Source organism: Heteronotia binoei, chromosome 19 (genome assembly GCF_032191835.1).
Source record: "Heteronotia binoei isolate CCM8104 ecotype False Entrance Well chromosome 19, APGP_CSIRO_Hbin_v1, whole genome shotgun sequence".
Taxonomy (NCBI): Eukaryota; Metazoa; Chordata; class Lepidosauria; order Squamata; family Gekkonidae; genus Heteronotia; species Heteronotia binoei.
The window spans coordinates 3,263,910-3,406,960 of NC_083241.1; the positions used below are offsets into that span (position 1 = coordinate 3,263,910).

Here is a 143,051-nt window from a genome sequence, read left to right on the forward strand (position 1 = left end):
AGTCCCCAAAGAAGGTGCCCCTATCCTTCATTATCTCCTATCAAAGGAAGGCATTTAAAAGGAGCACGGTCCCTTGAAATGTGATTGCCAGAATTCCTTTTGGAGTTCAATTGGTGCTTGTCACACCCTTGCTTCTGGCTCCACCCCCCAAAGTGTCCTGGCTCCACCCCCAAGGTCCCCTGATATTTCTTGCGTCGAACTTGGCAACCCTAGGGAGGGCTGAGCTAATAGTTTTCTGTACTACATTCTGCACATCTTCCATGGCTTTCAGCCCTTTGTTTTTGGCTGGCTTTTGACCTGTAGGTTGCCAAAGCTTTCTGGATGGCCATCGGAGGAGACAGAGATGAGATCGAAGGCCTGTCTTCTGACGAGGAAAACTGAGGGTCCTTCAAAGGCTGTGTCGCAGAGCAGACAAGGATGGTTGCGATGCCAGCGGCTTCCGCCGGGACCTGCTTTCACGTTTCCCCTTCAACGAGGGCCTCCTTGTTCCATCCGAGACTCTAGAGACACCATGATGCCTCGCACACTTTGATAACGTTCCGCGGCAGTGAAAAAAGTAGGTGGCTCCACGTCTCGTTCCCTTGCCTGGATTTATCAGCAGTGGCGTGGACCGCTCGGTTAAAGATTTCGCAAACTGTGTTTTCTGGCCATCCTCTAGCATCTCCAATGGCATCTCTCTCTCTCTCCCTCTTTCTCGGTACAACTGGCTCCTTGTAGTTCTCCCCTTTCTTCATGTCTTCCATTTTAAAGCGGAAGTGGGCACCCGGAAGAGGCAGCGAGGGAGTCTTTGGGGGATTTCTTTTTGCAGGCGGGAGCTGCCTGATAGAAAAGCACGACGGCGGAAAGAGTAGCCGGCATCACCCAAAATGCATTTTCAATTTTTTACATTGCAACCTATCATCGTTGGGGCAAGCATGGAAAAGGGAAATATTTGAAGGGGGGAGGGGGTTGTCCCCTGGCAGCTTGAAATGGTATAGCGAAGTAACCGAAAGAAGAAGCTTGTGTACAGTTCCAGTTTTTGTTGGTAACGCGCCATCTCTGTAGCAATGAAGCGTGGCTCTTCAGAGGGTCTTGTCCAAATTCCTGCCAGCAGATGAGGCCGCAAAGGCGAGCTTTGGAGGACTGTAACCCCCTTCTTGAAGGCTGAGGGCAGTGAACTGGGCCATTCCAGGGGGGAAAGACGGCCCACTGTCCCGCCACGCTGTTGGCGGAGGGGTCTTTGGCAAGCGGTTGAGTCCACAGTCAGCCTTTCAAAGTCATTAGGGCAGCTCGGTGGAGTCAAAGTGCCACTGAGTTCTGAAGGACACTCATCTATTTAGAACGGTATCGAGGATCTGGCTTTGGAGAGCGGGGCACGCACAGTGTTTGGGCCAAATGCAGATTCCTTAGAGGAGGGGTGGCTTATCTCAGCCCGAAGATTGTTGCTGGAACAATACGAGTCTACTCCAAAGGAATTCACACACACACACAAGTCTTTCTCGCAAAACTCATTCCCACTCAGTTGAAGCACTTTATCTTAAAGCTTAAGTCGACTTTAAATGTACATAGGAAAGCTAGCCAGTTGCGTGTTTAAAAGGAACGGGAGCCTTACTCCTGGCCGGTGCGGTAAAGCAAGGCTCCGGTCCATCAGAATGTTTTCTGCCTTCAGCCTTGCAAATGGGGCAGCTGCAGACCTTCTGTAGAAAAGCTTCCCAGCAACTTGGGTCTTTCTCCCCCTACATACACCCCCCCGGGCAGGGACAAGAGGCCCCGTGAACGGCTTCCGCCTCCTCATGCTTTTTGTGTACCGTAAATGGGCTGAATAAAGTCTGCTTGAAGTACAGGCCTGAAATCTCTCACTCTGGTGACGTTCTTGGCAAACGGAGAGGTCTAGCCTGCAGAGTATGTTTATTTCTCAAAGATTTCAGGTTTTCACGGCTGGTAACATCATTAGGGTTTGTAGAATCTTTTGGGCTCAAGTGCCGTGTTCTACTGGAGAAAGTTTTCCTTCCAGGCGTTTCATTCTCAGCTGCGGAGAACATCCTCAGCGGCGTTGCAGCCGGAGCAGGCGCTCAGACCTTCTTGGCTGCTGTGCATTTATTTCTGTTTATTTATTATGTTTATTTCTGTGCATTTATTTTCTGTGCATTTATTTATGTTTATTTCTGTTTTTTGGTCTTTCTGACCCCAAAATCTTACACACACACACACACACACACACCCTATATACTATCTTGCTATCCCATGTTATTGCAGAGTTGTTTTGTTCGCAAGACTGAACATTACACCTACCGTGGTTTTCCAAGGGAGATGTTTGAATAGACTTTACACTGATAGAATATGCCCCTGTGGTCTTACAGGATTGATACATCCTTAAGAGCCAGTTTGGTGTAGCGGTTAAGTGCGCGGACTCTTAATCTGGGAGAACCCAATTTGATTCCTCGCTCCTCCTGCTGGAATGGCCTTGGGTCAGCCATAGCTCTCGCAGAGTTTGTCCTTAAAAGGGCAGCTTCTGTCAGAGCTCTCTCAGCCCCACTCACCTCACAGGGTGTCTGTTGCGGGGGAGGAAGGTAAAGGAGATTATGGAGACTCTGTCCTTGAAAGGGCAGCTTCTGTCAGAGCTCTCTCAGCCCCACTCACCTCGCAGGCTGTCTGTTGCGGCGGAGGATGATAAAGGAGATTCTAAGCCACTCTTGAGAATCTGATTCTGAGAGAAGGGCAGGGTATAAATCTGCGGTCGTCGTCGTCTTCTAAAGCCAATGTAGGGCAACATCTCCCGAGAAACTCTCGCTAGAGTGTGTGAGAGCTACGCGTGTGGTGACTTATCACGGTGGAACCTTTTCCTCTTGAGTCTGCGCGATTCAGTCGCATCAAAAGCCCACCCCAAAATACAAGCCGGGGGTTACCCAACAGAGTCAGACCTCAGTAAGTTCTCAGTCTCATTTTAACTGCTGTTGACTGTGCTCGGATCACCATATGAAACATTCTGGGCAATATCGCACACACTAAAAACCCTTTCGATCCACTTTCAGTGCACTTTGCAACTGGATTTTACTGTGTGGAATGGCAAAATCCTCTTGCAAATGGTCACTGAAATGGGTTGAAACTGTATTTAGCATGTGCGAAAGTCCACACACACAGAGGCACGTATTCACGTGCAGAATACAGGAAGATCGGTAAAACCCCTGAGTTTATTATTTGAAGTTTGACAACCAAGAGCAAAAGAGACGGGGGGAAATTTTTTTCATGCACGCATGCTCAAATTAAGGGTACTTTCACACACCAAATCAGCGGTCCCCAACCTTTTTGGCAACAGGGACCGGTTTTGTGGAAGACAATTTTTCCACGGACCGGTGGGGAGGGGTAATGGTTTTTGGATGATACAATTGTGCACTTTTTTTTTGGTGTGATGATTAATTATTTTTTTATTTTTGTAAATTTATAGCCCGCCCTTTCCTGTAATGGGCTCAGGGCGGCTTTCAGCACAATAAAACAATCAAACCAACAGTCAGACAAATAATAACAAAACAATCAAAGTTAAAAACAGATTAAAATTAATCCGTTAAGCCGTTATCTCAGAATTGCTTTAAAGTGGCATGGCATGATGTGGATATGTCAATTAAGTATCAACTGTATCATATCAATTAATTAATCACAATTAATCAATTAATCAACTATCGGCCCGATTTAAGCAGCAGTGCTGGTAGGCCAGTTTGATGATACAATAAGATAAGGACATCCGCCTGCCTCAGCCATAGGCTGTGTGTGCAGACTCTGATCTGGGAGAACTGGGTTTGATTCTTCCCTTCCTCCACTTGCAGCTGCTGGAAGGGTCTTGGGACAGCCATAGCTATTGCAGCAGTTGTCTTTGAAAGGGCAGCTGCTATAAAAGCGCTCTCAGCTTTCCCACCTCACAGGGTGTCTGTTATCATGTTATTATTATTTACCACATTGTAATACGTAATGAAATAATTATACAACTCACGGCTTGGTTGCTAACAGACCATGGACCAGTACTAGTCCAGGGACCGGGGGTTGGGGACCCCTGCACTAAATAATGCACTTTTAATCCACTTTGCAAATAGATTTTATCGTATGAGCTGCCAGAATCCACTTGCAAATGGTTGCTGGATTGAAACTGCGTTATTTAGCATGTGTGAAAATATCCTGTCTGGAGAAGTGACGCTCTTGTCTTCTCGGTGCTGGGAGGGCTTCTGAACTTCTGACCCCACATGTGGACCTCCTGATGGCCCCTGGAGTTTGGCCACTGTGTGACACAGGGTGTTGGACTGGATGGGCCATTGGCCTGATCCAGCATGGCTTCTCTTATGTTCCTGTGTCTGGGGCAGTGATGCTCGGGAGGGGGAGCAGTGGGAGGGCTTCTAGTGTCCTGGCCCCATTGGTGGACCTCCTGATGGCACCTGGGGTTGTTTGGCCACTGTGTGACACAGAGTGTTGGACTGGATGGGCCACTGGCCTGATCCAACATGGCTTCTCTTATGTTCTTATGTGACACAGAGTGTTGGACTGGATGGGCCACTGGCCTGATCCAACATGGCTTCTCTTATGTTCTTATGTGACACAGAGTGTTGAACTGGATGGGCCACTGGCCTGATCCAACAGGGCTTCTCTTATGTGACACAGAGTGTTGGACTGGATGGTCCATTGGCCTGATCCAACAGGGCTTCTCTTATGTTCTTATGTGACTCAGAGTGTTGGACTGGATGGGCCACTGGCCTGATCCAACATGGCTTCTCTTATGTTCTTATGTGACACAGAGTGTTGGACTGGATGGGCCATTGGCCTGATCCAACAGGGCTTCTCTTATGTTCTTATGTGACTCAGAGTGTTGGACTGGATGGGCCACTGGCCTGATCCAACATGGCTTCTCTTATGTTCTTATGTGACACAGAGTGTTGGACTGGATGGGCCATTGGCCTGATCCAACAGGGCTTCTCTTATGTTCTTATGTGACACAGAGTGTTGGACTGGATGGGCCACTGGCCTGATCCAACATGGCTTCTCTTATGTTCTTATGTGACACAGTGTTGGACTGGATGGTCCATTGGCCTGATCCAACAGGGCTTCTCTTATGTTCTTATGTGACACAGAGTGTTGGACTGGATGGGCCATTGGCCTGATCCGACATGGCTTCTCTTATGTTCTTATGACTGGGGCACTGATGCACTGTCTTTTTGGTGCTGGGGGGGGGGGCAACAGTGGGAGGGCTTCTGAGGTTCTGGCCCACCTGCTGGACCTCCTGATGGCCCCTGTGGTTTGGCCAGTGTGTGACAGTGCTGAACTGGATGGGCCATTGGCCTGATCGCACGCGACTTGTCTTGCGTTCTCCCAGAGAACAGCCCCATCCTCACTCAACCCAGCTGCCCACACGGGACGAGTATCGCTAGTCGGATCTGGCACAGTTTGCTGCTCTTCGAAGTCGAAAACAATGCCAGAAAAGTCGAGGGGAGATCATTTAAGAGTTTATTTAGAACGGACAAAAAAATAGAACTTGCATTTCACATAAGAAAGAGGGGCGCGGGTGTTACAATAATAGCAATAGGCTTAATAAGCTATATGACAAGTAAAAAAAAAGTTTCAATATACAGTTTTCAGGTATAAAACAGGGAAGTCAGATGCTGGATGCAAACAAACGGGACCGCAAGAGCCGCAGAGAAGTAGTCCACCCCCCCCCCTCCCCCAGACCAAAAGGTAAACCATCTTCCACCCCAAAGTCCAGGCTTCCGGGGCAGGGAGGCGTGAAATAGCTGCGGCCTCCCTCGAGTGAGTAGCTGCTATTTTGGGGGGAGAAAAAAAAAAATCTGACTGGGGGGAGGGTGAGAAAAGATTGGACTAAGGCATTTTATTCAGTCAACGGGTTGACTACAGCGTATCTTTCCCCTTAACAAGAGCTTGCTCTCAAAAACAATCATTTTCCCTGGAAGGGAAAGGCCACTATCTATGAGATCTGCCCCCATAGTTCTTGGTTGGGCTGGTTCATACTTAAAACGTCTCAAACACTGCTGCCCCCTTGAAGCACTGAGGGCAGTGGGCCAGCCGCCCCATATGTCAGCTATTAAGCGGGACGATGCTGCCCCTTTTCATGGGGATGGAAAGATCTCCACATTCAAGCGCCATCGAAAAAACAGCAGGGTGCCCATTAGCGGCATCTGGTGGATTCTACCAAGAGGTGTCAGTTATCCAGCCTATGATTGGGAGAAGGAAAAGGTTGATAGCTGGGCATGATCCGGCCACACTGAAAACATTTCCTCTCCCACTGACCTCAGCGGAAGGTGTTCTAAAGGAAGGTAGCTACGGTAATTCCGTCGGCAGCAGAGATGAACAGGAGATGGGGTGGCTCTCTTTAAGGACTAATAATTTTTTATTCTAGGACGAGCTCTGACAGGCTCTAGTCCCACCAAGAGAAGAGCTGGCCATATGCCATATATCCCTTGATAGCAGCAGGGCATCAAAGTGTTCTGCTCTCGCTGGGCTCTGCTCCCCATCTCCCAGTGTTTCTGTTTTGCTCTCTGAGTCCAGCTCCATTAAGTAGGTTTGTTTTTTTTAAAACTACTCCTTCCAAATGAAGCGGTTAGACCTTCCGGCCCGGAGTTGTTCTTTAGGCCAAAATGTAAAATATCTGAGTCTTCAGGTTACTTTAGGAAGCTACATAAATAAGGAAACATTAAAATAAGACTTTTCAAAATAATCAGCTACTGTATAAAGGGAGTAATAGTTTCTCACTCTATCCTAGAAGAGCGTTAACCTTCGGACCTGCCTGCCTCATTACCCGACTATGTGTTGGCCTTGAAGTTCCCATGATGCTTTGCTGTCAGCACTGCAAATAAAAACTGGCCGGGGGGGGAAGCAATGTAAAAACTTGCTGAGGATCAAATTCTTAATTCGTCGCTCCCTTTCACCGGCGAGTCTTGAGCCAGCCAGCTCCAAACTGCTTTTCCAGATCACCTTTCCTTCAGGTGTCCCCTTCGGGTTCGGACTCCCTGTTTCCAAAGCTTCCTCGCCTATTAGAGCTGCTAACAAAATCCAAAAGCCCCGGCCTCAATTTTACAATAAAGCAAGAAATGCAAAACACACACACGAACGAACGATGCAACTTGAGTCAATACATTAATTGATGAGACAAAAATGAAAACTTTTCACCGCAGTCCTTTTGAGGAAGGGTTTTTCAACATGGCTCTCTGGGCCCCCCCACCAGCAGCAGGACCAGAGGAAATGGATGAAGAGCCAAAGGTCCACCTCGTGGCTCTTGACAGCAACGGAAGAGTCCCTCCGAGGAAGGCCGTTAAAAAGAGATCTCGGAACAGCAGGGGCGAAGCGTATGATCTAAAGAAGCATATGCTTGTACTGCATAACAAAAGTCTGCAAAAAGAACCATTTTAAATGTTACGGGCGCACACATACCCTGTCACGCTTCCCGTCTGGAGGCAGAATTTCTCTTAGCCTCAGAACCTATTTTAAATTCCAGGCACCTGGGAAGTCACCGTAAACTGGAGAGGACCTCCACACGGGCAGGAGGGCAATTTCCCTCATCGTTCGCCACACCCGGCATCGAGGCCAAACGGTCCGACTCCCAGGCAGGCTTTGAGGCCTACAGCTTGAGAAGGTTGAGCCTGGCAAGCAGCGGGGATGGAAGGTATATGACGCAAGGGCCAAGCACGGGGTTCGTGTCAAGAAAAAATGGGATTCAAGCCTTCCAGGGGAATAGAGTAGTTTCACGGAACTTAGCTCTTCAGATGGCGCAGCAGTGGCTTGAAAGTGCGTGGCCTGATTTCTTAATGTGCCTGCTGAATGTCCGTATCAGTCCGAGGTCGGTATTGTCTGCTCAGACTGGCAGCAGCTCTCCAGAGTCTCAAGTGGAGATCTTTTACATCAGTGGCCCCCAACCTTTTTTGGCCCCAGGGACCGACCCCCAGGGCCAGCCTGCCCACCACAGCTGGCAGGATGGGGTGGGGCCGCCGAATTCGGAAGCTGCCGATATGCCTCCCCCTCCAATTTAAAGACCCTCACCAACCAGCGGGGGTCTTTAAATGAGTAGGAAGGCTGCAGCAGCCCTGCCTTTTCCGCCCACCCAGAACCCAGGCAAACGAAAGAGGCAGCGTGGCCTCGCTCTGAGGCTGCCTCCCCTGCAAGAGGAGGCAGCTTTGGAGAGAGGCCATGCCCGGCTCTTTCAGCCACCTGGATCCCTTGCTCTGAGGCTGCCCCCCACCCCCCCGTGCAACAGAGACAGCTTTGAAGTGAGGCCATGCTGCCTCTTTCGTCCCTCGCCTGGATGGTAGGGCTGCTCAGCCTTTCCTCCTCTGCTCTGCCTGAAGTGAGGTTGTGCTGCCTCTTTTGTCTGCCTGGGTCCCAGGCAGGTGAAAGAGGCAGTGTGGCACCTACGCCTGCTTTACACACAGGAAATTGCAAATCCAGATCTGGTCTGTACACTCTTGTTCCTCTTTTCACCACTAGCAGGAAGCCTTGCTAGGCGAACATACGTGAGGCTGCCGTAGACCGAGTCAGACCTTTGGTCTACCAAGGTCAGTATCATCTGCTCTGACTGGCAGCAGCTCCCCAGGGTCTCAGGAAGACCCTGTATTGCCTACGAACCCACTCTTGTCACCTGGAGATGCTGCCGGGGACTGAACCTGGGACCGTCTGCGTGTCAAGCCGATGCTCTACCGCTGAGTCACAGCGCCTCCTTGTGGTAGCAGGTCCCTTGGGCCCAGACACTCAGTGAAAACAAGCACGTGCTCATCTCATGCGCTAAGTGTGAATTCCCCCACGGAAATGAGAGCCACAAAAGAAAGCTTGTCTTGTGTGAAATGCCCACAAGAGGCTGGAAATAAAGGGGGAGGGCGATGCCCTTTCAGCAGGGCTTTTTTCTTTTGTAGCAGGAACTCCTTTGCATATTAAGCCACACACCCCTACTGTAGCCAATCCTCCAAGAGCTTACAGGGCTCTTTCTGCAGGGGCTGTTGGAAGCTCTTGGAGGAGTGGCTACATCAAGAGGGTGTGGCCTAATATGCAAAGAAGTTCCTGCTACAAGAAAAAGCCCTGCCCTCTAGGGGATTTTGAATGTCTGGTTGCATCACTGATTCTTTATGGGCCCCACTGGGTTTCCTTGCCAACGATGTCTTATCGGGCAAAGAAAGCAAAGTTTTTAAAGAGCAGAAAGGGAATTTCCCAGAATCAAACGCAGGAAGCACCTGGCCGCCCTACAACAATCCAGTGCTCTACTCCACCCCCAAACGCCCCCACCACAGCCTTGATGGAGTGCAACAACAGCTGTTCAGCTCAAATCAGACCCGCAGCTAGCGTCAAAACATTTTCATCTTAAGCAAATACAAAAATCTGCATGACCCCAATTCAAGGCTATTTTGGGAAAGCCGGTGAGGCGTTCTTTGAACGGGCTATTCTTGGGCCGCCGTAAATATTACAACGGAGCAGCGCACCATTTTCAAAACAACCGTACCGATGGTCCAGCCAGGTTCTTCCCCCTCCACAAACTGGCAAAAACATCAGCGGGCAGGAGTTCTAGTTCTTCTGGAGTATTCAAAGTTCATTTTCTCAGGGCAGAAGGCTTTTAAGGGTACGGCATGCAATTTACGTTGCCTTTTGACGGGGAGGGAGGGAATATTTCATACATCCGTGATCTTACATTAGCAAATAATAATAATGGAAGTTCACAAAGGAAAACACCTGTAATGAATCACAGAGCACAACAGTTTTCCTATAGCAAATACAACTGGTTTCCCCCACTTTCAGATATTTTTCATCGTCTCGGCAAACACCAATCCATCACCTTCCTCACTTCAATAACCTCCCCCCCCCACCCAAAAAAGCAGGTCGAGTTCCCTGTGGTTCTCACCTGCAGGCAGAACTTTTTTTGTAGCAGGAACTCCTTTGCATATTAGGCCACACACCCCTGATGTAGCCAATCCTCCTGGAGCTTACAGTAGGCCCTGTACTAAGATCCCTGTAAGCTATTGGAGGATTGCCTACATCAGGGAGGTGTGGCCTAATATGCAAAGGAGCGCCTGCTACAAAAACAGCCCTTCCTCCAAGGTGACCTTTTCTGTTTAAGTAATCATCCCTTGCACAATATTGGTCAAAGAATTGAATCTATTATGCAAAAACATATTAACTGGAATTTCAGTGGTCAAACATGTTGCAAATTATACCATGCTAGAACAGGCTAAGAATCTCTTTTAACGGGGTTTTAAACTGCTCTTGGAGTCATCCAGCAGTTGCCATAAGGTGTCTCCAAGGAAGTCCTCAGAAAAGTCCAGGCAGGTAGCCTGTAAGCCCTTCCGGAATTTGCTCAATCTTTTAGCAAAAGTCAAACACAGCGTTTGCCACACCCACCGTCTGACTAGCTGTTCTGGGCCAGTCTGAGAAGCCGGGAAAGAAAAGGTTTTGTCCTGCCGGTGAATCTGAATAAGCCCTGGATTTGAATCTGGAGAGGGGGGGAAGGCATTCTGGTTTTGAACACTGATCAGAATACTGACCACCGAAACAAGAATTTAAACCAGGCAGAAGGAATCCCTGTGGATTTGATTATGGGCCCTGACAGGGGACTAATTGTGCATATGTTGTGGATGACTCAACCTTGAAGACACACCATGTTTGCTTGGGAGAGGGAACCATTTGCTCCCGAGGGAGTTACAAGTCCGAGGAGTTGCTTGCAGGGCAACCGAAAGAGCCCCCCCGAATCACCCTCATGTCTGAAATCATCCCAGGTTTTTCTTTCTTTTGTAACCCCTTTCTGGTTGGCCTACCATCTAGTTGAGCCTCGGACACCCCTCTAAAGTAGGACCAGAGAAGTTTCCCCACCCTGAGAGTCCCCCCTTGCTGAGTTTTCAGAACTTTAAAGCGCACGATCCAGGAACTGCTACAGAGCCTTAGAACGGAGCGAGAGGCAAGATCCTACTTCCGTGACTCCAAAGGCAGAAGCGACACCAAAGCAAGCCGGAGGTAGTGTGGGTGACGGGCTTTAAGTGCGTGCGCCTGTGCTTTGGATCCATCCCATCACTGAGACCTGCCAATGGGGGAGACCGCTGCAACGACAAAGTAGCGTTTGTGCTTCGCAAGAAATGAGATATTCCTCCTCATGAGGAAACAGTTTAATTCCAACTCTTCCCCCTACCCGCCAACCTCTAATGGCTGTGGATTTTAATGGGGATGGGCACAAACCAGTTCACGTGCCAAAATTCGGCACGAATCTCAACCAGCCCAGGAAGGCGCCTTCCCTGAACATTTTACCAAACTTTTCTCCGGTTCAGTTTAGTTGTTCGGGCCTGTTAAACCTAACAGCTGAGTGGTGCAGGTCCACGAACCGAACCGGAACTTTCTGGTTCGTGCCCATCCCCAGATTTTAATCCAAGATGCTTTTCTTGCCGTACCGCAAGCCATCTAGCAGAGGTTGGCCAAACAGGAGGAAATGCAGACCCAGAAAGAATGTGACGTGTTTTAACCCTTTCCCGAGCTGCTCCCCCCCCTCCCCCCGCCCCTGTGGCAGGATGATCATAGTTAATGAGGCTGCTGTCAAACAAACTGGACAGGCAAGACTCCTAAAGCGTCAGACTTTGCAAAGGGCCAGGCGCTCTTCCCAAACTTGCTCTGCTCAAATGGAAGTCTGTTCCAAGTAGCTTGTTTGGCAAGATGTCTTCTACAACAATCCATATTGTGATGACCAAGAGTTGACACTTTGGGTAAGATCCGCCTCCTAGTGTTGAGGCAAAGGCGCTGTTCCAGTCCACGGCGAAGTTTCACGAAAGAAAACGGGTCCGAGGTCCGGAAGACTGCAGCCTCCCAGCATCACGACTGCTGGTTTTTCAGGGGCACGTAGATTGTTTTCCCTTTAGAACTAAGCGCGAGTCAGTTCTCGGCTATTAAGTCCTTTTGCCAGGATCTGAACACGGTTCTCCGTTGGAAAGTCTTGGGCTGCGGCCACAGCCATGGGCAGTCCTTTAAGACACGCTGGAGCAACGGATGTTGGGAGAACCCATCTGGGTCAGGACCTTATCCAGCCATTGCAGCGGGCCGTTCAGGTGGAGCTCGATCCAGCAGGGAGTGCTGGTGACCGTCTGGCGCCTGCGGACAAGGAAGAAGGAATCACTGCTGTGGCAAGAATGCAGAACCGTGCGGGCACAGACAAAAGACACCCGTGTTGATTTTAGACGACGGCGACATGGGATCTGTATCTCAGAGCAGCTCACAAGCTCCTTTACTTTCTTCTCCCACAACAAACACCCCGTGAGGTAGGCGGGGCTGAGAGAGTTCTCCCAGAAGCAGCCCATTGAAGGACAGCTCCGTGAGAGCTATGGCTGACCCAAGGCCATTCCAGCAGCTGTAAGTGGAAGAGTGGGGATTCAAACCCGGTTCTTCCAGATAAGAGTCCGCGCACTTAATCACCAATGTTCCTTCTAAGCTGCAAAGTCCTGTGAGCAAAAGTTCTACGTTGTGAGCTAAATGCATTAAAGTCGTGAGCTGCTGCATAAATTAGTGTGCACTGGACTCATCCTTCCTGAGTTAAGACAAAAATGTGTGAGCTGGAGGCTAAAAAATCTGTGAGCTAGCTCATGCTCACTCAGCTTAGAGGGAACACTGTTAACCACTACACGAAACCTGTGTGATTTCGGTGCGTCTTCGTCTACACCTCTGCTAAACCTGGGGAAAGAGCAAACCAGCGCAAGCTGAGAGCAGTTGAGCCACGTTCTGTGGCCTTTTAGGTCCTTCCCGGGCAAAAAAGAGAACCCGCCAGTTTGGTGTAGTGGTTAAGTGAGCGGACTCTTACCTGAGAGGACCGGGTTTGATTCCCCACTCCTGCTGGAATGGCCTTGAGCCAGCCAGAGCTTTCGCAGAGGTTGTCCTTGAAAGGGGAGCTTCTCTGAGAGCTCTCTCAGCCCCACCCACCTCACAGGGTGTCTGTTGTGGGGGGAGAAGATATAGGAGATTGTAAGCCGCTCTGAGACTCTGATTCAGAGAGAAGGGCAGGGTATAAATCTGCAGCCGTCTTCTTCAAAAGGATCAAAACCGGCTTTTCAAAATTGAAAAGGCGGGATTTCCCAGGACGTCAACTGCCACCTGTGCTGTCCAGCTGTTGAATCTGCACAGTCCTAAAGTTGTGTCTGCAGGTGTGCGTCAAGCCACCTTTCCTGGCTGCTGGCTGTACACTCCAGGGTTTCTGGTCATGCCAACGCAATCTATCCTGGTTGCTCTACAATCGTCAAAGAGCAGCGCCACACTGGTTGCCAAACTAGGAGGGGCGGGCTGTGCCCTGCCATAGGGTGGGGGAACTCCAGCCGCCGCGGTGACGTGGCCCTTCTTGCCTGACACACAGCCTCAAATAAGGGACAACTCAACGGACTGACGGAGACTATGCTCTGCACGGCACGCCGATACTAACGTGGCCTCATTTTTCCTCTGCACCGTTAAGTCATCTGGATCTTGTTAGGGGCTGTGGCCATCGGCCAACGCGAAAAACTGCCTAGGCGGGGGAGTGGGCCGATTTCAAGACAAAAAGGGGTTCCAAACATCTGGAGAAGTAGAGAAACAGCACAAAGTAACTCGAGAGCCCTCGGCTCCGGCTCATACCCCTGGGTTGCAAGCTGATCCCAGAAGCCCAATGGGCCCCTCTGAACGGAACCACGCGCTTCAAGGAAGAAAGGCTTAGGAAACCCTTTGCAAGCAGAGTCCAGCCGGAATAACACTCTCAACCCAGCTGGTAGAGTGCTGTCCTTTCACAGCCAACTTATGGGGAGACCCCGAGGGTTTTTCAAGGCAAAAGATGTTCAGAAGCGGTTCACCGTTGCCTGCCTCTGCGTCATGATTTTGGGCTTCCTTGGTGGTCTCCCAACCAGACACCAGCCAGGTTCAACCTTACTTATCTTCCGAGATCCGCTGAAATCGGGCTAGCCTGGACAAGCCAGTTCAGGGCACCAACCGTTTACTCCAGTGCCACTCTCTGTTATATTAATTTGGACACCCACATCAATGCTCCCCTGGCTATAAACCACCCCGCCCCTTGCTACACTTAAAGAATACACTCCTGAGGTGATGATAAAGAAGAAGAAGACTGCAGATTTATACCCACCCTTCTCTCTGAATCAGAGTCTCAGAGCGTCTTACAGTCTCCTATATCTTCTCCCCCAACAGACACCCTGTAAGGTGGGTGGGGCTGAGACAGCTCTCCCAGAAGCTGCCCTTTCAAGGACAACTCCTATGAGAGCTCTGGCTGACCCAAGGCCATTCCAGCAGGTGCAAGTGGAGGAGTGGGGAATCAAACCCGGTTCTCCCAGATAAGAGAGCTCTGGCTGACCCAAGGCCATTCCAGCAGGTGCAAATGGAGGAGTGGGGAATCAAACCTGGTTCTCCCAGATAAGAGAGCTATGGCTGATCCAAGGCCATTCCAGCAGGTGCAAGTGGAGGAGGGGGGAATCCAACCTGGTTCTCCCAGATAAGAGAGCTCTGGCTGACCCAAGGCCATTCCAGCAGCTGCAAGTGGAGCAGGGGGGAATCAAACCCGGTTCTCCCAGATAAGAGAGCTCTGGCTGACCCAAGGCCATTCCAGCAGGTGCAAGTGGAGGAGTGGGGAATCAAACCTGGTTCTCCCAGATAAGAGAGCTCTGGCTGACCCAAGGCCATTCCAGCAGCTGCAAGTGGAGGAGTGGGGAATCCAACCTGGTTCTCCCAGATAAGAGAGCTCTGGCTGACCCAAGGCCATTCCAGCAGGTGCAAGTGGAGGAGTGGGGAATCAAACCTGGTTCTCCCAGATAAGAGAGCTCTGGCTGACCCAAGGCCATTCCAGCAGGTGCAAGTGGAGGAGTGGGGAATCAAACCCAGTTCTCCCAGATAAGAGTCCACGCACTTAACCACTGCACCAAACTGGCTCTGAAGAAGAGCAACTACTGAAAAATCAAATCCCCAGATCCTCCCAATGGTCTCCAAACCTACTGGGAATTCAAGGCATGTCATGGCTGAGAGATGATCCCCTAATGAGCCAAGTCACCGAAGACTCCTCTGCCCTGTCATCATTTTGGACTCTGGTGTGTGTGTGGGGCGGGGGGGGGGGGTGGACGCTGCAGATCTTAGTGCCAACTGGGCTGCTGTGTCCCCACCCAGCATGTGCACGCGCACACAGAGTGCTGTAGGCACAACCAGCAGTATGCAAAAAACATACTCCTGTATTTTCTGGGTTTGGGAATATTGAACCTGAAAAATATCAGTGTGGTATTTAGATTCGGTAAATATTTGGGATTCCCAATTTTTTTCAGCGCCATTTTATCCTATGTTGACCATTATAGTCAGTGATTCCCAAATGAGATAATGGAGAATCGATCTGGGGCAGCTGTTTTCTGATATAGGGGAGGGACTGTGGCTAAGTGGTAGAGCATCTGCTTGGTAAGCAGAAGGTCCCAGGTTCAATCCCCGACATCTCCAACTAAAAAGGGTCCAGGCAAATAGGTGTGAAAAACCTCCACTTCAGACCCTGGAGAGCCGCTGCCAGTCTGAGTAGACAATACTGACTTTGATGGACCGAGGGTCTGATTCAGTATAAGGCAGCTTCAGATGTTCATATGTTCATCAAAGTTACAGCACAGCTGCCGGTGCCTCTCCTCAAAAACTCTCGAAGTTTAAAAAAAGACCAGGAGGTCCAAAGAAGGTGCCCTCATCCTCCATTAGTTTCAGTGGAGGGGTGGGGGGAGATGTTTAGGGATCAGGGTCCCTTTAAATGCTTTCTCCAAACCCTATGAGTGCCACAGTTGCATTTAAAGGGTTTGCAGTCCTTTTAAACACCTTCAAGCAGTGAAGTGACCTGGAAGGTGTTTAAAGGGACTGCAATCCCTTTAAACGCCCTTTGGTGTAGTGGTTAAGTGTGCGGACTCTTATCTGGGAGAACCGGGTTTGATTCCCCACTCCTCCACTTGCACCTGCTAGCATGGCCTTGGGTCAGCCATAGCATGGCCAGGTTGTCCTTGAAAGGGCAGCTGCTGTGAGAGCCCTCTCCAGCCCCACCCACCTCACAGGGTGTCTGTTGTGGGGAAGGAAGGTAAAGGAGATTGTGAGCCGCTCTGAGACTCTTCGGAGTGGAGGGCGGGATATAAATCCAATATCATCATCATCATCTTCTAAACTATCTGGCAGTCTCAAAAACTCCCCAGAATACTGGCCATTTTGGTACTTGAAAAATACCCCAAAAGAATAATAATAATTATTATTACGAAACAGCAGTATGTGTAGTATAACCAGCAGATCCTAAGATTGGTTTGGCAGCCAGAAGTTCTTGCTCTTTTAGCATTATGCACCACTGTGTTCTTGTACATCACCTAGAGCCCTGCGTCGGCCGGGATGAGGCGATTTCATAAATTTAATAACAATAATAGGTGGCAAGCTAAACTATTTTTTAACAAAAGGGAAAACTGTACAGAAGTAACAATTGTTAATACAAGTCTTGGCTTGCTGTTCTCTATTTTGAAACAAACAATTGGATCTCAGAATGATTAACCAAAAAACACTCAATGCCAGAATTTAACAAACAATTGGCAGGCTCAGAGACATTTTGGATCTGACCGTTTTGGATCTTCCTAATGGAAGACTGTTGGATCTCTGAGGCTCCGACTGCAGCCATCTGCGCAGCAGTTGTAAAAGCGGGAAAGTGCCCGAAGCGCTGATTTGAAGGAAATACTGGGTATTCAATCATTGAACTCAAGACTTTACCTAGTGTACTGCAGCCTGAAGAAAGCAAATGAAATGGATAGTTACCTAGGCTATCCATTGCTGCCGTTGCTGTAATATCAACCTTCTGAGCCTGCTCCGGCGGGGAGGGCGGGATATAAATAAAAATTATTATTATTATTATTATTATTCTATTGCAGTTCTGCCAATTGTTAAACTAATTGTTAAATTCTGGCATCGTGTGTTTTGTTAATAATGCTGAGATCAAACCTTCCTTGGAGGTTTTTCAACAGAGGCTAGAGGGCCATCTGACAGCAATGGAGATCCTGTGAATTTAGGGGGAGGGGTTTGTGAGTTTAGAGTGGTTCCTCAGTGGAACAGGCTTCCTCGGGAGGTGGTGGGGCTCTCCTTCCTTGGAGGTTTTTCAACAGAGGCTAGATGGCCACCTGACAGCAATGAGGATCCTGTGAATTTAGGGGGAGGGGTTTGTGAGTTTAGAGTGGTTCCTCAGTGGAACAGGCTTCCTCGGGAGGTGGTGGGGCTCTCCTTCCTTGGAGGTTTTTCAACAGAGGCTAGAGGGCCATCTGACAGCAATGGAGATCCTGTGAATTTAGGGGGAGGGGTTTGTGAGTTTAGAGCGATTCCTCAGTAGAACAGGCTTCCTCGGGAGGTGGTGGGCTCTCCTTCCTTGGAGGTTTTTCAACAGAGGCTAGATGGCCATCTGACAGCAATGAAGATCCTGTGAATTTAGGGGGAGTTATTTGTGAGTTTCCTGCATTGTGCAGGGGTTGGACTAGATGACCCTGGAGGTCCCTTCCAACTCTTCTTGGATTCTATAGAATAGCAAGCCAAGGCTTGTATTAACAATTGTTACTTCTATAGTTTTTTTTTCTTTTGTTACAATACCACTTTTCTATATAGTCATATTGTGCTTTTTTGTGAGACTCTTTTTTTAAGGCAAGACACAATTCAGAGGTGGTTTGCAGTTGCCTGCCTCTGTGTCCCGGCCCTGGTATTCCTTGAAGGTCACCATTCCAAATACTACCTGAGGCCGATCTCCTGCTTAGTTTCTAAGATCTGATGAGATCAGACTAGCCTGAGCTATGCAGGGTGGGGCTGGGTGCCTGAGAAGAGGCAGGAGCTACGATCCTCCCAGAGGCTTCTGGCCCAAAGGATCTGACCTGTATTCCGCCCCCCAGCCCTTGACGAAGCTCATTCGGATGGTGCACATTCTTGTGAGCTGATAGACAGCCTCAAAGCCCTGGTTGACGGACTGCGCCAAGAGTGCTGCAAACTCCTGGTTGTTGAAAATCTTCAGGTTGCAGCCTGTCAAAAGAGAGAAAGAACAACAAAAGGTCAGCGCATGGCTCTTCACTGTGCGCTCCGCCCTTTGGCATCACCCTACGATGGATGAGTTGTGAGAGAGCCCGTTTGGTGTAGTGGTGAAGTGCACAGACTCTTATCTGGGAGAACCAGGTTTTGATTCCCCACTCCTCCACTTGCAGCTGCTGGAATGGCCTTGGGTCAGCCAGAGCTCTCTCATCTGGGAGAACCAGGTTTTGATTCCCCACTCCTCCACTTGCAGCTGCTGGAATGGCCTTTGGTCAGCCAGAGCTCTCTCATCTGGGAGAACCAGGTTTTGATTCCCCACTCCTCCACTTGCAGCTGCTGGAATGGCCTTGGGTCAGCCATAGCTCTCTTATCTGGGAGAACCGGGTTTTGATTCCCCACTCTTCCACTTGCAGCTGCTGGAATGGCCTTGGGTCAGCCATCGCTCTCTTATCTGGGAGAACCAGGTTTTGATTCCCCACTCCTCCACTTGCAGCTGCTGGAATGGCCTTGGGTCAGTCATAACTCTCACAGGAGTTGTCCTTGAAAGGGCAGCTGCTGTAAGAGCTCTCTCAGGCCCACCCACCTCACAGGGTATCTGTTGTGTGTGTGAGGGGGAGGTAAAGGAGATTGTGTGCCGCTCTGGGACTCTGAGATTCAGAGTATAGGGCGCGATATAAATCCAATATCATCTTCTAATGTGGTCCAAAAACATTACAGTGTGACTTTCATGAACTTGAATGCCTCTTGCACACACAGACAGAATCAAAAGTTCCCTGAACACAAAGGACATTCTTTGTACAAAAAATGAAAGGCTTGTAAAAGGCAGAAGATAAGCAGGGCGGGGTGTATGCTGTGATTCTGGATTTCCCAGGACATATTTAGGGTCATGGCCTCCCACACGTATTTCAGAGAACCAGACAGTTCGTTGCAGTTCCTCAGTAAGAAGAAAATATTGGGTTTGTATGGTGCTTTTCAAAAGCAAGAGGATCAGGAGGGGGCAAAAAGGAGAAGCTGAAGTTGTGGCCTTAAAAAAAAAATTCTCCAAAGAAAATTCTGGATATATTAATGTCAACAGGATTCGCGGGAACAACGTTGGAGTCCAGTGACACTTTTAAGAACAACCAAGTTTTATTCTGGGTCAAAGCATTCATGTACATGCACACTGGTTCAGATACTGTTAGGCAAGGGGTGGCCAAACGGTGGCTCAGGAGCCACACGTGGCTCTTTCACACACATTGTATTCCTCTTGAAACTTCCACCCCTCCATAACCCGACTTGGAGAAGGCATTTGTCTCTTTAAATCACTTTTCCAAGCCAGCCAGTGGCTTAGAGAATACATTTAAAATTAAAGTTGCTTTCTTTCCACCTCTCCCTCCCCATCTATTTTCCTTCCTTGGGTCCCAAACATCTGACATACATGTCTTGTGGCTCTCAAACATCTGATGTTTATTCTACGTGGCTCTTACGTTAAGCAAGTCTGGCCACTCTCAGGTTAAGGAGTCATTTGGAGACGTAAGAACACTAAGAGCAGCCCTGGGGGATCCAACCAGTGGTCCATCTACTGCAGCATCCTCTTTCACATAATGGCCAGCCAGTTGCTGTGGAGGACCAACAAAGAAACCCTAAGAAGAATCCTGCTGGATCAGACCAGTGAGAGTACATCTAGTCCAGCCTCCTGTCTCACCCAGTGGCCAACCAGTTCCTCTGGAGGGCCAGCAACAGGGCAGAGAGGCCGAGGCCTTCATCTGAACATCAGAAGAGAAGTGCTGGATCAAACCAGTGGTCCATCTAGCCCAGCCTCCTGTCTCACACAAGGGCCAACCAGTTCTTCTGGAGGGCCAACAACAGGGCAGAGAGGCCAAGGCCTTCCTCTGAGAAGAAAAACATTGGAAGAGCCCTGATGGATCAGACCAGTGAGGGTCCATCTAGTCCAGCCTCCTGTCTCACACAGTGGCCAGCCAGTTCCTCTGGGGGGCCAACAACAGGGCAGAGAGGCCGATGCCTTCCCCTGAGAAGAACATCAGAAGAGCCCTGCTGGGTCAGACCAGGGAGGGTCCATCTAGTCCAGCCTCCTGTCTCACACAGTGGCCAGCCAGTTCCTCCGGAGGGCCAACAACAGGGCAGAGAGGCTGAGGCCTTCCCCTGAGAAGAATATCAGAAGAGCCCTGCTGGATCAGACCAGTGAGGGTCCATCTAGTCCAGCCTCCTGTCTCACACAGTGGCCAACCAGTTCCTCTGGAGGGCCAACAACAGGGCAGAGAGGCCGAGGCCTTCCCTGAGAAGAGCATCAGAAGAGGCCAGGTGGATCAGACCAGTGAGGGTCCATCCAGTCCAGCCTCCTGTCTCACACAGTGGCCAGCCAGTTCCTCTGGAGGGCCAACAACAGGGCAGAGAGGCTGAGGCCTTCCCCTGAGAAGAATATCAGAAGAGCCCTGCTGGATCAGACCAGTGAGGGTCCATCTAGTCCATCCTCCTGTCTCACACAGTGGCCAACCAGTTCCTCTGGAGGGCCAAAAACAGGACATAGAGGCTGAGGCCTTCCCCTGAGAAGAGCATCAGAAGAGTCCTGCTGGATCAGACCAGTGAGGGTCCACCTAGTCCAGCCTCCTGTCTCACAAACAGGGAAAAGGACGGGCAGGAAGGGAAGCCAACCCAGATGGGAACCATCATCGTCCTCAACCATAGGCCTGACAGAAGTCCTTTTCTCCCTTTCTCTCAACACAAGAACTCGTGGGCACTCAATGAAATTGCAGAGCAGTTGGGTTAGAACTGATTAAAAAAAAGTCCTTCTTCACCTAAAGGGTGATTAACACATGAAATTTACTGCCACAGGCGGTGGTGGCGGCTACAAGCATAGACAGCTTCAAGAGGGGATTGGATCAACATCTGGAGCAGAGGTCCACCAGTGGGTATTAGCCACAGTGTATTGTTGGAACTCTCTGTCTGGGGCAGGGATGCTAGTCTTGGTGCTTGTGGGGGGTAACAGTGGGAGGGGCTTCTAGTGTCCTGACCCCACTGATGGACTTCCTGATGACACCTGGGGTTTTTTTTTTGCCATTTTGTGACACAGAGTGTTGAACTGGATGGGCCATTGGCCTGATCCAACATGGCTTCTCTTATGTTCTTATGTGACACAGAGTGTTGGACTGGATGGGCCACTGGCCTGATCCAATATGGCTTCTCTTATGTTCTTATGTGACACAGAGCGTTGGACTGGATGGGCCACTGGCCTGACCCAACATGCCTTCTCTTATGTTCTTATGTGACACAGAGCGTTGGACTGGATGGGCCACTGGCCTGATCTAACATGGCTTCTCTTATGTTCTTATGTGACACAGAGCGTTGGACAGGATGGGCCACTGGCCTGATCCAACATGGCTTCTCTTATGTTCTTATGTGACACAGAGTGTTGGACTGGATGGGCCATTGGCCTGATCCAACATGGCTTCTCTTAGGTTCTTAACATCTCTGTCTTACAGGCCCTGTGGAACTATATCAAATCCCAAAAGGCCTGGATCTCACTCAACACAGTTGAAAAAGCCCGGGTTGAAAAAAGCCTTGGCTCTGGTTGAAGACAGCTGGACACTTTTTTGTTCCCACAACAGCACAGCACAGACGAAAAGGAGACTACCAAACACAGGCCTGCCTCGTGCAAGAAGGAAGAGTTACCTGGCGGAATCTTGCACACGGTGGCCGGGTGCCAGCCGTAGCGCTGGTTGCAGTTCGGAGACTGGACGAAAATGGCGCTGTCGCTGAGGCACTCTGCAAACACCTCCCCGCCGATGTAATACAGCCTCACTCCTCTGCCTTGAAGACAAAAGGCACGGGCCTCAGCCGAGTCGGCAAAGCTTATGGAACTCTCAGACACACGACGTTGCCTTATAGCGAACCCCTGGTCTACTGCAATTAGGCTCGTGTTCAAGGACTGCAAGCCAATCTTGGGCCTGCCTATCTGTGGGGCCGCCTTTCTCCAAATGTTTCCCAGAGAGCACCGCGCTCAGAAACACAAAATCTGTTATCTATCCCCAGACCAAGGGAGGCCAGACAGTGCTCCACACGGGCCAGGACCTTCTCAGTGACAGCACCAACGATGTAGAATGCCCTCCCTGAGGCCATAAGGGCCGTGCGGGATCTCTCCCAATTCCGCAGGGCCTGTCAAACCCTTTAATATCTAACAGGAGAGGACTGCCACTCTGCATTGCTGAGTGACGTCATTTATGAGGCATTATATCCACCGCAAGGTCACCGTCAGAAGACAGTTACAATCCCACCTTTGAGTAGCACCATGGCATGTCTTTTAACTGTTAATGTTTCTTGTTTTAAATTGTAATTTTAAATGGTGTGTTGATTGACTGTTAGCCACCCTGAGTCCGCTTGCGGAGAGGGTGGGATAGAGAACTAAAGTAATAAATAATAAATAAATCTCATCCCGCTGTCCCGCAAGGTACCAATGTGCCTCCGGGTGAGTTCCACCGCCGCGTTGCGGTTCACGTTTGACAGCAAGCCAAGGCAGAAGCGCTCCGAATTGGAAGGGTCAGTGAAGCCGTCCACGGTCATCGAGGGCTGAGAGGCGTGGAAGGTTTCCCCGACTCGTTGGTTGAGCTCGTAGTAGGAGATGGAGCACCAGAAAGCAGGCTCGCAGTAAGTGACGGGCTGCAGGTCTGCGGAGGAAGAAAAGCAGCAAGATCTTATTCGGCTGAAGCGCAATCTGTATTGTTGCCTCAAGCTGGCACAGCTTTCATAGAATCACAGAGTTGGAAGGGACCTCCAGGGTCATCTAGTCCAACCCCCTGCACAATGCAGGAACTTCACAAATACCTCCCACTAAATTCACAGGACCAGTATTGTTGTCAGATGGCCATCTAGCCTCTGTTTAAAAACCTCCAAGAAAGGAGAGCCCACCGCCTCCCGAGGAAGCCTGTTCCACTGAGGTACGGCTCTAACGGTCAGGAAGTTCTTCTTGATGTTGAGCCGGAAACTCTTTTGATTTAATTTCAACCCATTGGTTCTGGTCCTACTTTCTGGGGCCACAGAAAACAATTCCACCCCATCCTCTCTAGGGCAGCCCTTCAAGTACTTGAAGATGGTGATCCTTTCACCTCTCAGCCGCCTCCTCTTCCAGGCTAAACATGCCCAGCTCCTTCAACCTTTCCTCATAGGACTTGGTCTCCAGACCTCTCACCATCTTCGTCGCCCTCCTCTGAACCCCTTCCAGCTTGTCTATATCCTTCCTAAAATGTGGGCCCAAAACTGAACACAGTACTCCGGGTGAGGTCTTACCAGAGCAGAGTAAAGCGATACTAACATTTCACGTGATCTGGACACAAGACTTCTGTTTTGATATCAGTTTCAAAAATGCATTCCAAAGTCAGCATCTCTATCCTTCCTTACAAAGTTCTTCCTATTGTAGGGCTCACAAGAGAAATTATCTGAGCCAAAAGATGACCTTTCACTTCCCCTCTTTCAGAGAAACTGGACCATTTTCAAACATCCTATTGGCTCGGTTGGAACATGTCATTACATCACAGTAGCCCAGCCAGACACTGTCATGGGCTTTGCTGTCACAAAACTCCTTCACGTACTACAACACAGAGGACTCCAGTGTCCCACTCCCATCCTGTGTGCAGCTTTAGCCGTAAAGGTTCTAAGTCCTGCGGCATGAGAGAGGTAATCAAACACACAGAGCTCCGGCAGCATGCAAAATGAGCCAGATGTCCATGTTCTACAACCTGGGTGGCCAAACTGCAGCTCGGGAGCCACACGGGGCTCTTTCACACATATTGTGTGGCTCTCGACGTCCCCACAGCTCCCACTGGCCAGCTTAAATCACTTCTCCAAGTCAAACCAGTCAGCAACTTGGGAGAATGCACTTCAATTTAAAGTTGCTTTCTTCCCATCTCTCCCTCCCCCATCTCTTTGCTTGCCTGCCTGCCTTCTTTCCTTCCTTCTCCCCTTCCTCCTTCCTGCCTTGTGGTTCTCAAACATCTGATGTTCACGTCTTGTGGCTCTCAAACATCTGACACTTATTCTACGTGGCTCTTTGTGTTAAGCAAGTTTGGCCAAGCCCTGTTCTACCCCCGCGTATATTTCTGGGATGCCTCTGTGAAGCCAGCTTCCCCCAGGCCTAAGAATGGCACCGTCTGCCCCTTCAGGCATCTCCCAATGGAGCCTGTCCTCACCCAGATTGTTGTGTGCAGGGGACATCGGGTTCGGAGACAGATTCGGAGAGCCTAAAGAAAACAAGTAGGAGGAATAGTTAGGCAAGCAGAGAGAGAGAGAGCACAAAACCCACGCTATTTTAGAAGCTGATCTCATTCGCCCACAATAATCGCTGAAGGCGGCTCTCCACTGCGTCCATTTTACAGCAAAGGAGTGGAGGCCGAGAAGCAGCAGTTCTTCCGGAGCCACCCTGGGTGTCCCCAGGCTGAGCTGGCATCTCAGCGTCATGGAGAACTCCGCTAGCTCTCTGGCACCAGCTCCATCAAAGCGAGCGACCTCGTCTTTCTCCTCCACCAGGTTACTGCAGCCTCGGTGCAGGAGAACTTCCAGAGGACTGTCCCTTAAGCCTTGCAGCCCAAAGCACATCGAGCAGTCGTGCTGGGCACTTTGCAGTTGGGTGCTTTACTTTACAGGGCACTTTAGCAAGCACTTTACAGCTCAGTCAGAAAGATAACACTTTCCCACTTGACTTGTGTAGTTGACTGTTTTTTGTACAATACAGACCTTGCTAACACGCACACACGTGGACTGCTTTATACCCTCGGTCCATCCAGGTCAGCCTTGTCTTCTCAGGCTGGCAGCAGCTTTCCAGGGTCCCAGACTGAGGTCTTTCACATGGAGATGTCTGCCCCTGAGCCACGAGCCCTCCCCAACATGCACATGAAGCTGCCTCCTACTGAGTCAGACCCTTGGTCCACAAGGTCAGTGGTGCCTACTCAGACTGGCAGCAGCTTTCCAGGGACTCTGGCAGAAGTCTTTCCCATCACCTCCTGCCTGGTTCTTTCAACTGGAGTTGCCGGGGATTGAACTTGGGACCTTCTGCATGCCGAGCAGAGGCTCTGCCACTGAGCCACGGCCCCACTTGAAAGCCCAAGAGCACCAAATCAAGCTTCTTACTGCAATTAAGTGTAAGCCTGTCATCTGTTTACCTGTACGAGGACCTGTCTACCTTAGGGACCGCCTCTCCCCATATGAACCCCAAAGAGTACTGAGGTCAGCAGGGAAGAACCTGCTGACTATCCCCTGGCCAAAGGAGGTAAGACTCCAGAGCACTTGTACTCGGGCTTTTTCTGTCATGGCCCCACAGCTCTGGAACCAGCTCCCACAAGAAATGCGGGCCCTGCGGGACTTTGAACAGTTCCGCAGGGCCTGCAAGACCATCCTGTTCCAGACGGCCTTCACCTGCTGAAACTACTAAACTACCAGTAAACTTGCCAGTGATTGTAGCACAAAGTATTAATGTTTTTAGAATTTTAACGGATTTTAATCAACTGTAATTATTTGTTATTTATTGTATATTGTATGTAATGAGTTTTTGCTGTTAGCCGCCCTGAGCCGCTTGGTCGGGGAAGAAGAAGAAGAAGATATTGGATTTATATCCCGCCCTCCACTCCGAAGAGTCTCAGAGCGGCGGGATATAAATAAAATGTGACTGACTGTGACCGACTGACTGTACAACCTGCTATACTTTTTTGTTTAACCAGGAACTATTGCAAGTTGGGAAATAAAGGAGATGGGCAGGCGGAAGAACGGTGATGGGATTCACCTTCCCTCTCTCAGTAGCCACCGATAACTTCTACACAATTAGCAGACATAATTGCAGTATTCACATATCTTTTAACACGATTCATTAAACCATGTCTGGGCATTTAGAGCTTTTTTTGTTCAAAAAAGGGTTCCAACTTGTACCTGGTGTGCATCAACCACACATGAACGAATCCTCAGAGCGTATGCAAGAGGTTTTCACCACCTTGGGTTTTTTTTTTTTTTTGTAATTTTTAAAAATTATCTTACAAGCATTTCTATTTTTAAATGGCCTGAGAATGTCTGGAGTTTAAAGAAAAGGGAGGGAGAAGTAATGCCGCTTTGCGCATCGTTGCGGCACTCTGAGAATATACATCCCAAGCCAACGCAAAGCCAAGTAAATTATATCCCCCAACGTTGACCACATTACCAATAATTGCACATGCTGAAAATGTATTTTCAACGAGGGCCGTGCATTGGGCCCACCAAAAATCCCACGCCGGCCTTTTCCCACCTGTGTCATTGTGGTGAAAGATGGTAAATCCGTCATTTCTTGTTTTAGAATCCCACATACATTCTTTGGCTCCAGCAAGGCCTTTTGGAGACTGGCATTTGCATCTGAGAAAGCCTTCCCATTTTAGGGTCCCGTTAAACACTTCTTGCTCTAGAAAGACCAGGACCCGCTAGCCTTATGCCACTCTCGCTCTCCTCTTCTCTGCGGGGCTTCTGTCAGATTTCACGCTCTCTGCCCCGGGGCTGCGACTTGCTCTGCCTCTTTCGCACAGCAAGCAAGATCCTCTAAAAGCCAGTTGCTGTTCGCCGCGCAAAAAAGGCAGAGCAAGTTGCAGCCCCGGGGCAGAGTGTGTGAAATTCGATGAAAGCCCCACAGAGAAGAGAAGAAGAAAAAGATATTGGATTTATATCCCGCCCTCCACTCCGAAGAGTCTCAGAGCGGCTCACAATCTCCTTTCCCTTCCTCCCTCACAACAGACACCCTGTGAGGTGGGTGGGGCTGAGATGACTCTCACAGCAGCTGCCCTTTCAAGGACAGAGTCTCAGAGCCACTCACAATCTCCTTTACCTTCCTCCCCCACAACAGACACCCTGTGAGGTGGGTGGGGCTGAGATGACTCACAGCAGCTGCCCTTTCAAGGACAGAGTCTCAGAGCCACTCACAATCTCCTTTACCTTCCCCCCCAACAACCGACACCCTGTGAGGTGGGTGGGGCTGAGAGGGCTCCCACAGCAGCTGCCCTTTCAAGGACAGAGTCTCAGAACCACTCACAATCTCCTTTACCTTCCCCCCCACAACAGACACCTTGTGAAGTGGGTGGGGCTGAGAGGGCTCTCACAGCAGCTGCCCTTCCAAGGACAACCTCTGCCAGAGCTACCCAAGGCCCAGCAGCTGCAAGTGGAGGAGGGGGGAATCAAACCCGGTTCTCCCAGATAAGGGTCTGCATACTTCACCACTACACCAGACTGGCTCTCCGTGTGAGAGCGGCATAGGGCTAGTGGGGAATCGGTCTAAGAGTCCAGGAGCACCTTAAAGACTAACAAAATTTCTGGCAGGGTATGAGCTTTCATCAGTTAGAACTCTCTTCTTCAGATAACTGAGCCGTGACTCACGAAAGCTCCTCCTTTGCTACAGATTTGGTTAGTCTTTAAGGTGCTTTTTTTCTGCTGTTAAAAAGGTAAGTCCCCTGTGCAAGTACTGAGTCGTTACCAACCCATGGGGTGACGTCACATCATGATGTTTTCTTGGGAGGAATTGCTGTTGCAAGGTGGTTTGCCCTTGCCTTCCCCAGTCATCTCCACTTTCCCTCCAGCCAGCTGGGTGCTCATTTTACCCACCTCGGAAGGATGGAAGGCTGAGTCAACCTGGAGCCGGCTACCTGAACTCAGCTTCCACCGGGATCGAACTCAGGTTGTGAACAGAGGGCTTCGACTGCAGTACTGCAGCTTAACACTCTGTGCCACGGGGCTCATTTTTCTACCGCTACAGACGGACTAAGGCCATCTTGAAATAACGTCTTGATCTGATTTTGCTTTAGCCCAGCCCCACCCTCGCCCCCACTTTTAGCTGCCACGGAACAAGGAGACGGGCAAACAGAAATGTTAAGATCTGAGCAAGCGAAGAAGCGGCAGACCAAGGGCCACAGGAGTGGGATCCTCAGTGAGAGTCCCTCTCTTTAGGGAGGTGGCCCGTCCACAAGAAGAGCGACCGCCACAATTCCAACAATGCCGCTTCCTACCTGCATCCATACTGTGGTTCATCTGGTGGTCGCTGGTTTCGCCATCTTCGCTCAAGTAGCCCGGCGGCGGGGTCTCTGCAAACGACAGGAAAGGACACGCGTTATCACCACACCCGAATAAAATCCGAAGCTTTAGAAACGACCGACACAATCTTATTCCATGAACACATGAAGCCTCCTTATATCGAATCAGACCATTGGTCAATCAAGGTCAATACTGTCTACCGGCAGCAGCTCTCCAGGGTCTCAGGCAGGGGTCTTTCACATTGTCTGCTGCCTGTTCTTTTTACTTGGGAGACGCCAGGGGGTGAACCGTGCGCACGCCAAGCAAATACTCTACCACTGAGCCGCAGCTTCACCCCTCCAACATCTAACTTTCCAAAGGGCTGCCTCTTAACAACCGGCCGTTAGAGCAGTTCCTCAGCGGAACAGGCTTCCTCGGGAGGCGGTGGCCTCTCCTTTTGAACAGAGGCTAGATGGCCACCTGACAGCAATGCTGATTCTGTGAACCTCAGTAGATCATGAGAGGGAGGGCAGAAAGGGTTGCACCAGTGCTTCGTTCCCATGGCGCCTTCTGACACGCCCAGAGAAATGGTGTTTGCCCCTTGGGGGTCAGAAAGCAATTTTTTCTCCAGGCCAGTTTTGCCTGAGATTCCGAGTGCAGGGCAGGATATGAAGCCAATGTCTTTTCATTATACCCAGAAAGACTCAGAGAAAGGGGGTGCATTCATAGAGAGGAATATACCTCTGGAAGAACTGGACAGAGTCCCCTTTACAGAGGAATACTTCTCTGGAGATTCAACTGCCTGCACCTTCTCTACTCTACACCGAAGCAAAGCTCAGACAGAGCAAGAGGCAAATCCCACCCCTGCCTCCCCAGAAACAGCGAGGCAGACAGTCCAGAAGTGAAGTTTTTTAGCGCATGAGAGCCAGTTTGGTGTAGTGGCGAAGTGTACGGACTCTTATCTGAGAGAACCGGCTTTGATTCCCCACTCCTCCGCTTGTACCTGCTGGAATGGCCTTGGGTCAGCCAGAGCTCTCTTATCTGGGAGAACCGGGTTTGATTCCCCCTCCTCCACTTGCAGCTGCTGGAGTGGCCTTGGGTCAGCCAGAGCTCTCTTATCTGGGAGAACCAGGTTTGATTCCCCACTCCTCCACTTGCACCTGCTGGAATGGCCTTGGGGCAGCCATAGTGGTGAAGTGAGCGGACTCTTATATGGGAGAACCGGGTTTGATTCCCCACTCCTCCACTTGCACCTGCTTGAATGGCCTTGGGTCAGCCAGAGCTCTCTTATCTGGGAGAACCAGCTTTGATTCCCCACTCCTCCACTTGCAGCTGCTGGAATGGCCTTGGGTCAGCCAGAGCTCTCTCATCTGGGAGAACCAGGTTTGATTCCCCACTCCTCCACTTGCACCTGCTGGAATGGCCTTGGGTCAGCCATAGCTCTGGCAGAGGTTGTCCTTGAAAGGGCAGCTGCTGTGAGAGCCCTCTCAGCCCACCCACCTCACAGGGTGTCTGTTGTGGGGGGAGGAAGGGAAAGGAGATTGTGAGCTGCTCTGAGACTCTGAGTGGAGGGTGGAATACAAATCCAATATCATCGTTTTGTTGGGGGTCTAAACTGGGGTCTTCCCAGTCATCATTTCCTCACTCTGTTCACTACACCTGCTCTCTAGCATTATAGGTTGAAGTCACTGCCGTTTGTCGAGGCCGAACTGCAAAAACAGCCCTTCTGCATTTAGCCTCCAGGTTTACCTTCTTTGACTCCCACCCTACCTTAAACGTCTGGGGAACAGGTTTCCCTTACCTGGAATGTAGTTGCTCTGTGGTTCGATGCCAGCAGGGAAATTAGTGTTCTCTGGAATGGAATGGCTGTAATCGTCCAGCGGGGGGAACTCGGCTGGGATGTCCGTGTGTCTCGGTACCAAAACGGGAGGCAAAAACTGAAAGGGGGAAACAGAGGAAGAGATGACCAAGCCTGGAACGGCATCAACAAGCCCCACAACCGCTAACATCAGGCTGCCAAACAGAAATTCCTGGAGGTTTTTGTGGGTGGAGCTCAGTGGGGCAGAATGCCATGAAGTCTGCTTTCCAAAGCAGCCATTTTTTCTCCAGGGAAACTGATCGGTGGCGTCTGGAGCTCAGTTGTAATTCTGGGAGATCTCCAGACCTCGCCTGGAGGCTGACAACCCTACCCACCAGCCCTTCCATTCTGTGTTTTCTGGATCCCCAGGGTTTGCCAGCCCCAGCTGAGAACATCCCAGCAGCCCATTGTACCTGGAGTCTCCACTCTCTGGTAGTGGTAGGGGTTCACGCAGACTTCGTCCTTCTTCATGTTGAAGGCGTATTCGCACATCTCCATGGCACGCAGCTCGTGGTGGCTATGAAGATCCGGCCATCGCCACAGCCGGCAGTAGATGACGTGCGGGAGTCCCTTCCGGTGGGAGACCTGCAAGCGGCCATCTAGCGATCTGCAAGGGAGGAGGGAGAGGAAGGTAAACATGACAGGCTCTGATCTTTGCTTCTGTACTTTTTTTTTAAGGGCTTATCCTGACCTAGATAGCCCAGGCAAGCCCGATCTCGTCAGATCTTGGAAGCTAATCGGGGCCGAACCTGGCAAGGACTTGGATGGGAGACATCCAAGGAATACCAGGGCTGGGATGCAAAGGCAGGCCATAGCAAGCCACCTCTGTGAATGTCGACGCTCCACTAGGGGTCACCGTAAGTCAGCCATGACTTCCAGACATCAGCAAACAGCGGGACCACGGAGGTACAATGAACCGGGAAGAACAACAAAATGCTCTCTCCGTTGACGAAACTATTTCTCAGTGTAATATACAGTCACAGCAACTCAACAATTTTGCAATACAAATATGCAGTTAGAAAACCATCCTGTGCAAGATGCAACTATTATACTGAGAGATGGAAATTGGCAGTGGCGTTCCACATGAATATAAAATAAAAAAACCAGAGGATCTGTTGTAGCACCAAAAATCTACTGAACCTATGAATATGGAAAACGGTCCCTAGAAGGGTGACTCACGCCCAAAACGAAATTGGACCGGTTCTTTTTTTTTTTTTTTTTTTTCCGTTTTCAAAAGTTTATTTCAGCTGCACAGATTAACAAAACAATATATCCATTACAATTACAATTCTCCTGGTAGACGGTTTACGTGAAATCAAAAAGTTTTATAAAGATAAATTAATATCAAAACTGTAACCCGTCTTTGTTCTTCCCATTGAGACTGAATGCGGTTACAAACCAATCTGACATCACCTATCTTAACATCCGCTTTTTATCTTCATTAATGTTCTTTTTATCATCGGACTGGACTCAAAAAGTATTGTAATTTATGGACAGTAGCTACGTTGTGCCCAGGATGGTTTTCTAACTGCAAATTTGTATTGCAAAATTGTTAAGAATTGTTGTGACTATATATTACACTGAGAAATAGTTTTGTAAAAGGAGGGGGTATTTTGTTGTTTTCCCCATGACTTCCAGACAAGCATACACACACAAAGTAAGAACAAAAAAGAGGTTTATGATCAGGGCTCTTTTTTTAGCAGAAACACACATAAACACAGTTCCGGCTGGCAGAACATCGGGGGTTGTGGTCTAATATGCAAATGAGTTCCTGTTGGTTTTTTTCTGCAAAAAAAGCCCTGCGTGAAACAACGGTGATTTCAGCGGTGAGGCCTAATATGCAAATGAGTTCCTGCTGGGCTTTTTCTACAAAAAAGTCCTGCTTCTAATTTAAAAGACCATGATCTATAGCAACCATCCACTGGTTATTAAAATATCTGTAGAAATTATTTTAAAATTTTGGCCAGCAGTTTTACAGTTTCAAAGAGTGGCTGTCTTGATCTACAGTAATAGAAGAAAAAAGGAGAGAACAGAAAACTTAACCCCAAAAGATGTATTAAGAACCAAAATGATTAATCAGATACTAATTATGGGGCCCAATATTAATTTCAGTAAGTATAAAACCCCAACATATAAATTATACAAATTATACACAAAAAAAATCATGTATTAGTTACAAACTGCTTTCAAAACAGTTCTAGACCCAAATACAGCCTCAGTAAGAATTCACATAACACAGTATTCACAATTAGGACCTTGTGCAATCCTAAAACAAATGCATTTCAGCCTACTAGCCGCCTTCAGCAGTCAAGCAGAAATGTAGTAAAACTCTGACGCATCGTAATGTAGAAAGGTGGCTTACAATGGGACAAATGCAGCGCAAGCATGGTGATATGTGCCATAAACACTGCAACAGACAACATGTATGTTGTTTCCTTATAACAAGCATCTCCTGAGCTATTCCAACACAATATGGTTGTAATCGCTTTGTATAAACATTTCTGGATCAGACCAGGGGTCCATCTAGTTCAGCATGCCCTCTTACACCTGCTGGCCAATCAGTTGCGCTGCCCAGTTGTCTGTCCAACAAAACAGGGCAGAAAGGCTGAAGCCTTCCCCTGATGTTGCCGCCAAGCACTAGTATTCAGAGGTTAACTGTCTTTGAGCATGGAGGTTCCTTTCGGTCACGATAGCTTGTAGTATTGATGGGCCTCTACTCTAGGGATCTATCTGATTCCATTTAACCCCCTCCCCCCCCCCGCCCCATGGCTTTTAAAAAGTATTCTGTATTTCGGCTGATAGAAATTGGACATGGCGAGGAAGAAACTCAGAATATTCTCAGCTTAAATTCACACGGACATCACCTCCTGGTGCTGAACATGAGCCAACAGTGTGATGCGGCGGCTAAAAAGGCAAATGCTATTTTGGGCTGTATCAACAGAAGTCTAGCGTCCAGATCGCATGATGTGATGGTATCGCTTTACTCTGCTTTTGAAAGACGTCACCTGGAGTATGTTTTGGGCACCACATTTTAAGAAGGATTTAGACAAGCTGGGACAGGTCCAGAGGAGGATGACAAAGATGGTGTGGGGCTGGAGACCAAGTCCTATGAAGAAAGGTTGAAGAAGTTGGGCATGTTTAGCCTGGAGAGAAGGCAGCTGAGTGGTGATAGGATCACCATCTTCACATACTTAAAGGGCTGTCATAGAGAGGATGGTGTGGAATTGTTTTCTGTGGCCCCAGAAGGTAGGACCGGAACCAATGGGTTGAAATTAAATCAAAAGAGTTTCTGGCTCAACATGAGGAAGAACTTCCTGACCGTTGGAGCGATTCCTCAGTGGAACAGGCTTCCTCGGGAGGTGGTGGACTCTCCTTCCTTGGAGGTTTTTAAACAGAGGCTAGATGGCCATCTGACAGCAATGCGGATCCTGTGAATTGAGGGGGAGGTATTTGTGAGTTTCTTGTATTGTGCAGGGGGTTGGACTAGATGACCCTAGAGATCCTTTCCAACTCTATGATTCCTCTTCACCATTTCAAAATGTAATATGTTTACTCTCGGGGCAGTGGACTGAATTAACCATCAGCGTTTAAAAAGCAGCATAACCCTTGTGCATAACTCTACAAATGTAGCATAGTGTATATCGATGTGAGTTTTATGTATTTTTAGGTTTTTATGTATTTTATTGTATAATTTTAATCATATTTAAACCGATCTCTGTTAGCTTTTACTGTTGTAAGCCGCCCTGAGCCCACCTCGGTGGGGTAGGGCGGGATATAAATCGAATTAAATAAATAAATAAATAAATAAATAAATTGTGCATCCATTTAGAATGCAAGGAAAGGGAAGGAGACCAATTCATAAAAGCAGGATCTTTGCAAGTGATTCATTGGGGCCAAAATTTCCACTATGTTATTGATTCGACTTAAGAAGATAGATGATGATGATATTGGATTTATATCCCGCCCTCCACTCCGAAGAGTCTCAGAGCGTCTCACAATCTCCTTTCCCTTCCTCCCCCCACAACAGACACCCTGTGAGGTAGATGAAGATATTGGATTTATATCCCGCCCTCCACTCCGAAGAGTCTCAGAGCGGCTCACAATCTCCTTTACCTTCCCCCCCCCACAACAGACACCCTGTGAGGTGGGTGGGGCTGGAGAGGGCTCTCACAGCAGCTGCCCTTTCAAGGACAACCTCTGCCAGAGCTATGGCTGACCCAAGGCCATTCCAGCAGGTGCAAGTGGAGGCGTGGGGAATCAAACCCGGTTCTCCCAGATAAGAGTCCGCACACTTAACCACTACACCAAACTGGCTCTCCAACTGAAAAGAACTGGCTCTCTCTTAACTGAAAAGAATGATAACTCAGGCCAATGCAGTGTGTTTGGCTCTTCGGAGACTTGCCTGTTGCACAAGCGCTGCAACGCTGGTCACACAAAACAGCTTTCCCCAAAAGCGGCCCAACGATGAAAGACGCACCAAACAACAGAATGCTGTCGCTCAACTGAAAGCCAACTAGCAAACTTGTGAAACACAGACAGGAGGGGGAAACATTCTTAAGCCTGCGTGCAGCTAATGAGAGTATCTTGAATATAGTCCACTGTTGTCAAAATTAGTCACTCAAAGGAGATTCAAATATATTGCAAAAGACACAGGAAACGCTTTGTACCACAGCAGCTGCAGAAAGTCCATGCACGGAAGAGTAAACCCCTCTAGGCAGAACTTCCCCACCTGGGCTGACAGTTCCCAGAGGTCATAACCACAGCTTTCAGTAAATTCAACAGCCTAACCATTCCGTTTCATAGAACCACAGAGTTGGAAGGGGACATCGAGGCCATCTAGTCCAACCCCCTGCTCAATGCAAGATCGGTCTAAAGCAGGGGTGGGGAACCTCTGTCCCAAGGTTTGCATACGGCCCTCGAGGTCACTTGGTGCAGCCCTCGGGGGCTGCTGGGCCAAACCGAGCCATGTGGCAGCCTCTCGGGGGCCTGGCTGGCCAGCGAGGATCGTGGGGCCCAGCCGCACTGTGCAACAGCCTCCCCAGGGCCAGGCAGGGATCACAGGGCCCAGATGTACTGTGCGGCAGCCTCCCCGGGGCCTGGCTGGCCGGCCAGAATTGCTGCAGGGCCTGGAAAAGTTACTGTCACAGTTCAGTTTGCACTTGATTACCCCAGATGGTGTGGCCTAATATGCTAATGTTAGGGGATGTGGTCTAATATGCTAATGAGTTCCTGCTGGGCTTTTTCTACAGAAAAGCTCTGGACCTATGCATTTGCCTAGGGCGCCGGGTCGGGTGTATGTGTGTGCGCCAGATTAGGCTCTCCCCGTATGACTTCAAATAGAAAAACAATCATTTGCATTAATTTTGCTGGCCTGAATCATTCTCCCTCAGCAGAGCAGTTTTTTAAGTTGATAATTTTTTATGGCCCGTGAATGATGTAAATATCCATACGGCACCTCTGGCCTAAAGCATTCCTGACTCAAGGGTCTTTTCACACAGAGGGTCTCCATGGTTTGCGTGAAGAAGAAAAGACTGGATTTACACCCCACTCTTCACTCGGAGTCTCAAAGCAGCTTACAACCTCCTTTCTCTTCCCCTCCCAACAGACACCCTGTGAGGCAGGTGGGGCTGAGAGAGCTCTTGAGAGAATGGCTCTTGAACAGAACAGCTCTGGAAGGAGCCCCATTGCACAGAGCGGTAAAGCTGCAGTACTGCAGTCCGAGCTCTCTGCTCACGACCTGAGTTCGATCCCGGTGGAAGCTGGGTTCAGGTAGCCGGCTCAAGGTTGTCTCAACCTTCCATCCTTCCCAGGTCGGTAAAATGAGTGCCCAGCTTGTGTGTGCACGCGCGCCAGATTAGGCTCTCTTGCGCTTCTATTACAACCCAAGGTGGCTGGTCGTGGTAGAAAGTGGCATCAAGTTGCAGCCAGCTTAAGGAGGCCCCATAGGGTTTCCAAGTCAAGAGACAGTCAGAGGTGGTTTTGCCATTGCGTGCCTCTGCATAGCAACCCTGGACTTCTTTGGAGAGCCGGTTTGGTGTAGTGGTTAAGTGTGTGGACTCTTATCTGGGAGAACTGGGTTTGATTCCCCTCTCCTCCACTTGCACCTGCTGGAATGGCCTTGGGTCAGCCAGAGCTCTGGCAGAGGTTGTCCTTGAAAGGGCAGCTGTTGTGAGAGCCCTCTCCAGCCCCACCCACCTCACAGGGTGTCTGTTATGGGGGAGGAAGGTAAAGGAGACTGTTAGCCGCTCTGAGACTCTTCGGAGTGGAGGGCGGGATATAAATCCAATACCTTCATCTACCTCACAGGGTGTCAGTTGTGGGGGAGGAAGGCAAAGGAGATTGTGAGCTGCTCTGAGATTCTTTGGAGTGGAGGGCGGGATATAAATCCAATATCTTCATCTACCTTACAGGGTGTCTGTTGTGGGGGAGGAAGGGAAAGGAGATTGTGAGCCGCTCTGAGACTCTTCGGAGTGGAGGGCGGGATATAAATCCAATATCTTCATCTACCTCACAGGGTGTCTGTTATGGGGGAGGAAGGTAAAGGAGATTGTGAGCCGCTCTGAGACTCTTCGGAGTGGAGGGCGGGATATAAATCCAATATGTTCATCTACCTCACAGGGTGTCTGTTGTGGGGGAGGAAGGGAAAGGAGATTGTGAGCAGCTCTGAGACTCTTCGGAGTGGAGGGCGGGATGTAAATCCAATATCTTCATCTACCTCACAGGGTGTCTGTTGTGGGGGGGGGGAGGTAAGGGAGATTGTGAGCCGCTCTGAGACTCTTCGGAATGGAGGGCGGGATATAAATCCAATATCTTCATCTACCTCACAGGGTGTCTGTTGTGGGGGAGGAAGGTAAAGGAGTTGTGAGCCGCTCTGAGACTCTTCAGAGTGGAGGGCGGGATATAAATCCAATATCTTCATCTACCTCACAGGGTGTCTGTTGTGGGGGAGGAAGGGAAAGGAGATTGTGAGCCGCTCTGAGACTCTTCAGAGTGGGATATAAATCCAATATCATCATCTTCTTCTCTTCTTCTTCTCTCCTTCTCCTCCTCCTTCTTCTTCTATAGTGGAGCTTCCTGTGACTCCAGACCAGCCCCTTCTTCTGGTGTTTGTCTTGCCTCTGGTTTTTCGCTGACCTCATATCGTGCAGCTAATGAGCAAGTGGTGGGATGATTCATTTCCTGTGCATCAACCCCACGCTCCACAGCAGATCTCCTCTCCCCACTCCAGGGTCACATGCGCCGAGCCACAGAAACGACCGGCTCTTTTGCCTTTGGCTGAGTCGGCCACAAAGGGTGCTCGAAAGGCAGAGAGCGCTGGCCGGGGCAGGCCTGCTCTCGCGTGTCTCTCCAGAGGTGAAAAGGGCAGAGCCAGCTAGTTTTATAGCTCTGACTTCCTTCTTCATGACTCAGCCGAGGAAGACAACATCGCTCCACAAACACAGAACGCCCACTGATAAGACCCTTTCTAAAGTTAAGGTGTGGTGCAGCACAGGTGATGCGATGGCTTGCAAAAATCATGAATTCCCTTTTCCCCAGGGGGCTTTTTTTTTTTTTTTTGTAATGGCCTCTCTACTCTTTTAATATCTGCTCCAAAAATGGTGCTTTCAACAGAGCCCCAAGGCCTGTATCCAGCAGTGTGTGAGTGGAAACGCCAAGGGACTTAGCACAGCTCCACAAGAGTTCATGCAACACATCTCTGACCTCCCGCCTCCCCCCATATATTGTAGTGCCCAGAAATGAGTTGTGTGAAACCTTGCACCAGCAGAAACACAAAGGGGGATACAAAAGTAGCAAGCAGCTCCTGCAGCCTTTTACTTGTGTTTCTGTTTTGCTCGAATGCCCCTAGAGCAAGTGGGAAATTCTGTGCTGGATCCAGTGCCAAATCTTCACCTTGTCTCATAGTGGGACTGACTCTCGTCTTAGGAGGAAAGGCCTCGCCTATCGTATCCCTCCAGATTTCTTACTTGCTGTTATTGTTACTTTTATTGCTTAACCTACCCTTTTGCCTATGATCTCAGGATCCCCTCCACCCATTCAACCTCACTCCCCTGCGTGGTAGGCCAGGCTGAGCACGGATTTGAACCTAGGCCTCCACCAAGTGCATGTTCTACATGATGGCGTTGCCACTTATGGCCTCCAAAGCCCTTCATGACCTGCAGATCACACATTGGAAGGACTGTCTCCTCTTAGATGTAGCTTTTGCGCCCACTACGGTTGGCGCTACCCCACCACTTAGGGGGGCCCATCTGGGATTGACAGAGCCGAGGCCTTTTCCATCATGGCCCCAGCTCCGTGGAAGAAGCTCCCTGAAGATGGGAGAGGGGACCCCCTCCTTGGAGATCTTCTCAAAGTTCTACAGGGTCTGTCTGTTTGCCAGGGGGTTCAATAGGGCAGGCATCTTTTAAGAGGTGGGGAAGGAGGGAGAGGTTTGGGATTTGCTATTTTATTTTTGATTTTAACTGAAAATGTTTTTAACTGTTATTATAAGCCTACTTGAACTACGAGGAAAGGGCAAGATATCAATTTTTATAGCAAAACAGAAAAAAAAAAGTAACAGAAGACCACGAAATACCACGACCTACAAATAGAGTTAGAGCACCTCTGGGAGAAGAAGGCGGCCATGTGTGACATTGGGAGCCCTTGGAACAGTGCCTAGAAGACTCAAGAAACCCCTGGACTTTGAGCAAATAACACTAGCTCAGCTTCAGAAGACAGTGCGGAATGGAACAGCAAGAATTCTGTGGCGGGGGACCCCAGGATTTCCACCCTCTTCCCCTGCTCCCCAAAAAAACGGAAGCGGGGGGAGGGGGAAAATGGCGCCGGGGAGCATGGCGAGCCGCCCCATCCCGGAGCAGGCGAGGCCACCGCGCCACTGCCGCCCCCGCCCCCTCCCCGCCCACCGCAGCTGCTCCTCCGAGATGGGCCCAGGCTGAGCCCATCTCGGAGGAGCAGCCAAGAGGCGGCAGCAGCAGCGCAGGCAAAACCAGAGAAGGGGAGGGCGGAGACAGGCCAGGAGCATGGCGAGCCGGCCTGCCTCCACCCCCCCCCCTCCGATTCCACCCCAGAGGCGGAGTGGGTGAGGCCGCCGCTTCCCCCCCCCCGCCCCACGGAGGAGCAGCCACGGCGTGCGGAGAAGAGGCGGCAGCTGCGCAGCGGCGTCGCCCGCTCCGAGACGGGGCAGCTCGCCACGCTCCGCGGCGCCGTTTCCCCCTCCCCCTAGCTCCACCCCAGTGTCTCCCGGCTCCACCCCCAAAGTCTCTTGGCTCCACCCCCAAAGTCCCCAGATATTTCTGGGATTGGACTTGGCAATCCTACCTCAACGGTTCCCAAGAACTTGGCTAGATCTTGAATTGCAGAACACAATCCAGGGCTCTTTTTTGTAGCAGGAACTCCTTTGCATATTAGGCCACACACCCCGGTGTAGTCAATCCTCCAAGAGCTTACACGGCCTGCTGTAAGCTCCAGGAGGATTGGCTGCATCAGGGAGGTGTGGCCTAATATGTAAAAGAGCTCCTGCTACAAAAAAAAAGCCCTGACAGTCAGATCTCTGACTGTGACCATAATGATAACGAGTTGTTGTTATTAGGGGTGGGATTCTAGCGGGAGCTCCTTTGCATATTAGGCCACACACCCCTGATGTAGCCAGTCCTCCAAGGGCTTGCAGAAAAGAGCCTTAGAACAAAGTTGGAGTCAAGGTGAACCTTTAAGACCAACCGAGTTTTATTCAGAACGTAAGCTTTCGTGTGCTCTAAGCATACTTCATCAGACGAGGAATCAGGTATAGTAAGCAGGGCTACATATAGCTGGTAGGCAGTGGTTTAGAATGCAAAATGGTACAAATTTAAGTTCCAATGACAGAATAGTAGAATTAACAAATTCAGCAAACCTTTTATCTGGGTAGCACGAGCACGAGAAAGCAACAAAACAGTAATATGTCAAAATGTCAGGGGTGCGTGGCCTAATATGCAAAGGAGCTCCTGCTAGAATTCCACCCCTGATTATCATCATCATCTCACGACCTGAGTTTGATCCCAGGCAGAAGCTGGGTTTTCAGGTAGCCAGCTTGAGGTTGACTCAGCCTTCCATCCTTCCGAGGTGGGTAGAATGAGTCCCCAGCTTGCTGGGGGGAAAGTGTAAAAGACTGGGGAAGGCTATGGCAACCCACCCCGTAAAAAGTCTGCCACGAAAACGTTGTGAAAGCAACGTCACCCCAGAGTCGGAAACGACTGGTGCTTGCACAGGGGACCTCTCCTTTCCTTTCCTGTTGTTAGAGAGACTTCCGCATCAAGAGTCTTACCAGGTCTTTTGACATTTCATCAACAAATTTAAGAGGAAAGATTTCACAAGCAGCACGGAATGGCATGGAAAAGCCTTTCCTGCCTCTCACACACACGGAAGAGCTGAGCAGCCGAGACTGAATCGAACAGACCCAAGTTTCATGCAAGCATCACCCTTCATAACAACCAGGGGAGGGGAGAGGACAGAAATAAAGAGGGAAGGAACAGCCTCCCGTAACCGCAGCAGTTGGCACCACAAGCAACGTGGTCCAATGGCATTTGAAAAGAAAGCGTCCTGAAGCATCCCAGTATAGCAACAATAAAACGCCCACATTTCTTGCAATGATAATTTCTTAAACAGAGCATCCTTTCAAAGGGCTTCTTCTGGTGTACACATTGAAAAATAGTGGCAAAAAAAGAGAGAAAGAGATAAAATCCAGCAAGGTGGAGGGAAAAGAAAGCTAAAGCCAGTGACTGCCAGAATGGTGCAATAGTGAAGAGCGTCAAGACTAGTCTCTGAGATCCCCAGGTTCAAATCCCCACTCCTGCGGTAGAAGCCTGCTGAGTGACTTTGGGTCAGTCACACACACTCAGCCTCACCTACCGCACAGGGTTGGTGTGAGGATCCGAGCTTTTTTTGTAGCAGGAACTCCTTTGCATATTCGGCCGCACACCCCTGAGGTAGCCAATCCTCCTGGAGCTTACAGTGGGCCCTGCACTAAGAGCCCTGTAAACTCTTGAAGGATTGGCTACATCAGGGGTGTGTGGCCTAATATGCAAAGGAGTTCCTGATACAAAAAAAGCCCTAGTGAGGATAAAATGGAGGAGAGACTGAGTCCTCACTGGGGAGAAAGGCAGGCTAGAAATGAATTTTTAACATATATACAAAGCAAGACTACTTACAAGTAGCCCGCCTCCTTTGGCTGCTCCTCTGAGGGTTTTCCTGGTGTCCAGCCAAACAAGGGATCCTACCACTGGTCTCCACGAGTCTCACATTTTACCAGGACCGCATTTTACTACTTACGCAACCAAGGGAAGTGGTCACATCCTGAGAGAGGACAGTGGGACTGTGCCAATTTAGGCTACTGGTAAGGGATGCCTTCCCCCCCTGCTTTGTTTTTCACTGTGCAAACATGCTGCCTTCAAGTAAATCCCAGCGCACTTTCTGTCTGCAGGGAGCGGAAGAGTTTTTTGAAAGATGGTCCCCTCCACCAGTGTGTAAGACCATCTCTGGGCTCCAACACGCATTCCCACCCCCCCACCCCGCGTATGTAGATAGACCAGGGGTGGCCAAACTTGCTTAACGTAAGAGCCACATAGAAGAAACGTCAGATGTTGGAGGGAAGGAAGGAAGGAAGGAAGGAAGGAAGGAAGGAAGGAAGGAAGGAGGGAAGGAAGGAGGGAAGGAGGGAGGGAGGGAAGGAAGGAGGGAAGGAAGGAGGGAAGGAGGGAGGGAAGGAAGGAGGGAAGGAAGGAAGGAGGGAAGGAAGGAGGGAAGGAAGGAGGGAAGGAAGGAAGGAGGGAAGGAAGGAGGGAGTGCACAGGAGCTTCAGAGCAAAACCTCTATTTTCTCCACTGGCTGAGGCTCTTCCCATGGGGAGGAAGGGGAGAGGAATAGCTTGGTTTGCCAGGCTCTCTCAGTTGCAGAGAAGAGCTACTGAGCCAAGCCTCTCTTCCTTCTCGTGGCTGAGGCTCCCTTCCAGTCCCCTGGGGAAGGAAGGAAAGAGCCAGAGCTTCCTTTGCCCAGATCCCATGGGAGAAATACAAAGAGAGCACCTTTAAGACCAACGAGTGCTAACGTTTTAAGCATGTTTTAAGTTTTTCAAAATATATATTTAATTGTGTTTGTCTTTATCCTTTATAAAGTTTATTCCTCTGCTACCTCATCTTAAATAGGGACACACACGGCCCGGCTCGATGTGGCTTGGCCCAACCTGACCAGCCCAACAAAGTCTCGTTTATGTCAGATCCGGCTCTTGTAACAAATGAGTTCGAGGCCCCTGCTGCAGGGTCTCAGGACTTTCACATCACCTCTTTTCTCATCCTTTTAACTGGAGGTCCCAGGAACAGGAAAGCTCTCTGCAGAGAACTCGTTCACACATGTCTTTAGTCCCAGGACGCAAAGACACGTGCGAAGCAGTTGAAAGACTTCACCACGATGCAGTCACAGAAGAGCTTGAAGTCAGAAGCACCGCCCTTTAGGGAACAGCTGTGGCAGAGGCGTTTTTGAGCGACACGCGCAAATGTTGTGGGGCTGTTGCTGGAGAGAAAGGCAAGCGCAAGCCTTCTCTCAAAGCCCACTCTTTCCTGTGACTGTCCTCGCACGCCCACTCAGCCCCGCCACGCGAAACCCCCCCTCCACCAGCTCTCTCCCAGTGCACAGATGGGACGGCCAACCACACCTCCGCATCACAGTGCCACGGCTGTACCACTAAACGTCTGCTTTGCAAGAAGCTTTTTTTTGGGGGGGGGGGGGGAAGGCAGCAAAAACCCAGGCAAAAACAAACACTGCGTTCCAGAAACGCTCGGAGCTGCGTGCTGAGATTTTCTCGACAACAAACGCCCTCGGCTTCTGCTATCCGCGGATCTTCGTGTTCTTGGCTTTGTTTCACGCACATGAGATGATGCATGCCTTTTCGTACAGCGCCAAGCACCACAGTCGCAAGTCCTTCCAAGTGAGCAACCGCCAAGCCTACGCAGGAGGCTTATGGGAGGGCAGGGTGATTCTGAATCCAGCAAGAGGGAGGCTTCCAATTTAGAATTTGGACCGCACACTTCCAAATTACGTAGCCGAACTGAGCAACCATTCCTGCTTTTCACCAAGTGTTTCTCGTGCGCATTTAAGCAGCTTTAAGGAAAAGAGACAACTGAGGATTTAAAATCAGTGAGCCTCCATGTCGTAGGGGTTCGTGCCTCGGACTGGGATCTGAGAGACCCAGGTTCGAATCCCCACTCTGCCGTGGAAGATAGCTAGGTGACTCTGGGACGGTCACAGACTCACCCTAACCTACCTTGCAGGGTTGTTCTGGGGATAAAAGAGAGGAATGGAGAGTGATGTAAGCCACTCTGGGTTCCCATCTGGGCATATAAATGAATAAATAAATCCAGGACTTTCTTTGAAGCAGGAACTCCTTTGCATATTAAGCCACACACCCCTGATGTAGCCAATCCTCCTGGGGCTTACAGGGCTCTTCTTACAGGGCCTCCTGTAAGCTCCAGCAGGATTGGCTACACCAGGGGTGTGTGGCCTAAGATGCAAAGGAGCTCCTGCTACAAAAAAAGCCCTGAAGAAATCAATATTCAGGATGAAAAAACATAATAGCCAATTGCTGAAATCTACAGATTGATGGGGAGTGTTTGACAGTTGCTAAAATGTACATTTGGAAAGCTCCACAAGTATTGCTAGCCCAAATACATGTGCTGCTTGCTAAGGTTACCACTCTCCAGGCGGGGGCTGGAGTTCTGAAATTACAACCGACCTCCAGACTACAGAGATCAGTTCCCTGAGAGAAAATGGCTGCTCGGGAGGGCGCGCACCTGTGACTTCCTTTCCCTGCTGAGCTCCCTTCCCAAACTCTGCCCCCAAATCTCCACAAATTTCCCAACCCCCAGAGCTGAAAACCCTATAATGCCAGGGGTGGCTGAACTGTGGCTCTGGAGCCACATGTGGCTCTCAAAACCTCCACTACCCTATTGGCTGGCTTGGAGAAGGCATTTGTCTCTTTAAATCGCTTCTCTGAGCCAAGACAGCCAGAAGCTTGGAGAATGCGTTTAAAGTCAAAGTTGCTTTCTTTTTTACCTCTCCCTCCCCATCTATTTTCCTTCCTTCGGTCAAACACCTGGTATTTATTCTATGTGGCTCTTACGTTAAGCAAATTTGGCCACCCCTGCTATAATGCCAACCCACCTGCCTGCACCCATGTGGTTTGGAAATGCAAGATCCAGCATTTGCAAAACTACTCGGGTTGCTCACGGTGCGAGCAATTCAGAGACCCCCAGGAAACCACGCCAAGCGGCTGCGCAGGAAAGCTACAGCCCGTTTCCAGAATTATTACATTTCATTACCAAACAGATCTCCCAGAAGCAGACCATAAACAGGGAGAAGAGTGGGGGGGGGGGGACTGAGGGGATGTAATAGGAGCGGGGCTTGGGGCAGGCAAAACCGCTGCTCTGACTTTAAGTGGGTCTTACTGACGGCACAAAACACCCCAGGCTGAACAGCAGAGCAGTCTTGGATTCAGATCCTTCGTGTCCAGCCGGAGGAAACTGCTAGGCCCTTGACCACAACCAAAGCTGCCCCCCCCCCAAATCCCTCAGGGTCAATCTTGTCTCCTTTGACTGGCAATGCCTCTTGGGGGGGATTATTATGAAACTTGGAACAAACACCTCCCCAGGACTGAACAGGGATATTGGTTTTTTATCTCATTACATATGCTAAGTTTGGTTTAGTGGTTAAGTGTGTAGTCTCTTATCTGGGAGAACCGGGTTTGATTCCCCCCTCCTCCACTTGCAGCTACTCGAATGGCCTTGGGTCAGCCATAGCTCTCTTATCTGGGAGAACCGGGTTTGATTCCCCCCTCCTCCACTTGCAGCTGCTGGAATGGCCTTGGGTCAGCCAGAGCTCTCTTGTCTGGGAGAACCGGGTTTGATTCCCCCCTCCTCCACTAGCAGCTGCTGGAATGGCCTTGGGTTAGCCATAGCTATCACAGGAGTTGTCCTTGAAAGGGCAGCTGCTGTGAGAACTCTCTCAGCCCCACCCACCTCACAGGGTGTCTGTTGCGGGGGGAGAAGATACAGGAGATTGTGAGCCGCTCTGAGTCTCTGATTCAGGGAGAAGGGCAGGGTATAAATCTGCAGTCGTCGTCGTCTTCTAAACCCACCCTCACTGAGAATAGCTATACATCCACAGTATTCCAATGTATTTCTCTTTTAGAATAGTGTATCAGAATCATGTTTTTTGTATTGACATATTCAAATAGGGATATTGGCTGTTTATCTCATTACATATACTTAACTCATTTCCATTTCATGTATTATTTTTCTAATGGCAAACTAGAATGATGCTTATACTGTATAGGATGATGTTAAAAAGTAAATTGGGTGGACAAGAACTAGGCAATACATGTCCTTTTGTTTTACCTAGACTTGTCGCAACAGCAATTAACAGGTAACTTTCATTGCACCTTTTATTGCTATCCAGACCAAACGGTCTTCCAATTTATTACATTATTTTGCCATTTGATCCTAACTTTGTATCAGTTTGCACTCTTAACCCACCAACTACATTTATTTCAGGCCACTGAACCATTTGTCTGAAGAAGTGTGCATGCATACAAAAGCTTACATTCTGAATAAAATTTTGTTGGTCTTAGAGGTGAGACTTGACTCCTACTTTGTTCTACTGCTTCAGACCAACACGGCTGCCCGCTTGGATCTATTGGGGGGGGGCGGGGTTTCTCATCCTTTTAGCTGAAGATGCTGGGGATCGAACCTGGGACCTTCGGCATGCCAAGCAGAGGTCCTACCACTAAGCCAGGATCCTCCTCCCTTTATGTATTGACAGCACTGATGCCCAACCTTTCCACAAAACCTTCAAGGCAAGTTAAGCCACCCCTGCTCTGAATGGTCAACAACACGGCAGAGAGGCCAAGGCCTTCCCCTAATAAGAACATCAGACAAGTTCTGCCTAGATCAGACCAGGGGTATATCCAGTCCAGCACCTTGTCTCACACCATGGCCAACCAGTTTCTCTGGAGAGCCAACAAAAGGACTGAGAAGGCGGGGCCTTTATAAGAACATTAGAAAAGTACTGTTGGATCAGACCAGAAAGGGTCCATCTAGTCCAGCATCCCATCTCACACAATGGCCAACTAATTACTCCAAAGGTCCAACAACAGGGCAGAGAGGCTGAGCCTTTTCCTGAGAGAAACATCAGAAGAGCCCTGTTGGATCAGACCAGAGAGGGTCCATCTAGTCCAGCATCCCATCTCACACAATGGCCAACTAATTACTCCAAAGGTCCAACAACAGGGCAGAGAGGCTGAGGCCTTCCCCTGAGAAGAACATCAGAAGAGCGCTATTGGATCAGGCCAGTGAGGGTCCATCTAATCCAGCATCCCATCTCACACAATGGCCAACTAATTACTCCAAAGGTCCAACGACAGGGCAGAGAGGCTGAGGCCTTCCCCGGAGAAGAACATCAGAAGAGCGCTGTTGGATCAGGCCAGTGAGGGTCCATCTAGTCCAGCATCCCATCTCACACAGTGGCCAACCAATTTACTCCAAAGGTCCAACGACAGGGCAGAGAGGCTGAGGCCTTCGCCTGAGAGGAACATCAGAAGAGCCATGTTGGATCAGACCAGAGAGGGTCCATCTAGTCCAGCCTCCTGTCTCACACAGAGACCAGCCAATTACTCCAGAGGACCAACAACAGGGTATAGAGGCTGAGGCCTTCCCCTGAGAAGAACATGAGCATAGAAAGTTTTATAAAGCAGTTAACAGACGCAGGGAGAGACAGCTAAGATGTAAAAAGCAAAAAGACGACTGGAAAGGCAGAACACACAAACAGCTCTTCCTCTCTGCAGAACTACTAGAAGACTGTGGGGTGGGGGTGGGGGGCTGACAAGACCCCAGGTTGGTTCTCAGAGAGCTTCATAGCCTCTGCAACTGTTTTCTCCCCACCCCACCCCCCCTCCAGGGTGCAACAGTGGAAAAGAGGCCTGCTACCGGTAAAAGTTCCCCTCTTTTGCCAACTGGCAACATTTGCACTAACAGCACAAACCACCACATATTTCAGCGTTTCCATCACGTCGTCCATTGTGCTTTTGTGCCTAAAGAATACATCATGCGTTGGCTTAAGAGCCTCCTCGACCGAAGGCCAGAGAAGTGCTCATCTCGTTTTTCTGAACTGCGTCTCTATAAACAGCTGGGTTATGTCATTGCCGACTGTTGTGCAACTTCTGGCCGGGTCCCAGACAACAAAAGCCTTGACGTGAGTGGCAGAGAGAAAGGGAGGCCTGGCGAAAAAGGAATGTACGGCCACAACACACTGTGCCCTTCTGGCAAGAAAGGAAGTGCCCACTGCAGACAGAATAGGAGAGTACTTTTTGAAACCCTCCTGGATCAGACCTGCGGTCCATCCAGTCCAGCGTCTTGTCTCACACACCGGCCAACCAGTTCTTCTGAAAGTCCAACAGGGCATAGAGGTCTCCCCTTGTTAAGTCTGTAAGAAGAGCCCTGCTGGTTCAGACCACTGGCTCCTCTAGTCCAGCAGCCCGTACCACACAGTGGCCATCCAATTCTTCTGGATCAGGGGTGGCCAAACTGTGGCTTGGGAGCCACACGTGGCTCTTTCACACGCATTGTGTGGCTCTTTAAGCCCCTACCAACCCATCAACAGGCTTGGAGAAAGCATTTCTCTCTTTAAATGTCTTCTCCAGGGCTTTTTTTTTTTTTAGCAGGAACGCACAGGAGCGCAGTTCCGGCTGGCTTGGTGTTGGGGTGTGGCCTAACATGCAAATGAGTTCCTGCTGGGCTTTTTCTACCAAAAAGCCCTGATCTTCTCCCATCCAAGTCAGCCAGCAGCTTGGAAAATGCATTTAAAGTTAAAGCTGCTTTCTTTCCACCTCTCCTTCCCCATCTATTTTCCTTCCTTCCACTTGCGGCTCTCAAACATCTGACATTCCTGTCTTGCAGCTCTCAAACATCTGATATGGCTCTTACATTAAGTTTGGCCACCTCTGGATTAGATTATTGGAGGGGATTTTCACAAACGGGCAACAAGCAAAGAGTCTGCTGGTGGAAGCAACAACTGTTCAACCACCAATCACGTTGGCACCAAAAATACCCAGAGAAACACCCAGAGAAAACTTAAACTCCAAAGGCAGTTCATCTTTTCTATAAACGGCATATTACTCTGCTGAGACAAGCACTCGTCGTTTAGGGAATCTGGCCCAATACTACTACTGAGCAATTAAACCACAAGCCTCCAGGCCAAAATGTCATTTTTCCAGTTTCCCCGCTGCACGTAAATCAATACAATGCAAGCAAGATTAATAGGGCTGAGCCTGGCTTTCCTTGTAAGGAATATCATTAGCGCTGAAGCTCCACAGCTCACCCAATGGAAGCAACTGGCAGGAATTCAGAACGAGCAAACAAAAGGAAACAGGGCTGCACGTAGCACGTACTTAACTTATGGAACTCACCACCACGAGATATAGGGGATGGCCGCCGATTCGGAGAACTTTTTAAAGGGATTCCAATAAGTTCACAAAGGGAAGGTCTATTAATTTGCCACAATAGGGGAGGGACGGTGGCTCAGTGGCAGAGCATCCGCTTGGTAAGCAGAAGGTCCCAGGTTCAATCCCCGGCATCTCCAACTAAAAAGGATCCAGGCAAGTAGGCGTGGAAAACCTCAGCATGACCCCCTGGAGAGCCACTGCCAGTCTGATTAGGCAATACTGACTTTGATGGACCGAGGGTCTGATTCAGTAGAAGGCAGCTTCATAGGTTCATATGTTAATTGTCCAAATGGATTCCACACCTATAGAAGCTGTATCCCAGATACTGGGGGTGGGCAAATACAAAGGAAGATCTCTCACTTTCAAGTTCTGCAGGTGAGCCTCCTACTAGCTCAGGGGTGGCCAAACTTACTTAACATACGAGCCACACAGAATAAACATCAGACGTTTGAGGGCTGCGAGACGTGACCGTCAGATGTTTGAGAGCTGGAAGTAAGGAGGGGAAATAGATGGGGGAGAGAGGTGAAAAGAAAGCAACTTTAACTTTAAATGCATTCTCCAAGCCAGCTGACGATGCGTTGGGGGCTTCAAGAGCCACACGATATGTGAGAAAGAGCCACATGTGGTTCCCGAGCCACAGTTTGGCCACCCCTGTACTAGCTGTTCCCTGAAGTCCAAGACAAGACTGGATAAAAAGGTAAAGGTAGTCCCCCGTGCAAGCACCAGTCGTTTCCGACTCTGGGTGACGTTGCATCATGACGTTTCCATGGCAGACTTTTTACGGGGTGGTTTGCCATTGCCTTCCCCAGTCATCTACACTTTCCCCCCAGCAAGCTGGGGACTCCTTTTATCGATCTCAGAAGGATGGAAGGCTGAGTCAACCTTGAGCCGGCTACCTGAACCCAGCTTCTGCCGGGATCGAACTCAGGTCATGAGCAGAGCTTGGCCTGCAGTGGTGCAGCTTTCCCACTTTGCACCACGGGTCTCCTACTAGTCTGGATGGCCCCTTACAAACTGATCCAGCAAGATATTTTTTTTTAAATCAAAAGCTGAGACTACTCCGTACTTTCTGCCTGGGGGTGGGGAAGGGGGTAGCAGTCACAGCACAGGAGAGACCAATTTTCCCCTTGCTGAATTGCAAGAGGAGACGTTTGCTGAGATTTCGGAGGCAACGTCAACACTGCTGCTAGGGCAACCCTTTCAAGGCTCCAGCGTTGGGCAACAGTCCCTGGCCTATGCCTTTTGAGGCTCAGGAAACTTCACTGCGGTTTCCCGGGAGGGGGGGGGGGGGGTTGTGCTGACATGGAAGCCTTGGAGGGAATGAGATCACTGCGCCCCCCCCCCTCCACTTGATCTGCTGAGTAGGACCAGCTGTGGCCAGAAGGCACTTCTGTTTTCATGCATGCATGCATAGCCAGGAGGCTGGTAGCGCATTGAAAACTCCGGTGCATATGGGGGATACGTATTTCAGTGAAATAACCTCAGACACGAACAGCTTCCAGAAGGTGAAACCCTCAGTGGCAAACGCATATATATCCATCTGAAGCACAGAAAACAGAACACATACAGGATTTTTTTAATGGCTCGTTTCTCAAGGAGGCTCTTCAGCAGCCTGGGCTCAGAAACCTCTTCAGGCAGTGACTGCAAAATTATGTAAGGCTGGTGTTACGAAGGTAAAGAGCCCTGCGGCGCAGAGCGGTAAAGCTGCAGTACTGCAGTCCGAGCTCTCTGCTCACGACCTGAGTTCGATCCCGGCGGAAGCTGGGTTCAGGGAGCTGGCTCAAGGTTGACTCAACCTTCCATCCTTCCGAGGTCAGCAAAATGAGTACTCAGCTTGCTGGGGGTAAAGTGGAGATGACTGGGGAAGGCAATGGCAAACCACCCCATTAAAAAGTCTACCATGAAGACGCCGTGATGCGACATCACCCCAGAGTCAGAAACGACTGGTGCTTGCACAGGGGACTACCTTTACCTTTTTAGTGTTACTATGTGCCTGCTGGTAGACAAGCAATGGGATTTAAAAGGTGTTTACATTGGGTCAGAAAAGACTTGCTTTCTCCAAAATTATACACTTCTGTGATATTGAGAGCATTAAGGCCCTCAATCTGGAATGGCTTGCTCCATATAAAAACATTCAGCCAGAAAATCCAGAAGGCTTATGCATTAGGTAATGGCTTGCTTCCAAATGTATACACGTATTGAGAGCTTAAAAACGCCCTCAAAAAGGAATGGCTTGCTCCTATTATAAACAGCGCAGAGAGCATTTTGCCAGCCAAACCCCAGAAGGCTTTTGCATCTGGTTAGAGAAGTTGACGACTGGCTTGATCCTATTAAAAATGTTAACACTTCAGTGGTGCTGATAGGAGGAGAGTTTTCGAAGAAAGTAAAAGACTGTTGCAAAAAGGACTGACAATGAATTGTAAAAAGAGGCCGATAACCGTGAAGGACACAGGAACACTGCTGAGAAACTCATTGACGAAATGAGCTTATATCTGGGTGCACCCTTTCTGTACTGTTGTAAAGCTGTACTTCTTTATAATGCATACAACAGTCTTACGTGACTCTTTAAGAAGACTGATGAAACGTTGTTAACTTGTATATCACGGACCAATTCCCCACTACCTTTATGCTGGTCTCACTCTCCTCTTCTTCTGTCCGCCTCTTTCATGCAGCAAACAAGATCCCCTAAAAACTGGTTTCTGTTTGCCACGCGAAAAAGGCAAAGCGAGTTGCAGCCCCCGGGGCAGAGAGTGCGAAATCCGACAGAAGCCCCACAGAGAAGAGGACAGTGAGAGTGGCATAAGGCTAGTGGGGAATCGGTCGCAGTTTTTGTATTGCCAGCCTTGATATAGACAACTGACAAAAGGGAGCATTGACTTGCGGAAGCTTATTCCTCCAAAACCTAAGGTGCAAGTGGACTCAAACCTGACTGCAGACAGACACAGCTGCCCTCTGAAACAGCCTCTGCTCCCCCACCCCCACCAAAAACCTAAGGTGCAAGTGGGGCTGAGAGAGCTCTCCCGGAAGCTGCCCTTAAGGACAACTCCTACGAGAGCTCTGGCTGACCCAAGGCCATTCCAGCAGGTGCAAGTAAAAGAGTAGGGAATCAAACCCAGTTCTCCCAGAGAGTCTGTGCATTTAACCACTACACCAAACTGGTTCTGTTGTGGCAGGGGGGTGTTTTGGGGGCACTATCTGGAACCGACAACAGAGAACTTGGTAGACAGAGGGCTCTGCCATGATAAGCAAGGAGTATACAGAACAGGTGGCGAGGGTTGCCAGATCCAATTCAAGAAACATCAGAAAGCCAGAAGGGGGGGGGGGGAGAATGTCTGCTGGTCACTCCATTATTCTCTATGGAGACCTATTCCCTATGGAGACCAATTCCCATAGGGTATAATGGAGAATTGATCCGGGGTTATCTGGGGCTTCTGTTTTTTTGAGGCAGAGGCACCAAATTTTCAGCATAACATCCAGTGCCTCTCCTCAAAATACCCTCCAAGTTTCAAAAGGATTGGACCGGGGGGGGGGGGGGTGTCCAATTCTATGAGCCCCAAAATAAGGTGTCCCTAGCCTTCATTATTTCCATTGGAGAGAAGGCATTTAAAAGGTCTGTAGTCCCTTTAAATGTGATGTCCACAACTCCTTTCAGAATTCAATCGCACTTGTCACACCCTTGCTCCTGGCTCCACCCCCAAAGTCTCTTGGCTCCACCTCCAAAGCCCCCAGACATTTTTGGAGTCAGACCTGGCAACCCCACTGGCTTTCTTCTTGGCTGAAGGCACAGGATCATATGGGTGTGCAACTGACAGGCGTGTGTGTGTCTCCTTGTAGAGTTGCCAACTCCAGCCCTGCTGATCAATACTCAATCGCACAGATCTGCGAGTAAAAACTCTATTTCGTGAAATACTGGCATTAAAGTTGTGAGCGACTGCACGAATTAAGTTTGCTCCGGGGCCATTTTTCCTGAGCTGAGACAAAACGGTGTGAGCTGGAGGCTAAAAAACTGTGAGTTAGCGCACACTAACTCAGGGGTGTCAAACTCATGAGGGCTGGATCTGACATAAATGAGACCTTGTCGGGCTGGGCTGTGTTGGGCCAGGCCATGTGTGTACCTATTTAAGATTAGGTAACAGAGAGATAAACTTTTTAAAGGGCACAGACAAACACCACTAAAGATTTTTTTAAAAAACCCTTAAAACATGCTTAAAACATTAGCACTTGTTGGTCTTAAAGGTGCTTTCTTTGTATCTCTCCCATGGGATCCAGGGAACTGGGCAGAGGAAGCTCTGGCTCTTTCCTTCCTTCCCCAGGGGACTAAGAGGGGGAGGAACCTCAACCAGGACCAGCTATACTTTTTTTTTTTTGAGGGGGGGGCAACATAAAAAAATGGCGCCCCCTTCTATCTTATGGTCCCATAGAATACAATGAACATATGAAGCTGTCTTCTACTGAATCAGACCCTCGGTCCATCAAAGTCAGTATTGTCTACTCAGATTGGCAGCGGCTCTCCAGAGTCTCCAGCTGAGGTTTTTCACGCCTATTTGCCTGGACCCTTTTTTGAAGATGCCGGGGATTGAACCTGGGACCTTCTGCTTCCCAAGCAGATGCTCTACCACTGAGCCACAGCCCCATTCATGGCTCTCCAGGGTCTCAAGCTGAGGTTTTTCACGCCTATTTGCCTGGACCCTTTTTAGTTGGAGATGCCGGGGATTGAACCTGGGACCTTCTGCTTCCCAAGCAGATGCTCTACCACTGAGCCACAGCCCCATTCATGGTTCTCCAGGGTCTCAAGCTGAGGTTTTTCACGCCTACTTGCCTGGACCCTTTTTAGTTGGAGATGTTGGGGATTGAACCTGGGACCTTCTGCTTCCCAAGCAGATGCTCTACCACTGAGCCACAGCCCCATTCATGGCTCTCCAGGGTCTCAAGCTGAGGTTTTTCACGCCTATTTGCCTGGACCCTTTTTAGTTGGAGATGCCGGGGATTGAACCTGGGACCTTCTGCTTCCCAAGCAGATGCTCTACCACTGAGCCACAGCCCCATTCATGGCTCTCCAGGGTCTCAAGCTGAGGTTTTTCACGCCTATTTGCCTGGACCCTTTTTAGTTGGAGATGCCAGGGATTGAACCTGGGACCTTCTGCTTCCCAAGCAGATGCTCTACCACTGAGCCACCATCCCTCCCCAATGGGCTCCATACCCAAGTTGGCACCCCCCCCTCCGTCGGTGTCCGGGGCAAGCACCCCCCTCTGCCCCCCCTAGATCCAGCCCTGGCCTCAATCAATGGAGAAAAGTTACTCGGGGGCCTGACAGGAGCCCTCTGGGAGCCTGATTCAGCCCCGGGGCCACACATTTGACACCCCTGCATTAACTCAACATAGAGGGAACACGGCTGCTGATATTAATGCGGAAGAAATGCCCAGGAGGAAACGGAGGAAGTCACCTCTAGAAAGAAGGGAGGGGGGTCTGAGTGTGCTGTGGTGTATCTCCTCGCCTGTATAAAAGCCACACTTCTGCAGTTACCATCCCCACATAAGCAAACAACCTTTGCCAAAACAAATAAACCTTGCAAAGAAAAAAAAGGACAATTCAAATTTCTTTGCCCTTGTGGGAAGCGGTGTGGCCCTCCCCATTTCCTGTGGGTTCGCAAGCAGCAAGCCCTCTCCTCGTCACGGTTACACAGAAAAATCTGTGCAGCTTTCTCCCCATCCCTCCCCACCACCAAGCCAACAACGCCTGACCACGCGCTGTTTCAGCAACCAAGCAAACTCCCACCTACCAATGATCTAAGCGAGCGCCGTTCTGCCTCACCATCTGGGCCTCATTCTGCTACGGCACCGAGGCAAGCGAGAGCCTTTCCAATCGCCAGCAAGGACCTATGACAAACTGGTTAGAGTTTCTCACCAGAAGAAGCAGCTTCACAACATGGGAGCAACAGCATGTGTGAAACACTCACGCACAAACCTCACACCTGCACAACTCCTGACAGACCAAACGGAGCTAGTGGCTGAAAGTGCTCCAGCCTGGGGGTGGCCAAACTTGCTTACCATAAGAGCCACATACAATAAATGCAAGGGGTCTGAGAGCTGTGAGACATGGAAGGAAGGAAGGAAGGAAGGAAGGAAGGAAGGAAGGAAGGAAGGAAGGAAGGAAGGAAGGAAGGAGGGAGAATGGAAGGAAGGAGAATGGAAGGAAGGAAGGAAGGAAGGAAGGAAGGAAGGAAGGAAGGAAGGAAGGAAGGAAGGAAGGAAGGAATGAAGGAAGGAAGGAATGAAGGAGGGAGGGAGGGAGAAAGGAAGGAAGGAAGGAGGGAGGGAGGGAGGAAGGAAAGAAGGAAGGAAGGAAGGAAGGAAGGAAGGAAGGAAGGAAGGAAGGAAGGAAGGAAGGAAGGAAGGAAGGAAGGAGGGAAGGGAGGAAGAAAGGAAGGGAGGAAAGGGAGGGAGGAAGGAAGGAAGCGAGCAAGGGAAGGAAGGAAGGAAGGGAGGGAAAGGAGGGAAGGGAAGGGAAGGGAGGGGAGGAAAGGGAGGAAGGGGAGGAAGGAAGGGGGGGAGGGAGGGAAGAGAGGGAGGAAGGAAGCGAGCAAGGGAAGGAAGGAAGGAAGGGAGGGAGGGAGGGAGGGAGGGAAAGGAGGGAAGGGAGGGAAAGGAGGGAAGGGAGGGAAAGGAGGGGAGGGGAGGAAAGGGAGGGAGGAAGGAAGCGAGCAAGGGAAGGGAAGGGAGGAAAGGGAGGGAGGAAGGAAGGGAGGGAAGGGGGGGAAGGAGGGAAGGGAAGGGAGGGGAGGAAAGGGAGGAAGGAAGGAAGGAAGGAAGGAAGGAAGGAGGGAAGGGAGGGAGGAAGGAAGCGAGCAATGGAAGGGAAGGGAGGAAGGAAAGAAGGAAGGAAGGAAGGGAGGGAGGGAGGGAGGAAGGGAGGAAAGGGAAGGGAGGAAGGAAGGAAGGAAGGAAGGAAAGCAACTTTAACTTTAAATGCATTCTCCAAGCTGCCATCCAGCTTGGCTTGGAGAAGTGATTTAAAGAGAAAAATGCCTTCTCCAAGCAGGCCGATGGGTTGGTGGGGGCTTCAAGAGCCACACAATATGTGTGAAAGAGCCACATGTGGCTCCTGAGCCACAGTTTGGCCACCCCTGTTCCAGTCCCTGGGGAGGCACAAAGGCAGAGGGACGATGTAAATACCTGGCAGGCCACCAAATGTGGCTGGTGGGTTGCATTTGGGTGTCTGGGCCTGATATACATTTGCATTCAGATATGCTTGAACAGTGTACTTACGCACGTTAGCGACTGCTTGTAAGTGGATTTTGTAATTTTGCACAGTAAAATCCAACGAGCGCACTATTTAGCATGCGTAAAAGCGTAGAGACGTTAGAAAAATATTCTGCAGCTTCAGTGATAAATCTCCGGAGTCAATCACACCCTAATTTCCACCCCCCCACACACTTCTCCTTCCCTTGGTGTTAGGACATGTCAGAGCCAAGCAGAGAATTGTAGGTGGCACTCTCAATTCCAATATGGATTTATGTACCACTGGAGGTGGGGGGGATCTTGAAATTTTGATATCATGGAGGAAAGTGGGGAGGGGAGAGTCAGAAAGATGAAAATCAGTGGGAAAACTGGAACAGATGCACTGCTTACTTTCTTAATAACAACTCCTAAACTTATTTTGCCTCTTTAAGCAACACAGATGGCATAATTTAAAAGTCTGTCAGCATATAAGATTATACTATTTTTACCCGTTTCTCCAATGCCATGCAACAGAGATCAGTTCCTCTGAAGAAAATGGCTGCTTTGGGGGGTGGACTAGATTGCATTATACTCTGCTGAGGCCCTTCCCCTCCCCAACCCTCCCCCCACCCAATATTTAGGTATTTCCTAACCTACAACTGGCAGCCCCAGGGGGTTATGGCTTTATCTCTGTTCTCAGGAGCCATTTTCCACTCGGCAGGAATGGACCAGGCCCTAACCACGCAAGACGGGACCATCTGTGCCCCCTGCTGTCCTGGCTTGCATCATGGATGGTGCTTTGGACCTCACAGGACAAGGACCTGATCTGGCTTCTGCCCAACACAACCTGGGTACCAAAAGGGGTGACACAAAGCAGGAAGGCAGACGCCATAACATAAGAGAAGCTATGTTGGATCAGTCCAATGGCCCATCCAGTCCAACACTCTGAGTCACATAAGAACATAAGAGAAGCCATGTTGGATCAGGCCAATGGCCCATCCAGTCCAACACTCTGTGTCACGCAGTGGGCAAAAAACCCAGGTGCCATCAGAAGGTCCATCACAGACATAAGAACATAAGATAAGCCATGTTGGATCAGGCCAATGGCCCATCCAGTCCCACATTCTGTGTCACACAATGGCCAAAAAAACCAGGTGCCATCAGGAGGTCCATCAGTGGTGCCAGGACACTAGAAGCCCTCCCACTGGGCCCCCCCAAGCACCAAGAATACAGAGCATCACTTGCCCCAGACATAAGACATTAGCCGCCCAGACATTAGCCGCCCTGAGCCGCCTAGGCGGGGAGGGCGGGATATAAATGTAAATATAAAGAAAGAAAGAAAGAAAGAAAGAAAGAAAGAAAGAAAGAAAGAAAGAAAGAAAGAAAGAAAGAAAGAAAGAAAGAACATAAAAGAAGCCATGTTGGTTCAGGCCAGTGGCCCATCCAGTCCAACACTCTGTGTCACACAGTGGCCAAAAAAAGCAGGTGCCATCAGGAGGTCCACCAGTGGGGCCAGGACATTAGAAGCCCTCCTATTGTTGCCCCCGCAAGGACCAAGAATAAAGAGCATCACATGCCCCCGACAGAGAGTTCCATCCGTACCAATTCTTTTGGTGGGTTGGGCTCAGCGCTGAGAGAACTGCAAAACCGGGAAGGGGGCTAACCCTCCAGAAAGAGACAAGAGAGGCTTATTATAACTCCCCCTTCTGCTGAGCTTCTCCCCTCTCCCAAGAGAGTCCTGCCATCACAGGGGCTCCATATGGCTTGTCTTTCCCCCTCCTCACATGAGAGGGGTGAAGGTTACTAAAGGTTAATTCCCCAGCCTAGGCAGTCAAGCCAGGCCGCCGGTTGCCGTGGTTACAGCATCTCCAGTGGCCACCGTGGGCCTCTGAAGGCCACCTGCAATGGAGGCTGGAACTCAAGCCCCATTTCTGCCCCCCCCCCGCAAGTGCCTCAACCTAGCCCTTTGTTCTACCCCTGCAAACAGGAAGCAGGGATCCAGCGTCAGATATGGAGCCCACTGTCCCATTCGCTGCCCAAAAAAATCACAGTTCCATCAAGGAATCGCCAGAATCTATTTGAATCTTTTAAAAAATAAAATCGAAAGCCAGCTGCTCCTGCTGTCCTTGGGGCCAGCTGATGATTTCCACCCCCACCCCCCGTTTATTTGTTTAAAATATTTTATTCTGCCTTTCCACCCGATCTGAGTCCCCAAGGCGCCACGCACAGAAACATTAAAACAATTAAAAACATGTGGATTGATAAAATAATTAAATAAAAAAACCCACATCACTGGTATCAGGGAGACCCAGGTTCGAATCCCCACTCACGCTATGGAAGCTTGCTGGGTCAGTCACATACTCTCTCAGCCTGACCTACCTCACTGGGTTGTTGTGAAGATAAGACAGGGGAAGAAAAAGAGATAAGCTGCTCTTAGTCTCCCACCGGGGAAAGAGGTGGTGGGCTCTCCTTCCTTGGAGGCTTTAAACTGAGTCCTACAGGGTCTGGAGAAGCCTACCTCAGAGTTGTAGAGGGCCTACATCTCCCAGGATCCCTTCTGTCCCTTTGATTGGGTGGGCAGCAGTACTGGAGGGAAAACTTGCCTAATGGAGACCACAGGGGTGGGCCCTGGAAGGAAGGAAATCAAAGGCCAAGCTAGAGAGCGAGGTGAGTGCTCTCTGGAAAAGCTGCGCTGGAGAGAGGCTGCAGTCATGAGAGCTCCCTCATCCAAAGAGTGGTGAGTCAGTTAGAATTAGTGGAAGGAAATGTAGCTAGTTGTGTCGGGGCTTTTATTTTTTTTCTCTTTGTACGACCTTTACTCTTTCCGTGTTCACTACTGCACTAAAAGATACAACCCACTCTTGAGCACTTACAATAAACGTATTGTCGTTAGCCTGCCTGGGTCCACACGCCTCTTCAGTCACAGATAAAAGGTGAGAGGGGAGACAGGGGTCAGGTGGGAGCTCCAGGCCCTCCCAGGCAGACCCTTACCGGAATGGAGGCAGCCTGTAGAGCGGGGATGTCAATCTCATTTGTTATGAGGGCCGGTTCTGAATGGCCCTTGTTGGGCCAGGCCATGTCGGACTGGACCATGTGTGTACCTATTTAAGATTAGGTAGCAGAGATATAAACTTTATAAAGGACACAGAGAAACACAATTAAATGTATATATTTTTAAAAAACTTAAACCACTCAGTCTTAAAGGTGCTTTCTTTGTATTTCTCCCATGGGATCCAAGGAACTGAGCAAAGGTAGCTGTTGCTGTTTCCTTCCTTCCACAGGGAAGGGGGGGGGGAGCCTCAGCGAATAGAAGGAAGAGAGGCTTAGTTCAGTAGTTCTTCTGTTAGATAGAGAGAGCCTGGAAAAACAAACCCTGCCTCACCCCCTTCCTCCCCAAGGGAGGAGCCTCCGCCAATGGAGAAAATGGAGATTTTGCTCTGTAGCTCCTGTGCGATTGAGCAAGCATTGCAAAGCAAGCTGTTATGTAGAAGGAAGCAGATGACAGCCAGTTGTTCGGGGGCCGGATACGGCCCCCAGACCGCATGCTTGACACCCCTGTTGTAGAGGCCCTTTCTGGTCCCTTGCTTGTGACACCATGTATGAGCTCCCTGGAGAAATTCTCATCCATCCATTCACTTTTCCTGGGTCTTTGGATTGTTCATCCATGTGCAAAAGACACCGGAAGTCCAAACCTCACCTTTGCTATGAGAGAGTGGCTTGGCCCCAGGTCACACAGTGAGTATTCGACTGGAGGGGGAGGATTTGGCTTTGGGATCGCAGTGTAAGCATCAAGGAGTCGGCCTGCCGCTTTGACGGGCTCCAGCAATACGCATTCGTTCAGCTCGGCCCTTGGCCAGCAGCAAACGCCTTCAGAAACCGTCTCTCTGAGATCCGTGGCCAAATATGATCTAATCTGAGGCCTCCACTCCAAACTCAGTAGTATTAACCGTCCCATGACCGTCCATAAACGTGTCTCACATTTGTGAAACGGCACATTTGCCCTCCATGGACGTGAGCCTGCACAATCTTAATTCATTCCAAATGGCCCAGTGAGCAATTAATCCTCCAAATAACCCTTCCCCCCCCCCCTTCAGAACAGGAAAGGGACTCCACCTCCCCCCCAAGTCTGGCCTCAGCTCCTCCGTGACGCCTCTGTTTGCCTGACCTGTGCGCAAAGCTGGGAGCCCAGCCCTGTGGAAGCCTTGGGGGAATTATGAGGGGAAACCTCAGAAACCAGATCAGAGTTTCCTGGAGAGGTTTCTGCGCTTTCCTGCCCTCCTCCCCAAAAGCGCAAGCAAAATTGGCTTTGCAAAATAAGCAAAGGCTGCTGCTACATTTACACAGCTAGAGAATTCCATTTTTGAAAGTGGCGCTTTGAAAAGAATGGAAGGGGTGTGAGTTTAAGAACATAAGAGAAGCCATGTTGGATCAGGCCAATGGCCCATCCAGTCCAACACTCTGTGTCACACAGTAGCCAAAACAAACAAACAAACCAAGTGCCATCAGGAAGTCCATCTGTGGGGCCAGGACACTAAAAGCCCTCTCACTGTGCTGCCCCCAAAACACCAAGAATACAGAGCATCACTTGCCCCAGACAGAGAGTTTCGTCTATACCTTGTGGCTAATAGCAACTGACACGCCAAATGTTTATCTAATCCTCTCTTGAAGCTATCCATGCTTGCAGCCGCCACCATCTCCTGTGGCAGTGAATTCCACATGTTAATCACCCTTTGGGTGAAGAAGGGCTTCCTTTTATCCGTTCTAACCCGACTGCTCAGCAATTTCATTGAGTGCCCATAAGTTCTTGTATTGTGTGAAAGGGAGAAAAGTCCTCCTTTCTCTACCTTCTCTGTCCCATGCATAATCTTGTAAACCTCTATCACGTCACCCCTCAGTCGACCTTTCTCCAAGCTAAAGAGCCCCAAGCATTTTCTGGAGGACATGAACTGAATTTATTTATTTCATTTAAACTATACTTTTCTTCACAATGGGGACCCAAAGCCACTAGGGTTTTTTTTTTTCCCATTCTCCATTTTATCCTGACAACACCCTTGTCAGGTGGAGCAAAATTTGAGACCAGTGGCACCTTTAAGAACAACAAAGCATCGCACAAAAGCTTAGACCCAGAATTAAACTTTGTTGGTTTTAAAGGTGCCACTGGACTCCAACTTGATTCTGCTGCTTTAGACCCATACTTACGTTAGTAACCTATCTGGAACCGTTAAAAACCGGAGTTCTGGATCTTGGTGAGAAGTGCCTTGTCATGACTTGAGCTTAGAGAAAGCCTGGAAGGCAAAAACGGGTTCTGAATTTCCGGATACCTCGTTTAGCCCTTATGCAGTAAAAATAGAAATTTTCTGCACGTCTAAGAATCTATATTGACCAGCCGACGTTCGCCCGTTTCCCTTGGCGTTCTTTAGGCGGTCCTTCGTTCTATTTGCTTCACAGGAGACTGAACCTGCACATTCTATGAAACTGACTTAAGAAAAAGGAAACTGCCTCTCTGGACTTTTTAAAAAAATATATGTCCTTAGGCGTTTGGCTCTTCTGCTGATGTTTCGTTTGCTAGAAATAGATTTTGATAAGGCTAGTTATATATTTTTGTGTTAGAGTAACCAAATTTCCGGCATTTCTGGAGCCTCTCCTCAAAATACCCCCCCCCCGCCCCCAAGTTTCAAAAAGATTGGACCAGAGGGTCCAATTCTATGAGCCCCCAAAGAAGGTGTCCCTGTCCTCCATTATTTCCAATGGAGGGAAGGCATTTAAAAAGGCATGCAGCCCCTTTAACTGTGATGGCCGGAACTCCCTTTGGAGTTCAATTGTGCTTGCCGCATCCTTGCTCCACCCCCAAAGTCTTCTGGCTCCACCCCCAAAGTCCCCAGATATTTCCTAGCTTGCACCTAGCCACCCTACATTTTACTCCTGTCTTCTCTCTTGGGGGAGGGGGGATAACTACACTGTGTGCAACCGCAGGGGGAGGAGAGCACGCTCCTGCCATCCATTTCAGCAGCTTGTCAAGAGACCGTATGCGTCTCATCTCCACTCCTTTCCCCCCTCTCCAAACTACTCCAGCAAGAGCATCACAACTTCAGCTGGGGCTGCGAACTCAAGCTGCAATGTGGAGGCTCCGCGGGGTCAGCTGAAGTTCAGTCTGAGCTCAGTATGCACGGAGCGCAAAAATACTTGGCATGCACAAGCTCTGATTAAGCAGGGGTCCGTTGGCACTGGGCACCAACGTGGTTTATTTGCTCCTTCTCGGACAGCTTCCTGCTTTGATCAGGTTCCAACCACGGATGTCAAACTCATTTGTTATGAGGGCCGGATCTGACATAAATGAAACCTTGTCGAGCAGGGCCGTGCGTCGAAAAATTTGATGCCAGGTAGCAGACATGTAAACTTTATAAAGGACACAGATAAACGCAACGATTTTTTAAAAGCTTAAAAGAAAACACACTGAAAACATTAGCACTCGTTGGTCTTAAAGGTGCTTTCTTTGTATCTCTCCCATGGGATCTCTCTCGGCTTGACTTCGCAAATGAAGATTTAAGAAAGGTGCAGTGGTCCACGTCTGCTGCAGGCTCGCTGGTGGCTGACAAGACCAATGCGGGACAGGCAGGTCCGGCCACAGTGGCTGCAGGGAAAAGTCTGATTTGGGGTTGGTGCTGTAGCAGTGCGATTCTTCCTCAATCTCCTTTTGTCCTCGAGACCAGCTATGCGTGCGTTCTCAAAGGAAGAGACAGCCTGGTGGATGGTGTGCCTCCATGCTTTGCGATCTGAGGCTAGGTCAGACCACTGGTGATGGTTAATGCAACAGGTACCAAGGGATTTCTTCAAGGAATCCTTGAACCTCTTCTTTGGTGCCCCTCTATTTTGATGGCCGGTGGAAAGTTCGCCATACAGGGCAATCTTAGGAAGGCGGTGGTTTTCCATCCTGGAAATATGCCCTGCCCAGAGCAGCTGCGTCTTCAACAGCAGTGCCTCGATGCTTGTAACCTCCGCCCACTTGAGGACTTCAGTGTTGGTCACAAAGTCACTCCAGTGGATGTTGAGGATGGTGCGAAGGCAGAGCTGATGAAAGCGCTCAAGGAGTCGCAGGTGATGACGGTATAATACCCACGATTCGGAGCCGTAGATGAGGGTTGTCATCACAACCTCTTTGTAAACATTGATCTTTGTGCCTTTTTTCAGATGCTTGTTGCTCCACACTCTTTTATGTAATCGGCCAAATGCACGGTTAGGGAATTGGGCAAAGGAAGCTCTGGCTCTTTCCTTCTTTCCCCAGGGGACCAGGAGGGGGGAGAGCCTCAGCCAACAGAAGGAAGAGAGGCTTGGTTGAGTAGCTCTGCTGGGCGATTGAGAGAGCCTGGCAAAGCAAGCTCTCCTTCCCCCACCTTCCTCCCCAAGGGAGGAGACTCAGCCAATGGAGAAAATAGAGGCTTTGCTCTGTAGCTCTTATGCGATTAAGCAAGCCTGGCAAAGCAAGCTGTGATGCAGAAGGAAGCAAGAGAGAGGGAGAAGGAAGCAGACGGCAGCCAGTTGCTTGTGGGCCTGATAGGAGGCCCCAGGTCACATGTTTGACACGCCTGTGCTACACCAATCTGCGTACAGATGCCTTGGCAAACTGCAACTCATTGCTAGCCACAAACTCCAATTTGCTGAGATTTTATTCATGTAAATTTCAAAAAAAATATATCTATATCCTGCTTTTCTGCCACAACAAGGGCCAACACAGCAACAAACAATTTAAAACACTCACGGCAAAAAAAAATTCATACTACTGAAATCACTCCCTCAAAAACACACGCAATTAAAACAAGTTTAAAAACAAAGTTAAATTGTGTACACAGACATAAAAAAAACCCCCAGCAATTAAAACATTGGTCAGAAAGGAGGAGTCGCTAAAGGGATGCCAAAGGAAACAAAATCGTTTTCACTCGCTGGCAGAAGATGACAACAGAAGGGGACAGATGAACTCTTCTTGAGGAAATGCCCCTATTTACACATTTTTTAAAAAGGTAAAGGAAAGGTCCCCTGTGCAAGCACCAGTCGCTTTCGACTCTGGGTGACATTGCTTTCACAACATTTTCACGGCAGACTTTTTACGGGGTGGTTTGCCATTGCCTTCCCCAGTCATCTACACTTTCCCCCCTGCAAGCTGGGGACTCATTTTACCAACCTCGGAAGGGTGGAAGGCTAAGTCCACCTCAGCCAGCTACCTGCACCAGCTTCCGCTGGAATCGAACTCAGGTCGTGAACAGACTGCACTGCTGCAGCTTTACCACTCTGTGCCACGGGCTCTCGTTTACACATTAAACTCTGTTTATTCAGTTTGTAATGCTTACTGCAGGCATCCCAAGTCTTAGTTGGCCACACTTGCTTAACAAAAGAGCCACGAAGAATAAACGTCACATGTTTGAGGGAAGGAAGGAAGGAAGGAAGGAAGATTAGGGGAGGGAGGGAGAGTGGAAAGAAAGCAAGTTTAACTTTAAATGCATTATCGAAGCTGCCAGCTGGCTTGGGTTGGGGAAGTGATTTAAATAGACACATGCCTTCTGCAAGCTGGGGTGGTGGGGACTTCCAGAGCCACACAATATGTGTGAAAGAGCCACATGTGGCTCCCAAGCCACAATTTGGCCACCCCTGTCTTATTCTAACTCCTTCCTTCCTCCCTCCCTATTTTTGAAAGACATCTAGTTGCTGCAATGCACCTGGAAGATGCAAGGTTCCATCTCTTCCTAGTAAACTTCTCAGAGGGTTGAAGGCCTTCTGTCATGCTAAGGCTGACTTCCCACTGGAAACGGCTGCTTGCAGGGCATTCACCCAGGATTTGTCTTAGCATGTCTAGCTTCAAGTTCTAAGACACTTACAGCCAGGGTCTTTCTGATCACCATCGTTTGACACCATTAAGAGGGCCAGTTATAAAGATAATAAAACACCCCTGCTCTTCTCTCAGAACTGAACCACAACGGACACCATGCTACAAAAAGAGAAGCAGAGGAGATTGGCCATTGCCTTCCTCTGCATGGATGGGAAACCACCAAGGAACACTCTGCAAAGGAAGGCAATGGCCAACCACCTTTGCTTCTCATTGGCCTAGAAAGCCCCTTGCTGGGGTCACCATAAGTCTTGGATGGGAGACCACCAAGGAAGACTCTGCAGAGGAAGGCAACGGCCAACCACCTCTGCTTCTCACCTGCCCTGAAACCCCTTGCTGGGGTCACCATAAGTGTTGAATGGGAGACCATCAAGGAAGGCTCTGCAGAGGAAGGCACTGGCCAACCACCTCTGCTTCTCACCTGCCCTGAAACCCCTTGCTGGGGTCACCATAAGTGTTGAATGGGAGACCATCAAGGAAGGCTCTGCAGAGGAAGGCACTGGCCAACCACCTCTGCTTCTCACTGGCCTTGGAAGCCCCTTGCTGGGGTCACCATAAGTCTTGGATGGGAGACCACCAAGGAAGGCTCTGCAGAGGAAGGCTATGGCCAACCACCTCTGCTTCTCACTTGCCGTGGAAGCCCCTTGCTGGGGTCACCATAAGTCTTGGATGGGAGACCACCAAGGAAGACTCTGCAGAGGAAGGCACTGGCCAACCACCTCTGCTTCTCACTTGCCGTGGAAGCCCCTTGCTGGGGTCACCATAAGTCCTGGATGGGAGACCACCAAGGAAGACTCTACGGAGGAAGGCAATGGCCAACCACCTCTGCTTCTCACTGGCCTTGGAAGCCCCTTGCTGAGGTCACCATAAATTGGCTGTGAGGTGATGGCACTTTACACACACACACACACACACTATAGCCCTCTGTCATATATGCACATTAGGTTGTTACATATCACGCTGCCGTCAAGCAAACAATACAAACAGGCTTCGGTGTAAGTAACACAGAAACAGTCTATGCATCGAAAAAAATACAATAATATGCAAATTTGCTATCTCGAAGCACTGAAAATGTATAACCTATATTTGTCGAGTCCTTTTACAATGAATCAACGCTATTGTAATTGTTCCACAGTTATGTGTTGATACGCTGTAAAAGGACTCGACAAATACAGCTTATACATTTTCAGCGCTCCAAGATAGTAAATTCGCACCTACTGTCAAGAGCAAAACAGGCTTAAGAAAACTACTGCATTTGCTATTACCTGGAAAATCCTGAAAACTGTTTTCTTATCCATCAAAGAGCCTGCCATTCAGTCCACAGTCAGGGACTGCAAACTAAACAAACACCCACACGCCCGGGCTGAAACCCGCCTCCACATTCCGGGCTCTGTACAAACAAGAGTTCCCTGCTTCCCGCAAGGCCTTGAGGAGAGATCTTCACATCCTCAGCAAGAATGTCGATAAGACGGCATCTGAAAGAGAGCCTGCAATAAAAACAGGCCAAGCCCTTCCTCACAAAAGTGCCTTTCCGCCAAAGAAGCCACTCTTAGAATCATAGAGTTGGAAGGGACTGCCAAGGTCATCTAGTCCAACCCCCCCCCCCCCCAAACTCACAAACACCTCCCCCTAAATTCACAGGATCTTCATCGCTGTCAGATGGCCATCTAGCCTCTATTTAAAAACTTCCAAGGAAGGAGAGCCCACCACCTCCCGAGGAAACCTGTTCCACTGAGGAACTGCTCTAATGGTCAGAAAGCTCTTCCTAATGTCGAGCCTGAAACTCTTTTGATTTAATTTCAACCCACTGGTTCTGGTCTTACCTTCTGGGGCCACTGGAAACAATTCCACACCCTCCTCTATTGGACAGCCCTTCAAGTCCTTGAAGATGGTGATCCTATCCTGGATGGGGGACCACCAAGGAAGGCTCTGCAGAGGAAGGCAATGCCTTAAAAGCCCCTTGCTGAGGTCACCATAAATTGGCCTCCCCTCTCACCTCTCAGCCGCCTCCTCTCCAGGCTAAACATGCCCAGCTCCTTCAACCTTTCTTCATAGGCCTTGGTCTCCAGACCCCTCGCCATCTTCGTCACCCACCTCTGGACCCGTTCTTGCTATAAGGAACTCCAAGGCCTGGCAAAGGTATGAACTGCCCCCCCCCCCCATCCAGGACAGATGCTGCAAGGCCTGGGTAGCTCTGCTTCAATTCTCCCCCTCTCCCCTCCGATTTCAGTTTGTGCCACCCTTCATGGTGGAAAGAGTCGTCAGGGGGCAGCAGAGTTATTATGGAAACCCTGCAGGGTTTTCAAAGCAAGATGAAGATGATGATGATGATATTGGATTTATATCCCGCCCTCCACTCCAAAGAGTCTCAGAGCGGCTCACAATCTTCTTTACCTTCCTCCCCCACAACAGACACCCTGTGAGGTGGGTGGGGCTGGAGAGGGCTCTCACAGCAGCTGCCCTTTCAAGGACAACCTCTGCCAGAGCTATAGCTGACCCAAGGCCATGCTAGGAGCTGCAAGTGGAGGAGTGGGGAATCAAACCCGGTTCTCCCAGATAAGAGAGCTATGGCTAACCCAAGGCCATGCTAGCAGGTGCAAGTGGAGGAGTGGGGAATCAAACCCGGTTCTCCCAGATAAGAGAGCTATGGCTGACCCAAGGCCATGCTAGCAGCTGCAAGTGGAGGAGTGGGGAATAAAACCCGGTTCTCCCAGATAAGAGAGCTATGGCTGACCCAAGGCCATGCTAGTAGCTGCAAGTGGAGGAGTGGGGCATCCAACCCGGTTCTCCCAGATAAGAGAGCTATGGCTAACCCAAGGCCATGCTAGCAGGTGCAAGTGGAGGAGTGGGGAATCAAACCCGGTTCTCCCAGATAAGAGTCCGCACACTTAACCACTACACCAAACTGGCTCTACACCAAGAGACAAACCGGGGCAGCTTGCCATTGCCTGCCTCTGCATAGCAACCCCAGACTTCCTCGGTGGTCTCCCAACCAAGAATTAACCAGGGTTGACCCCGCTTAGCTTCCAAAATGTGACAAGATCAGGCAAGTCTGAGATGTCTAAGGCAGGACAAAAGATGCGCAGAGGTGGTTTTGCCATTGCCCGCCTCTGCGTAGCAACCCTGGACTTCCTCGGGGGTGTCACATCTAAGGACTAACCAGGGCTGATGAGAAACCAGGACTAACGTTAACCACGATGCAAACCCTCACACACACACACAGTTGAACCCTGGCTTTCACATGTCAGCGATAGCAGGAGCCATGAAATATACTATGTCAGGGCTCTATATTATTCTCATGGAGGCCCATTAAAAACTTAACTCGACTCCTTCCTGGCTATAGTTAGTAGATCAGGAGTATGCTCTGGGCTCGTGTCTGCTTTAGCTTCGGTGCGGCATTGTGTTCGAATTCAAACGCTCGCACCTGCTGAATCCCTGATGCCGAACTCCCTTTCTGAGAGAGATCCTTTCCCCACAATAAACATGATTATAGCACCAATGCACGTCACCCTACTCCACGGGTGAAGCACACTAAAAAGTGCTGATGGGGGGAGGGATAGAAACGCTCAAAGCCAGAACACACTCCTGCCTGTTGAAGCTGAAGAATTCTGCATGTTTATGCACAGGAAAGGTTTGCTTTTGGTGGTCCATTCATCTTCTACAAGGGCTTCAGCTCTTTCTACAATCAGGGGTTTCAAACGTGTTCCAGGGCCCGAAAGCTCCTATCAGGCCCCCAAGCAACTGGCTGTCCTTCTCCCTTTTTCTTGTTTCCTTCTGCAACACAGCTTGCTTTGCCAGGCTTGCTCAATCGCCCAAGAGCTACAGGGCAAAGCCTCTATTTTCTCCATTGGCTGAGGCTCCTCCCTTGGGAAGGGAGGGGGGAGGGATAGTTTGCTTCAAAGGAAGCTCTGGTTCTTCCCTTCCTTCCCCAGGGGACCAGGAGGGGGAGGAGCCTCAGTCAATAGAAGGAAGAGAGGCGTGGCTCAGTAGCTCTGCTGGGCAATTGAGAGAGCCTAGATTGCCTGGGAGAGATACAAAGAAAGCACCTTTAAGACCCACAAGTGCTAATGTTTTAAGCACGTTTTATTTTCAGTTTTTTTAAAAAATCTTTTTGTTTGTCTGTGTCCTTTATAAAGTTTATATCTCCGCCTCCTGGCATTACATTTTATGACACGCGTCGACCGGGCCCAGCAAGGTCTCATTCGGGTCAGATCCAGCCCTCATAACGAACGCGTGCAGTTTTCTAAAACACAAAAAACATGAATACACGACTGACTTCAAATCATAAATGACATGGGGGGAGGGGGAGAGACTCAGCTGGAGACCCTGGAGAGCGGCTGCCAGTCTGAGCAGACAAGACTGACTTGGATGGACCCGGGGGGGTCTGATTCAGTAGAAGGCAGCTTCAGAGGTTCATATGACTCCTAGCAAAGAATCCCAAAATGGCTCTTTTTTGGACTCAATTTGCCGGCTGATGTCGGCTGGAGAAAACTGGCCGCTTATAGCAAGCAGCAGAGAACCGGAAGTCCTGCCCAAGGAGTTCTGGGAGAGACAGAACTTTCCCGCCCGCAGCTGGCCCTGCTCACCCCTTCCCCAATAAAACCATCTCACACACTGCAGAAGTTTCAGGAAAAGAGCTGAGGGACAAATGCAGAGGAAACAGCGGGAAGAGAGAGCTTCCTCTTCAACAAGCAGGAAGGTTAAATACAAACAGCTGGAACTCGGAATGATACAGGGGGCCACGGCCTCTTTGGGCAGAGCACACTGAGACTGAAACCAGCTGACCACTGCCTGTATTTATACTGGGCTTTTCAACCAAGACAGGCCCCAAAGAGGTCTCCCTCCGTGTTATGTGACATCTAATTTTTGGCATAGCAATGCATTTAATGGTTTGGAAAGACAGGTTGCTTATCTGTAACTGCAGGTCTTCGAGTGGTCATCTGTGCATTCACACTCACGGGACAGATTTTTAGCCTCCGGCTCTCACATTTTCGTCTTAGCTCAGGAAGGAAGACCCCAAAGGACACTAATTGATGCAGGAGCTCACAACTTTAATGTCAGGAGCTCACAAAGGAGAATTTTTGCTCCCAAGACTGCAACTTTGTGAGCAGGCAAATTTGAAACGGTGGAGACAGACTTTCCACGGCAGTTTTCACGGCAGACTTTTTACGGGGTGGTTGGCCATTGCTAACCTTTTCTTTCCTTTTCCTTTTCTTGTGGCTGTCAAGTTGCAGCGGACGTATGGCCACCTGTTTTCCCTCTAAGTTGAGTTAGAGTGAATTAGCTCACCGTTTTTTGTCCCCGGCTTACACATTTTTGTCTTAGCTCAGGAAGGAGGACCCCAGAGCACACCAATTGATTCAGGAGCTCACAACTTTAAATGCCAGGAGCTCACAAAGCAGAATTTTTGCTCAGAGGACTGCAGCTTAGAGGGAACTTTGCTGCCCTCCTTCTCGTGACTGGCCCGATTCACAGAATCAGCCTTGCTGTCAGATGGCCATCTAGCCTCTGCTTCAAAACCATCAAAGGAGAAGAGCCCACCACCTCCCAACGAGGAAGCCTGTTCCACTGGGGAGCGGTATTGACTAAATAAGTGAAGGGAATGCACACCGGAAAGGGAGAGTGAGGGACCACTGAGCACGGGGGTCATCCCTGGGTTAAGAGTGGGTTTCCTGTCCCTTCTGAGGTCACTGTTCTCCGCCTTCATATGGCCTTGCCTCATAAACCCCAAACCATCCCAGAGGCCGTGAGGATTATGACTGGATGAGGATATTCCTTTCCTGCCCTCGGTGAAACAGAGAATGCATTAATCATCTCGTGACACCGAGAACAAAACCTTCCCAGCTGGTGGCTCTTGCTAGGACGGATTCACAAGCAGATGGCGGGCTGGGGGAGCTTCAGTTACCTGACAGCTGCCCCTGTTTGCAGAGCTCTTAGTTGTCATTTGGGGGTGAGAGCGCAAGAGGGGTGGGCCTCGGAAGGTGTCGCTTGGCTCCCCAAAACGTTCCTGTGAGGAAGGCCACCGTTACGGGCTTTAGAGATGAGAGGAGAATCAATACACTTTCATTTATCTATTTATAGCCTACTTTTCTCCCCATGGTTGGGACTCAACAGCTTAGAACAGCGTTCTCCCCACCCCTCTCTGTTCTCACAACAACAAGCCTGCAAGGTAGGCCAGGCTGAGAGGAGAAGGAGATTGGATTTCTACCCTGCCCTTCACTTGGACTCTCAGAGCAGCCTACAGTCTCCTTCCCCTTCCTCTCCTCACAACATCTGACAAAGAACATAAGAACCTAAGAGAAGCCATGTTGGATCAGGCCAATGGCCCAGCCTGTATCACACAGCGGCCAATAAAAAGAAAAAACCAAGTGCCATCAGAGGTCCATCAGTGGGGCTAGAAGCCCTTCTACTGTGCCTCTCCCATGCACCAGAATACAGAGCATCACTGCCCCAGACAGAGTCCCAATGATAAAAGGTAAAGATAGTCCCCTGTGCAAGCACCAGGCGTTTTCGACTCTGGGGCAACGTTGCTTTCACAACGTTTTCACGGCAGACTTTTTACGGGGTGGTTTGCCATTGCCTTCCCCAGTCATCTACACTTCCCCCCCAGCAAGCTGGGTACTCATTTTACCGACCTCAGAAGGATGGAAGGCTGAGTCAACCTTGAGCCGGCTAACTGAACCAGCTTCCGCTGGGATCGAATTCAAGTCGTGAGCAGAGGGCTCCGACTGCAGTGCTTCAGCTTTACCCTATGTGCCACTATAAGCTGTGGCTAATAGCCCCTGATAGACCTCTGCTCCATATGCTTATCCATTCCCCTCTTGAAGCTATCTATGCTTGTAGCCGCCGCCACCGAGAGAGCTGTGATTCCCAAAAGCTTATGCTACAATGAAATTAGTTAGTCTAAAAAGGAGTTGGACTGGATGACCTTGGAGGTCGCTTCCAACTGTATGATTCTATGATTCTGAGTGCTACTGGGCTCTTTACTAGTTTCTCCCCACAACAGATGCCCTGTGCAGGAGGTGGGACTGAGGGAGCTCTTTCGGGAAACTGCTCTTGAGAGTTTGTGACAGACCCAAGGTCACCCAGCGAGCTTCTAGGGCAGAAATGAGGATTTGAATTGGGATCGCCCAAGGCCCTAGCCAGCCACTCCATCCGCTACAGCACACTGGCTCTCCACCCAGTTGAGAGTGTCGCTGGTCTGTGGCTATACCATAAAGCCATAGCCAAGAGACAGTTTGGTGTCAAGGTTAAGTGTGCAGACTCTTATTTGGGAGAACCGGGTTTGATTCCCCACTCCTCCACTTGCAGCTGCTGGGATGGCCTTGGGTCAGCCAGAGCTCTCTTATCTGGGAGAACAGGGTTTGATTCCCCACTCCTCCACTTGCAGCTGCTGGAATAGCCTTGGGTCAGCCAGAGCTCTCTTCTCTGGGAGAACAGGGTTTGATTCCCCACTCCTCCACTTGCAGCTGCTGGAATAGCCTTGGGTCAGCCAGAGCTCTCTTTTCTGGGAGAACAGGGTTTGATTCCCCACTCCTCCACCTGCAGCTGCTGGAATGGCCTTGGGTCAGCCAGAGCTCTTGCAGGAGTTGTCCTTGAAAGGATAGCTGAGGTGAGAGCCGTCTCAGCCCCACCCACCTCACATGGTGTCTGTTGTAGGGGAGGAAGATAAAGAAGAAGAAGAAGAAGAAGAAGAAGAAGAATGGCAGATTTATACCCCGCCCTTCTCTCTAAATCAGAGTCTCAGAGCGGCTCACAATCTCCTTTATCTTCCTCCCCCACAACAGACACCCTGTAAGGTGGGTGAGGCTGAGAGGTGTCAAAGCATGTGGTTTCAATGAGGAGTCAGGTTTGATACAAAACTAAGTTTGATAGACCAATACTTTCTGTGTAACAGATTCTTGAGAGTGATGCTAAAGATACATTGATACAATACTTTTAAGGCACACTTCAAAAGGATTCCAAAAGGTGGGAGCGAGGGATGCGCTCTCACACATGAAGATTAGATTAGATTAGATTAGATAATTTTATTTATATCCCGCCCTCCCCGCCGGGGCAGGCTCAGGGCGGCTAACAGTAACAGTAACATTCCATTGTATAAAAACAAGGTTACATTCAACATTAAAATTCTAATAGATTTAAAATTAATTACAGTTATAAAAGTGCTAATGCTATTGCTATTTGTTCTTTATTATGATGGCGGTATCATTAGTACTTAATTTTCTACATCATCGAAAGCCAGTCGGAAGAGGAAAGTCTTGCAGGCCCTGCGGAATTGTTCAAGATCCCGCAGGGCCCGCATTTCCTCTGGAAGTTGGTTCCATAAGCTCGGGGCCACAGAGGAGAAGGCCCGATTGCGGGTGCATTGCAACTTCACCTCTCTTGGTCCGGGGATAGTCAGCAAGTTTTTTCCAGCTGACCTCAGTGCTCTCTGGGGTTCATATAGGGAGAGACGGTCCCTGAGGTAGACAGGTCCTCGACCATATAGGGCTTTAAAGGTAATGACCAGCACTTTGTAACGAACCCGGTATATAACTGGCAGCCAGTGCAGCTCGCGCAGCCCAGGCTGTATGTGCTCCCATTTAGGGAGCCCCAACAGTAGCCTGGCCGCTGATTATGAACTATCATAAATGTCTACATTCTCATAGCGTTATCAGGACTCCGTCCTTGCTTTCCCCAGATGTGCTACACTCCCTAACAGGAATGTATGGGAAGGTGCTGATTACTCTTTCTCAAGTTAGTTTCCTTTCTCTCTACTTCTACTTCGCAAGCAATAAAGCAAGAAGGGGAAGGGAGAAAGAATAACAGAGTTAATAGACCTTGGTCCTCCATGATATTTCACAGGCCAGCTTTATGGAGGACCCTAAAACAATCAATTACCAGTGGAATTCTACCATGCTTGACAGAGAGGGCTCTCACAGCAGCTGCCCTTTCAAGGACAACTCCTACGAGAGCTATGGCTGACCCAAGGCCATCCCAGCAGGTGCAAGTGGAGGAGTGGGGAATCAAACCCGGTTCTCCCAGATAAGAGAGCTCTGGCTGACCCAAGGCCATTCCAGCAGCTGCAAGTGAAGGAGTGGGGAACCAAACCCGGTTCTCCCAGATAAGAGTCCGCACACTTAACCAGGACACCAAACTGGCTCTCTAAAGGAGATTGTGACCGCTCTGAGACTCTGAGATTCAGAGTATAAGGCAGGATATAAAGGAGATTGTGACCACTCTGAGATTCAGAGTATAGGGTGGGATATAAATCCATTCTTCTCTTCCTCCTCCTCTACCAAAGGCAACAGTTCGTCCCTTGGAGTGCTGCCTGAGCCAGCTGGTCACTACACAGCCTTTCATGTATCAGCACCAGGACACAATCCCCAGAGTGGCCATTGGTGAGGCTTAGCAGCTCCTTTCCTTTTTGCCGGATCCAGGGCAGCTGCGCTGTCGGGTTCTGGAGTCCTGGGTCAGCGGCGGTGTTCGGTTACACCAACAAATGTGGATTTAATCAAAAGCAGCAGGCTGGATCCAGAGAATCCTGTTATTTGCATTGAGCCTGTTTCTATTTCTAGACTTTCTCATATTACAAACCACTCCCCTCCCTCCCGGCCTTCTCTTTTTGCCTTCCCTGCACAAGAGCACTTTACTAGATTAAACAGAGGATGGCAAATATTTTCTTTAAAGAGAACCACTTCTGAGCCATGACAAAAACAATAGATACTCCCCCGCTACTCCCTCTACCTGTTGGGAGGTCCCTGATATACACCAATAGTGTAGCCAGTAAGATGCTTTTGGGCTCTACAAACAGGAGGCCACTACTGAGAGCCAGTTTGGCGTAGCGGTTAAGTGTGCGGACTCCTATCTGGGAGAGCTGGGTTTGATTCGCCACTCCTCCACTTGCAGCTGCTGGAATGGCCTTGGGTCAGCCATAACTCTGGCAGAGTTGTCCTTGAAAGGGCAACTTCTGGGAGAGCTCTCTCAGCGCCACCCACCTTGCAGGGTGTCTGTTGTGGGGAAGGAAGGGGAAGGCGATTGTAAGCCGCTCTGAGACTCTGATTCAGAGAGAAGGGTGAGGTATAAGTCTACGGTCTTCTTCTTCTACAACTGGCTGTTCCCACTGTCTCTCATACAAAGGTACATTGCTTCTGTCCATGGATGTTCTATTCCTTGAAGATCATATAGGAGAAGGAGATTGCATTTATATCCCGCCCTTCACTCAGAGTCTCAGAGAGATTCCTCACTAGCAGGTGCTCCGCCCCCAGGCTTCTACTCTTCCAGGCTCAAGCAATCGATTCCGCACCCGTTGCTGCACAGGCATTCTGATCCGAGAGCTGGCAAGACTGGGCTAGGCTGGCCCATTCAGGTCAGGGTAGAGATGAGGAGACGTGGTTTGCCATTGCCTGCCTCTCCTAAGCAACCTTGGACTTGGTTGGTAGTCTCCAATCCAAGTGCTAAACAGGCCGACCTCAGAGATTCAGAGGTGGCTGGCCATTGCCTGCCTCTGCGTAGCAGCCCAAGTCTGCCTTGGTGGTTTCCCATCCAAGTACCAACTGGGGCCAACCTCGCTTAGCTTCTGAGAGCTATAAGAACATAAGAGAAGCCCTGCTGGATCAGGCCAGTGGCCCATCCAGTCCAACACTCTGTGTCACAGAAGAACATAAGAGAAGCCATGTTGGGTCAGGCCAATGGCCCCTCCAGTCCAACACTCTGTGTCACATAAGAACATAAGAGAAGCCATGTAGGATCAGGCCAATGGCCCCTCCAGTCCAACACTCTGTGTCACATAAGAACATAAGAGAAGCCCTGTTAGATCAGGCCAATGGCCCCTCCAGTCCAACCCTCTGTGTCATATAAGAACATAAGAGAAGCCATGTAGGATCAGGCCAATGGCCCCTCCAGTCCAACACTCTGTGTCACATAAGAACATAAGAGAAGCCCTGTTGGATCAGGCCAATGGCCCCTCCAGTCCAACACTCTGTGTCACATAAGAACATAAGAGAAGCCCTGTTGGATCAGGCCAATGGCCCCTCCAGTCCAACACTCTGTGTCACATAAGAACATAAGAGAAGCCCTGTTGGATCAGGCCAATGGCCCATCCAATCCAACACTCTGTGTCACATAAGAACATAAGAGAAGCCCTGTTGGATCAGGCCAATGGTCCATCCAGTCCAACACTCTGTGTCACATAAGAACATAAGAGAAGCCCTGTTGGATCAGGCCAGTGGCCCATCCAGTCCAACACTCTGTGTCACATAAGAACATAAGAGAAGCCCTGTTGGATCAGGCCAATGGCCCATCCAGTCCAACACTCTGTGTCACATAAGAACATAAGAGAAGCCGTGTTGGATCAGGCCAATGGCCCATCCAGTCCAACACTCTGTGTCACATAAGAACATAAGAGAAGCCCTGTTGGATCAGGCCAGTGGCCGCTCCAGTCCAACACTCTGTGTCACAGAAGAACAGAAGAAAAGCCCTGTTGGATCAGGCCAGTGGCCCCTCCAGTCCAACACTCTGTGTCACATAAGAACATAAGAGAAGCCCTGTTGGATCAGGCCAGTGGCCCCTCCAGTCCAACACTCTGTGTCACAGAAGAACATAAGAGAAGCCCTGTTGGATCAGGCCAGTGGCCCCTCCAGTCCAACACTCTGTGTCACAGAAGAACATAAGAGAAGCCCTGTTGGATCAGGCCAGTGGCCCATCCAGTCCAACACTCTGTGTCACATAAGAACATAAGAGAAGCCCTGTTGGATCAGGCCAGTGGCCCCTCCAGTCCAACACTCTGTGTCACATAAGAACATAAGAGAAGCCCTGTTGGATCAGGCCAGTGGCCGCTCCAGTCCAACACTCTGTGTCACAGAAGAACAGAAGAAAAGCCCTGTTGGATCAGGCCAGTGGCCGCTCCAGTCCAACACTCTGTGTCACAGAAGAACATAAGAGAAGCCCTGTTGGATCAGGCCAGTGGCCCCTCCAGTCCAACACTCTGTGTCACAGAAGAACAGAAGAAAAGCCCTGTTGGATCAGGCCAGTGGCCGCTCCAGTCCAACACTCTGTGTCACAGAAGAACAGAAGAAAAGCCCTGTTGGATCAGGCCAGTGGCCCCTCCAGTCCAACACTCTGTGTCACATAAGAACATAAGAGAAGCCCTGTTGGATCTGGCCAGTGGCCCCTCCAGTCCAACACTCTGTGTCACAGAAGAACATAAGAGAAGCCCTGTTGGATCAGGCCAATGGCCCATCCAGTCCAACACTCTGTGTCACAGAAGAACATAAGAGAAGCCCTGTTGGATCAGGCCAGTGGCCCCTCCAGTCCAACACTCTGTGTCACATAAGAACATAAGAGAAGCCCTGTTGGATCAGGCCAGTGGCCGCTCCAGTCCAACACTCTGTGTCACAGAAGAACAGAAGAAAAGCCCTGTTGGATCAGGCCAGTGGCCGCTCCAGTCCAACACTCTGTGTCACATAAGAACATAAGAGAAGCCCTGTTGGATCAGGCCAGTGGCCCCTCCAGTCCAACACTCTGTGTCACATAAGAACATAAGAGAAGCCCTGTTGGATCAGGCCAGTGGCCCCTCCAGTCCAACATTCTGTGTCACAGAAGAACATAAGAGAAGCCCTGTTGGATCAGGCCAGTGGCCCATCCAGTCCAACACTCTGTGTCACATAAGAACATAAGAGAAGCCCTGTTGGATCAGGCCAGTGGCCCCTCCAGTCCAACACTCTGTGTCACATAAGAACATAAGAGAAGCCCTGTTGGATCAGGCCAGTGGCCGCTCCAGTCCAACACTCTGTGTCACAGAAGAACAGAAGAAAAGCCCTGTTGGATCAGGCCAGTGGCCCCTCCAGTCCAACACTCTGTGTCACAGAAGAACATAAGAGAAGCCCTGTTGGATCAGGCCAGTGGCCCCTCCAGTCCAACACTCTGTGTCACATAAGAACATAAGAGAAGCCCTGTTGGATCAGGCCAGTGGCCCCTCCAGTCCAACACTCTGTGTCACATAAGAACATAAGAGAAGCCCTGTTGGATCAGGCCAGTGGCCCTTCCAGTCCAACACTCTGTGTCACAGAAGAACATAAGAGAAGCCCTGTTGGATCAGGCCAGTGGCCCATCCAGTCCAACACTCTGTGTCACATAAGAACATAAGAGAAGCCCTGTTGGATCAGGCCAGTGGCCCCTCCAGTCCAACACTCTGTGTCACATAAGAACCTAAGAGAAGCCCTGTTGGATCAGGCCAATGGCCCCTCCAGTCCAACACTCTGTGTCACATAAGAACCTAAGAGAAGCCCTGTTGGATCAGGCCAGTGGCCCTTCCAGTCCAACACTCTGTGTCACATAAGAACATAAGAGAAGCCCTGGTGGATCAGGCCAGTGGCCCCTCCAGTCCAACACTCTGTGTCACATAAGAACATAAGAGAAGCCCTGTTGGATCAGGCCAGTGTCCCCTCCAGTCCAACACTCTGTGTCACATAAGAACATAAGAGAAGCCCTGCTGGATCAGGCCAATGGCCCATCCAGTCCAACACTCTGTGTCACATAAGAACATAAGAGAAGCCCTGTTGGATCAGGCCAGTGGCCCTTCCAGTCCAACACTCTGTGTCACATAAGAACATAAGAGAAGCCCTGGTGGATCAGGCCAGTGGCCCCTCCAGTCCAACACTCTGTGTCACATAAGAACATAAGAGAAGCCCTGTTGGATCAGGCCAGTGTCCCCTCCAGTCCAACACTCTGTGTCACATAAGAACATAAGAGAAGCCCTGCTGGATCAGGCCAATGGCCCATCCAGTCCAACACTCTGTGTCACATAAGAACATAAGAGAAGCCCTGTTGGATCAGGCCAATGGCCCCTCCAGTCCAACACTCTGTGTCACACAGTGGCCAAAAAAACAGGTACCATCAGGAGGTCCACCAGTGGGGCCAGGACACTAGAAGCCCTCCACTGTGCCCCCCCACAAGCACCAAGAATACAGAGTATCACTTGCCCCAGACATAAGAGAAGCCATGTTGGATCAGGCCAGTTACCCATCCAGTCCAACACTCTGTGTCACACAGTGGCCGAAAAAACAGGTGCTATCATGAGGTCCACCAGTGGGGCCAGGACACTAGAAGCCCTCCACTGTGCCCCCCATGCACCAAGAATACAGAGCATCACTTGCCCCAGACATAAGAGAAGCCATATTGGATCAGGCCAGTTGCCCATCCAGTCCAACATTCTGTGTCACACACTGACCAAAAAAACAGGTGCTATCAGGAGGTCCACCAGTGGGGCCAGGGCATCAGAAGCCCTCCCAAGCACAAGAATACAGAGCATCACTACCCCAGACAGAGAGTTCCCACAATACGCTGTGGCTAATAGCCACAGATGGACCTCTGCTCCAGATGTTTAATAAGAACATAAGAATGAAAGCTGATGAGATAAGAGACATAAGCTGACATGATCGGGCTAGCCTGGGCCATCCAGGGTAGAAATGAACAGATATAGTCTGCCCTTACCTGCCTCTGCATAGCAACCTTGGACCGGGTTGGTGGTCCCCCACCCAAGAGGTAATCAGGATGACCTTACTTAGCTTCAGGGAGTACCTTAGATTGGGCTAGCTTGGACTATCTAGGTCAGAGGAAAGTAGATCTTGAGAACTCAGACCAAAGACATATAACCTATGAATTAAAGGCAATGAGTTTGTTGATGGTAGAACACGCTGTCAAGTTCTGGCCAACTTATGGTGGACGCTGTACGGTTTTCAAGGCAAGAGCTGTTCAGAGGTGTTTTACCATTGCCTGTCTCTGCATAGTGACTCTGGACCTCCTAGGAGGTCTCCCATCGAAGGACAATCCAGGGTCGACCCTTCTGAGAGCCAGTTTGGTGTAGTGGTGAAGTTCGCAGACTCTTATCTGGGAGAACCTGGTTTGATTCCCCACTCCTCCACTTGCACCTGCTGGAATGGCCTTGGGTCAGCCAGAGCTCTCTTATCTGAAAGAACCGGGTTTGATTCCCCACTCCTCCACTTGCACCTGCTGGAATGGCCTTGGGTCAGCCAGAGCTCTCTTATCGGGGAGAACCGGGTATGATTCCCCACTCCTCCACTTGCAGCTGCTGCAATGGCCTTGGGTCAGCCAGAGCTCTCTTATCGGGGAGAACCGGCTTTGATTCCCCACTCCTCCACTTGCAGCTGCTGGAATGGCCTTGGGTCAGCCATGGCTCTCTTATCTGGGAGAACCGGGTTGGATTCCCCACTCCTCCACTTGCAGCTGCTGCAATGGCCTTGGGTCAGCCAGAGCTCTCTTATCTGGGAGAACCGGGTTTGATTCCCCACTCCTCCACTTGCACCTGCTGGAATGGCCTTGGGTCAGCCATGGCTCTCTTATCTGGGAGAACCGGGTTTGATTCCCCACTCCTCCACTTGCAGCTGCTGGAATGGCCTTGGGTCAGGCATAGCTCTGGCAGAGGTTGTCCTTGGAAGGGCAGCTGCTGTGAGAGCCCTCTCCAGCCTCACCCACCTCACAGGGTGTCTGTTGTGGGGGGAGGAAGGTAAAGCAGATTGTGAGCCGCTCTGAGATTCAGAGTGCAGGGTGAGATATAAATCCAATATCATCACCATCACCATCTTCTTCTATCTGATGGGATCCCACAAGCCCAGACCATCCAAGTTACAGCAAGCATACAGTTGCTGAAAAGTCAAGTCGAGAAGTAGGTTCTACTTCAGAAAGTTTGAGATCCACAACAATACAGCGATCAGTGGTGAAACTGGGCCTTCCATTAGAATGTAAGCTGGAGGAAACATCTGCCTGAAATAAACCCTTTAGACTGGGGTGTCAAACTCATTTGTTATGAGGGCCGAATCTGACACCGAATCGGGTCATGTGTGTCAGCAAATGTAATACCAAGTAGCAGAGATAGAAACTTTATAAAGGACACAGACAAGCACAACGAAAGATTTTTCAAAAATATAAATAAAATAAAACATGCTTAAAGCATTAGCACTCACTGGTCTTAAAGGAGCTTTCTTTGTATCTCTCCCATGGGATCCAGGGAACTGGGCAAAGGAAGCTCTGGCTCTTTCCTTCCTTCCCCAGGGGATCAGGAAGGGGAGGAGCCTCAGCCAATAGAAGGAAGAGAGGCTTGGCTCAGTAGCTCTGCTGTGCAATTGAGAAAGCCTGGCAAAGCAAGCTATTCCTCCCCCCCCCTCCTCCCCAAGGGAGGAGCCTCAGCAAATGGAGAAAATACAGCCTTTGCTCTGTAGCTCTGCTGTGCGATTGAGCAAGCCTGGCAAAGCAAGCTGTGATGCAGAAGGAAGCAAGAGAGGGCGAAAGAAGTAGATGACAGCTAGTTGCTCAGAGGTCTGATAGGAACCCTCCAGGGGCCTTGGAAAGTGCATTGAAAGTGCATTATTTAGTGTGTGAGGTTGCAGCCCTTGTGCGTTTTCAAAAAAGCTTGGCGATGTTACCAGAAGTTCGTCTGGAATGCACAAGAGCAGCTCCCGTATGCAAATTCTGCGTGAGTCACCAGCGTCGGGATCACTCCCTGAGACGGTTCTGCAGCATTTCACTGGAGCAGAGCGAGTAAGGCCATGTCTGGAAAGCAGAGAGGCTGACTTCCACCTAACGCAATGTTAGTCAAGGTGGTTTCTCCCCTCTGCTCCAAAAATACAGAAATCGAGCACCCATCTCAAGCAAACTTCCGGTTTGTAGCCAGAATTTATTCAGAGCACACCGGTAATTATTAGCCTCCTTTGCTGAAACAGAAAGGGTTGTCAATCCCCAGTTAGGGACAGGGGTTTGGAGGCCCTCTCCTCACTTCAGGGTTATCAGAAAGCAGGGGGGGGGGGAATGTCCACTGTGCACTCCAGTTTGGTGTAGTGGTTAAGTGTGTGGACTCTTATCTGGGAGAACCAGGTTTGATTCCCCACTCCTCCACTTGCAGCTGCTGGAATGGCCTTGGGTCAGCCATAGTTCTCTTATCTGGGAGAACCGGGTTTGATTCCCCACTCCTCCACTTGCAGCTGCTGGAATAGCCTTGGGTCATTCAGAGCTCTCTTATCTGGGAGAACCGGGTTTGATTCCCCACTCCTCCACTTGCAGCTGCTGGAATGGCCTTGGGTCAGCCAGAGCTCTCTTATCTGGGAGAACCGGGTTTGATTCCCTACTCCTCCACTTGCAGCTGCTGGAATGGCCTTGGGTCAGCCAGAGCTCTCTTATCTGGGAGAACCGGGTTGGATTCCCCACTCCTCCACTTGCACCTGCTGGAATGGCCTTGGGTCAGCCATAGCTCTCTTATCTGGGAGAACCGGGTTTGATTCCCCACTCCTCCACTTGCAGCTGCTGGAATGGCTTTGTGTCAGCCATGGCTATTTCAGGAGTTGTCCTTGAAAGGGCAGCAGCTTTGAGAGCTCTCTCAGCTCCACTCACCTCACAGGGTGTCTATTGTGGGGAGGAAGGTAAAGGAGATTGTAGGCTGCTCTGAGACTCTGAGATTCAGAGTGGAGGGCGGGATATAAATCCAATATCATCATCATCTTCTTCCATTATACCCAGCAGTCCCAATAGCGTATAATGGAAAATAGATCTGTGGGTATCTGGGGCTCGGGGGCTGTTCTTTGAGGTAGAGGCATTAATTTCTCTGCCTAGAATCCGGTGCCTCTCCTCAAAAAGAAAGTTTCAAAAAGATTGGACAAGGGGATCCATTTCTATGAGCCTCAAAAGAAAGTGCCCCCACCTTCCATTATTTGTAATGGAAGGAAGGCAGAGGGTTTTTTGTAGGAGTTTCTACATATTAGGCCACACACCCCTGATGTAGCCAATCTCCAAGAGCTTACAGGGCTCTTAGTACAGGGCCTACTGTAGGCTCTTGGAGGATGGCTACATCAGGGGTGTGTGGCCTAATATGCAAAGGAGCTCCTGCTACAAAAAAAGCCTTGAAGGAAGGCATTTAAAAGGAGAACGGTCCCTTTAAATGTGAGGGCCAGAACTCCCTTCAGAGTTCAATTTTGCTTGTCACACCTTGCTCTTGGCTCCACCCCCAAAGTCCTCAGCTATTTCCTGAGTCGGACCTGGCCACCCAAAACCCGATTCTGCAAACAACCAACCCCTCAAATCAAATCCAACCCCTCAAATCAGCATTCAGCCGCACCACCGATCCAGGCTGGAGGGGTGCGTGTGTGTGACTCTTGTTGTTAATGTTTGCTTTGTTAAGCACCTGTAACGTGCACTTCAAATAATTATAAAGTATTTGTTATTACAGTGTGCACGGCATAAAATAAAGGCCGGCCTCTCTGTGAGCAGAAAACCCCCTAGGGCTATCGAAATGATTACACAGCACACACGCAAAGCTTGCTCAGACAAGCCGGTGGCCTGTGGGCAGAAATCACAACCGTTGCTTAGAAAGTCAAAACAGCCTCCCTTCCTGAACCCACCTCGAAAAAGCAAACTGCCCCGCCCTGTTTATCTCCTGCAAAACCTGAAACTAATTCTTTTTTGGGGGAGGGGGAGGCGGGGGTTGATAGAGGAAGCTAGACTCGAATTCGCCACATCAGAATTGATCTCACATTCACTGTAGCAGAGTCCTACTCAGACATAAATACATACCATCCATGTGTACTGGAGTGCCCAGAAACCAAGCGTATAGGCTACCTATATGCACACTTAGCCATGTTGTCAATGCACATATTGTGCAAGAGCGCATACAGTAGCTTTAGAACCCGCAAGGCGACGACTGGATTTCCCAGGGCTCTTGGTTGGTGCATCCAGAAGCATCCGGGGGTGTTGAATTCATTTGTTATGAGGGCCGAATCTGACATAAATGAGACCTTGTCGGGTCGGATCCAGCCGTGTTGGGCCGGGCCGTGTGTGTACCTATTTAAGATTAGGCAGTGGAGAGAGAAACTTTTTAAAGGACACAAACACGACGAAAGATTTTTTTAAAAAAACTTAAAATAAACCATGCTTAAAACATTACTGTATTCAGATGTATCGGCTCTTTCCCAAAGACTCGAGGTGCCTTCAATATGGCGGCAGGACAGAACCGACATCATTAAATGCCAAGCTAAGATGACAGCCAGCCAAGATCCGTCCCGGAGCTGGAATTACATCAAAGAGGCAGTAGAAAAGAATAAAGAGTTCGGTGGCACCTTAAGGACTAACAAAACGTCTGGTAAGGTAGGAGTTTTCGTGAGCCACCGCTCATTTCTTCAGCAGTGATTCACAAAACCTCCTACCCTACCATGAATTTTGCTAGTCTTTCAGGGGCTCCTGGATTCTCGCTCTTTTCTGCTGCTCCAGAGGGACTAGCGTGGCTCCCTGATCTATCTGAGAAGCAACGAAGGGCCCCCGAAGGGTTTTTTGACAGGGTGTGCTGCTACAACAGGAAGGTCCAGCGTTGGGGTTATCTCTGTTTCAATCCCAGGTTGCAAAGGGTTCCGATCAGCAGGCTGAGCCGTGACTCAAAGGCCTGAACACTCAGCAAAAAGCCGGGTGATTCAGCCTTTATAAAGCTCTCGAGGTCCCTAATGCTGGGAAGTTCTCGGCGATATTAAAAAGTGAATCACTTTGCAAAATGGCAGAGCGGCGTGGCGGTGTGGCCAGGGCGTTTCCCCGCACTTGGAACGAGGCCGCTTTGGTGGCGGTTCGCACAAAAGGACAAAAGGCCTCGCCCGCAGGCAAGAAGGGTTGGGTGAGCCCTTCAAACCGCACCTTCTCTCTGCACCTAAGAGAGGTGAAAGCATGGGGTGAGAGCCTTTATTGATTTAAAAAGGTAAAGGTTTTTATAACCTTCCCCGCAAGCAGACTCAGGTCGGCTAACAACCAGTTCAAATGACTTCAAACAATAAATACAATAAAAACATTTTAAAACATTTTGTGGCGTTGTTCAGCAACAACCTAGGGGGGATTGTCTTTTACTAACAGCGAGCCCATAGTGATTTCAATTTCTCAGTAGTATAGGGTGACAGTCCTCTCCCGGTTTAAGTGCCAAAGGCCTGTCGAAATAACTCGGTTTTGCAGGCCCTGCGTAATTGAGAGAGATCCCACAGGGTCCTTATGGCCTCTGGGAGGGCATTCCACATTTCAGGTGCTGCCACTGAGAAGGCCCTGGTCCGTGTAGAGCACAGTCTGGCCTCCCTTGGTCCGGGGATGGACAATAGATGTTGTGTCCCTGAACAAAGAGAAAGGCGGTCTCATAGACAGACAGGCCCCCAATCATATAGGGCTTTAAAGGTCAGTACCAACCAGTGCCAAAAGTAGTCCCATGTGCGAGCACCAGTTGTTTCTGACTCTGGGGTGACATCACATCACGTCGTTTTCACGGCAGCCTTTTTACGTGGTGGTTACTGCCTTCCCCAGTCATCTCCACTCCCCCCCCCCCAGCAAGCTGGGGACTCATTTGACCAACCTCGGAAAGATGGAAGGCTGAGCCAACCTTGAGCCAGCTACCTGAACCCAGCTTCCGCCGGGATTGAACTCAGGTCATAAGCAGAGAGCTGAGACTGCAGTACTGCAGCTTCACCACTCTGCGCCATGGGGCTGCTCTTTCTTGATTTAACGTCATTTATACCCTGCCTTTTGTCCAGTATAGACCCCAAGTGGATATGGTTCTCCTCTGTTTTATCTTCGCAACAACCCTGAGAGGTAGCTTAGGCTGAGAGTGACTCGCCCAAGGTCAACGGGCTGGTTCCCTTGGCTGAGCAGAGATCTGAGCATAGGTCCCTTAGTCCAACACTCTACCACACCACGTTCCGTGGCTGCCAAAGGAACCCCAGGAAAGCCAAGCAACCCAACTGCCGAAAACAATGTGGCATGAAAGGTGATTTTCATAAGAACAGAAGAGAAGCTATGTTGGATCAGGCCAATGGCCCACCCAGTCCAACACTCTGTGTCACGCAGTGGACAAAAAACCCAGGTGTCATCAGGAGGTCCACCAGTGGGGCCAGGACACTAAAAGCCCTCCCACTGTTGTCCCTCCCAAGCACCAAGAATACAGAGCATCACTTGCCCCAGACATAAGAGAAGTCATGTTGGATCAGGCCAGTGGCCCATCCAGTCCAATACTCTGTCACACAGTTGCAAAAAAAGCCAATGCCATCAGGAGGTCCATCAGTGGAGCCAGGACACTAGAAGCCCTCCCACTGTTGCCCCCCCAAGCACAAGAATACAGAGCATCACTGCCCCAGCCAGAGTTCCCACAATAAGCTGTGGCTAATAGCCACTGATAGACCTCTCTGCTCCAGATGTTTATCCAATTCCCTCTTGAAGATAAGAACATAAGAGAAGCCATGTGGGATCAGGCCAATGGCCATCCAACACTGTGTCACACAGTGGCCAAAAAAGCCAGGTGCCAACAGGAGGTCCACCAGTGAGACCAGGGCACTAGAAGCCCTCACACTGTTGCCCTCCCAAGCACCAAGAATACAGAGCATCAGGGCCCCAGACATAAGAAAAGCCATGTTGGATCAGGCCAGTGACCCATCCAATCCAACACTCTGTGTCACACAGTGGCCAAGAAATCCAGGTGCCATCAGAAGGTCCATCAGTGGGCCCAGGACACTAGAAGCCCTCCCACTGCCCCCCCCAAAGCATCAAGAATACAGAGCATCAGGACCCCAGACATAAGAATATGAGAAGCCATGTTGGATCAGGCCAATGGCCCATCCAGTCCAACACTCTGTGTCACACAGTAGGCAAAAAAACCCAGGTGCCATCAGGAGGTCCACCAGTGGGGCCAGGACACTAGAAGCCCTCTCACTGTGCCCTCCCCAAACACCAAGAATACAGAGCATCACTTGCCCCAGACATAAGAGAAGCCATGTGGGATCAGACCAATGGCCCATCCAGTCCAACACTCTGTGTCACATAAGAGAAGCCCTGTTGGATCAGGCCAGTGGCCCATCCAGTCCAACACTCTGTGTCACATAAGAACAGAAGAGAAGCCCTGTTGGATCAGGCCAATGGCCCATCCAGTCCAACACTCTGTGTCATGTAAGAACATAAGAGAAGCCCTGTTGGATCAGGCCAATGGCCCATCCAGTCCAACACTCTGTGTCACACAGTAGCCACAAAAAACACGCACCATCAGGAGCGCCATCAGTGGGGCCAGGACACTAGAAGCCCTCCCACTGTGCCCCCAAGCACAAAAATACAGAGCATCACTTGCCCCAGACAGAGAGTTCCAACAATACGCTGTGGCTAATAGCCACTGATGGACCTCTGCTCCAGATGCTTATTTTCGACATTGCTGGTGGCTTTGTAAACATATCAAACACTTTCGGCTGAAAATAATTCAACAGATCAAACTAATTACCTTGAATGAACTACCGTTGCTACCAGAAATCTTATTATTAGGCAATTGGTCTGATCGGCAAGGCAACAATACAAAAAATGAAGCTATTCATATATTACTTTCGGTAGCACGTACAACTATTGCTTCACAATGGATAACCAAAAACAAGCTATCAATTATGTCTCGGCAAAACAGACTATGGGAATACTTTGTGATGTATAAGATTACAACCAAAGTGACCTCCTCCATTACAGAATCGCATACATTACACTAATAGCAATTTGATTCCCTATCATTACATATCTCACAGACAATGAGGTTATACCAAATAATCCTATATATCAGAGAATGTTGTATTTTTCAATATTTATAGTATGTTATATACATTTCACCTTCTAAAACAAGCTTAGCTGCGAACGGTGTCCTTTTTTGGAATATGCATATTTATAGGAGGAGGAGAAGACTGCAGATTATACCCCACCCTTCTCTCTGAATCAGAGTGGCTTACAATCTCCTATGTCTTCTTCCCCCACAACAGACACCCTGTGAGGTAGGTAGGTAGGGCTGAGAGAGCTCTCCTAGAAGCTGCCCTTTCAAGGACAGCTCTGCGAGAGCTACAGCTGACTCAAGGCCATTCTAGCAGCTGCAAGTGGAAGAGTGGGGAATCAAACCCGGTTCTCCCAGATAAGAGAGCTCTGGCTGACCCAAGGCCATTCCAGCAGCTGCAAGTGGAGGAGTGGGGAATCAAACCCGGTTCTCCCAGATAAGAGAGCTATGGCTGACCCAAGGCCATTCCAGCAGCTGCAAGTGGAGGAGTGGGGAATCAAACCCGGTTCTCCCAGATAAGAGAGCTCTGGCTGACCCAAGGCCATTCTAGCAGCTGCAAGTGAAAGAGTGGGGAATCAAACCTGGTTCTCCCTGATAAGAGTCCAAGCACTTAACTGCTACACCAAACTGGCTACAGGCCATTGTAGCATGTGTTGCATTTTATTATTGCTTACTTTGTAGGTTTTCTGATTTTCGTTTCAATAAAAATATGTTTAAAATGGGAGGGGGGGGGTAGGAAAGCCAAGCAAACCTCAGACAGGTATCAGATACAGAATTCAGAGCAGCACTAGCCCCGCCCCCCAGAACATCTCTGTGGAGCCTCCTCTGCCCCTCCTAACCACCTTTGACCTCTCCCCTACAATCAGGGGTGCCACACAATGGTTCACCTTTCTTGCTGCCCACCAAGTGGTTTTGTAAAGCGGGTGGAGCCAGGTGGGTTCTTGCTCAACAAGGCTTGAACATATGAACATCTGAAGCTGCCTTCTATTGAACCAGAGCCAGGGTCCATCAAAATCAGTATTGTCTACTCAGACCAGCAGCGGCTCTCCAGGGTCTCAAGCTGAGGTTTTTCACGCCTACTTGCTTGGACCCTTTTTAGTTGGAGATGTCAGGGATTGAACCTGGGACCTTCTGCTTACCAAGCCGATGCTCTACCACTGAGCCACAGCCCCATTCATGGCTCTCCAGGGTCTCAAGCGGAGGTTTTTCACACCTACTTGCCTGGACCCTTTTTAGTTGGAGATACCGGGGATTGAACCTGGGACCTTCTACTTACCAAGCAGATGCTCTACCACTGAGCCACAGCCCCATTCATGGCTCTCCAGGGTCTCAAGCTGAGGGTTTTCACACCTACTTGCCTGGACCCTTTTTAGTTGGAGATGTCGGGGATTGAACCTGGGACCTTCTGCTTACCAAGCAGATGCTCTACTACTGAGCCACCATCCCTCCACTACTTAGCCACCATCCCTCCCTTTCTGATTGGCTATGCAGATCAAAAGGATGTGGGTTCAGGGGCACCTGCCACTCCAGTGTGTTTTATTCTCTCTTTATGCCAATAAAGGTATTGATTGACTGATATTCTAGATCCGTACAAATCTTCGGTGACCAATACAAAACCCCTGTTTAGCAAGGGATCCCACCCACTTTCTAAAAAAAGTGGGCACCAGGAAAGGTGCCAGAGAGCACCCGTGGGCACCCCTGAGTTAGTTACAGCAAGCCAAAATAAAAGGGGAAGGGAAGAAGAAACCATTTGCCAAATATGAACCCGCGTCTAACTTTAAAAGTGAGAAAGAACCCGACTGCTGCTAGGTTTGGATTCCTGCCCCCCCCCCCTTTTAAAAAAATAGGGTCCAAAACACAAAACAGACATTTCACATCACATCTACCAAAGCACTCGCTCAATAGGTTTGATTCCCCATTCCTCTGCCAAGCCCACAGTAAGGAAGAAAAGACCAAGTATACGTGAAAAAAAAAAAATCAGGAATTCAAGCCAGCAGGCCAAAACTTACTGGAAAAGGGATACACCTTTTGCCCAGAAAATTCATTAAGGGTGAGGGGAAGGTGCGGGGAGGGGAGAGTGAAGTTAGGCCTTCCTGGCTTCCGACAGGGTCCTCGTGCACAACAGCTGTACTCCCTCTGCATTCGCGGAATATTTGCTTCCATCAACATAACCACAGCTTGCTATTTAGGAAGCGGTATTTATCGGCAAGGATCCCACCCGGCAGTTCGAAGCAGCGGTTTCCCAAACCTTCTCAGAGGACCCTTCCCCTCGTGACGTCTACCGAGGAACCCCTGCACCTTGGCTGCAGAACCTCCGCTCGCTGCAAAGGATTCTGGGAGATGTGCTGGCGAATGTACTTGGTTCACCCATCCCACTGGGGCTCACTCCCTCGCCACGTGAAATGAGAGCATGCTCAAAGTTCCCCCGCAGCTATGCATTTGTTCACAGCAAAAGTGTGCTGCTCTTTCTTCAAAGGGGTTACAAAGCAGTCAGGGCTCTCTGGGGACACCATTTAATCAAAACCAGCAAAAAGACTGGGCCCTGAGTTCTAATCCCCTCTCAGCACGAAGCTCACTGAACGGAACTGAACGGGGTTTCTCGGCACAGTGGGAGGGCTTCTAGTGTCCTGGTCTCGCTGGTGGACCTCCTGATGGCACCTGGGTTTTTTTGGCCACTGTGTGACACAGAGTATTGGACTGGATGGGCCATTGGCCTGATTCAACATGGCTTCTCTTGTGTTCTTATGTCTGGGACAGTGATGCTCTGTATTCTTGGTTCTTGGGGGGGGCAACAGTGGGAGGGCTTCTAGTGTCCTGGTTTCACTGGTGGACCTCCTGATGGCCCCTGGGTTTTTTTGGCCACTGTGTGACACAGAGTATTGGACTGGATGGGCCATTGGCCTGATTCAACATGGCTTCTCTTGTGTTCTTATGTCTGGGACAGTGATGCTCTGTATTCTTGGTTCTTGGGGGGGCAACAGTGGGAGGGCTTCTAGTGTCCTGGTTTCACTGGTGGACCTCCTGATGGCACCTGGGTTTTTTTGGCCGCTGTGTGACACAGAGTATTGGACTGGATGGGCCATTGGCCTGATCCAACATGGCTTCTCTTGTGTTCTTATGTCTGGGACAGTGATGCTCTGTATTCTTGGTTCTTGGGGGGGCAACAGTGGGAGGGCTTCTAGTGTCCTGGTCTCACTGGTGGACCTCCTGATGGCACCTGGGTTTTTTTGGCCGCTGTGTGACACAGAGTGTTGGACTGGATGGGCCACTGGCCTGATCCAACAGGGCTTCTCTTATGTTCTTCTGTGACACAGAGTGTTGGACTGGAGGGGCCACTGGCCTGATCCAACAGGGCTTCTCTTATGTTCTTCTGTGACACAGAGTGTTGGACTGGATGGGCCTGATCCAAATGGCTTCTCTTATGTTCTTCTGTGACACAGAGTGTTGGACTGGAGGGGCCACTGGCCTGATCCAACAGGGCTTCTCTTATGTTCTTCTGTGACACAGAGTGTTGGACTGGATGGGCCTGATCCAAATGGCTTCTCTTATGTTCTTAACCAGGCCAGTCTCTCAAGCCAACCTACTGCACATGGTAGTTGTGAGATAGCAAAACCAGGGGGTGTTTATGGGGTTACCCATAACTCCCTTGCAGGATGTCTGACAAATAAACGGCGGGAGCATTCGGCTGCAGGGAGTTTAGAAGCCGCCTCAACGGATGGGCAGGCCGCAGAAGCGATCCATCAAAAATATTCCCTGCGGTTGAGCGTGCAAACACCGGAGAGACGGACACCTAAATATTACGGAGGCTAGCTTAAGGTTTACCACTAAATATCTGCGGAATGCGAAGGCGTGCCCAGAGGTGAAAGACACATGCCTGACTTGAGAGAGGGAGAGAGATGTTTTCAACTAAAATCCAAAGTCAGCTGACTTACTGCTACCGTTTCAAAGGGCTAAGGACCGTTTCTGGAAACAGAGCCGTCCATTTATAAATATAAAAGGCAGCCGGCCGAGCTTTGATCCAAGCACAATACACGGTTTCACTCACTTCCCCTTTATTGCATTATTTTTAGGGTCTGTTTACTCTTTCTCTCATTCAACAGCACCAAAAAAACCCAACAAAACAAAACCCCTCTGTCTCTGTTTCAGTATTTATGGATCGCCAACTGAGCAGATACCTGAAGCCAGGCTTCCCAACCTCCAGATGCAGCCTGGAATTCTCACAGAATCATGAGAGTTCTTCAGAATTTAGAGACCAGATTCTGCAGAAGCAACAACAACTTTGGAAAGCAAGATTCTACGGTAGGGGTGTCAAACTCATTTGTTATGGGGGCTGAATCTGACATAACTGAGACCTTGTCGGGCCATATGTGGCATAAAACGTAATGCCAAGCAGTGAAGATAGAAACTTTATAAAGGATACAAACACAATGAAAGATTTTTTTAAAAAAAATAAAATAAAACATACTTAAAACATTAGCACCCACTGGACTTAAAGGTGCTTTCTTGGTATCTCTCCAGTGGGATCCAGGGAGCTGGGCAAAAGAAGCTCTGGCTCTTTCCTTCCTTCCCCAGGAGACCAGGAGGGGGAGAAGCCTCAGCCAATAGAAGGAAGAGAGTCTTGGCTGAGTAGCTCTCCTGTGTGATTGAGAGAGCCTGGTAAAGCAAGCTTTCCCTCCCCCTCCCCTTCCTCCCCAAGGGAGGAGCCTCAGCAAATGGAGAAGACAGAGGTTTTGTTCTGTAGCTCCTGTGCGATTGAGCAAGCCTGGCAAAGCAAGCTGTGATGCAGAAGGAAGCAAGAGAGGGAGAAGGAAGCAATGACAGCCAGTTGCTCGGGGGCCTGATAGGAGCCCTCTGGGGGCCTGATTTGGCCCCTGGGTCATGTTTGACACCCCTGTTCTATGGCATCACATCTCTGTTGAGCTTCTCCCCCCCCCCAAAATGCTGCCCTCAGATCTCCAGGGACTTCCCATGCCAGCATCATTGGCAATCCCATCTGGGCCATAGATGCCGTTCACGTTTCACGTAAGAGCAGGCAGCCTATCTTCAAGTTTCACAAATTGACGCAAAGCATGAAAAGATATTGCAGCATATGGGGCTGCTGAGTCTACCCAGTGAACTTGGATGTCTTCTGGTTTTGGGGGAAAAAAACCCAATTCAGTTGGCTGGCCGGCTGCGCCTAAATTAGCCAGGATTCCCTCTGCCTCGTGCAAACCCCCGCCTCCCCCCAATGGGGCCCTCTGGACCAATACCTTCAAGAAGTGTTTTGCAAAGTGATCTTTAAAGAAAAAGAAAACAGTAGATTTATACCCTGTACTTCGCTCTGAATCAGAGTGCCTTATAATCTCATTTATCTTCCTCCTACACAACAGACACCCTGTGAGGTGGGTGGGGCTGAGAGAGCTCTCTCAGAAGCTGCCCTTTCAAGGACAACTCTTATCTGGGAGAACCGGGTTTGATTCCCCACTCCTCCACTTGCACCTGCTAGCATGGCCTTGGGTCTGCCATAGCTCTGGCAGAGGTTGTCCTTGAAAGGGCAGCTGCTGTGAGAGCCCTCTCCAGCCCCACCCACCTCACAGGGTGTCTGTTGTGGGGGAGGAAGGTAAAGGAGATTGTGAGCCGCTCTGAGACTCTTCGGAGTGGAGGGCGGGATAGAAATCCAATATCTTCTTCTTGTGAGAGCTATGGCTGACCCAAGGCCATTCCAGCAGCTGCAAGTGGAGAAGTGGGGAATCAGACCCAGTTCTCCCAGATAAGAGGCCACACACTTAACCACTACACCAAACTGGCTCTCACGCACTAAGAATACAGAGCATCACTGCCCCAGACAGAGAGTTCCAACAGTACGCTGTGGCTAATAGCCACTGATGGACCTCTGCTCCATATGTTTGGCTCTTTAATCGTAAAATGCTGCAGACCCTTGGTCTGCGGTCTCCTCGCAGTCCGCAGGAGGAAAGTGAGGCACAGGGAGGCCTTTGCCGGAACCATGTGTGTGCTCCACAAACTGCACCACAATCTTCTCTAACGCGCAAGAGGTTCCACAGCAGAGATGTCCAGGGCCCCTAGAGTTTGGAAACAAATGACTGAATGCTGCCCCCAATTTTTGTCAGAACCAAATGGTGTTCTAAGCACAAATGCATGTGTTTGTGTATCCACACTCAGTCCCCGGGGGCATGCTCTTGCTGGAAATATCCTAAGCATTTCACATTCAATATGAATCCCCTTTTTCCAAACTTCCGGGGTTCAGTACATTTGCTGCTCTCCTACTTCCCTGCAACTCCTTTGACTCTTATAAGTAGAGGTCATTTTGTAGAAAAATAGGTGGTGAAGCTTATTAGCAAAACTCATTAGCATATCCCCCCCCCCCAGCCAAAAGCAACCTGATGCAAGAAAGGAGAGCCTCGGGTGAGCGAGGCCTCCTTGGGCTGGCTAGAGATCCAGCCAACCCAAGCAGGCCTCACTCAACTGGGGCTCTCCTGGGATGCCCCCCCCCCAGTTCCGCAAGCCTTGAAAGGAAGTAGTATTCATGCTAGCCTTCAACTGAATTCCTGCCATTGTAATATAAAGGATACCTAAGAGCACTGAACGCCATCGGAAATGAATAATCTTAGAACCAAACTGTTTTTAACTGCTATATTATTGAATATTGTATTATTTTAAAATGCATAATTAATGTTCGTTGTGATTTTATTCTTGTGAGCTGCCCTGAGCCTGCTTCGGCGGGGAGGGCGGAATATAAATCTAAATCAATCAAATCAATCAATCAAACAAAAGGCCAGGAAGCCACCCGCCACCCAAAATCGCATAAGGAGTGGAGAAATGGTGGCGTGGGCTTCTCCAGGAATTAATGAGGGCTGCTGGGGGCGTGGCAAAGCCCCTGGGGACTGGCTGACTGCTCACTCTCCTAGTCCAGGGATTGTTATGCAGCTGCACCTGCTATTCAATGGACAAGGTGGGGGGGGGGGAGAAGAGGGAGAGCCCTCAGGTAATTATTCCTTCATTAGCTATTCCACTTTAATTATTTAACCACAAAAGCCAGCAGAACAAGTCTGAGAACCTGATTCTGCAAAGGAGGCAAAAAGAACACTCCAGACAAATAGGGCTCATGAATCTTTAGCTGAGTAGACCTGTGACAGTCACAGACGACTACACCCAAATCTCTGAAGAACATCTTGGTTAAATGAGGATTCCCTTCAGACTGAAACTAGCGTGCTCTAAGAGCTGAAGTGTCAGACTGGACTCTGGGAGACCCAGGTTCGAATCCCCACTCTGCCGTGGAAACTTGCTGGGGGACTTTTGGCCAGTCACATTCCTCACCGTCAAACCTACCTTACAGGGTCGATACAACGATAAAACAGAGGAAGAAAACAATGTAAGCTGCTTTGGTTCCAAACTGGACAAGGCATAAATGAAGCATATAAAATAAATGATAAGAGTTCAGCTTCAATATAAGATTTTAGCCACTGTTTATGGTAAACTTTTTTTTAAAAGGTTAAAGGTAGTCCCCTGTGCAAGCACCAGTCATTTCTGACTCTGGGGTGACATCACATCACAACGGTTTCACAGCATCTTTTTTACGGGGCGGTTTGCCCTTGCCTTCTCCAGTCATTGACATTTTCCCCCCAAGCAAGCTGGAGGTTCCTTTTACCGACCTCGGAAGGATGGAAGGCTGAGTTAACCTTGAGTTGGCTACCTGAACCCAGCTTCCGTCGGGATTGAACTCAGGTTGTGAGCAGAGCTTCGACTGCAGTACTGCAGCTTTACCACTCAATACCAAGGAGCTCTTTTATGGTAAACTTACCAGATTTTATATTCCTTGGATTACTTACATTCCTCTCTTTCAAACATCTGAAACAACTAAATATTGAAAATTTGCAGTATACATATGTTTGTTAAAATTCTATATTTTTATTGCTGACTGTTAATAACTATTGTAACTGTACTCTATTTTATTTTGTTATGCTTATGTTGTAAAAATACAAGGCCTTGTTAATTTTAAAAACAAAAACAACTGCCCCAGTCGAATGCCCAAAACCATCTTGGAGCATGATTCCCCTATAACGGAGCAGATTCTCACTTTGCAGTGTTTCCTGTCAGGTAAAAAATACATTGCTAAAGCGTTAAGAACATAAGAGAAGCCATGTTGGATCAGGCCAATGGCCCCTCCAGTCCAGCACTCTGTGTCACATAAGAACATAAGAGAAGCCCTGTTGGATCAGGCCAAAGGCCCCTCCAGTCCAACACTCTGTGCCACAGAAGAACATAAGAGAAGCCCTGTTGGATCAGGCCAATGGCCCCTCCAGTCCAGCACACCGTGTCACAGAAGAACATAAGAGAAGCCATGTTGGATCAGGCCAATGGCCCCTCCAGTCCAGCACTCTGTGTCACATAAGAACAGAAGAGAAGCCATGTTGGATCAGGCCAATGGCCCCTCCAGTCCAGCACTCTGTGTCACATAAGAACATAAGAGAAGCCATGTTGGATCAGGCCAATGGCTCATCCAGTCCAACACTCTGTGTCACACAGTGGCCAAAAAAACCAAGTGCCAGCAAGAGGTCCACCAGTGGGGCTAGAAGCCCTTCCACTGTGCCCCCCTCCAAGCACAAGAATACAGAGTATCACTTCTCCAGACAGAGAGTTCCAATAATAGGCTGTGGCTAATAGCCACTGATGGACCTCTGCTCCATATGCTTATCCATTCCCCTCTTGAAGCTGTCTATGCTTGCAGCGGCCACCACCTCCTGTGGCAATGAATTCCACGTGTTAATCACCCTTTGGGGGAAGAAGGACTTCCTTTTATCCGTTCTAACCCAACTGCTCAGCAATTTCATCGAATGCCCACGAGTTCTCGTATTGTGAGAAAGGGAGAGAAGGACTTCTTTCTCTGTCTTCTCTATCCCATGCATAATCTTGTAAACCTCTATCATGTATTCGTTACATGATAGAGGTTTACAGGCCAAAGATGATGGTGCCAGCTTAATCCCGAAACACCACCAGTAAATTCACAGCCCTTTCGCCCACTGCAAGGAATTAGCCTCAAGACTGTGTCTCTGTGTGTGTGCAATCACCTCAACTCAGCCTCCTGGCCAAATGCTAACCCAGGACAACAAACTGTTCCAGCCAGAGGACACCGGAGACTGCGACCCCATGCTGAACTTACAAGGCAGTCCCGTGAGTTGGGGAGGGGTGAGCGTGGCTGAAAGGGACCAAACAAAACAGAACTGCCATTGTTAAGAGGCTGTGGGGAAAGCAACCAGGAATTTTTCCATTCTCTTGCAAATAAAACTGCCTGGGGGAGGAGTAAGAAAAGAAGGGGAACTCTAAGGTGCTAATGGATAGCAAGACACTTCCAGCTCCAATGCATGTGGGGGGGGGGGGGGGGAGGGAAGGAAAGAGACTCAAGAGATTACAGCTGCAATGACAGCAAAGTTGCAAAGGCTGAATTCTAGATATACAGAAAGCGATGGCTATGCTGAAAAGTGATATCGTTACAAATGGGGGAAAAAAACTGTCTAAAAGTAACAACTGTCGACACAAGTCTCGGCTTGCTACTCTATATTTTGAAACAAACCATTTATTATCAATATTATTGACAAAAAGCACTACACACTAGATGCCAGATTTTCACAACAATGGCAAACTTACAATAGAAGGTTGCTGTTACCCGCAGCAGCAATGGATTGCCTAGGTAACTATCCATTTCATTCGCCTTCTTCAGGCTGCAGTACGCTAGGTAAAGCCTCGAATTCAGTAATGGAATGCCCAGTAATTCCTTCAAATTTATATTTAGACAGTTGCAGTTGGAGCCTCCGAGACCAACAGTCTTCATTAGGGGTAACCCTTGGTCAGATTCAAAACGTCTCTGTGCTAATTCTAGATGTAAGCTTTTGTGCATGCACACGAAAAGCTTATACATATGAACATATGAAGCTGCCTTATACTGAATCAGACCCTTGGTCCATCAAAGTCAGTCTTGTCTTCTCAGACTGGCAGCGGCTCTCCAGGGTCTCAAGATGAGGTTTTTCACACCTATTTGCCTGGACCCCTTTTTGGAGATGCCAGGGATTGAACCTGGGACCTTCTGCTTCCCAAGCAGATGCTCTACCACTGAGCCACCGTCCCTCCCCAAAGAATTAGGTGCCACTGGAATCAAACTGCGTTGTTCTGTTGCTTTAGACCCACGGGGCAAACCCCCCCCCCCCCCGAACCTAGCTGCAATGAAGAGTGGCCTTTTTGGAGAGTCAGTTTGGTGTAGTGGTTAAGTGTGTGGACTCTTATCTGGGAGAACTGGTTTGATTCCCCACCCCTCCTCATGCAGCTGCTGGAATGGCCTTGGGCCAGCCATAGCTCTGGCAGAGGTTGTCGTTGAAAGGGCAGCTGCTGTGGGAGCCCTCTCAGCCCCACCCACCTCACAGAGAGGTACGTCAAGGTTGGGGAAGGGAAGGAGATTGCCGAGAGGTTAAAACGGATAAAAGGAAGTACTTCTTCACCCAAAAGGTGATTTAACATGTGGAATTCACTGCCACAGGAGGTGGCGGCGGCCACAAGTATAGCCACCTTCAAGAAGGGTTTAGATAAAATATGGAGCACAGGTCCATCAGTGGCTATTAGCCACAGTGTATGTGTGTATATAAAATTTTTTGCCACTGTGTGACACAGAGGGTTGGACTTGATGGGCCGTTGGCCTGATCCAACATGGCTTCTCTTATGTTCTTATGAGAGTCCTTCCAGTAGTGAAGGGTGGGGTATAAGTCCAGTCTCTTTCCCCTTTCCTAGCCACCTGGCACAGGTACAGCCACTGCACAGAGGGAGTGTTGGAAGAGCATCTAAACTCTATCCCAGGGGTGGCCAAACTGCGGCTCCGGAGCCTCATGTGGCTCTTTCACACATATTGTGTGGCTCTTGAAGCCCCCTCTGCCCTGTTGGCCAGCATGGAGAAGGCATTTCTCTCTTTAAATCACTTCTCCAAGCCTGCCAGCTGGTAGCTTGGAGAATACATTTATAGCTAAAGTTGCTTTCTTTTCCCTTCTCCTCAACAATCTATTCTTCCTTCCTTCCTTCCTTCCTTCCTTCCTTCCTTCCTTCCTTCCTTCCTTCCTTCCTTCCTTCCTTCCTTCCTTTCCTTCCTTCCTTCCTTCCTTCCCTTCCCTCGCCTCCTCGAACATCTGAAGTTCATGTCTTGTGGCTCTCAAACATCTGACGCTGATATGATATGATTGTTTCATTAAGCAAGTTTGGCCACACCACCACGCCCCCCCCCTCTGGTCTATCTGCAGAAAGTCTCCTTTTGGGAAGGCTAAGAAATCTCTCTGGCTGCTCCATCCACACAATGGAACACTCATCAGGAGCAATTAAGTACACACAGAGAGGAAAGTAGTATACAGTGACTGCGTGGAGTTTCACACATCAAAATTGCCGGAGAGAGTAAGGAGAAAGCCTATGAGAGAGAACACAGCCCTGGCACACAGGAAGTTTCAGGTCCAAGGATCTCAGAGGCAGAGACAGAAAAGAGATAAAACTGGGCAGCTTCATACCCAAGAAGGCAGCTTCATACCTAATACACACATTTGGTTTCACAGAAGCGTAGAATTGGAAGGGACCTCCCGGGAGGGAGGACAGTGGCTCAGTGGTAAAGCATCTGCTTGGTAAGCACAAGGTCCCAGATCCAATCCCCGGCGTCTCCAACTAAAAGGAGTTCAGGCAAAAAGGCATGAAAAACCTCAGCTGAGACCCTGGAGAGCCGCTGCCAGCCTGAGTAGACAAGACTGACTTTGATGGACCCAGGGTCTGATTCAGTAGAAGGCAGCTTCAGATGTTCTAGGGAGGGATGGTGACTCAGTGGCAGAGCATCTGCTTGGTAAGCAGAAGGTCCCAGGTTCAATCCCTGGCATCTCCAACTAAATAGGGTCCAGGCAAGCAGACGTGGAAAACCTCAGCTTGAGACCCTGGAGAGCCGCTGCCAGTCTGAGTAGACAAGACTGACTTTGATGGACCGAGGGTCTGATTCAGTAGAAGGCAGCTTCATATGTTCATATGTCAAACTAATCCAACCCCTGCACAATGCAGGAAACTCACAAATACCTCCCCGCACACATACATCCAGTGACCCTTGCTCCATGCCCAGAAGATCCCTCCAGGATCCCTGGCCAAATTGGCCTGGAGAGAAATTGCTGCCTGACCCCAAAGTGGTGAACAGGATTCCTGGGTGTGTCAGAAAGGGCCAGGAAAACTTTGAAATGCATTGTCTGGAAAGGGTAGCTTCCAAAAGGTTTGGCTTAGGAGCTCTGCTGGGGGATTGAAAGAGCCTGGCAAAGCAAGCGCTGCCTCCCCTGCTTCCTCCCCAAGGGAGGAGCCTCAGCCAATGGAGAAAATAGAGGTTCTGCTCTGTAGCTCCTGTGCAATTCAGCAAGCCTTGCACAGCAAACTGTTATGTGGAAGGAAGCAAGAGAGAGGGAGAAGGAAGCAGATGACAGCCAGTTGCTCAGGGGCCTGATAGGAGCCCTCCGGGGGGCCTGATTCAGTCCCCAAGCCGCAAGTTTGACATCCTTGGCCTATAGCATGCAGAAGGTCCCAGGTTCAATCCCCGGCATCTCCAGTTAACAGAGACCAGGCAGGTGGTGATGGGAAAGACCTTTAACCCAAGACTCTGGAGAGCCACTGCCAGTCTGAGCAGACAAGACTTACTTTGATGGGCCATGGGTCTGATTCAGCATAAATGGCTTCATATACATTTGTGTGATAGCTCTCTATGGGTAAGTCTTTGAAACCCAGAGTACTGGGTGTGCCATAAATCTCTGCACACAATTTCCTTTCTAGTTTGGTGTAGTGCTTAAGTGTGCGGACTTTTATCTGGGAGAACCGGGTTTGATTCCCCCACTCCTTCACTTGCACCTGCTGAGATGGCCTTGGGTCAGCCAGAGCTCTCTTATCTGGGAGAACCGGGTTTGATTCCCCACTCCTCCACTTGCAGCTGCTGGAATGGCCTTGGGTCAGCCAGAGCTCTCTTATCTGGGAGAACCGGGTTTGATTCCCCACTCTTCCACTTGCAGCTGCTGGAATGGCCTTGGGTCAGCTACAGCTCTCTTATCTGGGAGAACTGGGTTTGATTCCCCCTCCTCCACTTGCAGCTGCTGGAATGGCCTTGGGTCAGCTACAGCTCTCTTATCTGGGAGAACCGGGTTTGATTCCCCACTCTTCCACTTGCAGCTGCTGGAATGGCCTTGGGTCAGCTACAGCTCTCTTATCTGGGAGAACCGGGTTTGATTCCCCACTCCTCCACTTGCACCTGCTGAGATGGCCTTGGGTCAGCCATAGCTTTCATAGAAGCTGTCCTTGAAAGGTGCAGCTGCTGTAAAAGCACTCTCAGCCCCACCTACCTCACAGGGTGTTTGTTGTTGGGGGGGGGGGCGGGGAAGGTAGAGGAGATTGTGACCGCTCTGAGATTCAGAGTATAGGGCGGGATATAAATCCAAAAATCTTCTATTCCTGAAGGAAGGAGCCTATTACCATCTCACCAGCACACATACTCGAGCTGATCAGTTAGAGCAGGGGTGTCAAAAGTGTGGCCTGAGGGACAGATTCAGGCCCCTGGAGGGCTCCCATCAGGCCCCCAAGCAACTGGCTGTCATCTGCTTCCTTCTCACTCTCTTGCTTCCTTCTGCATCACAACTGGCTTTGCCAAGCTTGCTCAATCGCACAAAAGCTTCAAAGCAAACCCTCTCTTTCCTCCATTGGCTGATCAACACATGAAGCGACTTATGTACAAAAGCTCGCAATGCCGGCCATTTCATGTTTTCCCCTGGGTCTTAGGCTCAAAGTGTTGACCATGAGATTTCTATAATGAATGTCAATAAATCAAAAGCAGGTTTACAACTTACACGCGCACAACCGAACAGCATACTCAAGATTGCTACGGCATAGACACCGTCTCCATTTTTTGATGCAATAACTCAGAGCGAGAGGTGTCAGTTATCAGAGACTAATCAACAAGCTATTACAAGAGTGCTAATCTTTTAAGTATATTTTAAGCTTTTAAAAATCTTTGTTTGGATCAGCCATAGCTTTCATCGAAGCTGTCCTTGAAAGGGCAGCTGCTGTAAAAGCACTCTCAGCCCCACCTACCTCACAGGGTAAATGTGAGCGTGTGCAATCACACGGGCATGCCAAACCAGAACGTGTCCTTTATAAGGTTTATATCTCTGCTCCCTGGCAGTACATTATAAGATGTAATGGCCTAGTCCAGAGGTGGCCAACTTGCCTAACATAAGAGCTACATAGAATAAATGCCAGATGTCTGAGAGCCGCAAGACATGAACATCAGATGTTTGAGAGTCGCAAGACGGGAAGGAAGAGAGGGAGGGAGGGAAGCAGATAAGTGGGGGGGGGAAGTAGAAAGAAAGCAACGTTAACTTTAAATGCATTCTCCAAACTTCCAGCTGGCTTGGAGAAGTGATTTCAAGAGACAAATGACTTCTCCAACCCAGCCAGCAGGGCAGTGTGTGCTTCAAGAGCCACACAATATGTGTGAAAGAGCCACGCGGCTCCTGAGCCACAGTTTGGCCACCCCATGGCCTAGTCTAACAAGGTCTCATTTATGTCAGATCCAGCCCTCATATTAAATGAGTTTGACACCCAAGTTAGAGAAAAGAACCTCCAGCCACTGATAACAGCAGTCAACCAAGATCTCCCCACCCATCATCAAAGCCCGTCCTTTTTCCATCCAGATATATGCTAGGATATCCGATTTCCTGCTTGGCCCCCAAAGTTTATCAGAAGAAGACACCAAGACAAGAGCCAACAACGGGTGCGTCGGAAGCCGCGTGCGTGTCTTACAAGGAAAACATTCAACGGCGATGTGTTTTCTCAAGAACCTCACATTTTCTGGCAGCTCCGCCTAACAGATGCCCCTTTGTGCAGGCCAGCCACCCTGTGCTAAATCATACTGACAGCCGAGGCCCACATTTATGGAGCTAGGAAAGCAAGCAGCAACAGCAAAAACAAACACAGAGGCACCACAATTTCACAGCTTTCTGGACAGCCCCGGCAGGAACTTTAACCTTCTTTAGAAAGAAGCGCCAAAGGCGTCTGAGTTCCGTCTCCCAAACGACCGGTTGAAGGTTCGGAAAGGTCTCCGAGAAGCAAAACTCCACAGTGGGACCCTTCCCGCCCCCCCCCGACAGCTGCCAAGACTTGCACACTTCCAAGATTATGCACAAAAGGGTGAATGTGAGCGTGTGTGCGATTGTGCGATCGCATGGCATGCCAAACCGGAATGAAAATCCTTTGCTTAGACGTGACGGCCACCTTGTCCGGCTCAGCATCTGTGCTCCTAGCCAGAGAGTGATCACCATTTGGAAGGTGAGGTTTCCAAAAATAGAGTTCCATTTGCTTCAAGAGACTAGTCTCCCCACCATTCTGGTGCCTTGGGAAAACTGCAAAGCCCCGAATAGACTGTTTTCTCCAATCAGATAAGAAGAAAGAGTTAGTTTTTATACCCAGCTTTTTCGCTACAAGAAGGAGTCTCAGAACAAGCTTGCAATCGCCTTCCCTTCCTCTCCCCACAATGGACACCCTGGGGCTGAGAGAACTCTGAGAGGACTTGTGACTGACCCAAAGCCACCCAGATGGCTCCAGGTGGAGAAGTGGGCAACCAAGCCTGGTTCTCTGGATTAGAATCTGCCGCTCTTAACCACTTCTCCAAACTGGTAGGACAAAGTTATGAGTCCAGTGGCTTTTTAAGACCAACAAAGTCTGATTCGAGGTAGAAGTGAACCACAGTCAAAGAGACTGGAGTCTAGTATCTCCTTAGATACCAACAAGATTTTGGGGTATGGCTTCCAGGAGTCAACGACTCCCTTTCATCAGATGCATCTGGATACAGTTACGGGGGACTCCACATCTCCCCTGTGGTCTCTTAGGCCCACCAATTAGAGCAGGGGTGCCCAAACTTGCTTACTGTAACAGCCATATAGAATAAACATCAGATGTTTGAGAGCAGGCAGGCAGGCAGGAAAGAAGGAAGGAAGGAAGGCAGGCAGGAAAATAGATGGGGGAAGGAGAGAGATACGGAAAGAAACCAACTTTAAATGCATTCTTGAAGCTGCCAGCTAGCTTGGCTTGGAGAGCCACACAATATATGTGATAGAGCCACATGTGGCTCCAGAGCCACAGTTTGGCCACCCCTGAGATATGGGGCTCTACAGATCACCAATTGGGGTGTCTGCACCTCCATCAATGTCTAAAGCCTTCAGTAGCTCCATGCGGATACCTGCCTCGCTAGAACAAATCAGACACTCATCTTGGCCTACCCTGTGTTTCAGCCGGAGCTTTTGAGCAAGGCCAAAGAAAAGAGAGAAAGATCAGCACCCAGCAGATGTACACTGCCCCTGAATGTGGAGGTTCCATTTAGCTCTCGGATCAAGACCTAGAGCCAATCTGCACAAGTCCAATTTTTATCTGAGAAGTGTGCCTGAAGCACCCGAAAGCTTTGAATAAAAACTGTGTTGGTCTTAAAAGTGCGCCTGGCCTCCAACTTTCTTCTGCTGCTTCAGACAACATGGCGGCTGCCTGGGTCTTCCAGCTTGTCTGTTCTAGTCAGGGAAAGTCCCTGTGGAACTGTCTTCCGAGTACACCCGCTTTGAATCAAGGTGTGAATTCTTCTCTCGTCCCCCAAACACCCCAGCAGGTATCAGAGGCAGAGGTTTTTCAAACCCTTGCTTCCCTATTCTATATTTCTGGTATGTAAAAAGGTAAAAGTAGTCCCCCGTGCAGGCACCAGAGCTGTTTTGTAGCAGGAGCTCCTTTGCATATTAGGCCACACACACCCTGATGTAGCCAATCCTCCTGGAGCTTACAGCAGGCCCTGTAAGAAGAGCCCTGGAAGCTCCAGGAGGATTGGCTACATGCTGGAGGAGTGGCCTGATATGCAAAGGAGTTCCTGCTACAAAAAAAAAGCCCTGGCAAGCACCAGTCATTTCCAACTCTGGAGTGACGTTGCTTTCACAACGTTTTCACGGCAGACTTTTTACGGGGTGGTTTGCCATTGCCTTCCCCAGCACTCTACACTTTCCCCCCAGCAAGCTGGGTGCTCATTTTACCGACCTCCGAAGGACGGAAGGCTGAGTCAACCTGGAGCCGGCTACCTGAACCCAGCTTCCGCCGGGATTGAACTCAGGTCATGAGCAGAGAGCTCGGACTGCAGTACTGCAGCTTTACCACTCTGCGCCATGGGGTATGTAGGTCCCAGTAAACGTCATGCCCAGGACAGCAGAAAGCCAGGGCAGGATAGGACCAGTTATCCTTCAGGAGGAAGCCTTCATCAAGACAGTGACACCCCCCCTCACCAAAAAAACAGGTGTACTCTGAATCCTCAAGTCTACTCAGCGTGGCTTACTCCCAGGAAACCCTTCTTAGGACTGCACAAGATCCCTTGCAAGGGCCGCAGAGCTCTACTTTCTCTGGCGGCAGCAAAGAAAAGCCTGCTCTTTCCAACTCCGTCTTTGCCCTTTGCAAACTTCCAATGGTTGCGGTCAGAGAGAAGCTCTTTTGAAGCAATAGACGGGTCGCCATGTTCCTCAGTCTGGAGCAGCACAAAAAAAAGCCAGAGTCCGGACTCCGGCGGCACCTGGCAGGGTAACAAAATCGGGGGCACGAAGAGGCGCTTTTGGATTTAAGAAGCGAGCACCGGACTCCCCAAAAGCTCCCCAAGCGCGGGTAGCCGTTCAGGCGCTGCCGGATTCTGAGCTCTTCCCTACTTTTTCCAAGCCCCGGCTGCGGCAACCTCCTGCTAGCATCGAATCCCTAAAACGCCAAGGCTCCAAAAGCGCCACTTCAACAGGAGCGCCCAGGCCTCCCCCCCCAAAAAAAGTCTCCAAAACGCCAAGCATCCAGAGGCGCGACTGCACAGAAACGCCGAGGTCCTCCCCCACCCCCCAAAACAGCTCCAAGGCCACCCAAAACGCAAGTCTCCAAAGCGCCAAGGCAAAGGGGCGCGGGTTGGAAACAGAACTTGGAGAGGGGCGGTCCCGGCGTCTGCGCGCCCTGCGGCAGCCCCTTCCAAAGCCCCCCGTCCTCCTGGAGGGGGGCGCCTGCGAGCCATTCTCCCCTCCCCTGCCCTGCCCTGGGGGGCGCGCCGGGCCCACCTGGGGATGGTGATGCACTTGGTGGCGGCGCTCTGGGTGGTGATGGCCTTCTCCAGCTCGTCGAGCTGCCCGCTCTTCTTGAGCTTCTTCACCAGGCTCTTGACGGCCTTCTCGCACCACTTCTCCTCCTGCCCGTTCTGCTCGCCCTTCTTCCAGCCCAGCAGCCGCTTGACGATCGGCGGCGTGAAGGGCAGGATGGACGACATGATCCCGCCCGGGCGGCCAGGCGCCTCCTCCGCCGCCTCCTTCCACTGCAGCCGCTCCAAGCCCCGCGCCCGCGGACAAAGCGGCGGCGGCCCCTTCCGGCCTCCTTTCCCCCCTCGGCGGCGCCTCCAAACTTTGTGCCGACTTCGCCCGGCCCGCCTCCGGCAGCTGCAGCCGCTCGCAGCGCCCCCCGCCGCCGGCTCCTCCTCTGGGGCGGTGCGTAAAAACGCGCTCCGGGGCCCGTCTGAGTCGCATGCAAATGCGCGGCCGCCTGCCCCAAAAGCAGCAGCGGCGGGAGGTGGAGGCGAGTGGGGCGGAGTCAGCCAGGCGGGCGGGAACGCAAAACGCAAAGGCCCGAGGGGCCAGGGGCTTTGCCAACTCCCGCTTCGGAAAGGCCGGGAGATAGGGTGACCAATCCCCAGGTGATCTCTTAAGTGTTTTCTAAGCTGGATACATGGTAGGTAGTAGTGTGCTGGAATTTTATAAGTCAGTGCACGGTGGTCTTTCTTGCCCTGCTTCTAACCCTAACCCGGAAGGGCGACGCACTCTGGTTGCCAAATCCCCAGGTGGGGGCAGGGGATCCCCCGGTTTGGCGCCCCCCCCCCCCGCTTTAGGGTCATCAGAAAGCGCGGGGGGAGCGGGAAATGTTCTTTCTTCACCCAAAGGCTGATTAACGCGTGGAATTCACTGCCACAGGAGGTGGCCGCGGCTGCTAGAATAGACAGCTTCAAGAGGGGAATGGATAAACATCTGGAGCAGAGGTCCATCAGTGGCTATTAGCCACAGCGTATTGTTGGAACTCTGTCTGGGGCAGGGATGCTCTGTCTTCTTGGTGCTCGGGAGGGGCAACAGTGGGAGGGCTTCAAGTTTCTGGACTTGTCCAGAAACTTGCCCCACTGATGGACCTCCTGATGGCACCTGGGTTTTTTTGGCCACTGTGTGACACAGAGTGTTGGACTGGATGGGCCATTGGCCTGATCCAACATGGCTTCTCTTATGTTCTTATGTGACACATAGTGTTGGACTGAATGGACCATTGGCCTGATCCAACAGGGCTTCTCTTATGTTCTTATGTGACACAGAGTGTTGGACTGGAGGGGCCACTGGCCTGATCCAACAGGGCTTCTCTTATGTTCTTATGTGACACAGAGTGTTGGACTGGAAGGGCCACTGGCCTGATCCAACAGGGCTACTCTTATGTTCTTATGTGACACAGAGTGTTGGACTGGATGGGCCATTGGCCTGATCCAGCATGGCTTCTCTTATGTTCTTATGCTGGGCACTCCCGTTATTCCCTATCGAGACCGACTCCCATAGGCTATAATGGAGAATTGATCTGAGGGTATCTGGACTCTGTGGGGGGGCTGTTTTTTGAGGTAGAGGCACCAAATTTTCAGCATTGCATCCATTGCTTCTTCCCAAAATACCCTCCACGTTTCAAAAGGATTGGACCCAAAAGAAGGGTCCCAAAAGAAGCCCCAAAAGAAGGTGCCCCTACCCTTCACGATTCTCAGTGGAGGGAAGGCATTGAAAAGGTGTGTGGTCGCTTTAAACGGGATGGCCAGAACTCCCTTTGGAGGTCAATGACACTTGTCACACCCTTGCTCCTGGCTCCACCCCCAAAGTCCCCAGATATTTCTTGAATTAGACCTGGCAACTCTACCTGGAGATGGCAGGCTGGCAGGAGGGGGGCCGGCTGGGTCTCCACACCCGCACACCGCGGCCCCCTGCAGGAGACAGCCAGATCCAGGCCTGGGGAGGACAGGTCACTCCATGGCGTGTAGGGACAGAGGGCCCCCTCCCGCCCAGCAGCCATCTTCTCCAGGAGTAGAAAAGAGGCAGAGTCCGGGAGCAGACTCTCCTCAGACTCAGTCCTCCCCAGACTTTACCAGCAAATCTCCAGGAATTTCCTAATCTGGAGCTGGCAACCCTTAATGTGTCCCAGGCCACTGCAATTTGAACCCAGGCCGTCCTAGTCAAGCTGGATTTGATCCAGGGGTGGCCAACGGTAGCTCTCCAGATGTTTTTTGCCTACCATCAGCCCCAGCCATTGGCCATGCTGGCTGGGGCTGATGGGAGTGGTAGGCAAAAAAACCTCTGGAGAGCTACCGTTGGCCACCCCTGGTAAGCTGGGTACTCAAGGGCCAGCGATCCCTTTCCTTGCCCCAGTGGTTCTTGAACCACTTCTCGAAGAAGAAGAAGATATTGGATTTATATCCCGCCCTATCCTCTGAATCTCAGAGTGGCTTGCACTCTCCTTTATCTTCCTCCCCCACAACAGACACCCTGTGAGGTGGGTGGGGCTGAAAGAGCTCTCCCAGAAGCTTCCCTTTCAAGGACAACTCCTGCGAGAGCTATGGCTGACCCAAGGCCATTCCAGCGGCTGCAAATAGTGGCGTGGGGAACCAAACCCAGTTCTCCCAGATAAAAGTCCGCACACTTAACCGCTACACCAAACTGGCTCTCAGAACAAGGATTCACTCCAGTGGCACCTTGAAGACCAACAACATTTTCTCCAAGGTATAAGCTTTTGTGTGCAGGCACACTTCTTCAAATTCGGGGTAGAAGCTTTGGAAATGTGCCTGCACACAAAAGCCTTATACCTTGAAGAAAACTTCATTTGTCTTCAAGGTCCTCAGCTGGACTCAGACTTTGTTCTGCTGCTTCAGACCAACATGAACACTCACCTGACTCTCCCTTCTCTCCCAGCTGGAGAAGAAGAAGAAGAAGAAGAAGAAGAAGAAGAAGAAGAAGAAGAAGAAGAAGAAGAAGAAGAAGAAGAAGAAGATGATATTGGATTTATATCCCGCCCTCCACTCCGTAGAGTCTCAGAGCGGCTCACAATCTCCTTTACCTTCCTCCCCCACAACAGACACCCTGTGAGGTGGGTAGGGCTGGAGAGGGCTCTCTCAGCAGCTGCCCTTTCAAGGACAACTCCTACGAGATTTCTGGCTGACCCAAGGCCATTTCAGCAGGTGCAAGTGGAGGAGTGGGGAATCAAACCCGGTTCTCCCAGATAAGAGTCCGCACACTTAACCACTACACCAAACCGGCTCTCCGGTTTGGTGTAGAAGCAGAGGTTTGAGCAGAGCTCTTCCTTAAGACCCCTCAGCTGCTCATGCTTGATTCAGTCTGTCTGGGCTTGGGTGCAAGAAGGAGTCAGTGGCCAAGGGCTCTGCCCCTAGAACAGTGGCCCCCAACCTTTTTGGCACCAGGGACCGGTTTTGTGGGAGACAATTTTTCCACAGACCGATGCGGGGGGGGATGCTGGGGTTTTGGCTGCCCCAGGCTGCCCCCACACCCTGTATTTCTCCCATGGGATCCAGGGAAGTGGGCAAAGGAAGCTCTGACTCTTTCCCTCCTTCCCCAGGGGACCAGGACGGGGAGGAGCCTCAGCCAGTGGAGAAAATAGAGGCTTTGCTCTGTAGCTCCTGTGCGATTGAGCAAGCCTTGCCAAGCAAGCTGAGATGCAGAAGGAAGCAGACAAGAGCCAGTTGCTCGGGGGGGGGGGGCGCGATAAGAGCCCTTTGGGGGCCTGATTCGGCCCCAGGATGCGTGTTTGACACCCCTGGCCATAAATTGCACCTCCAGCTCTGTCCTGAGGATGCTGGACTCGGTGTCACTCTGCCTGTTCCTTCCCTTTGGCCTGACCAAAGCCTTCTTCGCTGCTCGGTTGTTGCCGAATCCAGGCCCAGCTTGTAAAATATCTGTGCCATCGGTAGTTACGGGAGGGTTACTACGGCTTCGAAGCAACCTGTAAAGCTGAAACCGACCAGTCTGGCTCCAAGTCCCCGGACAGTCTTGCTTTTATTGCAAAGCCATTTCGGATGTGCTCATAACGGAAAAATTAACAGAAAGGAAAAAAGACAGGACCGTCCTAATTTTACTCCGTCTGGGTCCTTTTCCTGGCTTCCTCAGTGTCTGGTATCTTCCCAGTAACTTTCAGGTTGGGTCAGTTAAATAATATACCTTGTTAAAGGGAGAACATGGCTGCCTGGCTCCCTCCGTCTTGGAAGCGAAGATGTAATCCTGCCGGTTTTCTGTCAAATATTCGTCTGCGTCAGTGTCTGTGGTCTTTGCGATGAGATGAAAGTCTGCCGTTCGGCATGGTTTATGTATTGGAAAAGCACTTAAAGCAAAAATAATATTTTCACGGGTAACGAGCATCACTCAGTCCCGTAATAATAATTAAAAAAAACCTCGAGGTCCTATTAAGTGTTTATAGATGTCTGGCCAGTTTTTAAAAAGTCTTCTTAATGAACTGGCTGGAAATGGGATGACTAGAAACAATGATTCCAAATCAGTTTTTGTGAACGTACCAAACTGACCATCACGCATGGATGTTACGGAAGTCGTTCAAAAAGCTTTTAAGGACAGGGAGTCTAGCTGCTTCTTGTGCAGGCTAACAAGGTTTTGAAATCAGCTACACTGGGTCGCAGTCTCACAGTAAATTCATTTTTGCAAATCTTTATCATCTTTAGAGCTTCTACTGAGCCCTTCTTTAAATACAGATTTCCCAGCCCAGGAGTGGCCAAACTTGCTTAATGTAAAAGCCATAAAAATAAATGTTAGGTGTTTGAGAGCTGCAACACAAGACATGGATGTCAGATGTGGGAGGGAGGGAGGAAGTAAGGAAGATGGGGGGATGGAGAGTTGGAAAGAAAGCAACTTTAAATGCATTCTCCAAGCCACTAGCCTTGAGCCTTTTGGAGTTTAGTGCCATTTTGAAATCTTACTGGAGGCTTTCTGTCCCATTTGCCCATTGGGAATTCTATGTGCAGCCTTTGGATGCACTGAAAAATGGGTTTTGCAGCTTTTTGCAATTTACTGATGTATCAGAAACACTTTGGTATTTTTGCTGAGCTTTTGCCTTTGGCTGGTCTTCAAGGTGCCATCCTATGCTAGAAGAGGATTCGAAGCAGGAATAATCCAGTCGACCTCCTGTTCCTTGGGACTCCTTTGATGGAACTGGGAAACTTCTGGGGAATTGTTATTGCTATTTAGTCTTCTATTGAACATATTTGTATGATTTTGTTTCAATACATTCTTAGTTAGTCCATCACTATAACTTCGGTTGTGCTGTCTTTACCCAGCTGGGAATTGGCAGCCCTCAGCCTCAGCAGGGTACAATGGCATAGGGTCCATCTTTCAAAGCAGCTATTTTCTCCAGCCAGTCTCTGCTAACCGGAGATCAGTTGTACAAGCGGTAGTTACTCTCTCAGAAAAGGAGATAAGGTTAGCTTAACATGACTTGTTCTTGAGAAACCCAGACTGGCTCTTAGTAATCCCAGTAATCAAATTTGAAATTTACTAAATTAGCAGTGTTTAAAGAAAATATTTACAAGATGATTCACCGATGGTATTTAACACTGGAAAGGCTGAGTAAAATCTATCCTAAATACTCCAACAGGTGTTGGAAATGTAGGAGAGTAAAGGGGTCCCTCTATCACATCTGGTGGCAATGTGAATTTGCCAAAAGATACTGGGCCCAAATTAACATTAAACACACTCCCGAAATGTATCTCTTGAACGTTTGTAAAGAAAGTCTACCCAGACATGAAAAAAAATTATTGTTACATGTAATAACGGTTGCGAGAATCCTCTATGCGAAATATTGGAAAGTCTCGAAATTACCAGACAGAAATGAATTTATACAGAAATTGTTAGAGGCTGCAGAGATGGACACTCTTACCGTAAGATTAAGAGGCGGCGATCTACAGGATTGCAGGAAGTCTTGGAACTATTTATATATATGGATAAAAAATATGGAATTATGAGCAATTAAGATGTGTCACAGGATAAAGCCCGGAATGCTCCTTGGGTGGTATGGTGGTGTTGGGTGACGGGTTGTTGTTGGGTAGGTCCGTATCGTTTATGTATAGTTTGCTGTTGTTTATTGATTTTGGATATATGGAAGTGTTAATAAAAGATTTGTTTGTTAAAAAAAAAAAAGTAATCCCAGTCGCCTTTTCTAAAATGCTTAAGGATTGACTGTTGGATGATTTGTTCTAAAACTTTACCAGCTCTGGATGTCAAGGGTGACGTCAAGCTGCTGGGTCAGTTGTCACTTGGATGATGGATCCTCCTTTTTCTGGATTGGAGGTGGGGTGGGAAAAAAGTACAGAGGAGGGGAACCAAGATGATTTGGGGTTTGGAGCGCCTGCCCTCTGAGAAGAGGCTGAGCCACCTGGGACTTCTCCGTTCAGAAAAGAAACAAGTAAGAGGGGACATGATAGAAGTTTATAAAATTATGCGCAGGGCAGAAAGAGTTGACAAAGAGAACCTTTTCTCCTTCTCCCCAAATACTAGAATTCAAGGGCATCCAGTGAAGCTGATGAGCAATAGGTCTAGGATGTGTCCCTCTTCTCCCAGCGCTGTTTCCTGACTCTCTGGAAATGAAGTCCCGTTCTCAATGGTTTCCACTCTCGAGATATTTCGATCATCACTTCCTGTTGTTGGCCCTCCATAGGGACTGGTTGGCTACTGCGTGAGACAGGAGGCTGGACTAGATGGACCCTCCCTGGTCTGATCCAGCAGGGCTCTTCTGATGTCCTTATGAAGGCCTCAGTCTCTCTGAACATAAGGACATAAGAGAAGCCATGTTAGATCAGGCCAATGGCCCATCCAGTCCAACATTCTGTGTCACACAGCGGCCAAATATATATATATATATATATATATATATATATATATATATATATACACACACACACACACTGTGGCTAATAGCCACTGATGGACCTCTGCTCCATATTTTTATCTAACCCCTTCTTGAAGGTGGCTATGCTTGTGGACGCCACCACCTCCTGTGGCAGTGAATTCCACATGTTAATTACCCTTTGGGTGAAAAAGTACTTCCTTTTATCCGTTTTAACCTGTCTGCTCAGCAATTTCATCGAATGCCCACGAGTTCTTGTATTGTGAGAAAGGGAGAAAAGTACTTCTTTCTCTACTTTCTCCATCCCATGCATTATCTTGTAAACTTCTATCATGTCACCCCTCAGTCGACGTTTCTCCAAGCTAAAGAGCCCTAAGCGTTTCAACCTTTCTTCATAGGGAAGGTGTTCCAGCCCTTTAATCATTTTAGTTGCCCTTTTCTGAACTTTCTCCAATGCTATAATATCCTTTTTGAGGTGCGGCGACCAGAACTGCACACAGTACTCCAAATGAGACCGCACCATCGATTTATACAGAGGCATTATGATACTGGCTGATTTGTTTTCAATTCCCTTCCTAATAATTCCCAGCATGGCGTTGGCCTTTTTTATTGCAAACGCACACTGTCTTGACATTTTCAGTGAATTATCTACCATGACCCCAAGATCTCTCTCTTGGTCTGTCTCTGCCAGTTCACACCCCATCAACTTGTATTTGTAGCTGGGATTCTTGGCCCCAATGTGCATTACTTTGCACTTGGCCACATTGAACCGCATCTGCCACGTTGACGCCCACTCACCCAGCTTCACACCAGAAGAGCCCTGCTGGATCAGACCAGGGAGGGTCCATCCAGTCCAGCATCCTGTCTCATGCAGTGGCCAGCCAGTTCCTCTGGAGGGCCAACAACAGGGCACAGAGGCTGAGGCCTTCAGAAGAACATCAGAAGAGCCCTGCAGGATCTCACAGCCTCTGCCCTGTTGTTGGCCATCCAGAGGAACTGGCTGACCACTGTGTGAGACAGGATTCTGGATTACATGGGCCTTCACTTGTCTGATCCAGTAGGACTCTTTTATATTCTTATGGAGGCCTTGGCCTCTCTGCCCTGTTGTTGGCCCTCCAGAGGAACTGGTTGACCACTGTGTGAGACAGTATTCTGGATTATATGGGCCTTCACTTGTCTGATCCAGTAGGACTCTTTTATATTCTTATGGAGGCCTTGGCCTCTCTGCCCTGTTGTTGGCCCTCCAGAGGAACTGGTTGACCATTGTGTGAGACAGGAGGCTGGACTAGATGGACCCTCACTGGTCTGACCCAGCAGGGCTCTTCTGATGTTCTTCTCAGGGGAAGGCCTCAGCCTCTATGCCCTGCTGTTGGCCCTCCAGAGGAACTGGTTGATCATTGTGTGAGGCAGGATGCTGGACTAAATGGACCCTCACTGGTCAGATCCTGCAGGGCTCTTCTGATGTTCTTCTGAAGGCCTCAGCCTCTGTGCCCTGTTGTTGGCCCTCCAGAGGAACTGGCTGGCCACTGCATGAGACAGGATGCTGGACTGGATGGACCCTCCCTGGTCTGATCCAGCAGGGCTCTTCTGGTGTTTTTCTCAGTGGAAGGTCTTGGCCTCTCTGCCCTGTTGTTGGCTCTCCAGAGGAACTGGTTGGCCACTGTGTGAGACAGGATGCTGGACTAGATGGACTTTCATAGGTCTGATCCAGCAGGGCTCTTCTGATGTTCTTCTCACGGGGAGGCCTCGGCCTCTCTGCTCTGTTGTTAGCCCTCCAGAGCAACTGGTTGGCCATTGCCTGAGACTATATACTGGACTAGATCATCATGTTTTGATGCTAGATCATCATGTTTTGGCAAAGCAATTGGGTATGACCTCAAAATCTGTACCTAATCTCCCCATGGGTCTTACCGTAAATTGAATGTATTCAGCAAAAAAAATATACGTTTAGGATATACTGGACAGTGGCAACTCTTTAGCAAAGGATTGAGTAAAGTGTCTAATAGTTGGCACTGAAACTTACAGGATGCGTCCCTTAAATATAGGCTTTGGGTGTGTCCAGCCATTCAGTTTTCCTGTGAAATTATGACTGATTATCAGTTTTGTACTAGAATGTTCATTGATTTTTGAGGATTCTTATGTATTTTAAAACTGCCTGCTCATCTCTTGGAGGCTGACCGACAGTTAATGGAAATGGACTCCCCGTGCTCTTAATACAGCTTAAAGACTCATATTGCATCAATAAAAAGATTAAAAGCCCACCTTCGGTAAAGTGAGTGAATGTAGGACCTTAGGACTCTATCAGCATTCAAACACATGGCATATAGACCGCAGTCACACGCGGACTTATTGTTAGATATTTAGAAATCATTTATAGAAATTTATGTGTAGATTTGCCATCACAGTTGCTATAATGTTGTCTTGTCTTTATGTGTTTTCTTCCCTTTAAATCTTAGCAACTAGTTTTTCTTTTAAAAATAAATGTTTTTTTCAGTGCTTTTTTGTAGAAAAAGCCCAGCAGGAACTCATTAGCATATCAGGCCACACCCCCTGTCATCACCATTGTTTCACACAGGGCTTTTTATAGAAAAGCCAAGCATGAACTCATTTGAATATTAGGCCACACCCCCTGACACCAAGCCAGCTGGAACTGTGTTCCTGTGTGTTCCTACTCAAAAAAAGCCCTGCGGTTTTGGGTTTTTTTAAAAGACAGCCTACGAACTGGAGATGTTGTTGTTGGACTGGTGAGCAACTCACATGGGACCCGTGGAAACAGATAAAAAGAGGTGCAGTCGTAGAATCACAGAGCTGGAATCATAGAGGCCATCTAGTCTAACTCCCGGCTCAGTGCAGGATCAGCCTCAAGGATCAACAGATCCCTCCCAGTCATGGTGGGGGGTGGGCTTCGTTGCCTCCCAGTCTCTCATATGACCCTTAAGCCAATTTGCTACACACAACCGTCTGCCCCTCTCGGGTGATTTTGGTGTTTGTCTTCTCCAACGCCTCAGCGGCACACATCTGTTTAAATCTTCATTTTCCTTTTTTCGAACTGGGCATTCTGTATCTGAGTGTACGCAAAAGAAACCAAACCCACCCCAAAGCCTTTGACGAGTAAATATTTTTTTTTATTTTTATGAATGAGGCCCTGTTTTCCTGACTCCGGTCTGTAATGACTCTTTGTTCCTTGTCTGCTGGATGCTGATAAAAGGGTCTTCCTCCTCCAGGAACATATTTGCATTTTTATTTTACAGGGGAGAGAAAAGGGGAGAGATTATTGAGCCCTGGGTAAATATTCTATGTCATAAAATTGTGAATTCTCGTATTCTGGAGGCTTTCCTCTCTGACGTCTCAAATTCTCCCTGAAAGGCATCCGTTTGTAGCCACGAGTTCCTTTAGCTCTGTGAACAGACTGTTCTCGTATCCCTATCTTTATATCTATTACAATTTGCAAAAGACACATGGATCCTTTAAAAAAAAAAAAGATCTGGGACCACATAGGCAAGTCTTCAGCAAGGGGTGATGAGGATGCCAACTTCCAGCTGATCTCCGAATGATACAGATCAGTTCCCCTGAATAAAATGTTTACTTTGGAGGATGAGTTCTATAGCGTTATACCCTGCAGCAGGGGTCGTGTTGTAGACAAATAGCTGGCGGAACTCGTTAGCATAACTCATTAGCATATGCTGGCCCCCCTCACCAGCCAAAAGCAACCTGACTCAAGAAAGGAGAGCCCCGGGCAAGCGAGGCCTGCTTGGGCTGACTAGAGATCCAGCCAGCCCAAGCAGGCCTTGCTTGCCTGGGGCTCTCCTGGGCAGCTCGCCCCCAGTCAAAAGGCCAGCAAGCCACCCAAATTCACATAAGAAGTGGAGAAAGAAGAAGGAGAAGATATTGGATTTATATCCCGCCCTCCACTGCGAAGAGTCTCAGAGTGGCTCACAATCTCCTTTACCTTCCTCCCCCACAACAGACACCCTGTGAGGTGGGTGGGGCTGAGACAGCTCTGACAGAAGCTGCCCTTTCTGCTGAAAAGCCCTATGCAAAACAAGGGTGATGTCAGGGTGTGTGGCTTAACATGTAAATGAGCTCTTGATAGGATTTTCTAACAAAAAGCCCTATGCAAAACAATGATGATGTCAGGGGGTGTGGCCTAATATGCAAATGAGCTCCTGATAGGATTTTTCTACTAAAAAGCCCTATGCAAAACAATGCTGATGTCAGGGGTGTGGCCTAATATGCAAATGAGCTCCTGACAGGATTTTTCTACTAAAAAGCCCTATGCAAAACAATGATGATGTCAGGAGGTGTGGCCTAATATGCAAATGAGCTCCTGATAGGATTTTTCTACTAAGAAGCCCTATGCAAAACAATGCTGATGTCAGGGGGTGTGGCTTAATATGTAAATGAGTTCCTGCTGGGCTTTTGCTGCAAACAAAGCCCTGGTAAAGTTTATTGTATATGCTTATTTCTTCTAGCTTAACTCTCCTAGTGTGGGGTTGCCAGCTCCCACCTGGGAAATACCTGGAGATTTGGGGGGTAGAGACTGAGGAGGGCAGGGTTTGGGGAAGGAAGGAAGAGGTATAATGCCATAGATCAGGGGTGGCCACACTTGCTTAACGTAGGAGCCACATAGAATAAGTGTCAGGTGTTTGAGAGGCGCAACACAGAAACATCTGATGTTTGAGAGAAAGAAGGAAAATAGATGTAGGGAGAGAGAAAGCAACTTTAATTTTAAATACATTTTCCAAGTCGCTGGCTGGTTTGGCTTGGAGGAGTGATTTCATGAGAAAAATGACTTCTCCGTGCCGGCTGACAAGGCCGTGGGGGCTTCGAGATCCACCCAAGATATGTGAAAGAGCCACATGTGACTCCCTGCCACAGCGCCCACCTTCCAAAGCAGCCACGTTCTCCAGGCGAAGTGATCTCTATCGCCTGGAGATCAGCTGTAATCCCTGGAGATCTCCAGCCGCAACTTGGTCCTAGCTACCCCCCAAAGAATCTTGGGAATTGTAGTTTGGTGGAGGTGGCGAGAATATCCTGTTGGAGTTCTCCTCCAACCCCTTCTTCCTCTCACAGAACTCGAAGTCTCAGAGCAGAGATTTGTTATCGAGCCAGTTTAAATACTTAAATACAGTTTAAACACACTCTCGAAACCTGTGTCTTTCTCTCCCCAAGCACAGCACCATGGGGAGAAAAGATCTCTTTTCACAGCTGGTCATAAGCCAAAGGTGTAGACACTGCAAGGAAGGAGGTGTGGACGGAGAGTTCACCTCGTAACTCATCTGCCCCTATTTGCAATGGTGTCATTCGTATCAAGCGTGGACTGGAGATTTTCTCTTTTGGTAGACTCGGGGGCTCCAATGCCCATACGTTCCTTCAAGCAGGAGGGCAGACTGCAGACTCTAGAACACCGTGGAGTACATATGAGGCTCTTAGTTGAGGCAAAAGAGTACGAGAGCTTCCCAAAGTAGAATTTTCCACCCCGGAGAGGGCCCCTGTCTGCTTGGCATTTTAGAAAACTCAAATGGTATGCCCCAGTGTTGGATTTCAGCCTTCCCTGGGCCTTTAAACCCAGGAAACCTCCTTTGCACAGCGAGGTTTCCTCTCTTAAGGACAGTGAATCTGACACGGAGAGCAGTCTATTGGCTAACGCAGGCAGAACTGGAACACAGTGGCTGGAGGGGAAAGATAGTTAAGCCAAAGCCCACAGCCACTGTCCCATGCCGATTTTTGCAACATTGCACCGTCCCATGACGATTTTTTGCAATGTTGATTGATTTGACAGGTTAACTTTGACGTAAAATCAGCCTGGCGTTCTCTTTTGGGGTTTGATTTGGAGTTCCACTGGGAGATAAAGAGAGGAGGCTGCAGCAAAACTCAAAACGTAATACAGCTTCTTAAAACTCAGTCCTTTTTATGTTGGTGGAATATCGTATCGCATTGCATTGTGTTACACTCAGCAGGAGGGAGGAATGTGGGAAGGGAGATGCCAACGTGACAGCCCAGCCTGAGCGCTTCTGTCTCACCTGTTGCGGCTCCGTAAGGCCTGGCCTAAGGCTGCCAACTTCCAGGTGAGTTCTTAGAAAAACAGAGCCATGGCGCAGAGCGGTAAAGCTGCAGTCCTGCAGTCCGAGCTCTCTGCTCACGACCTGAGTCCGATCCCAGCGGAAGCTGGTTCAGGTAGCCGGCTCAAGGTTGACTCAGCCTCCCATCTTTCCGAGGTCGGTAAAATGAGTCTCCAGCTTGCTGGGAGAAAAGTGTAGATGACTGGGGAAGGCAAGGGCAGACCACCTCATAAAAAGTCTGCTATTTATTTATTTATTTGTTCGATTTATATCCCACCCTACCCCACCAAAGCGGGCTCAGGGCGGCTTACAATACAGAATACTAACAGTAAATTGGTTTAAAATACATTAATGATTATACAATAAAATACAAATACAAAAATACATAAAAATACATAAAACTCACATCAATAAGCTACTATGCTATGCTATCACTTCCTTAAGTCAATTCTTCAAGTATTCCAGTGTTCAAAATTCTGATGTTCATAAGTTTAAATATTCAGGCATCCCGATCTCAATCAGTTATATGCCAATCGGAAGAGGGCTGTTTTACAGGCCCTGCGGAACTGTTCAAGGTCCCGCAGGGCCCTCACCTCCTCCAGGAGCTGGTTCCACCAACAGTGGGCTGCAATCGAAAAGGCCTTGTCTCTGGTCACTTTCAGACGGGCCTCCTTTGGCCCAGGGACTATAAGGAGGTTCTTATATGAAAACGTCAAGGTGCGACGTCACCCCGAGTCGGAAACGACTGGTGCTTGCACAGGGGACTACCATTATCTTTTGAAATGCAGTGGAATATCCCTTGCTGATAAAGACTTTGAAACAGGTACAGCAGAACTGCAGCTTTACCACTCTGCACCACTCTGCACCATGGCCGCTGCATTTACAGATAGTCAATATCACCAACTCTAAGCAAAACTCATAGGGACCTGAAGTCTCCAAACAGTATATCCACAATGGCAACCCTTCCCCTAGAGATTATTTTCAGGCTCTCCGCTTGCTTCCTTGCCGTCCCAGGTGAATCGAGGTTTGGGGCTATGCAAGAGATCCAACGACAGCAAATCAAGACTTGGAGACGTTTATATTTTTCTGTTTCAGAGGAAGTCTGGGAGATGGGAAGCGTTTGTTTGGAAATGATACGCTCAGCTTTATTTTTTTTAGGTTGAGTGCAGCGGGGGGAGAGAAGACAGGCCCTCGTTTGGGAAGGCAAGCACAGACAATGGGTTGACTTCCATTTGCCGCCCCTCTCAGGACGGTTCAAGACATCAGTGACGCAAAAAGGCAAATGAAAGAAATGTTGGGTGTTTTTTTGCTTGTTTTGCTAAGATGAAGGGGAAAGGGCGTTATCCTTAGAACATAAGAGAATCCATGTTGGATCAGGCCAATGGCCCACCCAGTCCAACACTCCGTGTCACACAGTGGCCCAAAAAATCCCAGGTGCCATCAGGAGGTCCATCAGTGAGGCCAGGACACTAGAAGCCCTCCCACTGTGCTCCCCAAGCACCAAGAAGACAGAGCATCACTTGCCCCAGACTTAAGAGAAGCCATGTTGGATCAGGTCAATGACCCCTCCAGTCCAACACTCTGTGTCACACAGTGGCCAAAAAAATCCCAGGTGCCATCAGGAGGTCCATCAGTGAGGCCAGGACACTAGAAGCCCTCCCACTGTGCCCCCCCAAGCACCAAGAATACAGAGCATCACTTGCCCCAGACAGAGTTCCATCAATGCCCTGTGGCTAATAGCCACTGATGGACCTCTGCTCGGTGTGTCTAAAACACTACTGGGAGTGAGAAGGGAGATGTCTAGACATGCTTTCACATTCAACATTTTATAAGGGCCACTGGAAGAACATTTCTCCTTCCCATGGCAAACCCACACAACCCATAAATAGATCAGGGGAGGGACTGTGGCTCAGTGGCAGAGCCTCTGCTTGGCAGGCAGACAGTCCCAGGTTCAATCCCCGGCATCTCCAGCTAAAAGGACCAGGCAGGAGGTGATGGGAAAGACCTCAGCCCGAGCCCCTGGAGAGCTGCTGCCAGCCTGAGTAGACCTTGACGAATCAAGGGCCTGATTCAGTAGGAGGCAGCTCCTTGTGTTCATGTGTGTCCTGCACTGGAGGCGGAAGCTAGATCCCAGTGCTTTTTTTGAGCAGGAATGCGCAGGAACAGAACTGGAGTGTGGGAGTAGGTGGGGAAGGCAGCTGCCTGGGGGTGCCACTGGGTGCCCCTTCTCTCCCCTGATGAACCAGGCCAGGGGCCTGCAAGGAGCGCAATACGAAAAGCATCAGTTCTCCCCACCACAATCAGGCTTCCTGCAAAGCAAGAAGCCTGAGCGTTGGGGAGGGGGGGCTTCCATACTGATGTGGAAGCGTGGGCTCTCCCCGTCCCTGGCCTGCTTGATGACGTCATCGTGCTGCGCGTGCAAAGCGCAGCTTCCTGAGGGAGCTGGAGGGGGCGCTGCGGGGGGGGGTTGCCTTTAGCGGCAGACCCCTAGCGCCATCCCTGCACAGGAACACAGTTCCAGCTCGCTTAGTGTCAGGGGGTGTGGCCTAATATGCCAATGAGTTCCTGCTGGGCTTTTTCTACGAAAAGGCACCATGTGGGGGAAATGGTGGTGTCAGGGGGTGTGGCCTAGTATTCAAATTAGTTCCTGTTGGGTCTTTTCTACTAAAAAAAGCTCTGCTATTTCTCAACTGATACAGGGCTACGTAGCAGCTTGGTATCTTTGGTGGATACTTCTGCAGTTTGGCTCTCCAAGGACCAGAGGGAAATGCTCTTACAAGGATGACAGACACGTTCAGTGTGTGCCAGGTCTAGCTAGAGACGGGCACGAACCAGCTCATGAACTAAAGTTTGTGACAAATTTTAGCAGGTTTGTGGTTCACAAACTGAAGTTTGTGACAGGTAGGCTGGCAAGAACTTTCAAGTTCCAGCACGCTTTCCCAAGAGTCCTAGTCCTAGTCTCCTAGTCCGAGAGTCGGCCCTGCTACCGCATCGCAAGCCTCACAAACCGAACCAGTTCATTTGGCACCTAAAAGTTCACAACGGTTCGTGTCTCACGAATCAGGAACACCGCGAACCACAAATTGAAACAAACCACATTTTCCTGGTTCCTGCCCGTCCCTTCTGCTAACTCTAGGCTTCAACCTCAAACCTGGAATATTAAACATTTGGATTTGGAGTGTTCCGGCAATAACAGAAGTGCATTTCATGCCTCACGCCTATTTTTTAGTTAAAAAACCGCCAACCCAACAAATAATCGCTGAGCCTATTTTATTTCTTTGAATGGTATCTTCCTGCCTTGAAATGAATTCTTTTTGGCTTGATTAAATTCAACAGCTTGGAGAAAGGGGCGAGGGGGACAGGAAAGTCTGGACTAAGGGTGGCCAGACTTCCTTCGTGTAAGAGCCACACAGGTTTGAAAGCCACAAGATGTGAATACCAGATGTTTGAGGGAAGGAAGGAAGGAAAGGAAAGAAGGAGAGAAGGAAGATTGGGAAGAAGAAGAAGATATTGGATTTATATCCCGCCCTCCACTCCGAAGAGTCTCAGAGCGGCTCACAATCTCCTTTACCTTCCTCCCCCACAACAGACACCCTGTGAGGTGGGTGGGGCTGGAGAGGGCTCTCACAGCAGCTGCCCTTTCAAGGACAACCTCTGCCAGAGCTATGGCTGACCCAAGGCCATTCCAGCAGGTGCAAGTGGAGGAGTGGGGAATCAAACCCGGTTCTCCCAGATAAGAGTCCGTACACTTAACCACTACACCAAACTGGCTCTGAAGGGGAAGGAAGGAAGGAAGAAGAAAGAAAGAAAGAAAGAAAGAAAGAAAGAAAGAAAGAAAGAAAGAAAGAAAGAAAGAAAGAAAGAAAGAAAGAAAGAGGGAAGGGGAAGGAAGGAAAGAAGATTGGGAAAGGAAGGGAAGGAAGGAAAACAAATAGATGGGGAGGGGAGGGAGAGATGGAAAGAAAGCAACTTTAACGTTAAATGCATTCTCCAAGCTGCTAGCTGGTTTGGCTTGGAGAAGTGATTTAAAGAGAGAAATGCCAAGCCAGCCAATTGGGGGGGGGGGGGCTTCAAGAGCCACACGATATATGTGGAAGAGCCACAGTTTGGCCACCCCTGGCCTGGACAAACATTTTTTCGGCCCCTTATGCTTTCACACATGACACTAAAAAAGACATTTGAGTTTGGGATGGTTGGGTTTTTAATTTTATTTTTTAAAATCCAATCCAAGAACAAAAGCATTTGTGTACATTAACAGATCATTAGGGTAGATCATTCTGTTAATCAGCACCAGAATTCTATTGACTGGGTGTAATTGCTTTGCCCTGTATCGATTTCCCTGTGCTTGCCAATGAAAAGGTGTGGAGCTCAGTTCATTCTTTTGTGCGGCTGAGTTCCCTGCTAGAGGAACAGATCTAAATGCTTGACGGTGCTAAATGAATAATAAATGGCAACCATTCTTTCCTTTATAAAGTGCCATGACACAGCATCTCCTGACACCATCCCCCAAATTGTCCCCCCTCCCCTCCCCAGCCTTCTCCAGGTCAGGCCTGCAGATCTCCCAGAATTACAGCTGTCTCCAGACAACAGAGATCAGTTTCCCTGCAGAAAATGGCTGCTTTAGAGGGTAGAGGCAGTGAGGTGTAGTGGTTAGAGTGATGGCTTAGGATCTTGGCAACCCGGGTTCGAATCCCGACTCTTGCCCCATGAAGCTCACAGGTGACCTTGGAACAAAGTTGGAGTCCAACAAGACCAACAAAGTTTTATTCAGAATGTAAGCTTTTGTGTGCATTGTGTCAGACAATGGATTGCCAATCCCCAGGTTGTCTTGTGTTAGGGTTGCCAATCCCCAGGTGGGGGCAGGGGATCCCTTGGTTTGGAGGCCCTCGTCCCACTTCAGGGTCTCCGTTGGGAAGAAAAGCGGGGTATAAATAGGGCTTTTTTGTAGCCGGAACTCCTTTGCATATTAGGCCACACACCCCAAAGTAGCCAATCCTCTTGGAGCTTCCAGGAGGCCCTGTACAAAAAGCCCTGCAAGCTCTTGGAGGATTGGCTACTTCAGGGGTGTGTGGCCTAATATGCAAAGGAGTTCCTGCTACAAAAAAAAGCCCTGGGAAAATATGAATCGGTGGCATTATGTCCCGCTGAGCTCCATCCCCCAAATCTCGCCATATCTAAGCTCTGCCCTCAAATTGCCAGGAATTTCACATCTGGGAATTGTCACCCCTCTTCCAGCAGCAAGGGCACCTTAACAGACTGGAGAACGTAGCTGCATGCGGATATCTTCCCTCTCCAGCCAGTTTGGTGTAGTGGTTAAGTGTGTGGACTCTTATCTGGGAGAACCGGGTTCAATTCCCCACTCCTCCACCTGCAGCTGCTGGAATGGCCTTGGGTCAGCCAGAGCTCTTGCAGAGTTGTCCTTGAAAGGGCAGGTTCTGTCAGAGCTCTCTCATCCCCACCCTCCTCACAGGGTGTCTGTTGCGGGGGGAGAAGATATAGGAGATTGTAAGCCGCTCCGAGTCTCTGATTCAGAGAGAAGGGCGGGGTATAAATCTGCAGTCGTCATCTTCTTTCAGCTTAAACTGGATCCCAGTGTGAAAGTCTCAGAGAACCAGCCCTTTCCTTTTCCAGAGATGGATTTGGAAGCTCCCCAGGGCATTGCTGACTCAAACGCCTCCTTCTTGCCCAGCACCAGCTGCCTGCTGCATTTGTGGTCACGGCTGGCCCTGGGCATGGAGCCTTAGTTCCTTCAGCCTTGACACAGGATTCCCTGTTAAGTCGACCCCTCGGGGAGCTTGCCTTCAAGGGGCCTTTGTTTCTCAAGGCTACTCTCTGGAGCTACCATGTTATCTGACAGCCAACATGCAAGAGCACTCTCCGGCCTGTTGAGGGTTACCAGAACGTTCCCGACTAAGATGCGTCTCCTGGCAACGCCTTAGAAAGGGCCGAGGGACCCACAAAATTGAGTGGGACAACAGAAGCCAGCAGGGGTGGAATTCTAGCAGGAGCTCCTTTGCATATTAGGCCACCCCCTCCCCAATGTAGCCAATCCTTTTGCAGCTCACCATAGGCCTTGTACGAAGAGCCTTGTAAGCTCTTGGAGGATTGGCTACATCAGGGGTGCGTGGCCTAATATGCAAAGGAGCCCGTGCTAGAATTCCACCCCTAGGGGTCAGCCAGGGTTTCCAAGTCTAACTTGGAAAATACATGGAGAATTTGGGAGTCGATCTGGGAGAGGGCGGGGTTTGGGGAAGGGAGGGGCCTCAGCAGGGTACAATGCCATAGACTCCACCCTTCAAAGCAGCCAATTTCTCCCATTTTCTGATGAGACTGCAGGCCTTGAGCCTGTTGAGCAATTGCCTAGTGGAGAATTTTTGGAGACCTGAGGTCCCATTGGGAATGGATTTTCAAGTCTATGTCTTTATTAACTTATTACCTGAGGCTGCAATCACACACACTAAAGAATGCCATTTCAATCCATTTTCAATGCACTTCCCCAACTGGATTTTGCTGGTTCACACAGTAAAATCCAGTTTGGTGCAGTGGTTAAGTGTGTGGACTCTTATCTGGGAGAACCGGGTTTGATTCCCCACTGCTCCACTTACAGCTGCTGAAATGGCCTTGAGTCAGCCAGAGCTCTCTTATCTGGGAGAACCGGGTTTGATTCCCCGCTCCTCCACTTGCAGCTGCTGGAATGGCCTTGGGTCAGCCAGAGCTCTCTTATCTGGGAGAACCGGGTTTGATTCCCCCCTCCTCCTCTTGCAGCTGCTGGAATGGCCTTGGGTCAGCCAGAGCTCTCTTATCTGGGAGAACCGGGTTTGATTCCCCCCTCCTCCTCTTGCAGCTGCTGGAATGGCCTTGGGTCAGCCAGAGCTCTCTTATCTGGGAGAACCGGGTTTGATTCCCCCCTCCTCCTCTTGCAGCTGCTGGAATGGCCTTGGGTCAGCCAGAGCTCTCTTATCTGGGAGAACCGGGTTTGATTCCCCACCCCTCCACTTGCAGCTGCTGGAATGGCCTTGGGTCAGCCAGAGCTCTCTTATCTGGGAGAACCGGGTTTGATTCCCCACTCCTCCACTTGTAGCTACTGGAATGGCCTTGGGTCAGCCAGAGCTCTTTTATCTGGGAGAACCGGGTTTGATTCCCCCCTCCTCCTCTTGCAGTTGCTGGAAGGGCCTTGGGTCAGCCATAGCTCTCGCAGAGCTATCCTTGAAAGGGCAGCTTCTGGGAGAGCTCTCTCAGCCCCACCTGCCTCAGAGTGTCTGTTGTGGGGTAGGAAGGGAAAGAAGATTGTGAGCTGCTCTGAGACTCTGATTTAGAAAGAAGGACGGGATATAAATCTACAGTCTTCTTCAGCTGGAAAGTGGATTGAAAGTGCATTCTTTAATGTGTGTGGTCACAGCTTAAATCTTTCTAATAGTCCCCTGTCTGACAAGAGATGTGAAACAGGAAGAGGAAGCTGGCAGTCCTGTAGCAACATATTCAATACTTCATGGGATTAATGAAAATTTGAACCGACACTTCATTAAAACGTTGAAGGATGCTGAGACATCGTGAGCTTCCTACAAGTTCTGTATTGGCCTAGACCAGACGAAATACCAAACATGTCTTGGCTGGCTGGATATATGAGACGTTGCGCCTGATTTGGGTGGGATGGATGTTCTAGAACAACTGCAGATGCAGGCACATAAATTGGTTTTAATCCAGGGAAGGGGCAGCAATCCTCTCTCTCGCCTTCTAGTTGCATCTCTTGTTTCACGGCTGCAGCTGGTTCAGTAATCTTTCGCTCAGGAAACAGAAGGCTGGAGCAACCCAAGGGGCAGCACGTCCTTGAACATGGAACCTGGTTTCTCTCCCTTTACAAAACTGGCTTTCTTAAGAACATAAGAGAAGCCATGTTGGATCAGGCCAATGGCCCATCCAGTCGAACACTCTGTGTCACATAAGAACATAAGAGAAGCCCTGTTGGATCAGGCCAATGGCACATTCAGTCCATCACTCTGTGTCACATAAGAACATAAGAGAAGCCCTGTTGGATCAGGCCAATGGTCCATCCAGTCCAACACTCTGTGTCACATAAGAACATAAGAGAAGCCCTGTTGGATCAGGCCAATGGTCCATCCAGTCCAACACTCTGTGTCACATAAGAACATAAGAGAAGCCCTGTTGGATCAGGCCAGTGGCCCCTCCAGTCCAACACTCTGTGTCACATAAGAACATAAGAGAAGCCGTGTTGGATCAGGCCAATGGTCCATCCAGTCCAACACTCTGTGTCACATAAGAACATAAGAGAAGCCATGTTGGATCAGGCCAATGGCCCATCCAGTCCAACACTCTGTGTCACATAAGAACATAAGAGAAGCCCTGTTGGATCAGGTCAATGGTCCATCCAGTCCAACACTCTGTGTCACATAAGAACATAAGAGAAGCCATGTTGGATCAGGCCAATGGCCCATCCAGTCCAACACTCTGTGTCACATAAGAACATAAGAGAAGCCATGTTGGATCAGGCCAATGGTCCATCCAGTCCAACACTCTGTGTCACATAAGAACATAAGAGAAGCCATGTTGGATCAGGCCAATGGTCCATCCAGTCCAACACTCTGTGTCACATAAGAACATAAGAGAAGCCGTGTTGGATCAGGCCAATGGTCCATCCAGTCCAACACTCTGTGTCACATAAGAACATAAGAGAAGCCATGTTGGATCAGGTCAGTGGCCCATCCAGTCCAACACTCTGTGTCACAAAAGAACATAAGAGAAGCCATGTTGGATCAGGCCAATGGCCCATCCAGTCCAACACTCTGTGTCAGACAGTGGTAAAAATGTTTATACATACACACACACTGTGGCTAATAGCCACTGATGGACCTCTGCTCCGTATTTTTATCTAAACCCCTCTTGAAGGTGGCTATGCTTGTGGCCGCCACCACCTCCTGTGGCAGTGAATTCCACATGTTAATCACCCTTTGGGTGAAGAAGTACTTCCTTCTATCCGTTTTAACCTGGCTGCTCTTTTCTCCCCCACTTGCCATAGTCTACTAAAGAACACCTCCAAGATTAAGAAATTCTGTCCCAAGGTTGCCAATCCCCAGGTGGGGGTAGGGGATCCCCTCGTTTGGAGGCCCACCCCCCGCTTCAGGCTCATCAGAAAGTATGTGTAGGGGGGAGGGAAATGCCTACTGGGTACTCCATTATTCCCTATGGCAACCAATTCCCATAGGGTATAATGCAGAATTGATTTGTGGATATCTGGGGCTCTGCGGAGGCTATGTTTTGAGGCAGAGGCACCAAATTGTAGCATAGCATCCAACGATTCGCCTCAAAACACCAAGTTTCAAAAGGATTGGACCAGGGGGTCCGATTCTATGAGCCCCCAAAGTAGGTGCCCCCTATCCTTCGTTATTTCTAGTAGAGGTAAGACATTGAAAAGGTGTGCAATCCCTTTAAATGTGAGGGCCAGAACGCCCTTTGGAGTTCAATTATGTTTGTCACACCTTTGCTCCTGGCTCCACCCCCAAAGTCTCCTAGCTCCACCCCCAAAGTCCCCAGATATTTCTTGAATTGGACCTTGCACTGGGGTATTTATCATTTCTGCACAATGCCTTTTGGTTTTGAAATTGTCTAGACGGAGATGGATGCTATACCTCCAAGTATCCATTGAAGGCTTCCTTCCTTCTTAGTTGGATTCTTATTTTTAGCTGGACATGGGAGGAGTATCTGGAAGGCTTAACCAGAGATCTTTCAGGCCTTTAATCTTTAATTTCACAGGCTAGACAATAGCAATAACAGTGTCCTACCAAGCAGTGAGGTCAGGGGTGGAATTCTAGCAGGAGCTCCTTTGCATATTAAGCCACATACCCCTGATGTAGCCAGTCCTCCAAGAACTTACAAGGAGGATTGGCTACATTGGGGGTGTGTGGCCTAATTTGCAAAGGAGCTCCTGCTAGAATTCCACCCCTGTTGTTCAGAAGATTTAACTTCCACATGCTCTGAGCCTTTTTTCTCCCAGCTAACCATCCAGTATGCAAGAAGCTGCCGTAAGCTGAATCACATCAATGACCTGTTAAGGTCAGTATTGTTTGTTTCAGGGGTGTCAAACGTGCTGCACATGAGCTGGATGGATCAGGCCCCCGAAAGACTCCTATCAGGCCCGCGAGCAACTCACTGCTTCCTTCTCCCTCTCTTGCTTCCTTCTGCAGCACAGGTTGTTTTGCCAGGCTTGCTCAATTAAGCTACAGAGCAAAGCCTCTATTTTCTCCATTGGCTGACCAGTACATGAAGCAACTTATGTACAAAAGCTCATAATGCTCAGCCGTTTCATATTTTCTTCTGGGTCTTAAGTTCAAAGCACTGACCATGAGATTTCTGCAATAAGTGTCAATAAATCAAAAGTAGGTTTGCAACTTACACATCTGAACGACCCCCGAACACCATATTCAAGATTGCTACAGCACAGACATAGTCTCTAGATTCTGATGCAACAATTCAGAGCAAGAGATGTTGGTTATTAGAGACTGTTAAATAGACAAAATATTGGAAGAGTGCTGGTGTTTTAAGCCTGTTTTACTTTTAAGTTTTTTTTAAAAAAAACTAATTGTGTTTGTCTGTGTCCTTTATAAAATTTATATCTCTGCTACTTGGCATTACATTTTATGACACACAGGGCCCAGCCTGACAAAGTCTCATTTATGTCAGATCCGACCCTCAGAACAAATGAGTTCAATGCCCCATGTCTACTCAAATCGGCAGGGCCTCTCCCAGGTTTCAGACAGAGGTCTTTCGCATCACCTCCTAGACTACAGAATTCTTTTAAGTGGAGACACCGGGGATTGAACCTGGGACTTTCTCCATACCAAGCAGAGGCTCTACCCCGAGTCACAGCCCCTCCCCTTCTAGTGCTTCTTCTTATTGGCTAGACAGAATTGCCACGCAGCCTGCTGCGGCTGTCCTCAAATCAGGATGGAGACCTAAACACTGCAATATAATTCCAGGTTTCTTTTTCTTTTGGCTGCCGAGTCTTTAAAGCTGGCTTCCCCAGAAACCACAACCTGCTGAGGTGGCCTCTATTTACGCGGGCATTTGATGGACATAACAGGGATTTTCGTGTGTGCAAGATGGCAAACAGGGACTCCATTGAGAAGGTTTTTGTGAGCTTTGGACCGTCTGCTTCTGATTCAAAGAGACACTTGCCAGGTAGCCGTTTTCCACCTGCACAAACGTCTCTGTTGACCGGCCTGGGTGTGGTCTGAAGGAGACGAGGAAGTGACAGCATTTGGGCTGGCCCTGAGGGCGTACGGGAGAGGAGGCTTCTGCCAACTGCTGAGTAGGAAAGCAGGCGTGGATTAGAGGGTTGCCAGCCTCCAGGTGAGGCCTGGAGATCTGCTTTTACAACTGAAATCCAGCTGGCAGAGATCGGCTCCCTTGAAGAAAATGGCGGCTTTGAAGGGTGGACTCTCGGGCGTTGTCCCATGCTGAGGCCCCTCCCTTCCTCAAACTCCACCCTTCTCAGGCTCCACCCTCAAAGTCTCCAGGTATTTCCAACTAGGGTTGCCAGCCTCCAGGTGGGGCCTGGAGATCTCCTGCTTTTATAGCTGATCTCCAGCTGGCAGAGATCAGCTCCCCTGGAGAAGATGGCTGACTGGCCAGATCCAACATGGCTTCTCTTATGTTGTTAGAAGGAGGAAGAGGAGCTGGAGTTGGTTTTTATACCCCCCTTTTCACGACCTCAAAGAATCTCAAAACAGCTTACACTTGCTTTCTCTTCCTCTCCCCACAACAGACAGACACCCTGTGAGTTAGGGGTTGCTTTGGGAGAACAAATAGAGGAAAGATTTTTCCCACAGTCAAGCGCTACCGAGTCCGACCAGTTCTGAAATGCTGCATTTGGACTGGCTCTACTCACAGAGCTGTCATTTTGTAACTGATTCCGCCTACTGCTCTGCCATTGGTGCCTGGTTGTGAAAACCAAGACACGGTTTGTGACTGACTCCACCCACTAAGCTGCCATTTTGTGACTCATACTACCCTGAGCTGCCATTCTGAGACTGGCTTCACCCACCAAGACACAGTTTGTGACTGGCTCCACCCACTAAGCTGCCATTTTGTGACTCATTCCACCCTGAGCTGACATTCTGAGACTGGCTTCACCCACCAAGACACAGTTTGTGACTGACTCCACCCACTAAGCTGCCATTTTGTGACTCATTCCACCCTGAGCTGCCATTCTGAGACTGGCTTCACCCAACAAAACACAGTTTGTGACTGACTCCACCCACTAAGGTGCCATTTTGTGACTCATTCCACCCTGAGCTGCCATTCTGAGACTGGCTTCACCCACCAAGACACAGTTTGTGACTGGCTCCATCCAGCAGGAACTCCTGTGCATATTAGGCCACACACCCCTGATGTAGCCAATCCTCCTGGGTAGGGTTGCCATTCTCCAGGTGAGGGCAGGGGATCCCCCAGTTTGGTGGCCCTCCCCCTGGTTCAGGATCATCAGAAAGGGAAAGAAATGCCTGCTGGGCACTCCATTATTCCTTATGGAGACCGATTCCCATAGGGTATAATAGAGAATTGATCTGCGGTTATCTGGGACTCTGGGGGGGGGGTTGCTGTTCTTTGAGATAGAGGCACCGAATTTTCAGCATAGCATCCGGCGCCTCTCCTCAAAACACCCTCCAAGTTTCAAAAAGATTGAATCAGGGGATCCAATTGTATGAGCCCCAAAAGTAGGTACCCCAATCTTTCATTATTCGAAATGGAGGGAAGGCCTTTAAAAGGTGTGCGGTCCCTTTAAATGTGATGGCCAGAACTCCCTTGGGAGTTCAGCTGTGCTTGTCACACCCTTGCTCCTGGCTCCACCCCCAATGTCTCCTGGCTCCACCTCCAGATCCCCAGATAGTTCTTGAATTGGACCCAGCAACTCTATTTCTGGAGCTTACAGCAGGCCCTGTGCTAAGAGCCCTGGAAGCTCTTGGAGGATTGGCTGCATCAGGGGTGTGTGGCCTAATATGCAAAGGAGTTCCTGCTACGAATAAAGCCCTGTCAATACACCTCCTTGTGCGACCATTAACTCCTAAGGTGCTTGAAAAGAATTATGTACCCCCCAAACAACAACAACAACAAAAAGTCTGTCCTCCCTTGAGTCACAGGCTCTTTTGACTCCAGGATGTTCCTGAAATGGGAGAGAAAAAGATGTACGAATGACAACTTTTGCTTCCAGCCTACCATGAGTTTCACTTATCACATCTTGCACAGTTTTAGGTATCTCAAGATAGTCACCTATAGATATGCAAAGTTATTTTGGAGATATGCAAAGCTGCTTGAATGTAACCAATGGAAAGGCAGATGAGTAACCAAAACATATTAAAAAGTCCCTGGGGCAGGGCAGAGTCCCAAGATTACCAATGCATTTTCAAGTCCAAGTAAGACTTCCTTGGTTTCTCTTTGCATTTGCTCTCCGCCTGGGAAAGGTTGTAATTGTAAATGGTGGTGGTGGTGGAGTTGAGTTGTTGTTCAGTCATGCAGTCGAGTCTGACTCTTTGCAACTCCATGCACCAAGTCATGCCAGGCCCTCCTGTCTTCCGCCATCCTCCGAAGTCTGCTCAAATTCGTGTTAGTGACATCAGTAATGCTGTCCAGCCATCTCCTCTTTTGCCATCCCCTTCTTCTTTTGCCTTCTGTCTTTCCCAGCATCAGGGTTTTCTCCAGCGAGTGCTCCCTTCTCATTTGGGGGCCAAAGTATTGGAGCTTCAGCTTCAGCATCTGACCTTCCAGGGAACAGTCTGGGTTGATTTCCCTCAGGACTGACTGATTGGATCTTCTTGCAGAAGAAGAAGGGTTGAGTTACAGACGTGTTTTGGATCAGCAGTTCTTGGCTTTCTCTTTCCCCTTTGTCACCTGTCACCAGAGACCTCTGAGGCATGCGGAGGCCATTGTCTGATGCGCAGGCTGGTCATTCATGAGTCCGGCTGGCACAACCCACTCAGTTAAGCCGAGGGCCTTACTCACCACCTGAGGAAGAGAGCATGAGTCACAGATGGCCCGGGGCAACAATACATGCCGGATGGGACACAGAGCAGATGGTTCAATAGCATTATGAATAACACAAATCAGAGAATTCCCATGAGTCACATGCAAGAGAACCAGATAGAGAGGAGAAAAAACACCTTTGGTAAGCCATACCGAATGCCCGAGTGGGTGTGAATCACTTCTAATCAGGTCGCCGTATTCTCATTGGGCTTCCTCGCCAAGATGGAGGAGGCACCAAGAACTATTTTCCCATTTCCAATGTAGAGGCTGCAGAACAGAAAAGAGCGGTTGAGCTATTCTTGGACTGCGGTCTGCGGGAGGGGGGGAGGGCTGCACGCTTGAATCAATATCTTTAAGTGAAGAGCCTTGAACCAATAAAAGAGGACCAAGAATGCAACATCTCTAGGTAGACAGCCTTGAGCTACATTTGGGATGGAACCTTGGGAAGACAGGGACCTCAGTTTGGTGTAGTGGTTAAGTGGGAGAACCAAGTTTGATTCCCCCCCTCCTCCACCTGCAGCTGCTGGAATGGCCTTGGGTCAGCCAGAGCTCTGGCAGGTCCTTGAAAGGGCAGCTTCTGGGAGAGCTCTCTCAGCCCCACCCACCTCACAGGATGTCTGTTGTGGGGGGAGAAGATAAAGGCGATTGTGAGCCATTCTGAGTCTCTGATTCAGAGAGAAGGGCGGGGTATAAATCTGCAATTCTTCTTCAGTGGGGTGGGAATCAGGCAACACCCAAGTATTCGCTCCTTCAAGGGCAGAATGTGCCCCTCTGTTTTTAAAGTAGAGTTATAGCACACTTTGTAATAAATGCAAAGGGCTCACATAAGAACATAAGGGAAGCCATCTTGGATCAGGCCAATGGCCCATCCAGTCCAACACTCTGTGTCACACAGTGGCAAAAAAAAACAAGTGCCATCAGGAGGTCCACCAGTGGGGCCAGAAGCTCTCCCACTGTGACCCCCCCAAGCACCAAGAATACAGAGCATCACTGCCCCAGACAGAGAGTTCCAACAATATGCTGGGGCTAAATAGCGACTGATGGATCTCTGCTTCATATGCTTATCCAATCCCCTCTTGAAGCTGTCTATGCTTGCAGCCACCACCACCTCCTGTGGCAGTGAATTCCATGTGTTAATCACCCTTTGGGTGGAAAATGACTTCCTTTTATCAGTTCTAACCCGACTGCTCAGCAATTTCATTGAGTGCCCACGAGCTCTCCTTCCTCGGAGGCTTTTAAACAGAGGCTGGATGGCCAACTGACAGCAATGAGGATCCTGTGAATTTAGAGGGAAGTATTTGTGAGCTTCCTGCATTGCGCACAGGGTTGGACTATATGACCCTGGAGGTCCCTCCCAACTCTTTGATTCTATGAAATACATATATATTTTTTAATTTAGTTCCCATAATTTTCTCCTCCAAAACCCTGGGTACCCAGCTCCATTCCCAAATCTTGCAAGAAGAAGAAGAAGAAGATATTGGATTTATATCCCGCCCTCCACTCCGAAGAGTCTCAGAGCGGCTCACAATCTCCTTTCCCTTCCTCCCCCCACAACAGACACCCTGTGAGGTAGATGAAGATATTGAATTTATATCCCGCCCTCCACTCCAAAGAGTCTCAGAGCGGCTCACAATCTCCTTTACCTTCCTCCCCCACAACAGACACCCTGTGAGGTAGATGAAGATATTGGATTTATATCCCACCCTCCACTCCGAAGAGTCTCAGAGCGGCTCACAATCTCCTTTCCCTTCCTCCCCCACAACAGACACCCTGTGAGGTGGGTGGGGCTGGAGAGGGCTCTCACAGCAGCTGCCCTTTCAAGGACAACCTCTGCCAGAGCTATGGCTGACCCAAGGCCATGCTAGCAGGTGCAAGTGGAGAAGTGGGGAATCAAACCCGGTTCTCCCAGATAAGAGTCCACACACTTAACCACTACACCAAACCGGCAACAACTCTAAGGGGACCTGTCTCCGTCAGTGTTCCCTCTAAGCTGAGCTAGCGTGAGCTTTTTAGCCTCCAGCTCACACCTTTTTGTCTTAGCTCAGGAAGGATGACCCCAGCGCACACTCATTGAGGCAGCAGCCCTCATCACTTTCATGCCAGTCGCTCACAACTTTAATACCAGCGGCTCACAAAGTAGAATTTCTGCTCGCAAGCCTCTGCAGCTTAGAGGGAACATTTGTGCCTGTAGTCTGGAAATCCACTGTAATGCCAAGAGGCCTCCAGGCCTCCCCTGGAAGTTGTGCGACCCACACAGAGAATCACGGCAAGATGCGCAGAGGCAGGCCTCAGATTCAGTGGGAGCTCACAGGAGCACAGCTCCTGCGCCTTTCTGAGAGTTCCACCTCCTTGTCCGTTGAATAGTATTGCAGCGGCATCACAATCTCTGGATGAGCTCCACCACCTCTTTTTCTACAAAATGACCGGTGGGCAGAGGAATCCAAAGCACGAGGCTTCCCATGAAAACAAGCCTCTGTACAACAAAGAAACAATTGAGGAGACTTTCGCTGGGGCTTCTTGGCAATTTCATGGAAGTTCTTCAGCCTGGAAACTGACAAGTAGCTCGAAGAAGCTTGTGCGAAACAAGGGCTCCAGTACGAACTTAAGAACATAAGAGAAGCCATGTTGGATCAGGCCAACGGCCCATCCAGTCCAACACTCTGTGTCACATAAGAACATAAGAGAAGCCCTGTGGGATCAGGCCAGTGGCCCATCCAGTCCAACACTCTGTGTCACATAAGAACATAAGAGAAGCCCTGTGGGATCAGGCCAGTGGCCCATCCAGTCCAACACTCTGTGTCACATAAGAACATAAGAGAAGCCCTGTTGGATCAGGCCAGTGGCCCCTCCAGTCCAACACTCTGTGTCACATAAGAACATAAGAGAAGCCCTGTTGGATCAGGCCAATGGCCCCTCCAGTCCAACACTCTGTGTCACATAAGAACATAAGAGAAGCCATGTTGGATCAGGCCAATGGCCCATCCAGTCCAACACTCTGTGTCACATAAGAACATAAGAGAAGCCCTGTGGGATCAGGCCAGTGGCCCATCCAGTCCAACACTCTGTGTCACATAAGAACATAAGAGAAGCCCTGTTGGATCAGGCCAGTGGCCCCTCCAGTCCAACACTCTGTGTCACATAAGAACATAAGAGAAGCCCTGTTGGATCAGGCCAATGGCCCCTCCAGTCCAACACTCTGTGTCACATAAGAACATAAGAGAAGCCCTGTTGGATCAGGCCAGTGGCCCCTCCAGTCCAACACTCTGTGTCACATAAGAACATAAGAGAAGCCATGTTGGATCAGGCCAATGGCCCATCCAGTCCAACACTCTGTGTCACATAAGAACATAAGAGAAGCCCTGTTGGATCAGGCCAGTGGCCCCTCCAGTCCAACACTCTGAGTCACATAAGAACATAAGAGAAGCCATGTTGGATCAGGCCAACGGCCCATTCAGTCGAACACACTGTGTCACATAAGAACATAAGAGAAGCCCTGTTGGATCAGGCCAATGGCCCCTCCAGTCCAACACTCTGTGTCACATAAGAACATAAGAGAAGCCCTGTTGGATCAGGCCAGTGGCCCCTCCAGTCCAACACTCTGTGTCACATAAGAACATAAGAGAAGCCATGTTGGATCAGGCCAATGGCCCATCCAGTCCAACACTCTGTGTCACATAAGAACATAAGAGAAGCCCTGTTGGATCAGGCCAGTGGCCCCTCCAGTCCAACACTCTGAGTCACATAAGAACATAAGAGAAGCCATGTTGGATCAGGCCAATGGCCCATCCAGTCCAACACTCTGTGTCACATAAGAACATAAGAGAAGCCCTGTTGGATCAGGCCAGTGGCCCCTCCAGTCCAACACTCTGTGTCACATAAGAACATAAGAGAAGCCCTGTTGGATCAGGCCAATGGGTCCTCCAGTCCAACACTCTGTGTCACATAAGAACATAAGAGAAGCCCTGTTGGATCAGGCCAACGGCCCATCCAGTCCAACACACTGTGTCACACAGTGGCAAAAAAATTTATATATACACACACACTGTGGCTAATAGCTACTGATGGACCTGTGCTCCATATATTTATCTAAACTCCTCTTGAAGGTGGCTATACTTGTGGCCGCCACCACCTCCTGTGGCAGTGAATTCCACATGTTAATCACCCTTTGGGTGAAGAAGTACTTTCTTTTATCCATTTTAACCTGTCTGCTCAGCACTCAGCACTTGTTCTTTCTGGACTGCTGCCTGCATATATTATGAGACATTGATCTATTCCATAATTATTTCACCGGGATTCTCTTGGATGAACTTAGCATTGATTTGCTATTGAATATTGGACTTATTCCTGGTGAACACATTCCTTCCTTGTTCTAGAGGACCAATTGTATGGTCTGTTATGAATCCATATATGCATTTGTATTTATTTATTGTCTATTGCATTGTTTCTTTGTTGCACGGAGGCTGGTTTTCATGGAAAGCCTCGTGCTTTGGATTCCTCTGCCCTCCTGGAAGTTGGCAACGCCGCACCCCACCAGCCTGCTAGATGCCCACAGGGCTATGAGCGCACACACACACACACAAAGATTTGCAAGACGTGGGGAAGACCATGCTCACCCTGATATTCATCTAAGCCATGAGTCAAATCCCTCAAGGGCCCCTTTCAATCTGTGTTAATCGTAGTTGACTAACCCCTCAATGACGTACGCAAAGGAGAGGTGCAGGGGCATGCGTGTACACCCATCGAAGTTTGCTCAGGATCACTGCTTGTGTACACAAGGGTCTCAAAGTGTCACTTCCTCTGCTCTGGCTGGACCCCTTTGTCTTGCCGGGTGCCTTCCTTCTTCTCAAAGACAGTGCTTTGAGTTTCCTTTACTCTCCCATTTTGACCTCCTGGGGTATCTGGATCAAAGCAGCCCTAGGAAGAGGTTTCAGGCTTGGGGCGGGGGTGGGGCTGGTGCCGCTGAATGCAAACAGAAGTCTCCAGCTGGGGCAGAGGAGAGCGAGGAAGGAACAGCCCGCTGCCCGGAGCAAGCTGGGACTGGACATCAAACGTGCCGTCTGGGAGGAAGAGAGAGTCAGAGGGGCGTTGGGGAAAGGCACAGACGTCATCGCCTCATCGCCAGGCCGGTAATCTCTGCTCCATCACGGGAGTGGCTCAGATTCTCTGATGTGAGTAGCTGACCTCTCAGCTCGAAGGGCCAGTTCTGCATATCTTGGAGGCGGACGAGGAGACTGGAGAGCCGGCGAACCCTTTCACCTCCATTGGTGCACCCTGGTGGAATACTGTTGTTATGTCGCAGCCGGCTTCTGGTGACCTTGAGCCCATAGGGTTTTCAAGGCAAGAGGCACACAGCGGTGGCTTACTGTTGCCTGCCTTTGCGTAACAACCCTGGTCTTCCCTTCCCCAGGGTTTCTGGTGCTCTAGGCGAGCTGCCCACTAAGCATCCCTCAGAAATTAAAAAAAAAAGAAAAACCAAAACAAACCCAGAGAATTGTGGGAGAAATGAAGAAACTTGAAACTATTTACGTTTTTAATTCACAGCTTTTTATTTTAAATTAAAGAGCCCCATGGCGCAGAGTGGTAACGCTGCAGTACTGCAGTCGGAGCCCTCTGCGCACAACCTGAGTTCAATCCCAGCAGAAGCTGGTTCAGGTAGCCGGCTCCAGGTTGACTCGGCCATCTATCCTTCCGAGGTCGGTGAAAGGAGTCCCCAGCTTGCTGGGGGGAAAGCGTAGAGGACTGGGGAAGGCAAGGGCAAACCACCCCGAAAAAAAAGCCTGCTGTGAAAACGTTTTGAAAGCAACGTCACCCCAGAGTCGAAAACAACTGGTGCTTGCACAGGGGACTACCTTTGGTCGACCTGAGGGACCTGCCTACCTGAGGGACCGTCTCTCCCCATATGAGCCCCAGAGAGCACTGAGGTCAGCAGGGAAGAACAAGCTGACTATCCCCGGGCCAAAGGAGGCGAAATTGCAGAACACCCGCGCACGGGCCTTCTCCATCGTAGCTCCATGCCTGTGGAACCAGCTCCCGGAAGAGGTGCGGGCCCTGCGGAGTCTTGACCAATTCCGCAGGGCCTGCAAGACCATCCTTTTCAGGTTGGCCCTTGCAGACTGCTGATTAGGGATCGGCCAAAGTGATTTCTGTCTCAGTGAACTTCGCCATCATGCAAACAGACAGAATAGCGCCAGGAACACCACTGTTACTGTCAAATTATGTCGAATGTAAATTAGAATGGTTTTTAAGATAATGTTGATTTTAAAACTATTGTATAACTTTTATATGAATATGTAGTTAGCCGCCCTGAGCCTGCCTATGCGGGGAGGGTGGGATATAAATAAATATGTATTGTTATTATTATTTACCTTTTTTATTTTACCTTTTAATTTTTTTTTTTTTAAAAAATGTGGGATTAAGCAATAACAATTGTGAGAATACTACCTGGTCCTTTTAGCTGGAGGTACCGGGGCCTGCGAGAAAGATGCTCTACCCCTGAGCTGCGGCTCCCACTCCCTGGCTCTGTTCAAGGAGAGGAGGAAGGACGAGTGGCAGCCGACGGCTTCAACAGGAGTCAGTTTTTAGAAGCTGTCATTGGCTCTTCTTCGGCTTTTGCAATTGGTTTATTTATCCCTGCCGGACTCCTAGGAGTGCATTGCCCACATGCTGCCTGCTTTTGTGTTTCCTGGCTCTGTTTCCACTGCCTGCTTCAGCGTAGCAACCCTGGGCTTCTCTGGTGGTCTCTCATCCAAGTACTAACCAGTAGCAGCCCTGTTTCGCTTCCGAGTTCTGATGAGATCAGTCTGGGCCACCCAGTCCAAGGCAAGAGACATTCAGAAGTGGTTGGCCGTTGCCTGCCTCTGCGCAGCAGCCCTGGGCTTCCATGGGGGTCTCCCATGCAAGGACTAACCTGGGCTGACCTTGCTGAGCTTCTGAGATCTGACTAGATCAGCTGGCCTGAGCTTCCCTGGTTAGGAGAGATGAGCAGAGCAAGTGAGCAGCAGAGGTGGCTGACTGGCTATGAGCTTTCCTCTGCAGTCTTCCTTGGAGAGCCAGTTTGGTGTAGTGGTGAAGTGTGCAGACTTTTATCTGGGAGAACCGGGTTTGATTCCCCACTCCTCCACTTGCACCTGCTGGAATGGCCTTGGGTCAGCCAGAGCTCTCTTATCTGGGAGAACCGGGTTTGATTCCCCACTCCTCCGCTTGCAGCTGCTGGAATAGCCTTGGGTCAGCCAGAGCTCTCTTATCTGGGAGAACCGGGTTTGATTCCCCACTCCTCCGCTTGCACCTGCTGGAATGGCCTTGGGTCAGCCAGAGCTCTCTTATCTGGGAGAACCGGGTTTGATTCCCCACTCCTCCACTTGCACCTGCTGGCATGGCCTTGGGTCAGCCATAGCTCTGGCAGAGGTTGTCCTTGAAAGGGCAGCTGCTGTGAGAGCCCTCTCCAGCCCCACCCACCTCACAGGGTGTCTGTTGTGGGGGGAGGAAGGGAAAGGAGATTGTGAGCCGCTCTGAGACTCTTCGGAGTGGAGGGCGGGATATAAATCCAATATCTTCATCTACCTCACAGGGTGTCTGTTGTGGGGGAGGAAGGGAAAGGAGATTGTGAGCCGCTCTGAGACTCTTCGGAGTGGAGGGCGGGATATAAATCCAATATCTTCATCTACCTCACAGGGTGTCCGTTGTGGGGAAGAAGGTAAAGGAGATTGTGAGCCGCTCTGAGACTCTTCGGAGTGGAGGGCGGGATATAAATCCAATATCTTCATCTACCTCACAGGGTGCCTGTTGTGGGGGAGGAAGGTAAAGGAGATTGTGAGCCGCTCTGAGACTCTTTGGAGTGGAGGGCGGGATATAAATCCAATATCTTCATCTACCTCACAGGGTGTCTGTTGTGGGGGAGGAGGGTAAAGGAGATTGTGAGCCGCTCTGAGACTCTTCGGAGTGGAGGGCGGGATATAAATCCAATATCTTCTTCTTCTTCTTCTTGGGGGTCTCTCATCCAAGTACTGGCCCTGTTTCGCATCCAAACCCTGACAAGACTGGGCTATACCATGCCACTGTGGCACAGTATTGTTTTCTACTTTTTAAATTTAATTTTATGCATTAACGTTTGACGACCAATGCTTTTAAAAATGGTTTCTTTTTTTTTTAATTCTTGTCCTTTTTTTTTAATTCTTGTCCTTTTGCATTGCTTATCGGATGGCTTGTGCTACTTCAATGCATTGACTCACGCTATTAATTCACCTTGGGTTTTGATGAGAAAGGTGGATAGGAATTAAAAGAAAGAAAGAACGGGAGTGGGGGGGGGGGGAGGAAAATCCACATTTCCTTATAACACACTCTAGGGTTGCCAAGGCCAATTAAAGAAATATCTGGGGACTTTGGGGGTGGAGCCAGGAGTCAGGGTGAGACAAACATGATTGAGCTCCAAAAGGAGTTCTGGCAATCACAGTTAAAGGGACTGTACTCCTTTTAAATGCCTTCTCTCCATTTGGAATGAGGAAGGATAGGGGCACCTTCTTTGGGGGGTCATAGAATTGGTTCAATCCTTTTGAAACTTGGAGGGCATTTTGAGGAGAGGCACCAGATGCTATGCTGAAATTTTGGTGCTTCCACCTCAAAAAGCCGCAACCCCCCCCCCCCCCCAGTAGAGTGCCAGATACCCACAGATCAATTCTCCATTATCCCCTATGGGAATCAGTCTCCATAGGGAATAACGGAGTGCCCAGCAGACATTTCCCTCCCCGCTATCTGATGACCCTGAAGTGGCGGGAGGGCCTCCAAACCGGGGGGGGGGGGGATCCCCTGCCTCCACCTGGTGATTGGCAGCCCTCACTCTCTGAAATCCCAGATGATTCTGAGCAAATCTAGACAAGCGTTTGCACTCCAGAGTTCGCTGAGGCAAGTTTGTCAGTCACCAAAAGGAACGATGGGGCGCCATCCCTGAAAACAGATGAGATGGTTCTCAGTAAGAAGCAACTATTTGCAAATTGGAAACTTCACCCCCTCCCCCCCCCCCACAATATGCTTGCGCTTTTAGGTGTTCATGCTCCCCCTTGTGGCTATCAGCCTATATTGCATAAACTTTGAGTCCAATGGCACCTTTAAAGACCAACGAAGTTTTATTCAATGTATGAGCTTCCTTGGGCACGCACTCTTCCTCAGATAAAATGAAATGGATGAATTATCTGAAGGGGGTGTGTGTGTGCACACAAAAGCTTACATCCAGAATAAAACTTTGTTGGCCTTAAAGGCGTTACTGGACTTGAACTTGGTTCTACTGCTTCAGACCAACACGGCTGCCCACCTGGATCCAATGTATATATTGGAGAATATATGCAATGTTTAAGAAAGAATAGGAAGGATATCGAAAGTATATAAATTATTATTGAAATGGTCTACAGAAGAAGAAGTGGTAAAGTCTCAAATGGTCAAATGGGCAATCAATGTGAATAGAGAAATACAAATGGATACGTGGGAGCACCTTTGGAAGAACTCGATGAAGATCTCAGCTTGTCAGAGTATCAAAGAGAACTGTTTTAAGATGATGTACAGGTGGTATATGACTCCGAAAAAGCTGGCTAGGATGAGTAAGAAAATGTCGGATAGATGTTGGAAATGTAAAAAACACGAAGGTTCTTTCTTTCACATGTGGTGGACTTGTGAAAAAGCGAAAGAATTCTGGAAGATGATACAACAAAAAATCTCCAGAATTTTGGGTTATGACTTTAAGAAAACTGCAGAGACTTTTTTGCTTGGATTACAATTAGAAAAATTTCCAAAAGAAGACAGGACTTTAATTTGGTACTTGCTCTCAGCTGCTAGGACATTGTATGCGCAGCTGTGGAAACAGGGAAAAATACCAGAGAAATGGGACTGGATTGTGAAAGTTTTATCATGGAGTGAGATGGACAAATTAACTAAAACTTTAAGAGACTATGATTTAGACATTTTCAAAAAGGAGTGGAAGAAATTTCAAGGATATATGGAGAAAGAGTGGAATGTAAAAAGACATTGGACAATTTTTTAGTATTAATGAGAGAAGAAAAATTATTGAACTTTGATTGATTAGCGGTACCTTTAGAATTGAATTTAAATTTATAACTTCGGGGAAGTCAAATATTGGCGGGAGGGGGGGGTTGAAATATCATATGGGTTAGCATAGAAAAGATACAATTAAGTTTTGTAACCATACGTTATCAATAAATTGTTAAAACACAAGAAAGAATCGGAAGGTTTCTGTGAGTGGGTTCCTGTGAAGAGCCAGTCCTAAGTCGCAAAGTCCCCATGCATTTGTTGCGAGACATCATCCCCAAATAGCAATTCCAAGGTGAGAAAATAGATCCCCCTCCAACAAACCATGCCCAAATCCCCACTTAGAGAAGAAAACAACAGCAGCTGTGTATATAAACAATAAAGAATTTATAAACCAATATAGAAAAGTCTCTTATTTGTTTTTCATAGATGTCTCATACACAGTACAAAGGGGATGCGTTCCACAACAGTAAATTTATATCCAGTTCTCTTAGAAGTACTCCAGTTCTTATACAGTAGAATTCATGCAGAAGGATTTGTTTAAAACAGACATTCACAGTCTTGCATCTTATGATGACTCCAATTCCCCAAAAATAGGCTCCAAAGGCTTTTATCTTCTCCTTTACGTGCAAGTCAACTAACGGATCACGTTTCGCAGAGAGATGCTTTATTGTAGAGCCATTCGTGTTGAGTAATATCATTCAATTGACATCAAGCTAAGACTTCATACAATTCACAATAGGCACAAGCTCAGCTTGAGGCTTCTTGGGTTCCAACTAGTGGAAAGAGTTGTTAGAGTGACAGATTGCAGTCTAGGAAACCTGAGTTCGAAAACCCAGTCTGCAACGGGTGGTCTTGGGCCAGTCACATGCTATCAGCTTAGGCTACCTCACAGGGATG

General features: G+C 49.5%; 2 protein-coding genes across 2 annotated transcripts in view; one reads left to right on the plus strand and one right to left on the minus strand.

Annotated features, from left to right (window-relative positions):
• The window catches only part of AAGAB (alpha and gamma adaptin binding protein), a 32,475-nt gene extending 30,644 nt beyond the window's left edge, over positions 1 to 1,831 (plus strand). Inside the window, 1 exon segment of the mRNA XM_060260184.1 lies at positions 304 to 1,831. Coding sequence (XP_060116167.1) covers positions 304 to 381 — 78 coding nt within the window. The 3' untranslated portion in view covers positions 382 to 1,831.
• Positions 1,832 to 11,923: 10,092 nt separating this feature from the next.
• On the minus strand, positions 11,924 to 105,370 carry SMAD3 (SMAD family member 3). Its single transcript, XM_060260218.1, has 9 exons — positions 105,165 to 105,370; positions 30,262 to 30,455; positions 29,792 to 29,926; positions 27,987 to 28,061; positions 24,171 to 24,221; positions 22,440 to 22,652; positions 21,661 to 21,798; positions 17,841 to 17,985; positions 11,924 to 12,075 (listed from the first exon to the last, which is right to left on the minus strand). The coding sequence occupies exons 1-9, from the start codon at positions 105,368 to 105,370 to the stop codon at positions 11,952 to 11,954; spliced, it is 1,281 nt and encodes a 426-aa protein (XP_060116201.1). The 3' UTR covers positions 11,924 to 11,951.
• Between the last annotated feature and the right edge of the window lie 37,681 nt (positions 105,371 to 143,051).

What these genes read in the sequence shown, in the direction of transcription:
- SMAD3 (XM_060260218.1), bottom strand. Translation starts at nt 105,370, where the DNA reads ATGTCGTCCATCCTGCCCTTCACGCCGCCGATCGTCAAGCGGCTGCTG. An exon ending in ACTCACCCGGAGGCACATTG is followed by an intron (nt 21,799 to 22,439) that starts GTACCTTGCGGG and finishes TTTGTCTTCAAG; the next exon opens with GCAGAGGAGTGAGGCTGTAT. An exon ending in GGCTGGGGGGCGGAATACAG is followed by an intron (nt 12,076 to 17,840) that starts GTCAGATCCTTT and finishes CCTTGTCCGCAG; the next exon opens with GCGCCAGACGGTCACCAGCA.